The 123,192-nt window shown below is 51.0% G+C and overlaps 2 protein-coding genes across 3 annotated transcripts; both read left to right on the top strand.

The window, feature by feature from the left end:
- The first annotated feature begins 1,646 nt into the window (after positions 1–1,646).
- Positions 1,647–78,121, top strand: CUEDC1 (CUE domain containing 1). Its single transcript, XM_072940169.1, is given in 12 exon segments — positions 1,647–1,800; positions 57,966–58,283; positions 58,285–58,548; positions 62,714–62,841; positions 67,896–68,022; positions 68,718–68,910; positions 69,819–69,902; positions 71,607–71,678; positions 72,507–72,600; positions 73,346–73,404; positions 74,193–74,263; positions 76,528–78,121. Coding segments are annotated over 10 exon segments (1,176 nt in total). The 5' UTR covers positions 1,647–1,800; positions 57,966–58,196; the 3' UTR covers positions 74,261–74,263; positions 76,528–78,121.
- Positions 78,122–86,697: 8,576 nt separating this feature from the next.
- MRPS23 (mitochondrial ribosomal protein S23) lies at positions 86,698–90,730 on the top strand. 2 transcript variants are annotated; one of them, XM_006216412.4, is made up of 5 exons: positions 86,698–86,862; positions 87,334–87,504; positions 89,594–89,671; positions 89,881–90,007; positions 90,361–90,730. In XM_006216412.4, the coding sequence occupies exons 1-5, from the start codon at positions 86,819–86,821 to the stop codon at positions 90,499–90,501; spliced, it is 561 nt and encodes a 186-aa protein (XP_006216474.1). In that variant the 5' UTR covers positions 86,698–86,818; the 3' UTR covers positions 90,502–90,730. The 2 variants fall into 2 exon arrangements, with proteins under 2 accessions (XP_006216474.1, XP_006216473.1); XM_006216411.4 differs by having other exon boundaries at positions 86,703–86,862; positions 90,358–90,730.
- Positions 90,731–123,192: the final 32,462 nt, after the last annotated feature.

Below are 123,192 nucleotides of genomic sequence, written 5' to 3'. Positions count from 1 at the left end.
GTGTAAACAGGGAAACATCCAAGTTTGTAGATGCATTTCAACAGCTCCAAAATGCCAAGGCAACAGTTAGAGGAACCGCAGAGGGATCTTGCAAGTAAGCAGAAAAGTGGTTGATGAACTGCACTGTGGGCGAGTGTAACATAATCTAGAGAGGAAGCTAAATCCTAGCCCTCAGTCACAACTTTGGGAAAGAAGACAGAAGTCAGCTCGGAGGGTCAGTCCCTCTAATTACAGATCTTTAACCTGAGGTCTAGGACCACCTCCTGGGGTTTCATGGGTCCTCCAAAACTGAATGTACCATCAAGGGAAGGGGCCTGGGGAGAGGTGGGTGGGAGAGAGGAGATCCTTGTGTGTGTGTGTGTGTGGTGGGGTGGGTGGGTGTCTGGGAACTTGGTTTTGGAGCTCAACTCCACACGCTGATGCAATGCGGGGCCTCCAGGAGAGGGTGTGGTTCTGAGGTTTCTCCCTCTCCCAGGTTCCCGACTTGCTGAAGAAACTTACCCTCGACATGCAAATGGTGGAAACACAGGAGTGTCCAGGGCACTCCAGTTTGTGGTTTTTACCTTCGATGTCTCTGGCTGAGCACGTTGATCTGTCTCAGTAGGCTAGGGGACTGCAAGCCCTCAGGGGAGAAGGGGAGAGGGGGCTGCTCCCTGGGGTCTGTGCCCAGATGGGAAAGTGTGTCTCTAGGGCAGGCTTGTCCGGAGGAGGGTGCAGGCCCCTCACAAGCTGCCTGGGGGCGGAGCTGGACCTGCGTTCTGGTCTTCACCAGCCTCAGATCCCTTGGGTAGCTAGCTCCTCTTCAGAGTAGGATGCTCAGCAAGTTGCCACTGCCCCACCCTACCCACCCCCCAATTGGAGTCTGAAACTAAACCACGTGGGAGAAGAAGAGCCAAAGTTGATTTCCCATTTATTGAACAAGTTCTTCTGTGGGAGATCTTCTCAGGCTCAGACGCCCCTGAAGTGACCTGGAATGTCGAGGAGGAGATGGGGAGATTGTAGGTGGTATCTGATGGTGCGAGTGGGTAATGATTTTGATTTCCTGACCTCCTCCCCACCAACTCCTCTGACCTCGGTGTTTTGTTTCCCTTCCTGAGCCCTAACTCCCCGGGGGCCGCCCTCTCCCCGCAACTTCAGCTGTCCCAGGCCCCAGATGCGCGTTCAGATTCTGCACCCTCTCGAGCAGCCCGGCTCTTAGGTCTCCCCTCGCCCCCGCCGAGGTCTAGGGTCTCCCGCCCCACCCTCTCCGGGGGGCGCCCTCACGGCGCCGCTCCACGAGCGGGGAGGGGCGGGACGCCCCAAGCCCGCTCTGCCGGGGACCGCGGCTCCCGAATCACGCCCTCCGGCCCAGCAGTCGGGAGTTCCCGCAGCGGCTGCGGGGGTCCGGCGGGGGTCCGGCGGGGGTCCGCCTCGTCTTCACCCGGGGGCGCCCGTCCCCCGGCCTCCGCGACTCCGTTGCCGGCGGACCCAGTTCCAGCTTCCCTCCGCTCCCCAGGGGGTCGGCATCACAGAGGGTCCGGGGGCCGCCGCCCGGCCCGCGCCCCGCCCGCAGCCCCGCTCCTCCCCGTGCGGCCCCACTTGTGGCCCCGCGGCGGCCGCGCAAGGACAGCTGCATTTCGCGCCGCCCGCCGCTAGGAAGCCGGCCGCGCCTCGCTTTCCCCGCCTCCCGCGCCCCAGCCGTGCCGCCGCGCCGGGCCCGCCGCCGCCGCCGCCGCCGCCGCCGCCGCCGCGGGATCGCGCCCCTCCCCCAGCCCCCGGCCCCTCCGGCCCGCGGGGAGCGGACGCGCGCGCGGCTGCTCGGTAAGACCTCCCTTCGCTCCCCGCCGGCGCCGCCCGGTCCCGCGCGCGGCCCCGGCCCGGCCCGGCCCCACCTTCCCGGGCCCGGTCGCTGCCGCGCCGCCGGGAGGGCCGCGCGGGCGCGGGTGTGATTCCGCCCGCGCCGCCCCAGCCTCGTGTGGCGGGTCTGGCCCCGCGTCCTGCCCGAGCCGCCGCCGCCGCCTCCTCCCGGGCCGCGGGCGCGCGGGGCGAGCGGGCACCGGGGGGCTGGGAGCGGGGCGCGCGTCGAGACGGGTGGTCGCGGGCGGGCGGCGCCGGGAAGGCCAGCGAGGCCTCGGCGAGCCGGCGCCGCGCGGAGCCCCTTCCCCGGCCGCTCCCCTTTTGTGGGGGCGCCCCTCCCCGCTCGGCCGGGGCCGGGGGGCGCTGGCTGCTGGGCGACGGCTGGCGGGGGGCGGGGGAGCGGGGGACGCCTGCCGGGGCCAGAGCTCCTTTTAGGAAAAGGGGAGGTTCGCTTCCTGCCCCCGCAGATGTCACAGGTCGGCCCAGCCCCTTCTGGTCCCACCCGGTCCCCTGGGAGCTGCATCTCCCGAGGCTCCGTCAGGGAAAGTTCACCACGCACTGTCCCCGCCCCTGCTCCCCCCGCCCCTCCGGCTCGAAGTGCCCGGGGCTCTAAGCTCCAGGGGGTTGGCGTTGGCGCTAATGCCTTCTTTCCTCTTTTCTGGTTGCATTGTTGCCTTACACCTAGCACGGGCTTGCCCGGTTTTTTCCCCCTAAAAGAAGTTTTAGTTGCAAGAAATTTGTAGTGAATTGAAATTCCTGGAGAGGAATTTGTTTTCAGGGGAGGGAGGTTTTAGATTTTCCTTTTTTGGTGAGAGTGGAGGGTGAGGGGAATGACTGGGAGTTGAGAAATAAGGTGTCCTAGAGATGATACAGGACACAAGACCATCTCACTCCGCACGCCACCTGACCCTCAGGCAGCAGCGTCGAGGAGCACTGGGAATGAGTCTTCCTGTTGGTTGTCCTGCAGCTCCCTGAGCTACCTGGCCCTGGAGAAGGGACTCAGGGAGACGTTCTGGGCCACTCACTCCTTTTCTTTGCCAGGCATACCTATCTTTACAGCCTGGGTGGAGCTGGCCAGGTGTGCTTCAGGAGAGTGAGGGATACCAGGAATTCTCTCATGGAGGAAGCGTCTCACCATGAGATTTGGGCCCTGTGGGATCAGGTGTAAAATGGGGCCCCTCTGTTGTTGGAGGACAAGGCCTTTGGGACCTCAGTTTTAATGGAGGGTGGCACTCTGGGATGGAGAGAGAAACTTGGCTCAGGTCACCAGGAAGTTGGAGGGTGTGTGCAGGAGGGTTGGGTTTGAACCCCACTGCCCACCCCACCCCAGTTTACTTTCTGTAGCTGGAAGGAGCAGGGACAAGGGAAGAGGAGTGGTACCTCAGGCCTGGGCACATCCTTAAATAGGAGAGAGACCTTGGCCAACTAGGATGGCCTGGGGATGATAATATGACTGGGGTTGGGGGGGCTCTACTTGGGGCCAGAGGTTGGGGTCACAGGCCTGTTTGAGGATCTGGCAAAAGTTCTAAGTCCTCCTTCCTTCCCTCAGAAATATGCATGTGTGCAGGGACACAGTTTATGTGCAGTATCAGGTTACTGTGCCCCTTGGAACTGGGACCCCTATTAAGAACCCCTATCTAGAGTCTGTGATCCGGTCTGGGCAGTTCAGAAGAGTTCCCTCCTGTGTGTCGGGTCAGTGAATAATCCCAGGGTGCGAAGAGCAGACCTTCTCAAGGGGCTTTACTCACGACATTCCCATGCAACTTTGGGCTTGTGGCCATGGAGACCTGGGAAGTCTGGCCCAGATCCCAGCTCCCTACAGATAGCCAGAGGATGGGGACAGGTGGGGTGGCCCTTCTCCAGGGGCTGATTCTGCTATCTACATGGTGAGAGGGCTCTGGGCACTAACTGGGTCAGGGCACAGAGCTGTTGAATTCGAGGTAAATGCAGAGTGGGGTGAGGGGTGGATGTCCTGGTGTTTCAGCAGAGTAGGATCCAGGTGCTTTAAGAGCCCCAGCACATTCTTGGGGTGATGGGGTTGCAGTGGGAGAAGGTGCTTCATTGGGGAGTATATGTGTGAAAGACACTCCTTTTGAGGAGCTCTTGGGGCAGAGTTGTTCAAGGTCAGCATCCAGGTTTGGTAGGTTCCTGGGATCCGTCTGGATTAGGCAAGTGGGGGCCAGAGGAGATGGCTGTCACTGTCCCCAGTGCATCCCCGAGGAGACCTGGCCTGCCTTTTGTTTCTTAGCCAAAGCTCACTGGGCCCTGGGCTGCTGCTAGGGTGTTCGTGGCATCTACACTTGTTGGGGATCTGGAAGAGCCTTTGATACAGTCTGCCACCTGTGACTTCCCTGCCTTGATTTTGAGAGGCCCTTCTTAGGCTCACGTGCCCCCCAGACAATGGTAGTTCGTGGAGATTTTTTTTGACTAGCAAACACAGTGTCAGGCATACAGTAGCGCTCACACTTGTTTCTCCCTTTGGAGCTTCCTACATTAACTCTGCCTCGATGGATTTCCCCCATCCTGGCAAAAAGCAGCAAAGGCAGGAGCATTCTAGAACCCTGGGGGCAAGAAGCTGGGAGTCAGACAGGGATCGCCCCTGACTGTACAAGGTGGCCTGGAGGAGGTGATGTCTCCGTTTTGTTGGCTCTTTACACGTACAGGAAGTGGACCAGAAAGGGCCTGGAGATGCTGTGGTCCAGTGGTCCCTGACTTGGGACTTGGAAGCTGTTCTGGTGGCATGTAAGGGTCCTGTGGCAGTGACTAGAGAGGCCCATTCCTCAGTGGCCAGGACTTGTCTGTCTGCAGCCTCCCTGGTTGCCACAGGTTGGTGAGCTTAGCATGCTGGTCATGTCTGCTCACTCAGTTCTTCTCTGATCCCCTTCGCTTCCAGCCTCCCAGTAAGTGTCTCTGATGTATCTGAGCAATGTAACAGCCCCTAAAAATGCACTATGGTGCTTATCTTTAAAACAGGCCATACATGATAAATGGGATAACAATGCCTATAAATATAAAGTCCCTGTTCATAAAATGTGAGATGCACCAAAGTGTCTTTGAGGAATCATTGATGGGATGAAGAAAGTCCCAAATCCCTCTAACGTCCACCCCCAGGAGGCAACCCAGCCTCCCTGGGCCTATCTCCATAACAGCTTAGAGGTGCCGAGGTACCCTCTAAAGCTCTGTGTCTGTCCCCAGTTGGAATCCCAGCCCTCCATCTTACTCTATGACTCTGTAGGAGTTCAGTTTCTAGCTTTAGGAATCATTAAAGGAGAATCATGCCAGACAAAGAGCAAGCCTTCTTCAGAGTAGAGGCTATTATTATTGTTATTGTTGTTGCTATTTCTGTACGCAGGTGCTAACATTCTGAAGCTTCTTATTATTAAGGAAAATCTTGGTAAAATCTGTAGTGGCTGAGGCTGGCTTTCGGAGGAGGGGGATGGAGTGGGGTGAGACTTAAATTTTGAGCAGAGGGGACCACACAGTGGGGAGATGCGGAGCCTGGGTGACAACAGAGAAGCAGAGTTGGGGGCAGAAGGACTTAGCACTGGTAGCCCTGCTGTGGAACCAGCTCTTCTCCCTTCTCTTTGGAGAATATGCCCTATAAGCTGGTTGTGGGGGAGGGGAGGGTCATAATCAGTGAAGAGGGTTGAATGGCTTTTCACATTAATGCTAACATTGGTCCTGGGGGAACAGGGCAGAGGGGGCCTGGAGGAGGGGAGTCTAGTGATGGAAGGGCAGGCCCAGTGCCAGTCAAGAGCGGAAGCAGAAGGGGCCAGGTCCGGGGCGGTGGGGGGTTCTAGGAAGGACCAGGCTTGGAAAATAACACTTCCCACATCACTGAGTGCTTGCTCTGGGTCAGACCCTGTTCTAAGTGCTTCTCATGATCAGCGCATTTAACCCTCGCGAGATCCTATGGGGTATTATATCTCCTTTTCAGTGAAGAAACAGACAAAGAGGTTAAATAACTTGCCCGAGATCCCATGGCTAGAAAGTGGCAGGGCCAGGATTTGAACCCAGGAGGCCTGACTACAGAGCTTATCTCCTCAGAGAAAGTCTCACAGAGCCCCATACTGAACTGAGGGGTGAGCGGTGTCGGGGTTTAGAGGGGTTGGGGCTGATAAGGCAACGTTCAAGCATCATTGGGACGTACCTGGAGGGTTTAGCCTTGCACACTCTGCTGAGGACCACTGGCTAAATACTTGACACCCTACTGGGGCCTAACCCTGAGTACAGAGGTCACTAAGATATGATCCCTGCCTGGGAGATGCCTGTAGTCTAGTTGGGGAGACAGACAGCCTAGAACTCCAGTTGCCATGACAAATGCCGGTCTGAGATGCGATGCTGAGGAAGGGGACTCCTTGCCAGCCAGAAGAGGAGCTGGGGCAGGGAGGGCTTCCTGCAGGAAGTGGCACTTGATCTGAGTGAGGGTGAAGGTGGCTGCTGTCTCCTGGCCTTGTGATTTGGCCATGGAGTACATCGCTCTCCCACTCTGTGAGCTCTGAGTAGAGCCAGGGGTCGGGTTTTCAGGATCCCGCCTTGGTTGGCTTCCTTGATGCCTTTGTGGTTTTTAATAGTCACCTCCCGTAATGCCTGCAGTGAATGTGCTGAAGAAGAAATACTAATCTTGTAAGAGTTATTGCTCAAAACACAGTGATTCACTCGTCCCTCCGTTCTGAGAAGCAGAACCGGAGGCGAACTAGGGTAAACTGCAGAGGAAGGACTCAAGTCAGGTCTGAGGAGAACAGTCCAGGTAGGATGTGAGATGTGAGAACAAGTGACTCCCAGGCGCGGAGGGGAATGGCCAATCCTGAAGGTCTTTAGAAATGGGAACCAGCTCCATTTGTCTCCGTGGTTTAAGAGGGCAAATCTGGAGACAGGAAGGTGAAATAGAGGCCCTTGGAGATCTGTGTCAGCTCAGTGAGGGGAGGGGGAAGGGAGTTGGAATTTTTAAGCTGGGATATTGCTCAAATCTGGCCTCTCCCTTCATGTTCCCGAGGAAGTGACTGAACAATGTCCATCACGTTAAGTGACTCATCTGTTAATTAATGAGGCAAGACGCAATCCACATCTGCCGACAGCTGGGTGCTGCCCTGCGTTGATCTCTGTCAGAGGGCTGCTTCCAGGGGGCGGCCAGCAGCCCTCAGGATGGAGCCCACGCGTTGCGACGAGGCCTGAGGGAAGCCGGCAAGTAGTTGACTGTTTGTCTGTCTGTGGGAACTAAAGAAAGCCCCAGCTCCTCCTCCCAAGATGTTCCTTCAGGAAGCTCTGTTGAGTGGAGAGTGAATAGCAGACAATCCAAAAGTTATTCCTCTTTTACCAAACACTTGTTGGGCCAACACGTTTACCATCTCAGTTCTGTTTTGCTTAAGCCAACAATGGAATAATTACATAATGCCCCAGCAACAGAGAAAGGCACCCAAAAGTGTGCTGAGGGCAAGGGTCATTCACAAAGTGGCTTAGGATTTTTCTCAAAATGTATTAAGTCTTTGAAAGATTGTCAAGGGCGGGCATTATATTCGATGGTAGCTTGCCTTTTTTTTTTCCCGCTTGTTTTAATCTTGTTCTTGTTCCCAGCATGAAAGTGAAGGCTGCATTTTTCAAATTTAGGGAAAGCATGTGGTATGGCCATCTAAAATGCATTCAGCGAGATGGCTACAGAGATGGCCAGAGGGAGCAAGGCTGCTCTCAGAAGAGAATCTGATTAAGAATGAGGCAAATGTGAACTGATCTGGACAGTGAATTTAAAGTACCGGGTGGCGAACTTTACTTTGGAGTGAACTTAAATTGACTTGTGCAAATTAAAGAAAAACAGCAGCGGAAAACAGTATGGAGGAACTCCTGCTTCCTCCTCTGACCCGACATCCCCTATTCATTAAGGAAGCCTTGGGTTCTAGCAAGGCACCTGCAGAACTCTTGTTTTTTCCCAGCTACCAGAAAGCTGGATTTGGAGCTCTAATGAGAAGATTCTCTGTGGTCATACAGGGTGATCAGGCGGAGGAGATGATTTCACTTTGTTCAGGTCTGAGGTTAGTTTCGGTTTCAGGCTGTACCAGGAGCTGAGAGGGAGAGGGAGAGGGAGAGAGAGGAGCCAGGGTGAGCAGGAGGAGGAGTGAGCAGGGAGAGCGCTTCTCCATTGGCTGTGTCAGCTTGTGGCAAGGTGGGTGGGCAGGGAACTCCGGTGCTGAGCAGGGAGAGGAGGAGGAGGAATCAGAGATGGAGTCGGGGAAGGGAGCCATGGAGTGTCTGTGTGTCTGGAGACCAAGAGGCAGCGTGTGACCATTTCAGCAGGTGTGTGTAGGACAAAACCCTGCACGGATTACAGGACTTCTGAGCCACGGGCTAGGAAGTCATAGGGACACTGTAAAACACAGATTACTGGGATGAAATGGGTTTTCCATGAGCAGGTGTAAAGCCCAGAGGAAAGCAAAGTGTAAGTGTGCCACCAGGCCTGCACACATCGCGTACTGGTGTCCTTAAAACTCACATCTTCTTGCATTTGAGTTTCCTTAAAAAAAAAAAAAAAGGATAAAGTAAGATTTGAGAACTGATAGTTGAGAACTTGCAGATCTTTGCAAGTTGGCGCATCTTTAAAGAACTTCAAGCTGGCATTTTTCCTGAGACGGTTTGGGGCCAGTCTCGGGGTTTCACAGGGAATCATTATCCTAGAAAAGCAGCAGCTTTCCTCCCCTGACTGGATCCGGGTGCGGCAGACACAGATGTTTCACCCCACCTCTAGAACACCACTGCATTTCATTTCTTGAAGTCATAAATTCATTTTCTTTCTAAAAGAGAGCATCACTGAATTTTAAAGCCGGAAAGGATTTTGAAGATCATCCAGACCGCTCCTAGAGGGATTTGTGGTCCTGGGTCATTAAGCATCTTGAAAAGACCTATGGTATGTAGTTAAGAACTCCGAGTCAGACTGCCGGTGCATGAATCCTGCCTCTGCTGGTTGCTGCTGTGTTCTTGGGGACAAGTTACTCAATCTGTCTGAGTCTTAGTTTTCTGATCCATACAGTGAGAAGCAATATTCCCTAGTGGTTGTGAATGAGGATCAAATAAATACTTATTAACCTTTTAGGATAGTGCCTGGCACATTGTAAGTTTCCAGTTAATGTTAGCTGCTGCTGTGTTGTTATTAATAATCATTTCATGAAATCACATGGCTAGTTAGTGGTAGAGCCCAGGCTACTGTGCTGAACTCTATTCCTAGTTCTCTCCGGCATGGCCATAACAAGATTTCATCACAGTCTTGAGATACACAGAGAGCACTGAGGAAAGTGCTTGTGTAGAAATCTTCTAATGAAAGTTCACAATAGAGCTGGAAGAAATGGGCTCAATCCATGTATTAGATACAGTTAGACTTCGGGCATCAGGACATATGTTTGCCAAATAATTTGTGTCCACAAATATCCTTGACTGGTGTTTCGAGGTTTCTTGAGTGCCAGAATGGTTACCTCTGCAGGGAAGGTTGGGATTTTTTTGATGTTTTTGTTGAGTTCTTCTCAAATTGGAAACATCCGTTTCAACGAGTTGTGGCGGCAATGCAGGCTTTTGGGTGTAATGGAAATATTTCCGTAGCCTGGCTGCTATTTATCAAGGGTGAAGACAGTGCGTGTTTTGAAAAACTATGGGTTTGGCAGAAGTCCACATGTCTTAGGCCAGGCCTGCACAAATGCCTTCCCAAATGATTTGCAGTGATCTTTTTTTGCAAATTGCTGACAGCCTAGGAGCGTCCCGAGGGAGCCTGAAACATTGAGGAGGGTGTGATCCTTGGCCTCGAGGGCCACCTTTGATGGGCCACCTTTGGACACCTTTGATGAGGTGGTACCCTCTCCTGTAAGGCTGCTTTGGTCTGTTTTCCTGGAATATGAAAACAAATGGAAATTAATTTCGTTTGGCAAGTCCTGCAGCATTCCCTTGAGATACTGCCATTCTGTGGGGCTTACAGAATTGAGATCTGTTTTTGATGCTGATCCACAGGACTTCTCAAATTTCCATGCCTGTGGGAGGGAGCGTGTTAAAGTGTGAAATTTGTGAGCGTGCAACTTGGAGTCCAAGACTGGAGATGCAGTCTGAGCTCTGCCACGCATGGACAGTGTCATTCTGAATAGACCACTTAATTCCTTAATTTGTCCTTTCCTTGAGGTTAATCTGTTATTACACTCACAACGACAAATAGTTTCGGAACGTGTCTGTTAAACAGAGCTGCTAATAGTAATCCCTATTGCGCTAGATTGTTGCGATCGTCGAATAATGATAGCTGACATGTGTTAGGTGCTTCTCGCCTGCCAAGCACCTTTCTAAGCATTTTATGAGTATGCATTTATTTACTCAGCCCTGTACAAGTGTAGTGTTATTTACCACTTTCCATGCGAGGAGATGGAGACACAGAGGGTTAAGTCAACATCACACAGTGAGGTAACTGAGGAGCCGGGATCCGAACTCAGAAGGCCAGGCTGCTGAGTCTGTGGATGGTGTTTACAGGAGGGCTCCACAACACGTTGTCTTGTTGTCCTTCTTCGTCTTTGACTGTTCCTCTTCGTATCCGACGAGCTGAGGGAGGGATAAGCTGAGCTTGGAGGTAGATTAAGTGTACAGATCACAGTGTTGGAAAGAATGAGGAGACGGAGCATATGAGAGCTTTTTTTGGAGTTAAGGCGAACAGCTGTTTCTAAGTTTGGGACAGAGCTGCGGAGCGTCGGCAGGGACAGAGAAGGACATTTTCCAGGCGGATTTTCACTACCTGCCGTGAGGGACTGCGCTGTCTGTGGACTGGGGAGCCACGTGTCTCTGCTCTCCGATTGCATTTTATTTGGAAGCCTGTCTTTACAGCCCAACTCAGCCCTCAGCTGTGACAGGCTTCAGAAACTTAGAAAACTTTCTTGGAAACAGATAGCAAATTCCTGAGAGTTGAAAGGTGAAGAAGGGGATTTTTAGAGGAATTTCGTCTTCATTATTGCATTTCTGTGGCATGCATACGGGATGAGCCATGGAGTGGCTTGTGTTCAGCGGAGAGAGGATGGGGAACCTGGGTGACTTCCTTTTATTATCATGCGTTGACTTGACAGGAGAATGAACCATCCTATTAGCTTTCATCTTGGAAAAGAAGAAAGAAAGGAGAGAGTAAGTGAGTGAGATGACATTTGACTGAAACCAGGGGCCTTCTGTGGGTCTCCCAGGGCACAGGCTGGGCTGAAATGCAGGGCCATGGTGGCTTGAGCCAAGGGTGAGGTCCCTCCAGGGGCTTCAGGAAGGGCTTCTGGCTTCATGCCACTGCCACCTTCACCCTCACCACCCCTGTGAGGCTCTGGGGAAGGAATAGGCCTTAAGGGCAAATGAATTGGGGGTGTGTCATCTTTAAATGACAAACCACTGGTGAAATTCATACAGCAATTATAATTTTGAAGATATTAATATAAAAATTTATCACATAAAATTAGACAATGCAGGCATCATTTTTACCTTCAGGGATGTGAATGGCCACTCACACTCCCTCCCCATGAAGGGGGTGGGGCCCTCCCTGTGCTAATGCCGGATCCCCTGGGACATCTTTCGGGCCTCCTCCTCTGGGACTCAGGTAGAAGCCTTCCAGATGTGAGTGCTTCCTGCCATCCCAGCTCCACCCACCAGTTGCTCTTTCTTCTCTGAGTTTGCTGGGGAGCACATTCTTTTTTGAGCCACTCTCTGGGACCTTTCTGTGGACTTCATATTTGGATTGTGAGCTGAGGCTGAAGTCCCCCGAGGAATGCCACGGAGGGAGGGGTTGCAAGAAAGCTCCTTCAGACCAGCCCCCTGGAAGCCCAGTTTAGGAACGTTAATAGGCTGGTTGTGTTTTGAGACGCCCTCTGGCTTTATGGCACGCATGCCCCCATCGGTTGCCTTTCTCCAGGGTGCCCTGCTGCCCAACCCCCACCATTTTGCCTCATTTTCCTTCCTGCCCTAGCCATCAGCAGCAACTACTCTTAATAGCGCCCGTTTGTAAGAGGACTTACTCTTGTCAAGTGTTTCACTTAAGTAACTTATTATTGTTTATTTATTTATTTTTAATGGAGGTACTGGGAATTGAACCCAGGATCTCATGCATGCTAAGCATACACTCTACCACTGAGCTATATCCACCCCCTCACTGAAGTAATTTAATTTAGTCCTGTACCAACCCTATGAGCCAGGGATTATTGTCTTTTTAGATGTGGGAACCAAGGCTGAGGGTTTAGGGGTAAAGTAACTTGCCCAAGTAATACAGCCACTTATTGAGTAGGATGGGTTTTGGGGTTTTTTTGTTTGTTTGTTTTAAACTTTATTCTAAAGAAGTTCAAATATACCCCAGACTTAGACTAGTACAGTACATTCCCACGGACCCATCACCAAACTTCTTCACTCCTTATGGAGAAGCCCCGGCTCCTGTGCGTCTATGGCTATGGCATACAGCACACACTTTTGTGTGAATTAGAAGGGACCCCTTCTTCAGGGTATACAGCTTGGTAATAAGAGCAATGACTGGATTCCAGCCCCATTTGCCTTTTTGGATGGGCACCTTGTGCAGTGAACAGCCTGTGCAACTGTATATGGTGGCCCTGCCTCACTTCTCTCCTCATCTAACTTTTGGCATAAGGAGACAGAGAGATGATGTCTCTGATTGACCTCCCACTACATGGGTTCAGGGGGGAAAAGCTCAGTTGTTGGGAACTTTTGGGGCTAAATGAAGCAGGGGGTAATTCCCAGAGGCGATACCCCTGCACAGAGGAGGGTGAGGGCGGATGAGCTATGTCTTTTGCTGCTCCTGTTTTCTACCAGCCACCTACTCTCTTGATGACTTCTCCTTGATGCCTTCTCCCCTCTGTTCTGTGCTCAGAGCGAGTGAAGCCCTTGTACGTGGCCACAAGGCTGGCAGGAGGGGAGCTGGTAGATTCCAGGATGTAAAACCTGGTGTGAACTTAATCTCGATTCCCACCCTCATGGAGTCACTGGGACAAGCTTCCTGGTAGCTTACATTTTATCGGGGCTCAGTTTAGCCAGTGTTCGGGTGGAAGGTCCTACTTTCACACCTGCAGAACTGCTCCTTTTAGTCCCAGAGTGGGCCTGTGGGTCACCAGGTTGGGAGCATCTGGAGGAGAGGGATTGGGTCTTCTTTACTACCGTACTCTTGGCTGTACCCATTACAGCATCTAATGTTGGTGCTCTAGAAATATTTGTGAAACAGATGAATGTTAGACAAACAAATGCAGTATCCTACAGGCCAGACAAATGTGCTGAAGGGCCCAGGTTGAATGATTTGTGTGTTTCAGTCAGGAGAGGCTAGACTATGCTGCAGTAATAAGCAAACCCTGACATCCCAGTGGCTTCACCCAATCTAGGTTTAATTTGTACTCATGAAGGTCTGATGTGGGTTGGGCAGTGCTCCCCAATCTGTAGCCACACCATCTGGAATATGGGGCCCTTGCGGTTCACCAGCCCCTGGCTTTTAACTGCCTTGTAACTGACACCTGTTACTTACATCACGTTTCATTGGCCAGAACCATTCACATGGCTCCAACCTAACTGCAAAGGAAGCTGGGAAATGTAGAGAGGCAAGTGTTTTCATGGTTTAAAAGGAGAGGATTTTGTATTTCTTGTCTCTGGCTTTAATCCATTAGAGTGCCTCCAGCCGAGTCACGTATCCTCAGTGACCATTTTTTTATACCAACAGGAAGCGAACACCTGTTACTTCCTTTAATCCAGGGAAGGAGGCATGAGACATCACATGGCAGGGATTTTAACTGTCCTTTATTACATGTTGGTCATGTGACATTCATTTAGTCACTTACCTTTGTGAGCCTCTTTTCTCATCTACAAAAAGAGGATAATTATCCAACCATCTCTTAGTTCAGACTCTACTGGCTGCAAGTTACAGAAGCCAGCTTGAGCTATTTGAAGCCGCAGGGGAATGGAAGAATCAAGGTCGGGGAATACGGCTGGCCTCCCAAGTGCCTGGAACTGCAGGATGCTACTGCTTCTATGGATGTGTGCCAGGTGTCATGGGCCCTCAGCCCCCAACCATACCCATCCTTCCTGTAACCATCAGACTGAACCGTATCTCAGAACCTTGAGTCAAATTCCTAAGGAAAGAATCTGATTGGTCTGTTTGTGTCAGCTGTCTCCCACTGGTCCAATCAGCTATAGCCAGGAGGGCATGGTCATATAGTACCACCTGGCTTTGGGGCCTTGGCCTGTGAATGAGGGTTGGGGCAGTCCTCAAAAGGTGCCCATGCTTACCTGGTTCAAGGGTTGTCGAGCTGATTGGATCATGTCTGCAAGAGAGTTTTGAGGACTGTAAAGTGCTGTGTAAATATGAGCTGGCAGGATGGTGTGGGACCTCTCATTAGGAATCTTGGAGGTTGCGCTGCCCTGAAGGGGGATGGGAGAGATTATAATGCTGTGAGAGAGAATTTAAGTCTTGGTGGAGGCAGGGGAGCTGTTGGTTGGAAGGTCATGGAGCAGAGACTGGAGGGAGTGGACAGGACTAGCATGGGGCATTGCCAGAGGTCAAGCTAGGTTTACAGGCCATTAGACCTTAACACTGTAAGAGAGAGAGTGCTATGAGGGTGCTTTCACCTGTGTAAATATGGATGCCTCGAAACTGGGTGATCTTGGAAAGGACGTTAGCCCAGATTATGGCACGTCAGTCCTTGTCCGACACTGCCTTAGTGGGCTGTGTGACTGTGAGCAACTCGCTTCACCTCTCTGAGCTAAGTTCTGCTCTTTGAAGATTCTGTGTGTGCAGTATATGCGTGGCCCGGGTGACATGGGGATTAAGGCATGGAGTCTGGAATTAGACAGCTGGGTCTGAATCCTCATTCTTTCCTTGCCAGCTCTACGATCTGAGGACATTTCTTAACCTTCTTGAGTCTCTGTTTCCTCACTTGCGAAATGGGATATTGTAGTGCCTACCTCATAAGATTATTGCAAAGATTATATGAAATGAATGCTCAGCAAAATATCAGCTAACATTACTAACAGAAGCCAAAGCTGGCCGATTCCAGGGACCTGTGGCCGTGGAGAAATACTGTGTGCCCAGGCCCCTTGACTCAGAGTGCACATGAGGACTGGCGGGGGTGGGGGGTGCGTGCAGGGAGGGAGGGTGGGAAGCTGGAGGAGGCGTAGGGAGATTGATCACTGAGAGGCTGGTCTAGGTGGCTGATGCTCAGGTCTTTCTAGTAATTCAGTTACTCCCGCGCCGAGAGGGGAGGCAGACACAGCCCTGGAGAGCCTGCGCCCTCCCCGCCCCGCCCTGCTTCCAGCCTCCGCAGCTGGGTGGCAGTTCGCTGGATTCTGAAGTTCAGTGACTCGTTCCCTGCAGCTCTGGGCTCGGGGCGTGGGAGGCCCTGGGTCTCCAACCAGATCCAGGTTTGGGATTAAAGTGCTGCCTGCAGTGAAAGTGCAGATCCTGGGGAGTTAAAAAATAAATGAAGAAACCCTTCTGACCACAGAGCAATTTGAAGGCTGAATTATTCAGAGACTCCGCTCCTTCTGGCTTCTGGGGGCAGGGAAGAGGGTGGGGGAGTTGGGGGAAGGGACCAGGGAGAACTGTGGGCCCAGCCAGGGCTGAAGCTGCTGGCTCTCACTGTGTCCCTGTGCCCCCTCCCCATCTGTGGGCTAGTCCCGGCCCTGCGCTACGGAGGGAGGCTCTGCCTGCCTGCCTGCTGGCAGGGAACGACAATCCTCTTCTGGCCCCTTCAGGAGGATGTTTTCAGAATTGGGGGAAACAGGCATTCCCAGCAGCTGTGGGGCTCAGGAGAGAGGTGGGGGGGCCAGTGGGTCCCCTGGAAGGGGGTCAAGATGGTGTCCGGCACTGAGGCCAGCCCTGGGCCACCAGGAGGCCCGTGGCCATGGCAACCCAGGCCGGACTGAGGGAAACACGGACTTTCAAAGAGGGCCTTGTTCCCTGTGGGAGCCCTTCAGTTCCAGCCGGCGGGCTCTTCAAACCTGGGGGGGGGCCGTTGGGGGGCGGCGGGGAGGAGGCAGCCTGTTAGTGAGGAAGTGTCACTCCGGGTCCCCCCTCTCCCGCCGCAGGCGTGTTTCCTGGAGGCCCCAGTTTCCACAGCTCCTGCTTCTGGAGAATGAAAAGAAACGTAAGCATGAGGAATGTGTTCAGTCTCCAGGCAACAGAGTGTGTGTGTGTGTGGTGTATGTGTGTGTGTGTGTGTGTGTGTGTAACTGAGGGGAGGGAAGGAAGTTTGAAAAAACAATCACTGTCTTGCTGGTCTCCTAGAGTGGAAGGCCTCCATGCCCCAGACCGATTTGGCAATGAACATCAAATGAGAAAAACATCAGAGAAAATACTAAATCGCTCCTTAACTGTAATGTAACCACACAGCAGTTTGCATTCTTATGTATTAGCCAGTGAATTTTAGTGAGAAAGCTGATCTTGGGAGCTTGAATAGCCTTTGCTGTCTTTGGGGCAGCTTGGTCCCTGGATGTCCGTTCCTTCATTTCATCTTTAAGCTAACCTAAGTATAAAAATTGGGAAGGGTGGCATGTCTGCTCTCTGAGCACCTATATCACTTGTAAGATACCCTCTGTATGTTTGTTACTGAATGTGTGAGTGAGGAATGCATTTCCACTCAGGGCAGATGGTGGTTAACGGCTAGATCTTCTCCCTTGACGCTTTATCCCTCTTGGACTTTGTCCGACCAGGTGGCCAGCAGGGGAAGCCTCAGGTGTGGGGAGCTGGGGAGACAGGACAGGGACCTGACTACATCTGTTAGCTGTTAGCACTGGCCAGGCCTGTCTCCATCAGCTCTCCGGATCCTCCTGGGGATCTTTGAGGGAGGTGTGGGGAGAGAGCCTCGCCTTTCCGTCTCAGAAAGGCGCTGGCTCTGGGCCTACATTTATTTTCAAGTCACAGTCAGTCTGAGGCAAACAGCGTTCAGTCTCGTAGGCTGGAGTTTCTACTGCTGCAGCTGGGCCCCCAGCCTCATGCTTTCCATTCTTGCCAAGGGAGGTAGGGGTCAGTAAACTTGAGTATACTTGGTGTCCTGGCCATTCGGCAGAGTTTCCTCACACCCAGGGAGAGCGTGCAGGGGGGACTCCTTCAGAGGTCAGACACCAGGACCAAATCAGGTGGCTGGATTCTCACGGGCCCTCATCTCTTCTGACCCCTCCTCCTTTTGAGATTGGGAGGGTGTAAATTCTTCTTGTCATATACTAATGAATCTGGGGAGATGGTGCTATTTGAAGCGGCTTCTTCATCCTAAGTGGGGCTGGAGGGGGCTCAAGAACTTTCTAAACTCCTCTGATTAGCATAAGATAGGAGGCACTGCATGGAGCATTGCCTGGAGCTTTGTGGAGAGGAGGGAAAAAGAAGATACGATTCCTGCTTCTGGAGAAGTTCAGTCTCATGCTCGAACTGGCCAGCATATTAAAGGAACATTAAGGGCTTGTAAAGTGACAGGCATTCTTGTTTACTTGCAGGATCTTTGAGCAGACTTGTAGACTCAGAATGTGTGTGGGGTGGGCCCCAGGCAGGGGTGGGTTTTATAAGCTCCCCAGGTAGTTCTCATGCACAGCCAGGGCTTCAGGCCATCCCTCTAGTGCAGTGTTCACAAATGGGGCTGCTTTTGGCCCCCAGAAGGACATTGGCAGAGTCTGGGGATGTTTTGGGTTGTCACCGTTAGGTACTACTGCCATTTGTGAGAACATTTTGTAGGGAAATAGCACATGGCAGGGTTTGGAGGAGGGAGAATGTGGTTTGATTTTGCAAAAAAGAGAGAGGCTCGCGGGTTCACGAGAGTCAGCTGAGACCCGGGGTTGGTTTTCAGGCGGATTCTCCCCAGAGTTGGGTGTGTGTCTTGTCCAGACACGCTTGGTTCAGATATCAAGGCCCTCTGACTGTTTGCTGTGCGTGTCAGTAACCAGCAGGCCTTTCTGGGCCCGTGTGAGTCCAGTGAAGGAACCTGGCCAGGTACCATCAGCCTTAAGGGCTCGCCTGACGTCCCTGACTACGTACAGATGTGAAGGCTACTGCCCAGAAGCTCGCTTTCCCTCTGGCTCCAGGAGCAGGCAGCGCCCTTTGCCTCCGTTAATGGCTTCATGCCCCTTGGGTCATTTATTCCCGACTTCTTAGGGAAGGGTGAGAAAAGAGCCCTGGCCTGTCAAGTCCGTCATGGTACCTGGCCCATGGCAGTGCTCCATAAATGGTTTTGAATGAATGAGTGACTCCCTGAATGACGGGGTGGATCCCAGCCTTTTACGGTGAATTGCCCCTTTGCTAAGTACGAAGTCCTTTGGTCCTGGTGCCATAAGTTGAGTCAGGAGAGGTGATGGTGATAAGGAGGAAGGCCTCCACTGTTAGGAATTTCCAGGGAGTAGGACAGGTAACCAGGGGTCACCTGCAGGATGTGGGAACCATTTCCCTGTGGAGGTGGGCTGCTCATGGCCCTTTCTGGCTGCAGGAGTGGCCACCATGGGGCCATCTCTGCCCTCCTGGGATGATCTATATTATGCCCCTTTTTCTGAGACTTCCAGCTCTTAATTAGATTTCTCAGCGCTCACAACAGACACGATTATCCCCTTTTAAGGAGTAAAAAGTGCTGTCTGAACGCACGTGTGTGGTAACCCTCCCTGGGCGTCGCTGTCCGAGGTCCAGCTGCAGGGTGGTGTGAGCAGAGCCAAGGCCTGAAGCACAGTGCAGTCAGAACACCTCCTCTCCTTGGGCTAGTTGTCGGTGGGATTCCTCCAAATGTTCGCAAATGCTTCGGAGCTGCTCTTCTCTGCCTTTAAGGCCTTGTTTCTGCAACTCAGGAAGAAAGGGCCACCTGGTCACCCAGGCTCAGGCTGGGGTGGGGAAGGTGTGCTGCCAGGGCTGCCTGTGAGCAGAGCCTGGTCCGGTGCAGGGCCTTCTGGCCCCTCCAGCAAGTCCTGGGTGGTGAGCCTGTTCTTGGGCCCTTTGCTGGGCTCTGGCTGGCTTGTCAGGACAAGTTTCTGGCATCAACCTCTTCTTCCCTTGTGCAATGGGCGCTTAGAAACTTGCTCCTCGAAGTCCAGTCCCAGACCAGCAGCACCCACCTCACCTGGTTAGAAATGGAGAGTCTCGGGCCCCACCCTGGCCTGCCCGAGGCAGTCTGCATTTTAACAAGATCCCTGGGTGGCTTGTGGGCACATAAAAGTCTGAGGAGCGCTTTGCTAGAAGAGTGCTCGCTGAGGGCGCAACTAGGAGGATGCCGTCTTTGCAGAGTGCTTGAGGGCAATGCTTCTCAAACTCTGAGGAGAAGGACGGGGGGAGTTTTCATTCATTTGGGGATGGATATGTGGTCGCAGTGAGCATGACCATCTGCACAAGCTTGACAGTGTCTGAACCGGTTTCTATGCTTTCTCTGTTCAAAGAGGCAAGTCCACCGTCACGTGCTTGGATGTGGCAATGTCAAATCCTTTCTTACTTTCTCTTCCTGTACTTATGGTGTCAAGGACCCATGACAGTTTTTGAATGATCTGCAGACCTGCTTTTAGTGGCCCCGGTCCAGGGCCCCACTTTAGGGTCAGATAGACTCGGGTTTGAATCTTGGTTCTGTCACTTACTTGCTGTGTGTTCTTGGGCAACTGTTTAACCTCTCTGAGCCCTAATTTTGTATATGGAGATAACAACGCCCCTGCCTCATAGCGTTGGGGTGAAGATGAAATGAGAAAAACAAGGGTGCAGCACAGAACTTGATGACATTGGCTGTCAACTGTGGGCAGCAGCCCTATTGTTTGCTATTTTGGAGCATCTGAAAATGAGGACAATGGCCCCAGTTAAGGGATGCTGTTGTTTTTAGATGGACTGTGGTCTTCAAAAGTGTAGCAAATTAGTTTGAAACAGACATACTTTTCCCCCTGCAAATTTCTGATAGTTTGGGGCTGCGGGTAGTGAATTTTCCTCTATGTGAATCCAAGCAAAACTGAGGATCAGAATTGGGACAATGTTGGAACTTGTTTTTCAGCGATAGAATGAAGTAATAAACACTGTGTAGGAGATCCCTTTCATCCGCAGGGCTGGGCTGTTAACCTTTTCCTCTCCTCCCGCACAGTGTATCTCCTGGAATCCTTCTCCCAAGCAGGCCAGGTGGATTTTCAGGGTCAAGTTGCCTAATTCTAAACGGCCAGTGCACCCTCTCTTTCTGGAGAAACTCAGGCTTCCCTCTTGGCTGTTTCATCAGTGCAAGGAGGTGAAGTGAGAAAGTAGAGGACTCATGTCAGAAGATCTGTGTTCTAGAGTCAACTTAGCAAGGCATTGATTGGGGTGTCACCTCATTGGCCCACGTTTGTTAACTTCTTTTTGAATCCAGACCCCTTTGATAATCTAGACAGAACTTTGACACCCACCTTCTCCACCCTGAAAAAAATGCATGCACACACAAACATGTTAAATTGTGTATTTTATTTGGGGTGTGTGCGGTCATCACAGCCTCAAAGATCACTGGCTAAGAAGCTCCCCAAGGCTCGTTTCAAGTGTACTGTAACATCCCAGTGACCCTCAGTATGGACTAGGGGTTAAACACACAGGCTTTGGGGTCAGAGTGCTGGGGTCTCAGTCGTTCCTCTGCTACTTGCTGGCTTGAGATCTTGGGTAAGTTAATTATCTCCTCGAAGCCTCAGTTTCCCTGTCTATAACACTGGGACAAGAATAGTATCTATCTCCTAGGGTAGTTGTGAGATTAGATGAGGTAGCATTTGTCCAGCGCTTCCATGGCACTATCATCGCTTAGCCTGCGGGATGCCCATTGCCCTCTAGAGGAATCCCACCTCGGCTGCAGGAACCTGCACTGCCCTCATTTGAGAGCAAACAGTATTTGGACTGAGAACCTGAGGCTTTCCTTTGGATGGGTGGGGAGTGGCCCCCTCCACCTACCTATGGGAAATTTGGAGAGCTGGGCAGCTTTGGAGCGAGGCGCCTAGAAGCCCTCTAGACCCAGCCGCCCCCGTTCAGTAATTTCCATGTGCTGCTGTTGGTTTTGGCTCCCGGCAGAAGATCCCTGCCTCGGGAGCTTCCCTGGAACTAGACTCCCGCCAGACGCAGAGTTGCGGGGAGGAGGGAACGAAGATCGGAGAAGCAGACTTCGTTTTCTCTCCTTCATTAACTCTGGCTCTTTTGCTCCCTGGGCTTTCGGGCCCTCTGCTGCCCAGCAATTAGTGGGAGTGTTAACTGGGGTCAGGGCAGAGGCGGGGCTTGGGGAGCTCCCGGGGCCAGGGCAGAGAGGGAGGAAGTGCCGGGAGTGAGGGCCCCGCTGTCTCCTTTTAGCCGAGCCCCCGGTGCCCAGCTGCTCGGGCCGAGTGGCGGGAGGTGGAGGGTCCCGCACGTCGGCCCCCACCCTCCTTAATGACATTAGCGCACAAAGCGGCGGGGCCGCCGTTGGCTCTCCTGGGGGAGCGCGGCCGTCCCGGCGGCGAACAATCGCGTCCTGTTCTCACGGCCTGTTTTCCCCCAGCTGCGCCTCCCTTTCATCTCGGCCTCTTTCCCAGGGACGCGAGGCGCATTCCCAGGAGGCTGGAATCCGGGCTCTAACCTTCTTGCTTGGTCCCTGGTTTCGTTGGTTTGGTTTCCTCCCCTCTCTCTTTCCTCTGCCTTGTTGTTCAGGAGGCTCCAGCCCCAGCCTCTGAGCCCCATCGTGTGTTCCCGAGGCGGCCGCATCCCGTCCTGCTTTAGGGTGTGTGGGCAAAGGGTTTGGAAAAAAAAAAAGTGCTCATCTGTTTCTGCTTCTAGTCTGCATGTTGTCATGAGAGGAAAGCAAAATGCCCCCACTTTATAAAGACACCCCGCTAGTCATCATAACACCTTCCGTTTGTTTAGAATTTGCTGGTTTTAGAAGGACCTTCCCATACATTTCTCAGGGACAGGCAAACTGTTTTCTGTGCAGTAGTGAGAATGGATACAGCTTACACCTCGTTTAGAGGAGTGAAGGGGCTTGGCAACCGCCCCAGGGCTGGGGAGCTGGGGTAAAACCTGGGTCTGACCCCCCGGCCCTTCCTACCTCCTTGGCTTCGTACGTGTGGGCCTTTTTCTGTCCACCCCAGTGCCTCAGCAGAAACGCAGCAGCAGGAGGACATCCAGGAGGTGATGGTGATGGTGAACTTGAGCTCCTTGCTATGAGCTGCGAGTGAGGGACTTAGATTTCTAATCTCTCTGCTTGACTCTGCCCTTTCCCCAGCTTCAAGGGACAAGGACATCACCTTTTTTTGCTGTTTCAGTGTTGCGCTGTTCCAGATGCTTAGGTCGTTAAAATCTCCGGAGAGGGAGATTCTCTGGTCCTCTTCCATGCCAGTGTCTCCCAGCCGTGGCCCGAAGCACAGCCACCTGACCCTCTGATGCAGACTTCTCAGTAAGCAGGACCTGTGGGAGCTGCTTTCTGGACCTGGGCTTCCCTGCCCAGGTGGGGAAGGCCTGCAGCCTCAGCCGCATGCCCTCGCCCCGCCCCAGGCCAGCCGCGAGGCAGCAGAGCACGGGGGCTGGGTGACTGCTGGGCCCCCGGGAGGGTCTCTGCTTGCGGAACCAGGCCTGGTCCCGGCGTGCAGCCCCTGTAATTAGAGCTGTTTTGGGGACAGCTGGTGCAGTGCATTCAGTTTAAACCCCTTTCCTCCTTCACATTTGCACATGGCTTAGAGACCTGCCATTCTCCCTCCCACCGGCATTCCCGGGAGGTCCCAAGCCCCATATGGTGAAGCTCCTCTCTTTTACGTCCTTGTGCTGATGGGGATTTGCGGCGCAGTCAGGAATCCTGGTCTCCGGGGCTTTTCTCCGAGGGACCCTGGGTCCCGCAGCCTGCCTCCTTGCCTGGGGCAGAGCACCTGACTGCGCTGTGTTTCACTTAGGTATCTTTCTCCAGGATCCTTTAGAGACCCTTAAGGGCTAATGGGTTTTTTTGTCACGTTCCCTGGAGAACTTCAGCCGCTTGGGAGGGGTGCCCCACTGGCTCCCTTACCCAGCTGTAGCCACCGCAGCCCCGTGGCCTCTGGATGGCGGCCGTGCCTGTTCCAGCTTGTTGCCGGGGGCTGCCTGGGGTGTGGTGGGGTTTATGCCCTCCTAGTAGGTCTTCACCCTGACTTCTCAGACATGCTGACTTTAGTCAGAATATGCTCCTTTTGTGAATCAACTATACTTCAATTAAAAACAGAAAAGGAATGTGTTCCTCCTGTCCCTGTTTACATCCTCATTAAAGAAAACCTAGAAAATGCTTAATCTCCAACAAGACTATCACTCTGATAATTTAAATATTGCCACTAATAACATTTGATTGTTACTTCCCTCTGTTTTTTCTTTTAATGTAGATAGTTGTAATCCTACTGATACATACTTTTGTATGTAACCTCTTCACGAAACACTGTAGAATGAGCATTTTTAATGAAATGGTGTGGTTTAAAAACATTTTCAGTGGCCGCACCGTTGCTTCCTTGTGCACTCCCTGTTGTTGGCCACTCCCTCTCCCTCCCCCCCTACCCTGCCCCGCCCCAGCTCGTCTTTATTTTAAGCCTCAGAACTTTATGGAGCGTGACTGCCAGGAGCCATTGTTGGGGCTGTATTGGTGTAATATTAATCCACAGTTGCCAGGGTGCTGGGAGGAGGGGCCTGGCTGTGGTTCAGGTCTGGGGCCGAAGGGACAGAGGCTCTCAGCATGGCCTCTTCGGCCCTCAGCGCCATAGTCCTTGAAGTGGGACACTCAGTGGAGCGGCCGCCCTTGGCAGTTTGAGGAAGCTTCTGTGACACAGGTTCAGACTGGCTCTCAGGCCCAATGGTGCAGCAGTTCGAGTTTTATTTCCAACCTTGGGCCTGGCATGGTGGCCCAGGGGCCAGGAACATGCAGCTGTGACCCAGTATGTTCTCCTGCCCTGAGCTGTTGGGGTTTCGGACTCTATCCCACAGCAAGGGCCTCCCCCAGAGGCTCCTGGTACTCACCCTGGAGTCATCAGGTGCCGCTCACCCTGCCCCAGAGAGCCTGGGGACAGCAGGGGCCTGGGTTTAGCCACCCCAAACATCAGGACTGACACCAGCCTTTTCTCCCAATGTCTCTCTCCCTCCCTCCCTCCCTCCCTCCCTCTCTCTCTCTCTCTCTCTCTCTCTCTCTCTCTCTCTCTCTCTCTCTCTCTCGCATGTGCTCTACCACTTGAGCTACACCCTCCCTCTCCAGTGTCTCTTTAATTACACATCTGATGATGATGGTGATTAATAATAATTATAATGCTAATGAGCATTATCCTTTGTTCTTGGAGACCCAAAGGCACTTTCAGTTCTGTTGATTTATACCCCTTTCCTTTTCTTGTGAAAGGGTAAGTAGAGCCATCAAGAGATTTAAGAGTTTTGAGCAGCAATGTAAGGAAGTAGGAAGGATTGGCCGGGTTTGGGTTCCAGTGCTGGCTCTGTCCTCCGTAAGTTCCATTGTTACTTATCCACTGAGCCTCAGAGTCCTCATCTATACAGTGAAAGCAGTGATGCTTGACTTGGAAAGTTGATGTGAGGATCAAATCAGAGTATTTCTGTAAAATTCTCTGGCACACAGTAGGTCCCCGGTCAGTGTTGTTTTGTTGATGTTGTTCAGGGTCACAGAATACATCAACCTCAAAGCCAGAGAGACTTGCCCTCCCAGCCCCTTCCCTGCTCACGTTTCCCCAGAGTCCCTTCAACTGTGCACTTACCTGGCCCGCTCCAGGCAGGAAGCTTTCCTGCTTGGCTGATCAGAGGAGTCTGGCTGAGCAGAGCTGCAGTTGTTTTCAGCTCCTTCTGGATGGGACATCCTGCCAAGTCAGGCCATGTTCTCCTACACCCACCAATCCGAGCGAAGCTAACTAGGGCCCCTTCCTTCTGGCTTTTCCCTTGGTGTTGAGAAGGCAGCTCCATGTGAGTGCAGGGCGTGGTGTCATGATTAATTTTCTAGTGTGTCTTTGTGGCCATACTTGTCAGCAGGCTCTTGCTAGACTCCCCTGCCCCACCACCAGCTCACCCCCTCCACCACCAAAAAAAACACAACATGAAGCCAAAGAGTCATCTGGATGACAGGCTCTGGTTCTGGGTCCTTGTGCCCCAGTCTGAGGTCAGATAATTGGCTCTCTGCTTCCAGGACACAGTGAGCTCTAGCCTGGCCAGACAGAACTGGCTTTTGAGACTTCCAGAGAAGAATCTTATAAACTTTACAGCCATCTGGCCAAGACCTTGAGTCTTGGGTGCCATTGCTCCTGAGGCCATGAACCAGTAGCATTGGCATCACCTGGGAGCCAGTTGGAAATGCAGAATCTCAGGCCTCACACCAAACCTACTGTCAGAACTCTCATTTTAGCCGGACCCCTAGGAGATTAGTGTGCGTGGTGAAGGTTGAGAAGCATGGATTTAGATCACAGGTCTCAACCATAGGTGCATATTAGAATCACCTGGAAAGCTGTAAGAAATGTACCAATTCCCTAGGTCCTAATCCAGGCCACTGAGTCAGAATCACTGGGGAGAAGATCTGGGCTTTCGTATTTGAAAAAAGGAAAACACCTTCTTAGGTGAATCTAATGTGCAGCTGGAGTGGAGAACTGACTTAGACAGACCCCTGTCTTTGGGATGGATGGTCCTGAATGATAATGATCATGATGGTAATAATTGCTGTGTATTAAGCTCCTCCTCTGCATGAAAGCCTGTGTTCTTTTTTTTTTAAACAAATCACAATATATGTACTTTATTTGGGTCCTGATACAAACTGTTAAAAATTATTATTATGTTTATGAAATAATTGGAAATTTGAATAACGCCTAGGTGTTTGACATTAAGGAATTATTTATTTGTTAGGTGTCATAATATTATTGTGGTTGTCTTACAAAAGGAGGAGAGTGAGTCAGTCTCTTTTAGAGCGACATTGAAATATTTACTCCCTATGAAAGGCTGTATTCTTATCTAGAGTCTTCTTTCCACACCTGAAAGCTGCTCATCCTCTCCCTGTCTTCTATATGAGAAGGCTGAGGCTCGGAGAGGTGAAGTCAGGTGCCTAAAGCCACATGAGTGTTGGGACTGGAGCTGTCCGGAGGCTTCTTTTGCAGTGACTTCACTGTAACTGAAGCTCGTAATGGTTTAGGAGGGCCTGGCTCTCGTTGGAAAATCTGGCCGGGGATTCTTTCCTGGCTCAGTTTCAATGATACCTTCAGCCTGTGTGGTTTCGTTCAGGATCGTTCAGGGAAAATACAGCAGCTTTTAGTCTTCAGTTTTGTGTGTCCCTTAGAATGGGGAGACTGGAGGTGAGGTCAGTGATGAGTTGCCAAAGAATGATAGAAAAATCTTAAGGAAAAGGAGGTATTGCCAAAGGTCATGGAGAACCCGAGCCAGCTCTGTTTATTTTAAGCTGGCTGTGTGGGTTTGAGCAAGTCACTTTATCCCTGTGTACGCAGATGAGCTAGGGGAGGACTCTCATTGCTCTTTCCAGGTCTGCAAATCTGAGTTTTAAGGTAAAATGGGGAAAGTAAGGCATCGTCCAGAGCGAGCCAAGCTGCAGACCCTCTGAGCAGCTGGGAGGCAGTACAGGGCCGGGGCCGGGGCCGGGGCTGGAGGTGGCGAGGCATGGAGCGCTCAGCTCAGTGTGCAGCGTCTTTGCCCGAACAGGGAGCACACAGAACCCCGGGACAGAGCCTCCCTCGGGGCTGTGAGCCCAGAGAGGAACCGGCGACGAGCGCGGAGAGAAACAACCCTTTCTTTTTGTGTTTTGAACCACGTCCAAACCTAACTTTTAAGTTCGAATAAGGATTTGAAAATCAGCCTGAGGCTCCCACGGAATCTAAATCCAGGTTCCTCTGTGTGTCTTCCTTATAAAGTCATGGACTATCTGCACTTGCGGAATGGAATGAGTGAGGGGGGACTTTCTTGTCCTTTCAAGAAACAGCACCCTGCCCTTCAGAGGGGCCTTTGGTGCATTCTGCTGCACGGCTGGTTCCTGCACCCGCCCTGTGGGGCTGGAAGGGTGTTGGGGGGCGACCCCCGTTTTATAGTGGGGGAAGCACAGGCCCACAGATGCTAAGTGAGAGCCCGAGGTCCCAAGGCAAATTAGGGGCAGGCCCTGGCCTTGCATCCAGGTCTCCTGACTCCAAGCACTGCAATCCTCCTCCACCGAAGCTTTTCTAGGGACTCCCTCCCAGTGCCTGGAGCTGGGAACTGTCAGTAGACTCTTAAAGACGTAGCTCATTACATACCATCAGATTCCAGTGATCTGGACTTGTGTTTTAAAATGTGCTTGTCTTTTAAATTATATAACCAATACACAACTACTATTATTTTTATTAAAAATTTCCGAGAATACAAAAGAGCCCCCCTTCAACCACCCCCTCCCCCCCATCCCATGCCACTCCTCAGAGGTATAACCGCTGTTGGCAGTTTGATGTGAGTCTGCCTAGCCCTTTGCAAAGCATGCATATGCATGTGTTACTGATGGATTATTATAATCTCTAACCATCTTGCTTGCTTTAATTGCCAGCTGTGTGTGCGTGCGTGTAGAGAAAGCAAACATTCTAATGTTACCTTCAGCAAGATAAAAGCAGGATGGCAAGTCAGCTGGACGGGTGGTTTAGAGCAGTGATTCTCCAACGTGGGTGTGCATATGAGTCACCCGTAGATTTTGCTAACATGCAGCTTCTGATTCAGTAGGTACGGAGTAGGTCCTGGGTCCCTGCATTTCTAATACGGTCCCAGTCGGTGCAGATGCTGCCAGTGGGAAGCCACGCTTTGAGCAGGGAGGGTTTAGAGCACAGACTCTGAAATCAAACAGACCGCTGGGCCTCTAATTGCTAGCTGACTGAGCCGCGCAAGTGTGTAAGCTTTCCGTGTTTATAAATTGGGGGTGAGAATGACACCTGACCCATAGGATTGATACGAAAACAAAATGAACTGGGGCCTGTGAAGCACGTAGTCCAGTGCCTGGCACATAAATAAATCTCAATAAATATCAGTTATCAGAGTCTTCTGGAGACAAAGGCCATGAAGTTGTCCAAGCCAAACAGTGCACACGTGCTGGTTGCGTACTGTTTGGGGCTGTCTGTGCTGTGCACTTCTCCACTATTCATTCAATCTTATCATCCCATCCTCAGGATTTTTAATATGTCTCATATGGTGTTCTTCCCATTTGCTTATGGGGAAACTGAGGCTCAGGGAGTCTGGGTGACTTAACCAGATCTATTCAGCTAAGTAGTAGCAGAAAGAAGCTTACACCTGGGTTCCACACTGCGGCTGCCTCCCCTTGAGAACCTGCTATTCACGTGGCTCAGTGGGTCTGCCGGTGGCGTGGAAGCTGTGGCCTCTGAGTGTGGCTCCAAGGAAGTAAAGACACAGGCTGCAAACTTTTTTTGCTCCCACACCTGTCAAAAGAATTTCGAAAAACTGTATCCCCCTACACAGTTTAAAATTCACATATACAATTTTTTCAAATCATAACTTTAGGTAGAGTGTATTTGCAGGCTTATTGTATGTTATATATTTCAAACATATTTTTGTCAAAGCCTTAGAATGGCAAACGCAGCCCGCACAGTTACGGAGAATGTTTGCCACCTTGTTGTTGGACCAGTCAGCCAAATCATGCTTTGTGTTAGAAGAAGTCTGACTCCATTGATTCAAATAAATGTGTTCAACAGGTGTCCCTGTGTCAGCTTCCTTGCTTCCTAATCCTAATCCTAAAGTAAACAGATGGGGGGACAAGATAGATAAGGTCTTGGTAAAAGAAGACCAGCCCCCTTCTCAGTGTCCTTCCTCAGGGGACTCCTCCCAGGAGTGCTGCATTCTTGAGCTGCCCCTTCGTTTGGGGCAAAGCAAGGCGAAGTGGCTGAGGGGATGGGTTTTGCTCTGAGGAAGTGCTGAGGAGAGCCACCACAAATGAGAGCTGGTGGGCTCAGATGGTTCCCGGCACCTCAGTGTAAGGAAGGACTTGATGTGGGGGTGTTGGAAATTGATGCCCTGAGAGCCAACCACGTCAGGAGTACCCCAAATGTACCTTGATGGGCGGACCATTGAACCAGATGCATCCTGGAGCTGCTGCCCAGGGATTTGCTCTGGGAACATTGCACTGCTCACTCCAGAGTCTGTGGGTCTTTGAGGATCTTTAGTGGAGCAGGGACTGAGCCTGTTCCTCCCGTGGGCTCCCTGGTGACAACCCTGAACCTTGTCTTATGTTTCTTCCCAGTTCCTCTCTCTCAGTGAGATAGCTGGGGGCTCACACTACAATGACGCCTCCTTGTGGCAGAGAGGTAAACTGAGGCCCAGAACCTGAGAGTGACGTCATGGCCACAGAGCAGTGCAGGTACCACACCAAGAAAGCCGGCTGGCCTTCCTGGGGAAGGTGTCACCAGGCAAAAAAGCTTTGCGTGGGTCAGGAGAGCTGGTCTTCAGAGTCGGTCCCCTGCCTTGCTTGCGTTCTCTCGTCCTCGGCTTCTCTGTGAAATGGGCTGATGTGGTGGGCATTCAGCCTAGTGCTCCCAGGCTTTGAGACTGGTCGGACCTGCATTTGAATCCCAGCTTTGCCACTTTAGAGCTGCGTGACCTTAGGCGAGTTACTTAGCCCCCTGTGCCTGTCTCCACATGGGTAAGTGGGGTAAGAACAGTATCTCCTTCCTGGGGTGGTCGAGGGGATACGTGAGAACACGAGTATTTAGTGTCTGGCCCACACAGCACGCTCAGGAAATATCTTTGCTGTCGTGAAGCTTGTTTCTTGTTCCCAGTCGGAATTGTGGTTGGGAAAGGGCCAAGGGGACTGAAGGCCTGGTTGAGGCTTTCCAAGGGCAGGGCTTCACTGGCGCATGGCGTTATCCCTTCCCAAGATGGCCACACATGCAACGAGGAGCTTGGAACACGTCACCTGCTGGGGGGCGGAGCAGCCCAGGAGGCTGTCAGTACCGATCCTGAGCCCCCAGCACCGGCTGAGCCCGCTGTGGCCTCTTGCCTTCTTGCTGCCCCCCAGGACACGGGCTGCCCCATACTGCTCTCCAGGTTCATGGCAGCCTGGTGGCTTTGGGGTCCACCCCATGGGGACCTGTTGGAAACCTTGCTGCCCAGCCTCCTTCCTGGTGATGGGCGGCGGGCACACAGCTCTCTCTCTGCTGTCTGAAAGCTGCCCAGGCCCAGTTCTCCAGGGCTTCTCCCGGCACGTGTTTTAGAAACAGTCTTTTCTCCACCCCCCTCTGTCTTCCCTTTAGGAATTTTGTCATCTTTTCTTACAAACTTTCAACTGGAAGTTGCTTCCTTGTCCTCTTCCTCCTCCGCCTCAGAGGAGTCAGTAAGGAAACAAGGCAAAGCTCCAGTCCGTTCCTTGGCTGGTTCAAGGAGTCCCTTTGTCAAGCAAAGAATCCTTTTGTAAACTGAATAATGACTCACTTTGGATTTCTGTCTGGGATTTTTTTGCTCAGGGTCTTTCTCAGGAGTGGGGGCCAGGCTAATTTGTAGGCCTGGGGGCCAGCGGCGGTGGGGAGGCGGTGCTCCCTCTCTGCCAACCGAAAGGGCTCCCGGTTTGGCCTCAGGATCTTCTGATTACCTTTAATCCTTCCGATGTCTTCCTGTCTGGGCTCTGGCCGCCAGCATCGATCACGCTGGCCCGGAAGGTGGTGACCGTTTGTGTCCCTCACTCTGTTTTGTTCCTTTGCTTCGCCTGGTCGCGTCTCCATGGAAACAGGCACAGCCTTTGTGTTGCCTTCGCTTCGGGCAAATCAATGCCCGACTGGAGATTTTTCTTTGCTCCCCACCCTTCTCCCCTCTTTGGGATCAAAGGGGAAGGTGGGGGCAGCGCAGGAGGACTTGCAGTGGCTTGGAGCTCCTGGGGTAGGGGAGCCACAGTCAGTCCTCCAGCAGGAAGCCGCACCTGGCCTGGCCTGCGTGGTGGCACCTTGCACATCATGAAGCCACGGGTGGAACGGAGTGAGCCATGGTTTATAGACATTCGGCCCACGGTACTTTGCTGGCCACTTGGGGCAACAGGCTGGGTGGGAGAGCTGACACCCGCTCTGATGCTCTGGTGGGAACTTTGGGCGAGGTCTTTAATCTTTCCCGACCTTGATTTCTCCTTAGTGGGTAGAGAGGTTTTGAACCTCTTTGGTACCCTGACCCCTTTTACCTTAAGGAAGGCCCACATCTGGGTAAACTCTGCAAAACTGTCGTCATATGATTATGCTATGGTGAATAGTAAATCCTGTGTTTGATTCAAACCAGTGAGTTGCCTGGTTTGAAATGAAACTTCAGAATCGGGAGCCCCTCTTTAGACTAGACTGAGCACCTGTTTATGATCCAGGCCCCCAGGCGCCCCCTCCTCCTGCTTGGGGTGTTTTGCATTCCCGGACTGATCATGGGAGCCTTCTGTTCCAGGCCAAGGCACAAGCGTGGCCTGAGCAGCCCAGGGCAACAGCAGATCTGCTCTGTGTCCTCAAGGACCTCATAGCAGTTCAGGGGCCCGGTGGGCCAGGGTGGTCCGCGCAGGACGGGGCTTCCTGAGCAGTTTTCTGCCTGAGCCGGGTGCTTGGCACAGTCCCCACAGTCATCTCGGTGACTGCTGGTTTGACTATGATGTCCAATAGGCGAAACAGAAGGCTTTTATCAGTACCGTGCTCATGTGAACTTTACCCGTTGATTAAATCAGTAAACTCCATCCTTCATTTTAATATTGGAATTCCCCACCCATCTGCTTATCAAATTTAGCAAAGGATGTGTTTAACCTCAGATTTGCATTGTCCAAAAGCCTCCCTCGAGACTGGAGCTGGAACCGAGTTGTCTGAGGAGAGCTCTGAGTGCATTAGGCGATGTCCTCGTGGTGACAGAGGTCAAGGTGTCCGGGCTCCTGCCTGCACAACAGGCACTCAGAGCTACCACGTTCGTGGGTCTAGCCCGGGAAGCACCCTCTCTAACACCTCTATACAGTCAAGAAAGTTTCTTTTGAAGTCTAACCTAAATCCTATCTTATTTTGTCTGTCTTTAAGAAAGAGAACTAAAAGCAAGTATCTTTAATGCTTTTCTCAAAGACCCTTAAATCTCTACTCAGCCTTGGCCAAACACACCCAATATTGGAGAGTTACCTCCTGGCTTTCTCTTGTTCCAGCAGAATAGCATCCAACTTTCCTGTTGGTACTGAGGAGAATAGAAGCTGCCTTACTGGGTTGGTGTGAAAAGTAAATATGGTGGGGACGCACCTTACCAAGTGCCTGGCATATGGTTCATTTTCAATCACTCTGGTTGACTCTGAATACATTTTCTTTCCTGCCTACTTTTATGCCACCCAGGGCTCCTGTTTTTCTTCACAGCCTCTCCTGAATGAAGCCCCTAGGGAGGTAGACATCCTCCTCACTGGCCTGTTCCTGGGCCCAGAGAGGCTGGATGGGGCAGGTGTGGGCCACGCTGCTCTGCTGCTTCTGAACCAGCCGGCCAGGAGACTTGGGAATTCGGGAGAGGAAAGCCTTTTCACACGAAGGCACTGGATGGCATCATCCCTGCCCGTTTTGTTTTTTTTTTCCTTTCTTTTAATGGAGGTACTGGAAATTGAACCCAGGACCTCGTGCATGCTAAGCATGCGCTCTACCATTGAGCCATACAGCCCCCACCTGGTCCCTGTTTCTAAGCTGACCTCTGGGGGCCCCCTGTTGGGACCGGTGACTCCCGGGCTCTTCCAGGTGGATGCAGCAGGGTCCCTGGTACCTCACTGAGAGTGACCTTCAGCACAAAGTGCTCCTGGTTCCCCGGACAGCAGCCTGGATCTGTGCTTTGTCCAAAGAGTGAAGTACCGAGTTGCTGTGATACACCCCCCCTACCCCCAAGCCACAGGAGCAGGGACTTCAGAGGTAACTATTTTTTTCCCCAGATTTTACTCTTTTTTCCTTTGAACCACAGATACCACAGCAGACTGGCTGAGATGGAACCAAATTGCCTGGGTTCTCAGCCAGCTCTGCCACCGTGGGCGCCCTCACCTCCCTGTGTCTCCTCTTCTCTGGGGCACATAGGAAGTTCGAAGGAAAATGTTTACTTTAATTTCCTTGGAGTTGTATAAAATTTGCCTGCTGGGGTTGTTTGATTTAAAATTTCCTCCCCCTCCTTTCGCCTGATTAGCATAAATATACAGGCAGACCTTAGAGCTGTTGCAGGTTTGCTTCCAGACCACCGCAATAAAGCAAGTCTCACAAATTTTTTGGTTTCCTAGTGCACATAAAAATTTTATTTACACTATACTGTGGTCTAGCAAGTGTGTAATACTATTATGTCTTTTTTGAGGGGGGAGGGGAGGTAGTCAGGTTTTATTGATCTTATTATTATTATTATTATTTTAATGGAGGTACTGGGGATTGAACCCAGGGCCTCATGAACACTAAGCATGCACTCTACCACTGAGCTACACCCCTCCCCTCAGTATTATGTCTTAAAGAAACACTGTACATGCCTTAATTAAAAAATACTTTATTGCCAAAAAATGCTAACCATCATCTGAGCCTTCAGCCAGTTGTAGTGGTAACATCAAAGATCATTGATCACAGATCACCATAACAAATATAATAATAATGAAAAAGTCTGAAATATTTTAAGAGTTACCAAAATGTGACACAGAGACATGAACTGAGCAAATGCTACTGGAAAAAATGGTATCAATAGACTTGCTCGATGTCAGGTTGCCACAAACCTTCAATCTGAAAAAACTCAGTACCTATGAAGGTCAATAAAATGAGATCTGTCTGTACATATTGCTTGCGTGCTTTATGCAGGCCACTGAACTATGTGCTGGGGACAGAGAGCTGAATGAAACCAAAAATAAACAAAAAATGCCTGTGCTCTGTTGGGACCACCAACTGGCACACTGGAGATGGTGATACCGTGTGACTAGTACTGCCATTTTGATGGTGCAGTGAGAATCCAATACACCAAGGCCACGTGGGGGTGAGCCAAGGAGTGCATCTGGAAAGACTGCCTAGAAGAGGAGGTCTGCAGTCTGAATCCTAAAATAAAGAATTGCAGGTGGTCAGGGTGAGGCAGTCAGGGCCGAGGCATTAACAGCGCAGGACCAGGAAAATGTACTGGCTCAATGTGGTGGCCGGAGGAAGGAGTGGCCCAGGACTCAGCCATGTGTGGCTGAAACAGCAGGTCCCTGGGGGACTGGTCAACCAGTGCTCAGAGGAGGACGTCTCCTGTCCAGAACCAGATCTCTGGACTGGGGAGGGTAGGGCAGAAAGGAAGGGCACCTCAATGTTGACATTCCTTCTCGGCTCCAGCAGGTCTCTGGGCTCCCTGTGATGTTTTCCATGTGGCCACTGCCCCTCCTCATTTAGATAACAATTTGCTCCCCACCTCTGGAGTGGTGTCTCTTAACTGGGAGCGGCCCAGAATATCCCGAGCCCTTTTGACTTGCTTGGGGTTTGGGGGACAGGGGTTGTGCGCCCCTTGGGAGATTTTGGTTTAGTAGAGGGCCTTGGACCTATGTCTTTCGAAAGCTCCCCGAGATTCCACTGCGCCCTCTGCCTGACCATCATGGCTCCAGGGATTCCCGAGTGCATTTAGCGTCTCTCCACTGCGGCGATGTTGGAACTTCTCTGCCCAATCTCCTCGCACTTTCTTTTACTTTTACTTTTTCAGAGGGGCATTACTGTTGTTTGGTTTTAATCGCTCCTTTTATTCTTCCAGTGGAGATCTCTATCATCTTGCTTTTTGGCTTTACTACTTTTTAAACGATATTATTAGATATTGAAACTGGGGCACAAAGAAGTAAATGTTGTCCAAGGTCACAGAGAAGCCAGCACCTGCCTTACGGAGTCCGGGGTGTCTTGCCGGACAGAGGGCCTTAGGGTCCAGAGCTCCAGGTGTTTGAAGAAACAGGGTGGGGGTCTGCTCCTTGGCCATTTACTGCCTTTTAGTCAGGAGCTAGTGTCTTCTTGCCTCCCTCCAGTGGGTTCCAGGCCGGCACAATCACAGCCATTGTTCCCAGCTGCTCTGCCCGCCTGCCTGGACATCTGTTCTCCTAACAGTATCTGTCCATAAACCCTGTCCTCGACTCCAGGGTGGCTTAGCCGGGGGACAGCGAAGCCTGTGACTGGCGGCCAGACCTTCCCCAGGGCTGCACGAGGGTGCGCCCACAACCGTGTGCGCTTGCCGGCAACACCGACACCTGCTCCTCAAGCCTCGGTTGTGTGTTCCTGGGGGTCTCAGGGCTGCGGGGGGCGTGGCGTCAGCTGCAGTTGGAGGGGTTCCTCATAGAGCCCTCGCCATTGTAATTCATGCTGTTGTAATTCCTGGCCTTTGTGAAGAAAAGAGACTTTTATCTTGTGTATTCTGGCATGCAGTAGGTCCTCACTAAGTATTATTTTTTTATTGAAGTATAGTTAATACTCCAAGTGTGTAATGCTGTGTATAGGTGTATAATGAGGTGATTCAGTTATATATATATATATATTTATATATGTTCTTTTTCAGATTATTTTCTATTACAGTTTTTTTATTGAAGTATAGTCGTTTACAATGTTGTGTTAATTTCTGGTGTACAGCATAGTGATTCAGCTATACATATATATTCCTTTTCATATTATTTTTCATTATAGGCTATTACAAGGTATTGAATATAGTTCCCTGTGGTATGTAGTAGAACTTTGTTGTTTATTTATTTATTTTTTTTTGTAGGGGGGAAATAATTAGGTTTATTTGTTTATTTGATTTTTCAACAGAGGTACTGGGAATTGACCCCAAGACCTTGTGCATGTGAAGCCTGCACTCTACCACTGAGCTATACCCTCCCCCTCAGTCTATTTTCTATATATTAGTTAGTATCTGCAAATCCTGAACTCCCAGTTTATCCCTCCAACCCCCCCGGTAAGCACAAGTTTGTTTTCTATGTTTGTGAGTCTGTTTCTGTTTTGTAAATACATTCATTTGTCTCATTTTTTTTGTTAAGATACCACATCATATGGTATTTTTCTTTCTCTTTTTGGCTTACTTTACTTATTATGATAATCTTCAGGTCCATTTATGTTGCTGCAAGTGGCATAATTTTCTTCTTCTTTTTTTTCAGTAGGGGAGGTAATTAGGTTTATTTATTCTTAGAGGAAGTACTGGGGATTGAACCCAGGGCCTCAAACATGCTAAGCATGCACTCTACCACTTGAGCTATACCCTTCCCCCTATTTTATTCTTTTTTATGGCTGAGTAGTATTCTCTTTTCCATTATAGTTTATTACAAGGTATTGAGTATAATTCCCTGTGCTATACAGAAGGTCCCTGTTGTTTATCTGTTTTATTTATAGTAATGTGTATCTGTTAATCCCAAACTCCTAATTTATCCCTTCTCCCACCTTTCCCTTTTGGTAACTGTAAGTTTGTTTTCTATGTTTGTGAGTCTATTTCTGTTCATTTGTATCATTTTTTTAGATTCCACATATAAGTGACATCATATGATATGTGCCTTTCTCTGTCTGACTTACTTCACATAGTGTGTTAATCTCTAGGTCCATCCATGTTGTTGCAAATACTAAGTATTTTCTGACAGTGAATGAATGAGTGAATAATCAGAAGCCTGTGTGACTATCACTGTGTGCCTATGAATGACACAGACTCCATTCACCTGGCACATGCAGAACACCCCCTGGGGAGCATGGGGGCCCTGAAGAAGTGTCCCTCCTGGTGTCTGCCCCGGGAGCTGCGCTGATGGAGGGAGACGGCAGGTGGTGAAGTGCCACCTTGCTGGTCCTCACGGCCACTCAGTGCTCTCTCCCCTCTTCCAGACCACCAGACCACTCTGGGCGCTAGCGGTGATCTGGAAGAGCAGAGAGGGATCTGTGTGGGCTGAAGTTTCCAGAGACTGCCTCATGGAAAAGGGGAACCTGGATCCGGTCTTAAAAAACTGGACAGGACTTGTTGATGAGGACCGAGGAAAGGTGCAGAGGATTGTTCTTTTGCGTCCCTGAACCCATGGCACTGGGGGTAGAGCCCAGCAATGTGTGTTTAAGAAGCCCTGCAGGTGACCCTGGTGCTCCCTGAGTGTGGTGACAGCTGATGCAGAAAAAGGAAGAGGCTTGATCTTTACACGGGAGACTGAGGAGCCGGGAAGTGACCTGGCGTGTTTTAGATGAGTTCTTCTGTTGGCGGCACAGAGAGAAGACAGGAAGGAGACGGGAAGACCGGCAAGGAGGCCTCAAGGGCAGCAGGCTTGGGACAGTGAGGATGCTGGCTGGACTAGTGGTGGCTGTGGGAGCAGAGAGCAAATCCAAGTGGTCCAGTGAAGGCAGCGTGGACCAGCCTGGTGACACATTTGATCTCGTGCCACACTTTAAGAGCACTCTTCTCTTTAAAATATTTAAAACCAATTTGTCCCCTATTTCACACGGTATTATATGCTAATTGTGGAAAATATAAGGAAAACAAGGGGGGCACAGAATTCCCCGGTCCACGGCAACTGTTGATGTATTAGCATATTTCCTTCTGCTCCCTTTTCCTGTGCATCTTTATGTCGTTGAAAGCACACCACATCTTATCAGTTTGCCTCCTGCATCCTTTGCTTAACAAAATATCAGAAGCGTTTCCCGGCGTGCTTTGAGGCTCTTTTTTATTGTCGCGGGAGTGCCGCAAGTTGGGCAGGGTGGCGCTGGTGAGGAAGAAGTCATTGAGGCTCAGGGAGAAAAGGCAACTTGCTCCGTGAGCTTCAGATTGTAGGGAAATCGGTTGCCCAACAGCCTGGGTTCTTCAGCTCATAAATGACAAGGGAAAAAAAGGGATGGCAAGGGGAACCTGTAGATCAAAACAGACTTTAGAGACAATGTGCAAGACTAAAGTTGAGTGTCCAGGCATGCACATTTGAGTTAAGAAAGACAGGAAAATATTACCACAGAAACAGCTTGCAGCAGGCACATGGAGAAGGTTTTGGAGCGGCTGGCAGAGTCTTGCTTTTTTTTGGTTTAATTGTATCTATATTCATTTATTTTATTTTTTGGGTGCGGGGGGAATTAGCTTCTTTGTCTTTTTTCATTTTAAATGGAGGTACTGGGGATTGAACCCAGGACCTTGTGCATGCTAAGCACACACTCTACTACTGAGCTATACCCTTCCCACCAGAGTTTTGTTTCTTGACACGAGTGGTTACAAGGTGTTTGCCTTATGATAATTTCTTAAGCTCACATTTATTTTGTGCAGTTTTTTTTCAACTGTAGTTGATTTACAGTGTTGTAAATTTGGGGCAGTTTCCTGTATCTGTTTTATTTTATTTTATTTTCTTTAAAAAAGGTGAGAAGGAAAAAGGAACTTGCTCGAGGACCCGCGTGGCAGAGCCAGGGCCTGAACCCCCTGCTCATGGGTTCTCCCTCCGGCTTCATGTGCCGTTTTTCTCACCCTTTGTGGGTTGTCTGCTCACCCACCTCCCAGCCCCTAGCCCACAATCTGCAGCTTGCAAGAAAAGCCGCAGATTTACAGCTCATTTTGGTTGACTTTCAGGGCCCAGTGGAGACGGCTTGGGTGGAGACGGTGATGCCCCTTTGACTCAAACAGGGAAATGCTTAAGGAGGTTGGTTAAGTCAGGAGTGATGGTGTCTCAGCCATTTTCCATCATCGTGTGCGGGGAGTGTGTTGCAGGGGTTGGGGGGCGACTTGACCACTTTCTCTCTCCCTGGTTAGTTCAGCAATACAGACACCCAGGCTTCTTTGCGTTTTCAGAACCCTTCTCATTTTCTTAGCCTGACTCATTGGGTTCCTTGAAATTATGTTTTTTTTTCTTTAATGAGCTCTGTACCCCCTCCCCCATCACCACACACGGACCCCCACCTCAGCCGTCCTTTTCCCCTGACTCCTTCTGATTGCTCTGGAGAAGCCCAAGGAGGCAGTGCCAGGGCCACCGTGGGCTACGCTCAGGGGAGGGGACAGTGGATGAGCCCTGCCAATGCTGAGCATCCCCTTTGACCCGACAAGGCAAATTAGAGGGCCTTTCCGGAGTCTGAGCCTTGAGCCCAGGGCCCTGCAGGTGCTGAGAGCAGACTCGGGCCCCTGGAGGGACTCCTGCTTCTCCCCGCCTGGGGTGTCAAGTTTCATCACAGGAACTGGCCCAGGCTTTGATCTTGGATGAGGCCAAGGACATGAGTGGGAAGCAGGCCTGGCTCTCACCCTAGCCGTCTTCCCAGGCGAAGGGGGTCTTTGCGCTTACCTGCTCTTCCCAGAAGGAAGTGGGATCAATTGTTGGGGATCAATTGCTCACAGTCCTTGGTCTCCCCCAGGCAATTCGAGCAAAGCCCTCTAATTGCAGTACACCAGGGTGTTATCCTGCCAAGGAGGAGGGCTCCCCTTTACCTGCTAGAACAGCACCGCCTGGGAGAACTTCCTGCGACATCAGAAATGTTCTAACGTATGTGCTGCTCAGTGTGATGGCCATCAGCCTACATGGTGGCTGAACACTTGAACTGTGGTAATGTGAGTAAGGCACTGGATTTTAAATTTTATTTAATTTTGAATAAGTAAAATTTGTATCTATATTGCCACATGTGACTAGTGGCTACCCTCTTGGACAGTATGGTTCTGGAAGGAGTGGGTCTCTGGGAAGGCCGTACGTGGTCAAGCCGACACGTTTCCAAACTGCCTGATCCCCTCTGTCCTTTGCGCACCCAAGCACACATTACACCTGTCAGGAAAGCCCCGGATACAATGTCCTTTTATCACAAAGTCCACTGTTTAAATATTCTTATCTCAAGGGAGGCAGAGCTGCTACTGGCTGCAAACATGCCCCCACACATGCTTCTCTGTGTCCTTGCACACCTAGAGATAAGCAGGTAAGGAGACCGTTCACCTGAGAAGTCTGAAGTCAGCGGTCACAGGCCTCCCGACCTGGCACCCCACCCGGGCGGGCCTGCGCTCCTCTGTCTGCTCCCCGCCTGTAGGAGGAAAGAATCTGGTGTCAGTGGATGCCTGTAATTGGCAGACAGGCACGCATGTGTGAATAAGGCCCAGCCACCAGGGTGGCCAGCCCATCCTGGCAGTTTTGACCTTATTTCTTGTTCTGGACTGAACAGCTCAAGGAAGAGGGATTTTCGCCTTCTGCAAGAAGGTGGGGATGAAGGACAGACAGCTTTTGGTTTTTTGTTTTATATACGGGTATATTTTTGAGCAAAGTGGGTGTCAGGGCTGAAGGTGCGCTAAGGTATTTACCAGCTGAGTTGGTCCCCTCAACCCCACTTTCCCACTGCCGGGCACCTGGGGGTGCTCTGTGATGTTTGTTGAATGAATGTATGAAGGATGGAAGGAGTGGTTTCTGCCTGCCCCAGCACAGACCTCTGCTCATCCTCTCTCGCCTCCTCTTCCTCCCCTGCTGCAAGGGGGAATGTAGGCAGGGCGTCTCCCCTCTCCCCACCCCTTCTTCCCAAGGTTCTCAGATGTACCCTGCATTTTCTGATGTACGAACCTTTTCTGATAGCTGTTTCCTAGTGTGTCACAACCCAACTATTCCAAATGTCCCGGAAAGTATCCCCGCACAGCCTGCTCCCCCCCAGCCCCATGGCATGTGTGGCTCTGCAGACCATGTGAACAGTCGTCATCAACAGGGGTGTCATTGTCCTCTGGTCCACTCTGTGCAGATGGGGACAGAGCCCCTCTGTGCAGGCAGGATTTCCTGTGTGCGGGTTGCCCTCTCTCTGAATAACCCAAGTAGTGCCCCCTTCTGCCCAGTGATTCACAGTCTCTTCCACGACCCACTGCCTGATTTATGTCTTTACTTATTTATTTTCATTGGGATAAAATACACATAACATAAACTTTACCTTTTAGTAATTTTTAAGTGGCAATTCAGTGGCATTAAGTGTACTTAGAATGTTGTACAGTCATCAGCACTGTCCATTTCCAGAGCTTGTCCGTCATCCCGAACAGGAAACTCTGTGCCTGTTAAACAATAACTCTCCATTCCTCTGTCCCCCCAGCCCCTGGTAACCTCCGTTCTAATCTCTGTCTCTAGGAACCTGCCTGTTCTGGGTACCTCATAAAAGTGGTATCATATGGTATTTGTCCTTTTCTGTCTGGCTTATATGACCTAGCTTGTTTTTGGGGTTCATCCATGTTATAGCATGGATCGGAATTTTATTCCTTTTTATGGTTGAATGATATTCCATGGGTCCATCTGTAGAGACTACACTTTGTTTATCTATTCATCTGGTGAGGGACACCTGGGCTGTTTCTTTGGGTTATTATGAATAATGTGGCCATGAACATCGGTGTTTGAATATCTGAATCTCTGCTTTCAGTTCTTTTGGGAATAAACCTGGGGGTGGAATTACTGGATCATATGGTAATTCCGTGTTTAACTTTTTGGGGAACCACCAGACTTTTCCACAGCAGCTGCGCATTTTATGTTGCAATGTACCTTTAAAAAATTCTAAGTTTTTTTCCTTTGTCATGAAAACTTAGAATCTACTTTCTTCTTTTTTTTCAATTGACGTATAGTCAGTTTACAATGTCGTGTCAAATTTTGGTGCACAGCACAATGCTTCGGTCATACACATGCATACGTATATTCCTTTAAATTCTTAATTTTTAACTACAGAAATAATGCATGTTTGTTGTAAACACTTCAAAGGATGCAGAGGTACAGGAAGTAAACAGCAAACCCCTTATGCAACCCTACCTCTTGGATAACTGCTACTTCGTGTCTGGTGTGTATCCACTTGGACGCCTCCCTGTGCATTTCCAAACGTACAAGTATACATGCTGATACTTCAGCAGAAACAGTGCAGTGGGCATCTGGCCCTGCCACTTCGTTGTTTCATGTCACTCCACGTTGCACCTGAGGGTCTCAGCTGAGGGATGTACCTTGTGTTACATATCAGCTCCTGGGTGTTGTGAGACAATTCTCACAAAACTTCCACACTCACAGCTTTGCACACGTGGGCTGCGATCTCACCAGATCAGAGCCCGTGTGGGGAATGCAAGATGACCTTGGCACTGGGAGTGCCACGCAGCCCAGACCCACTTTCCCCATCAATCTTGGCTTTTCCCAAGTTGCTCTCCACTCCTGGGGCAGCTAAACTAGCTGGGCTGTGAGCTACTTCATGAAGGAGGGCCACCCACCTGGCCTGATCAGGCAGCAGCCTGGCAGCACGCCTGCCCCTCTGGGAGTCCCGTAGTCAGCTTCCTTGGAAGTGAGGAAGGAACTTGGGGCTGGGCAGAGAGGTGAGCAGCAGCTGGAGTGTGTGTGCATGTGCGCATGCGTGCGTGTGTGTCCAGGCTCTCGTAGCAAGGGATGTGCGAAGTTTCTCTCTGGGGCACTGAGAAGAAGCCCGGGGGCCATCAAGGCATGCAGTCCCTTCACACACTTGGAAAGACCCAGCTTAGGCCTGGCAAAAGGCCACCTTTCAAGCCAAGGACCAGCCTGCCGTTTGCCAGCACCTTTCTCTGCAGAGCCCCAGGCAGCTGGTGGGAGAGTACAAAGAGGCCTGGAAAATCCATACACTGCATAATCAGCCCCTGCATCTTGGCTGCTTGACTCTGTTTATTGCTTCCTGTCCCCGAAAGCCCTTTACAAACAGAGAGGCTTTGAGGGGGGTGAGCTGGACCTCGTGGGTGGCCTCTCCCTGCCAGGCGGCCCACAACCCCAGGATCAGGCGGCTTCCCTAAACACGTCCATTCCTTTCCCCTTCCTGCTGCCACGCCGAAGGGCAGAGGGGGTTGTCTGAGAGTGTGAGAGGGCCCCCCCAGAGGAGGGTGATCCACCAGAAGGCTGTTTACTTTGTAATTAACAAAGGACAAGGGTCTCATTTCTACCAGTTTCCTTGAAGGCCTGGAGGTTAAGCTCTAATGAGGTGCAGGAGGGGAGCAGGGTGAAACCTTAACCTCTGACTGACCCCTGCGAGGTGGGGACGGGAGCAGGGCATCCTTTCCCTGGGATCTAGGGAGGCTCCTGTTCCAAGGGCTATGAGACTCCCTCAGAGCTGTTTCATTTTTGTTTGTGTTACATTTTTAAAAAAAACAGATTTCTCCTTGTCCACTGACTTTCCTCCCTTCCCTTCCTTCCACCCTCCCCAGCCTTCATCACTTGACAGCCTCTCCCACCATTGCTGGTGGCTGAGATGTGACTCCTTCAGGGAAGACCTGCAGCCCCCCGAGTTTACCTGGACCCTCACTGCTGGGGGTGCCTGTGAGGGCTGTTGGAGGTACTTCCCACGTATCTGGGAGACACGGGCGGGGGCGGTAGGGGACACATGACATCCGCATGGTTGGAGGCAGGGTGCTATTTTTTGGAGAGGGGCCTGCAGGAAGGCAGTCTCCCTGAGCTGAGACTGCCCCTACCAGCCAAAAGGGGTGGGGGGGGGCTGTCCCTTTTGGACCTGGGGCTCCCACTGTGGTTGAGGTCGGAAGCCCGAGTTCCCACCCTCCCTCTGCTGCCTGTCTGCCCCCTCCCTTTGCTTGGCTTCCCTGACTTAGAGGGCGATTGACCACAAAGGCCCAATTTACCCGTGCTGGAAGGCCTCTCTGAGCTGGAAAGCAGGGACGACCTGGCCTGTGCTCTCTGTGTGGACCTGCCGCGTGTGGGGGCCCGGGGTCCGCTGCTGCTTTTCCACAGGGGCCCTCTAAGCTGACTTCCAGGTGGGACTCGGGTGTGTCTGAGCCTGTGCTTTTGGTTGCGCAATTCCGAGCCTGCCCCACCCTCCCAGCTCCTTCCTGAAAGTGAAATGCTACAGTCCTTGCTCAAGAACAAAGGCCCCCAGCTCAGCCCTGCATGTTAATGATTTTCAAGTGTGGCCACTTCCTCCTGCCAGGCCTGACTCACTCAGCTGCTGCCGGTGTGGTTGGGATGGAAACCCAACCTGAAGAGCTCAGCCCTGGACAGGGAGGCCCTGCTGGGTGGGAGCCTGGCCGGGCCTGGGACCCCCGCGGCAGAGGGAGGCGTATGGCGGCACCAGCCAGCCCAGTTCTGAGCTGGTGTGCACCCTCGTCTCTTCCATCTCCTTGCACCCCGCCTACTCCATGTGGCTGCTTCTCTCCTGCTCCAGCTGACCCCACGTTCCTAACCCTTCTGGAGCCTCAGTTACCTTCTCTGCCCCATGCAGAGGTAAGAGGCTCCCATTATTAGTTGGGGTGACCATGTGGGCTTTGGCACAGAATCCTGACTTGGCCACTGAGCTAAGAGACTGTAGGCAAGATATGCAAGTCCTGTCTCAGTTTCCCCACCTGCAAGATAACACCTCCTACCTTGTAGGGTTGTAGCAAGGAGGCCATGGAGGCGAAGGGCCTAGCATGGTGCCAAGTGATCCCTGCTCTGGGGCCTGTGCCCAGCCTAGAGCCCGGCTGAACAGAACGGGCTTGTGGAACTCGCCCTCAGCACTGGAAACTGTCAAGTGCTGTGCACATGTAGAGCACCATCATTTGGGGCAGTCAGCATGTTCAGAGTGAGAGAATGATCTATTTTGGGATTTTTAAATGACTGGGATCAGCAGACCTTGGCTAGGATTCGCAGATGTTTCCCACTGTGGAAGTGGGGTTTTCATCCTCTCCTTTCCTGCCCATCCTTCCTCTTTGGTTCCTTTGCACAGGTACACAGGTCTGCCCGCACAAAGGTGGCACGAATCCAAATTCATGCTGGGTCTGTGGGCTGTGGGTCTGCTGACCCCCACGGCGCCTCTGTCAAGGATTCATAGACCTTGAAGGACGAGGCTATCATATGTTTGCCACCAGCAAGTGACGCTTCAGCACCAGCCGAATACCTCTTGTTTAAATGGCAGTCATCAGGGAGCTGTGGAACTAAGGAATGTCTAGCTGCTTTTGAAAGTTCCCAGGGTGGAGGGTATAGCTCAAGTGGTAGAGCACATACTTAGCATACACAAGGTCCTGGGTTCAATCCCCAGGACCTCCTCTAAAAATAAATAAATAAGTAAACCTAATTACCCCCCCAAATAAACAATTATAATAAAACATTAAAAAAAAAAAAGGTCCCAGCAATTCCTGGGTCATCCCCATCTCTTCTCACACACCTGAAGTCTGGGTGACTTGCAACCCACTTGTAGGCTGGGGCCGGTCCAGTTACACCCTCTCTCCGACCCGGCCCACATGCCCATTCCGTGACGGAAGAAGGGAGCGCAGGGTCCGCACATCCCTGGCTTCCCAGGAGGGACAGAGCAGCTGCGAGTCTGGGCTTGTGCGGTGACTTGGCAGTGCCTTTGTTTGATGACTGTTGATTAAACCCAGGTGTGCAGGCCCACTGTTTACAGAATCCTGGTTGGCTCAGGCTGGAATGAAGAAAATGGATATTCAGGGGAGCAGGGAGGTGGCATGGATGATCCAAAAGCCATTTGTTTAGGGCTTGGAGCCAGAGATAAGGTACTTCTGCAGATCTCTGCAAATCAGCCAGGCAGAAATTCTTTTCAGTGTGTGTCCCCAGTGTACACTGGCTGCTACAGGGACTGAACAGTCCATGAAACTCATTTCATACACCTGGCGACTATCTGGAGACTCAGGGCAGACACAGGATGTTAAGAGTGAAAGGGATCTTGGAGATCATTTATTCCTCCCTGCCCATTTTCCAGATGGGAACCCAAAGGCCCAGGAGCCGCAATGACTTGCCCAGGATCACTTGGCTGGTTGTCGATGGAGCTAAAACCAGAATCTAGGGCTCCAAACTGCATCACCCTGTAAGGTAGTGGTCCTCACAGATTACTGGGCATTAGAATGATCTGGGGAGCTTGTTAACATGGCAGATTCCCAGGCTGCGGCCCCAAGGATTCTGATTCCTTAGTGGGGTGAATATGTGTTCTTAGCAAACCCCTCAGAGGAGTCTCTCTGAGACCGCTGCTAGAATGCAGAGAGAATTTTTTTCCTTAGACTGTCGGAAAAGCACACTCGCACTTCCCAAAGCCGGGCGAGCAGGTCGGTAGCTGGGGAGGAACAGGCAGAGATACAGACAGCTCTGGAGATGAGAGCATGAGGGGTTAAACCTAGGCTTTAAAACAGGTGGCAAGTAACTGGTGTGTCAGAAGACTTGACAGGCACCCTGGTCTCTTTCCTGTAAGGCACGCAATTTGGATGTGGCGCAGCCCTGGACAACCTCTAGGTCACGCACAACTCCATGTCACTAGCCATAACATGGCTCTGATAGTGGTAGCAGGTAATAATCCGCAGTACTAGATTATCGTGAGGATTAACACGATGCACGGGAAACACTTAGCCTAGCACTCAGTAAATGGCAGGTTCTCTGATTACACATAATTGCTGTGGGAGGGCGGGGAGGGCAGGCCTCTGCTTAATGTCTTTATAGAATGGACGTCTGCTGAGGATTTCATTCGAGGAATGGGATTCTGGTTCTGTAGCTAAAGAAAGGGTACAGGTCCTTCCAGCCCTGGGGGACTGGGATGCAGCCACCTCCTTCTTCAGAGGCGTCATCATGGTTTGCATCTAGCACGGTGGTGCCTTTCTCTGGCCCTGCTCTGCCCCCCACCCTCACTCATGTCCTTGCGCCCCTGGGAGGTTTCAGTGATGGGAAAAGTAACACCGAAGAGGCTGTGTTTCTCTCCATTTTCTAGGGTTGGAGACTGAAGCCCCCTGGAGGCAAGGGAGGCTGATTATAGGACCCCTAGGACCTCCTGTCCCCTTCCCCTGACAGATTTGAGGGCACAAGGCCCTTCCCCGAACTCCCTTCTAGGAGCTGGTCCTGCAGGGAACCAGGAAGCCCGTGCCTTGGCCAGGCTGTACCACTTCCCAGTTTTGGTTCTGGCCAGTTTTGCCTGCAAATCAGGTCAGCCCAAACTCACCCCTCACCATCACTGCACCTGACGCTGTAAAGACCATTTTGGGGCACTTCTGGGGAAGAGAGAGAGGGATGAGGGCCTCATCTAGCCCTGCTGTCAGCCTAGTGAAGGGAGGGGCCTGGAGGGTGGGCCATGGGAAGGGTGAGGGTGCTGTCAGTGCACGTCGGTGTGTGCACGTAGGACAGTGTGGCTGTAATTTTAAAAACACAGCTTCCGAGTTGGGTGAAGAGAGGAGTAGATTCAGTGCCTGGGCTGGATGGGAGGGCTCAGGAAAATCCAAGGGAGGTTAGTGTGTCCCGTGTCTGTGAGGGCCTGGGACAGCTATGGCACTGTGGGAGTGCACAGTCCCAGGGCACACGGGTGTGCACCCGCACAGGGTGAGAGCGCTGGCCCAGGGGTCCACGATCTGGGTTCACATCGCAGCTCTGTGGCCACTGAGTTCTGTGACCTCTGGTAACACACCCCATCTGGCAGTGAGAACAGGAGCTTTCTTCCTAACTGTGGCGTCTCCAAGGGCATGCGTGGGCTCCAGGGTATGTGGAGTTGAGCAGTGGGAGTGAGGGAGGACCTCGGGCTGGGAGGGGATGCCTGTCAGCTGGCCTCTGGGCACCCCAGCAGTGGAAGGCAAGCTTGGTGGGCAGCTGCACAGATCCAGCAGGGGCGGAGGCGAGGGGCGGGGGACCAGCCTGTGGTTGGGAAGAGTAGCAGCCCTTGTAAGTGGCTCTAAACAATCCCATCTGCTGTCTGGACCGGGTGGAATTTCTGATGGTGTCCTGGCGGCACGAGGGGGGCTGGTGGCCCTCCCAGCCACAGCTGCCGCCTGCTCTTTTGAAGCTGGGGCCCCTCCCCAAGTCTCTGCTCCCAGCCCTGGGTCTGCATTCCTCGGCTGCCAGGGGCGGCACTTCTGAGAAGGCCACCGGCCTGGGTGCCTGCGGGGCCCCTCCCTAGAGGGCAGGCCCCCAGCCCGAGTGGGAGGCCCCATGAAATACTCCAATCACTTGAAGCTTAGCTGGGGGCAGGGAAGGGGCTCCCTGCTCCACTCAGGGGCCCCAGAGCACCCCTGCCTGAGGTCCTAGAGGCCCCTGAGAAGAGCCTTTGGGCTGCACACTCTCCCCACTCAGGGCCAGATTCACGATCATAACCAGGCTCTAGACACTGTCTTACTGATGGCTGAGAGTACCCCCCCCCAGGAAACCAGCTGAGAAGGTGTGGCTGTCCCCAGTCTACATAGGAGGAAACACACTCAGAGGAATTCCACTCACCCAAGCAGTGGTGATCCGGATGGAAGCTGAGGTTGGCCGGGAGCTCAAGCCCACCCTTAACCTCGGTGCTCTTACCCAGACTCAGCACCAGTGAAAACCAACTTGTGGTTTCCCCTCCAGGAAGAGCTTCCTGCCTAGACCCGACCCTGCCCTGCCCTGGGGGGCCCTCCACGCTGTGTTCTGACCTCTGAAAGCGCTGGGGCATCGGCCAGCACCTTGCCCACTGGGCCATGGCCCCCCTGAACCCCGCCAGGAGGTGGGCGGGTGTCTGACCCTGAGGCTGGAGGAAGCCCGGCCGGAGGAGGGTGCCTGGTTCCCACCGAGGCAGGACTGGGAAGGGCTTGCCGAAATAGTCGGGGTAAAAAGGATTGAGTCGGGACTGCAGGGATTACAAAAGTTTTAAAGCCCAGGAGGCTTGGTGGTTTGCTTTTTTCTTAAGATTTTTTCCTATCGTCATTCAGTTTTTGTTTGTTTGGTTTGGTTTGTTATTGTTTTTTTTTTAATCAGAGAACAGTATAAGGAGGAGGTTAAGAACATGAAGTAGGGAGGGTATAGCTCAGCGGTAAAGTGCATGCTTAACATGCTCGGAAGTCCTAGATTCAATCCCTGGTACCGCCATCAAAATACATAAATAAACCTAATTACCTCCCTGCCCCCCTCCCAAATAAAGAGCAGGGCACTGAGGACATTGTTTGGATTCAAATTTTGGCTCTGTCACCAACTGTGTGACCCTACATAAGTTATTTAAACTCTCTGAGTCTTAGTTTCCTTATCTGTAAATTGGGTATAATAATTGCTTTACTGTGGGGCTTTGATGACATAATGCATGCCAAGTGCTTCGAAAGTGCATGGCACATAGTAAGAGGCTACAACTATTATTAAAAAGTAATTCCTGACCCTTGTAGATAATATACATGCACAAAAAGAACATTTAAAAAACCATTGGCAGCGCTGTCACTTGGATGTCCTTTATAGGTTATTTGCTTATTTTATTTTTAAATTAATGAACATGAATCAAAATTCAAAAGATACACGAGGATTTACAGAGAAAAGTTCTCCCGATCTGTCTCTTGTGACCTAATTCTCCGCAGCGGAAACCTATTGTCAGTTTCTTATGAATCTTTTCAGCGCCCTCTCGCTCGCCCTCTCTATACACAGAATAAACCCACCATAATGCACTGTCGTATGGAGATTGTACTTACTGTCCTGTGTCTTGTACTGTTCTCCTTAGCAATAGGTCTTAGGCACAGAGACATACAGAGATGCCTCATTTTCTCTGTTTACCGTTGTATAGTGTTCCATTATGTATGTTATATGAATTCCATAGAAATGGAATTCATGGATCAGTGGGTGGGTACAAACTGTGTGTTAGTGTAGGGGAAGGGGGCAGGAGTTGGGACTTCTGTTCCCTGGACCCTCCTCTGCTCACCCTGAGCACCCCTCCCTAACCTTGCTTCCTTGGCCTGGACTCCCTGGGTATGCTCAGATGCTAAACTGTGTGGTGTCATTGACTGACCCCCTGTCCCAGGCACCCAGAGACATCTCCCGTTTCTGTCCAGATTTCAGGGCTCAGCCCCAGACCATGTGGGCTTCAGCCTAACTGCCTGGAGGGGAGGTCCTGGGAAGGGCAGCTGGCCCTTCTTTCCCGAGGAGTTGGACCTGGGCCAGCATGAGCTCATCCTTGGAGCCAGTGCAGCTTCCCTGCCTTGCACCTGAGCTGCCAGTATCCCCTTCTCCCAATTTGGGCCATTGCACTTGGTCCCAGGTACAAACACTTTCCTGTGAGCACAGAGGGGCTTCCCAAGGCTGTGGTCCCCAGGTGGGGTGTTGGGGAGCAGTCTCCTCTCTGTCCACTGAGGTTTGATCTGCCAGGCGTCTGGGTTGAGTGTCCTGGCTGAGCTGGTGGCGTCTGTTGATGGAGAGAGGGATTGTTGTGGAAATAGTCCCGAGCAATTCAGGTAGAGATGGAAAACAGTTGGTTGCCCAGGCAACTGACAGCCTTGGTAGGTGGAGAAAGTGTTCTTGTAATGCCACGGTTCTGTCTTTCCTTCCGATAAGCTTTGCCTGCAGACTCCTTCCTCCTCCCTTGTTTCCCTGACATGAGCACCAGGCACCCTCAGCCTCTCCAGGGGCAACCCTGGCCCATTAGGACTCAATTCAATCCACAGTTACTGAGTTTTTGCTGTGTGCCCGGCTCTGTGCTCAGCTTTGGAACTCAGAGGGGTGGTCATACCTGATGGATGTAGAGTGTCAAATCTGGAATCTCATCTCCTGGGCTCAAATGCCAGTTTGGCCACTTAGCTGTGTGACCTTGGACAAGATACTCGACTTTTCTGTGCCTCCTTTTTCCTTCTCAAAAGTGGAAATAGCATTGGTAATATGTACCTCACAGGGCTGTAGAGAGGATGACAAGAGTTATTAACACGCCTAAGGCACTTGGAATCATGGTTGACACGCAGAAGCAGGCCCTAAGTGTTATGTTATCATTATTACTATTATGACTGTCATTCTACCATGATGAGCCAAACAGATGACATCTTGGGTCTTTTCAACTGAAAGGCAGAGTTGACTTCTTGATGGCCCTCTTATTTTACAGCAGCAAGCCCGATGTTTGGGCCTCAGGAAAAAAGATAAAACGCTGGTGTCCTTAGAACTGAGGCTCCGGGGCCAATCCTTTCATAGGGAAGGGACCTTATTAACTTCCTTTGAAACCTCTTGCACTAGTCCCTACCCAACAGCCCCGACCGGTTATAGACACGGCAATGGAGGTTGAGGCAAGAGAGAAAAACTAGGAAAGAAAATGTCTTCTTTCACTTTTTTCCTTCTATAGATTTTTAAAAGATATTTTTGGAGGAGGCAGATTTCATTTTCTGCCCCAGCCTTCAATTGGACTAAATGATGGGGGATGGCCCAGAGAGGTGAGTAGCCAACCCCAGGTCACACAGCCCGGTGTGGCAGAACGGAGTCTGTCCCTCCTTCCCTTCCCTCTCCTCTTCCTCTCAGGTCCCACCAGGCCTCCTCTTCCCGATAGCTGTGCCCTCTCGGCCCTTCCTGACACCCCTGCTCCCAGGAGTGGGCACAGGTGTGGCTGCCCAGCAGTTCTGGGTGCCTGGGGAACGAGGCTGGCTTTGTTGCAGCCTCAGCAGCTGTGACCGTTTGAGTTTCCATTAACCCGTTTCCGCGCCTTGGGCTGGAGCAGGAGGCTCGGCATTTAAAGGTCACCGGCTTTTGAAGCTGCAGTGACATTAATAGCTTGGGAAGAAAACAAGCCTGTGCGGGGCAGGAGGACAAGGCGCCTCTGTCAGGGCTGTCCCCTCCCTCCCCGCTGGTTGCTCACACACGGTCCACACACACACTTACACACTCAGACACACACACACACACACACACACACAGACCCTGACAGCCTCTCTCTGTCTCTGGTCCCCACCTCCTCTTCCCTCCCCTTTTGGGGCCTCTTCTCCAGCTCAGAAGCCAAGAGGATTGGGCAGGCTTCCCTGCACCCTGCCCCATTGCGTCCAAGGTGACAATTGGACAAGGATGCAGCTGCCCCAGGCCCAGCAGCCTCTCCATTAACGCTGACATTACCCACTTGAGGTTTCCCCAGGACTTAACCATGGTTACACAAGCGTCCCAGGGGTCAGATGACCTCATTCTGGCCCTGCTGGCTTTTGCAGCCTGGATTCCTAATGAGACAAAGTAAGCCAGGGCCTGGGCTTCTCAGATGGGAAATGAAAGGGCTGGCAAGCCGGCTGGCTCTTGCTTGCCAGTTCTAATCACTTGGTTGTGGCTTGCTCAGAGCGCTGGGTTGAAAAGGGTTCTGAGGTTGTGTAGATTCCATAGGACAGTGCCTGGATGGATTAGTGATGTCTGCAAAGGACCCAGGATAGAAATTAGTGGCACTTGTGCCTTGTATGTCCTACCTGGGGAATCAATTATTTTTAAACTATTTCAGTCTTGGATTCTACGACCCCTGGGGCGGCTGGGTGGCTCCTCCCCCTTTCATTTCGGGGGGGTGGGGGTGGGGGTGGCTGATTCTTGAGTTCTTGGAGGGAGGCTGCTCTGTTTTCCCTTTCCTGGGAGGGCCTTGGCCTGAGCCCGGGGACACCACCTAGTGGCCTGGCATGGCGGCGTCCCTGGGCTGGGCCCAGATCGGAGGCCAAAAGGGACAGTAAGTCCCTCTGCAGACTGTGATCACAGCAGTTATAGATAGATCACAAGATCGGGTCTGTCCCCAGTCCCTGGGGGGTTTTCAGAGGAGGGAGCCAGAGGTGTGCAGGGACAGAGCTGGCCGAGGGCAGCCCCACCCTATTCCAGAAGAGTGAAGGGGGGATGGAGGAAAATGCTGGCAGTATGGGGCCACTGGCCTTCCAACCCCACACCTCCTCCTGAGGCCTCCTGCTCTAACCCCTACCTTTCGGGGTTGGGTCCTGGTCCTCCAGGGAGGCAGTGGAATATCAGTTCAGATGTTGGCGGGAGCTGACCTCCTGCCCCCTGGAGCTGTCGCTGGCTTGGAAAGAAGACCAGCCTGCCAGCAGCCTTGTGTGCCAGGGAGGAGGCCCTCAAGCCAGGTGGCAGAGGGCTCGGGCGCCTTAACCATGCCACTGGGCTGCCTTGGCCTTGGTCGTTGTCTGTGAAGTGGGGTAGTAATGCACGCGCTCTACAGATGATAGGTTTGTTGTGACGACTGAATGAGAAGGTAGAGGAGAAAGGGCTTCGGAAATGAAGACAGTGCCTCCCCCTCCCTCACCATTGCTATGAGCCCGAGGAGGAAGGGAGGGAAGAGAACCCACAGTTACTGTGCTCTGACCTCTTTCCTCCCCTCCTCTACTTACCCACCTAACAAGTATCTATTGACAGTGCCGGGCACTGTGTTAGGCACTGGGGACACTACAGTGAATAAAGCAAAGGCCTTGCCCTCGCGGAGCCACGTTCTAGTGGGAAGATGGTCAGCAACAAACAAACACATAATCTCTCAGGTGGTCTGTTTCATGAGCAAAACAAAGCAGGGTACAGGTGAGGGAGCACTGGCTGATGGGCTGGGTGGCGTTGCCTCTCCAATAAAGTGATGCTTGTGTAGGGATCAGAAGGGAGGGAGGGAGCCGTGTAGGTATTTGGGAGGAGAACATGGCAGCCTGTGCAAAGAATAAGTTCTGAGGCTCCTGGATGGGAGTGTGTGTGACCTGGGGGCGGACTAGCAGGACTCCGGTGGCAGAGAGGGAGGGAGGGGAGAGAGCGAGGGTGTGTGTGCGTGTGCACGCGCTTGGTGTGACGGCAAAGTCAGAGACGGGGCACAGGCAGGACCACGTGGGGCCTGGTAGGCTGCAGTGAGGCTCTGGATTGTGTTCTGAGGACATGGGGAGCCGCGCTGGGGCAGTTGGAGCAGAGGAATGGCGAGGCCTCTGGATGAGTAGTCTGCGGGGATGCGATCAGGAAGGCCAGGAGACAGGCATGGGACGGGAGCAGCCGAGCTGTTGAGGGGGTGCCTGGATTCTAAAAACATTTCGAAGACAGGGAAGACTGGATTTACTGCAGTTGGGTGTGGGCTGGAAGAGGACTCAAGCACTGCAGGATGACTCCCAAGGTTTCGGCCTGAGCCACGTGGAGAAGGCGAGGAGGAGCAGGTTGGGTTAGAAGGAATCGCGAAGTCAAACGACCTGTTACATTGGAGCTGCTGTTGGGCATCCAACTGGAGGCAGCAGATCAGGTGTGCAAGTGTGGAGGTGAAGGGCATGTTGTCGGAAGACCTCAGGGCGAGAGAAACTTGGGAGCCAGTGTTCAGTGTGTAGATGGTATTTAAAGTCACGGGACTGGAGGAAAGTATAGCTCAGTGGTAGAGTGTTTGCTTAGCATGCACGAGGTCCTGGGTTCAATCCCCAGTACCTCTATAAAAAAATAAAATAAAGTCGTGGGACTGGATAAGATCGCTCAAGGTGTGAGGGTAGCCCAGGCAAAGGGCCAGGACCTGTGCCAGAGGCCATACCAACCTGTCCCATTGGGTGTTTCCTGTACTCAGGCACCCATATAAGTTCTATCATAACACCCCATCCGGGTAGGTATTATCCAAGTTTTGACAAATGAGGAAGCTGAGGTTCAGAGAAGTGAAATAATTTCCCCAAGTCACCCAGCCTAACTAGACCCAGCAGACTGGGAACACTGGATTCTGGCTCCCAGTCTCATGTCCCCCATGTGGGCCCTCCCTGACCCTGCAGCAGACTGGCTGCGATGACCTTGGGCGAGGTCGGGAGAAGAGCACTCCGGGCAGCTGGCTCACCTCCCTGGGCCAGGCTGGGAGTGACTCAGGCCTTGGCTGGCTTGCAAGCTTGGAGTGGAGCTGGGCTGTTTACCGCCCCTGCCAGGCCTGGATTCCTTTCCGGGGAGGCCTGGCTCCCTGGGTGCTGGGGGAGGACAGGTGTGGGTTCTGCTTCCCAAGCCCCAGGTTACTCACAACCTGAAAGTTTAGGAGAGCCTTTGAGTTGGCCTCCCAAAACGTCTAACGGGCTCAGCAGGTTTGATTCGCTTCCTTTTTCAGAAGTCAGGGGTTATCTCCCTCTGTTTCCCCGCCAGTGCCCATCAGCTGGGGTTCAGAGAGTGGTTTCCCCAAGGTCACAAGCCAGTTCTGGGACAGAGCCAACAGAACCCCTCCCTCCCTCTCTCCCCCAGTGCTGTCTGGGTCACATTTCCTCTGCTGGAGTGCCAGCCAGGCTGTGCCCAGTCTCCTAAGCCTTTCTGAGGCTTCTTGGCTCCTAGCCCTGCAAGGCTGACTTGGCATTTTGGGCTCTTAGGAAGTGGGTTCCTAATTTTGGCCTCCTCTACATGCTGTCTGTGTGACTTTGTGCAAGTTACCTAACTTCTCTGAACTGTTTTCCACAGCTATAACATGGAGACGGTAACATCTATCTCTGGACTTGTACTAAAGATTAAACATGAAAGTGCCTGGAATAAGCTCGTAAACCTAAGTTGCCTGCCTTAATTTTTTCTTGTGTTTTATTTATTTATTTATTTTTATTGAGTCATAGTCAATTTACAATGTTGTGTCAATTTCTGGCGTACAGCACAATGCTTCAATCATACAGGAATATACATATGTTCGTTTTCATATTCTTTTTCACCATGAACTACTACAAGATATTGATTATATTTCCCTGTGCTATATAGTATAAACATGTTCATCTATTTTTTCATGTGTTTTAAATTGCTGTTCATTTGAGCTGTGCTGGTTGCAGAAGGCAGCGTGTCGTGCATAACTCTGACCCTGAGGACAGTCCTTTTCCCTGCTCCCAGCCATTCTGGCCAAACCTCAGCCCTGGCCTCAGCCTCTGCACTGGAGTTTAGCAAGGGGTGGGGTGGGGGTCCTCTGAGAAGTGGGGACCGTCACAGTTCCTCCTGCTGTGAATTACATACAGGCAGACTGGCTTTGGGAGTCTGTGGGTCCATGCAGAGTCCTGTGAAAACGGTGTTTCTGTACATTGAATCCTATTCCCCTGCCTTTCCCATGAGGAGCCATGGTCTCCTCATCCACAGAAGTGCACTCTGATGGAATATTCTAGGCTCTGACACTGCTGGCTCTGTGTCCTGGGCATCCCCTTGGTTTTGGGTCTCATCTCATCTGTAATGAGGAACAGGCTATGGGGGCGGCTTAGAGCTGCCAGCTGTTTCCATGTCGCGGCAGACACAAAATGTGATTTTTCAAAGCTTTGCCCCCCGAGTAAAGGGAAGAGGCTGCTGGGGCCGTGGTGTCCTGGCTGGCCTCCCCTGGGGCCGTGAGGATCAATGTCTCCTTCCAGAAGGCTGATGGGAGTATCCAGATGCTGGGGAAGGATCCCCTGGAATCCCCTGCCCCATCCACTCTGGGAGCAGCTTGGCCCACACACCAGCTGGCCCTGGCTCTTCTGGGGCAGTGGCAGCAACAGTCACGCGGCCAACCACATTCCAGGCAGCACACTGAGGATTATCTTAGTTAACTCTCCTTGAAGCCCCATTCATGTAGGTGAGGGATTGGGCACAGAGAGGAGAGGGGACTTGTACCAGGTCCCACAGCTAGGAGGTCCTACAGCTGGGAGCTGCAGAGCTGGAGTTGCATCCTGGGGCCAAGCCAGTGCCCTGACTTAAATGGCTGGAGTGCAGAATGCCTCTCAGGGGCTTCCCGACCCTCAGAGAGGCCCAGAGCCCAAAGGGCCTGTAAAGGGGGCTGGTAATGGGGAAAATGTGGACCCATCATCTTCCTTCTTTGTCTCTCAGGGTGGGTCAGGTCCTGGCTTCTTTCTCCTAGGGGCTGCCTTTCCCAAAGTGAGAGCCAGGTCCCTCCATCTCTTTTACTAAGTTACTCAAGGGGCAGGGAGAAGGTGGCTTTACTCCAGAGGTGTAGCACAAGGCACTGACCCCTATGTGCCATGACAGTGGGACAGCAGATTGCAGCCCAGGGCACTGGCTTTTGGGGCCTCCTGACGGCCTTGTTAGAAGCCTCAGGGCAAGTGTCCAGAATCCAGGATAAAGGCCACAGCAGGGTGCAGCCCCACTTTGGAGGGTGTTCTGGAAGCATCCTCTGACCTTGAGTGTGTTGGGCGTGGCGAGAGGTGTGGGGGTGGGGAGTTGCGGTGTCTAAAACCGGCTGCGAGAGGCCATGTCATCCTTGGCTACCTTCCTATGTTCATTCTCGTAACACATTTCTTGGACTGATCATTTGAGGTCACTCCCCTGTGCTTCTTTGTGAAATGGCTTTGGCCTCCCTGGGCTGGGACTTGCTCATCTGGGAAGAGATGGGGTGAAGGAGGTTGTATAATAAATCCTGCTTCACCCAGTCAACAGACTACTACTCAGGCATTAAAAATGACGGAGTAGGTCTATATGTTCTGACATGAGAAGATGGCTACAATAAATTATGAAATGGAAAAAACAATTCGCATAGTAGAATTCATGGTTTGATCACATTTCGGTAAAATAAATCCATACGTATGGTAGTATGTGCATAGAAAAAGGGACCTAGATAGATAGACCAGAGTGTTAACAGGTTTCCTCTGAGGGCGGGAGGGGATCATTGTTCTGTAACATCAGTGTCCGGAGGTTGCATGGGGCCCGTGTGTTTCCAGTTTCCTATTCTTGAATACAGCCCGCCTCCCTGGGACTAGGCCGACCCACCCAGCAAGTCCCAGAGCAGAAACCCTGGACTATTTCCACGTCCCTCTAAGGGGGTGGAGGTTTGCAGGAAGTTAAGAATCTCAGCACAGCAGCAGTGGAAGGCACTGGAGGAACAATATGAAGTCCCATTTGACCTGTGAGGGGACTGACCTAAAGGGACAGACGGAATCAGTGGTAGTGACAGGTCTTCTGGCCTTCCGCACCCTCTGGTCTAGCCTTCCTTCCATCACCAGTTAACTGCTGAGGTCATGGCCAGGCAGATCATCCTGCTGATTTGTTCACAACAGTGTTTCTCTATCAGTTGCCAAAGATTATGACCCCAAGTAGAAAAGAATTTAACATCCTTTGATGGAACAGTCCCTTAAAATAGAGCTGCCACTGCCACTTTTCTACAATTAGCAAATTACTGTACATCTTGGGATGAGCATGAGAAAGTCAGAACGTGACGTTTTGAGATACGTTCAACTCTCAGTTGACTGCACTAACAGACACGCGACCTTGGTAGTGATTTACATGCCTGGTTCTGAGTGGGCTGCTCATGTTCTGTGGCAGATTTAGAGGAGCTTTGCACAAAGTGGATGCCATGACGGTGGGGCCCTGATGGGGGGAGGTGAGGAAAGCAGAGACTGGATGGGGCTGGAGACCAGAAGGGGAGGACATTGCTTATACAGAGCCCCTCCTGCCCCAGTCCAGTCCTTAGGGATCGTTGGCAGCGGGTGTAGCGGTTAAGGCCAGGGGCTCAGGGGCCATAGTCCTGGGTTCAAATCTCATTTCCTCCACTTCCTCAGGTCTGTGCCTCAGTTCTCCCATCTGCATAAGGGGGATACTAGCACCTACTTCATGGTGATGTCATGAGTTAACTCGCCTGCGGTACTTAGGATGCAAGCCCTTGCTAACTGGTACCAAGAGCAGGGCTGTTGAATTACCACAGCTGGACAGAAAGCAAAAAGAAGCTGTTCTCCGGTGGATGTGGTGGTTGAGTGGTGGTGGTGGTGTCGCCCGAATTCCCTGGGGCACCATCCTGAGCTCAAGTTTGTTGCGTTCGTGCCCTGACTCTGTCGCCCTCGGTTTCAGGTGGGACGGTCCGGGGAGCCGGCCGCAGGATGCTCCGGGGGCGTGGATGACCAGCCGCGCAGCCCCACACGGCCCAGGCCCGGATGCCGCGCCCTAGTCTCCTGACCCGGGGACCCCGCCCGTCGCGGGACTGAGCTGCCCGAGCCCGCCGAGCCGGCAGCGACGGCGCAGGGACCCGGGGGAAGGGGCTCGACGCGGGCGGGAAGCATTTTCCCCCAGCGGCTCGGCAAGATGACCAGCCTGTTCCGCCGGAGCAGCAGTGGCGGCGGCGGCGGCGGCGCGGGCGGCGCGGGCGGCTCGGCGGGGGGCGCGCGGGGCCGGGGGCAGCGCGGCGGCCGCCTCGCAGGAGCTCAACAACAGCCGGCCCGCCCGCCAGGTGCGCCGCCTCGAGTTCAACCAGGCCATGGACGACTTCAAGACCATGTTCCCCAACATGGATTACGACATCATTGAGTGCGTGCTGCGCGCCAACAGCGGCGCCGTGGACGCCACCATCGACCAGCTGCTGCAGATGAACCTGGAGGCGGGCGGCGGCAGCGTCTACGAGGACAGCTCGGACTCGGAGGACAGCGTCCCCTCGGAGGTAGGGGCGCGGCCCCGATAATTCACCAGGAGCTCCAACAACTGAACCTCTTAGAGGACTTGGGTTTTATTCCTGTCTGGGTTCTGCCTAGCAAGCAGAACTTATGTCTTATTTGTCCTAGGGAAGCTGTACCCAAGTCAGCCTGTGGCCTTATTATATGGGCAAAAATCATGCAGTCACTCAACAAACACCGTGCACTTACTCAGGGCTGTGCCAGACACCATACTAGACCCTAGGTCAGAGGTCATCAGACAAGGAGCTCGTTAAAAATGGAGACACCTGGGCACCACCCCAACATTCTGAACCCCATTTGGTCTGTGTTTGTCAAAAAAGGCTCCTCTTGAACCTCTGGGTATCCCCTTTGGCCAAGTCAGAGTTCCTGCCCTCACACTCACGGTCCAGTGGGGACTAGAGGTACGTGTCAGGCAATGACAGCCTGGAGAGGTGAATGCTAGGATGGGGGAAATGAAAGCAGCAGAGAGGAAATGATAGCTGAGAACCAAAGAAAGAGTGAAGAGTGAGAGAAAGGAGTGCAGGCAGAGGGAACAGCTTGTGCAGAGGCTCAGAGGTGAAACAGAGCAGGGTCCTAGAGTGAGCAGAGACCAGGAGGCCTTGTGGCTGAGAAACAGTGGCGCTGTACCCTAGAGCCTAGGGAGCCATGGAAGGGGGGTGGCACACCAGACTTGCGAGTCAATTCCTGTGACCGAGGAGTGAGTGATACCCAGGCTGGTCGGTCTCTCCTCTCTCCAGGGAGGTGGGTGGAGGAGAAGGGACCAGCCCGCGGAATCAAGGCCCGCCTGCTGGGTGTGGCCAGGCCTCCTCTGCCCATCCAAGAGTTCAGGACACATCTTGCCCCCCCAGTCTCGGCAGGACCTGCCGTGCTGGGCGCAGAAGGGGCACACAGAGTCTCTCAGCAAGGGAGTCGCTGCCTGCAGGGGCATCAGGGACATGCAGCCGTGGACAAGGCAGAAGGACCCAGCAGATAGGGTTCAGCTCTGCTCCTTAGCCCCAGCCCGGGCCAAGCACCATCCCACATGCTTAGCTGCATCATCGCCTCGAATCTCATAAACTTTGTGAAGTGGCATTGTTATTGCCCTCATTTACAAGGAGAAGCCGAGACCCACCTGTGGCCTCAGAGGCCTCAACGTAGCCCTGCAGGTGGCCGTTCTCCGTTAATCTTGCAGAGTAGAGTCCACTTGCCTGTCCTCCTGTAGGGGGTGCTGCCTGAGATTTCGCTCTCTAAGCAGAGGAGAAGCTCTGTGGGCAATGACATTCGGCTCATCCCTATGTCACTAGCAGCACCGGGACAGTCACAGCATGTGACAGGCACTCAGGGAATGTTTGCTGAATGAATAAATGCTGCTGTCTTTGCACGGCTTTTTTTTTTTTTCGTGAATTCTGACTGCTTTATTTTGGGGGAGGGGAAGTAATTAGGTGCATATATTTATTTTTCATGGAGGTCCTGGGGATTGAACCTAGGACCTTGTGCATGCTAAGCATGTACTCTACCACTGAGCTATACCCTCCCCCCTGCACAGCTTTCTTTAGTCTCTTTTCCTGGGAGACCACTCTTTTACTCCGCTTGGATTAGCTAGTGGAGGGAGTTTCGGAAAAACCAGATCTCCTTTGTGAAAAGGAGGGGTAGGTGCATGTGTGTGTGCGTTTGGGTGTGTGTGTGTGTTTGCAGATACAGCCTTTAAGTGTGAACTGGAAGGAAAGTTCTCTGTCAACACTGACCCCTTCCATGGTCTCATTTGCTCTGACAGTCTGGCAGGTAGGATGATATTTCCTCCTTTGTTTTCAGCACCCACAGCCCTGTGAACCACCACAAAGCATCACCGATGCCCTAGACAATCCTGCACTGTGTGTGCTTCTGTTTTGCTAAGAATCTTCCTTTCCAGATTGAGCCCCTTCTCAGCACCCCTCCTGGGCTCCCCCTTGCCCCCGTCTTTGGAGCTCAGCTTGGGCCCATTCATTCCTGAACCAGCCAAAAGTGCTTTGGAAAATTTATGAGCGGCAGCTGGAATGACAATAACTGCTGACTGGAAAAAGCCCCCTCTCTGAGGGCTGATGGATGGTGGGCTGGCCCGAGGGGGACCCTTGCCACAGAGAAATATCTCCTGTCAGATCAATGGCCCGGACCTTGGCCCCTGGAGCACCTGGCAGGCATCCATCACCCACACTGAGTGAAGCCAGGAGGCCACAGGACCGAAAACTTCAGCACCTTTAGAGCCAGAAGAACAACCTCACTGTGGCTGGTGAAACTGGGGGGAGGGCCAGGGAGCCAGACACATGGCTGGGGTTACTCTCCCTGGAGACTCGGATCAGCCTTTCCGGAGTGTGCCTGGCCCGCTGTCTGCCTGGTTGGCGTTTCCTCATTCAGCTCCAGGAGCCTCTGATGCACGTCTGGTTCTTGCAGCCCCAGGAGGCCGCACTGAGGAGCTGGAGGGGCTGAGAGTGGAGGCCTGCTCCCCCTGAATCTGCGGGCCGGCTGCTACAGGCCCCAGTCACATGAACCCCCCGCGGCTTCCTTCTGGGACCCATTCCTACTGAGCTCTCCCCTCCCTTTCCGTCTCACTCAGATCAGCGCCAGTGGAGACAGGCCAGGCCAGCCACTGAGGGAGGAGAGGCTTGGCCTCCAGGCCCCAGCTTAGAACCCTGTCCCTCAGAGCAGTTGTGTGCCAGGCACCAGCAGTTCACCGGTGAACAGACCTGGACTTTACAGTGTTTTATTCTCTCTCTCTCTCTCTCTCTCTCTCTGTCTTTTTTTCTTGTGGAAATTTGGGGTAAGGAGAGCAGTGGCCCACAAAGCAGCTACATTCTTCTTTTTCTGCAAAAGCAGCTGTTTAAATACTTTCCGCCTCAAAGGAAAGAACGTTGGTGCATTCCAGGGCAGGAGGCCTCCTTGGGTCAGGCTGGCAGTGTGTGTGTGTGTGTGTGTGTGTGCGCGCGCGTGCACATGTGCTCACTGACCCACCTGCCCACCCGCAGTGGTGTCACTCTGACACTCTGGGTGCTGGGCTGTGGCTGGGCTCGGGGCAGAGATGTGCAGGGGCAGAAGCAGAGGCAGCTCAGCGGTGACTTCTGCAGACTCACTTAGGGCTCAGATTTCAGGCCAGTTGACAGCCTCTAAGTCCTTCCAGTGTTCTTTGGAGGAGATGAGTGCAGAGCTGAGCAGGAGAGGAGAAGGGAGCAGGAGGGTAAGGTGTAGGCCGGGTGGGGTTGTGTGATCTGGGCTCTCCGGGTCGACAGCTTCCTCCTGCCGTGGACCCCTCTGTGGACCTCTGTGGAAGGGTCCAGGTCAGTCCACATGGCAGGAACCCTGGCCTTCACCCAGCCCTTGGCTGCCCTTGCCCCTTTTCTAGTTCCTGGATGAAGAGAGGAGTCTGGGAGGAGGAAGGGCAGGCATCCTGGGCCCTCCCTTTGCCTCTATCCACCCTGAGAAACCAACCTGGTGTGCAAGCATCATGTCTGAAGGAGGGACGCTAGCCGCAGAGACCATGTCCATGTCAAGACTTAGGTCTAGAAACAGTGTGTGGCTTTTGCCTTGTTAATCAGTCAGCCTGGGCCTCAGTTTCCTCATCTATAAAATGGGAGTAACGATCCACAGCCTACTTTGCCCAGTTGTTCCAGCTTAAGGAGAGAGCATCGATGTGGAAGTACTTAGAGAGAGGGTAGGAATGATGTTAGTTATTTACCGAGAGGAATGCACGTACAGAAGAGTCCACGAGTCACAAGTGTGCAGTTCAGCGAAGTTTCATCAGCACCCCGATCAGGAAACATCAAGAGAGGCTGGGATCCCCCTCATGCTCCTTCCGAGCTCCCCAGAGGTCACACTGCTCCAAGTGCAATCACTGTTTTGATTTTGCCTGGTTTTGATCCTTCCTTGGATGGATAATGCTGCCTGGAGCATTCCTCTGGGGACGTGTGCTTTCACGTCTGCTGTGTGTGTGGGAATCGCGGGCTCAGCGGTAGCCCGGGTGCTGGGTGTTAGTGAAGGAAGCCAGACAGTTTTGCAGAGTGGTGCTTGTATCAGTTTACACTCCCAGCAGCAGTGGCAGAGTTCCCTTACTACACATCCTCACCCACACTTGATTTTGTCTAAATTTAATTTACATTCAAGGAAGGACTATTAATATTTCTTCCTTTATTGCCTCTGATGCAGATTTTGGAAAGAACCTTGGAACCTGATAGCTCAGATGAGGAGCCCCCGCCTGTGTACTCCCCGCCAGCCTACCACATGCACATGTTCGACCGGCCTTACCCTCTGGCTCCCCCAACGCCACCTCCCCGGTAAGAGTCTGTCTCCTCTCAGAGCACAGGGCAGTTGGAGGGGAGGGGGATGAGAGGTTGGGATTGAGTACAAACACAATAGGAAGCTTGGCTGGACCCCTCAGTATCCTGTCCCACCAAGAACAGTCTTCTACTGCAGCAAGAGGCACTTTAGCTAGATACCAAGGAGAACTTTCAAACTGTGAGGATTGCAAGAGCAGACATTCACTAAATTCCTACTCTCGGCTGGGCGCTATGCTGAACACACACTTAAACAGACTTAATCAAGGCTCAGCCTCTGCCTTCTGGGAGTTTATAGTCAAACGAGATGCATCATGAGGGTGACAAATGCATGGAAGGGGTCCAGACACTGCCTCTCCTGGGCAGATGTTACTGAGCGCTGTGCTCTTTCCTGCTTAGTTGAGACGGGACCTCAGAATCCTCCTCAACACGGCACTCCCAGACAGTCATCAGTAATTGATGGAATGGATAGCTATTTGCCATCCCCGGTCTAGGGATGTTGTTGGGATTTTTAAGCAACGAGGGCAAGTAAGTCGCTTTTTCTGGGCTAATCCGATGATTGGAGGGAGAAGAGGAGATTGCTCGGTCCCTGGAGAAATCTTCCCGGTCAAGGACTCTGTAATTTGGAAGTTTAAATGAAGCTGTTTGCCAGCTGGGTCCCATGGGTCTCTGAGGCGCTTGTTTTTTCTGGGCTCCCTGTTCGCGGTGGGCTGTTGAAGCCCAGGTGTCTCTTTGTCCTAGATCTGCTGGCCCTTAGAATGACTCCGGCCTGGAGTGGGGAGGGGCTGGGGGAAAGGATGGGACAAAGGACTTGTTTCAGTCGATCTTCCTTTCAGGGGATCTTGGGGGCCCCAGACAGTGTAGTGGAGAACTCTTTGATCATACAGGTACGGATAATAAATCATAACAGCCACCATTTACTAAGTGCCCTTCAAATGCTGGAAACTGACAAGGGTCTTTACCTACACCATTACATTCAAATCATCCGACAGCTTGTGAGGTAGGCCCTGTTGTCATCTCCATTTTACAGATGAGGAAACTGAGCCTTGGAGAAATTTCTTAACTTCCCTAAGACTACCGAGCTAGGATTTGAACCCAGGTCATTCTGACTCCAAAGCCAACAGATGTGCTTCACTGCTGTGTCCTGTCATCTCCCTGATGAGGAAAACCTCTGTGATTGCAGCTCAGAGAGCTGGTGGAAGCCTAGAAGGTTATGAGGGGAGGGAGGAAGCAACATTTGGAGTCATGGCCTGGAGTGGAGCTGAGGTCCTTCCTCTATCACAAGTGACACAGGAGGCTGCAGTGGGGGGAGGCAGGGAATAAGTGGATAGGTCTGGGTGAGATCTTGGCAGGCCTTGCAGCCTGGGATGAGTCACGATGCCCAGGGCTAAAGGATCTTCCTTTGACATTTTTCTTTAATGTCCCAAGATGCCTTTTCAATGTTCGGTTCTATTAGAATAATTCTACTTATTTTTCCTAAGGGAAAGCTGAGCCCGTAAGAGACAGAATCCCACTGTAAACCTGGCGTGGACATCCTGGCCACATCCTCCCTCCCCTCCTCTGGGTATGGTGGGTCGGGTTGGGTAGGGGTAGTGCTGCCCAGGGCTGGGAGCCCCAGCTGGGGGCAAAGTGACCTCAGCACTAGGCCAAGGCTCAGGTGGTCTCACTCACACCCTGTGACTTGGGACAGGTTACTGCCTTCTCTGAGATTCAGGGGCCTGACCCAGAAGTGAAGGCTTTGCGGGGCTGGGGGTGGATACAGGGAAGAGAATTTGCATTATGGAGTCAGACAGAATCTGAGTGTTCTCCCCACTCACTCCCTGCCCCTTGAGCGACCTGATTTCTGATTCTTTAGGTGCCTTTGGCTCACTGCTCAAACTCCCTGAACTTCTTTTGCCTCATCTGTGAAATGGGAATACTGATCCCCACCTTGGCACTCTTGTGAGGGTTGAACGAGATGTCGTGTGGGTAGCACTTAGCACAGTGTCGGGTGTGAACCAGACCCATCACCAGTGGTTTACTGCTCCGTCCTGTCCCCGGCTGCACAGCTGGCCTCCGAGATCAGCTCCGACAGTGAACACTGACACCAGTGATGGGGCTGCCCTCAGAGGCCAGTGTTCAGAAGAGGGAGAGCCAGTCTCTGAGCACGTGCCCCTTTGCCTCAGGATGGCCCTGCTAGGCCCAGATCCACCCCCAGCCCAGTTCCAAGGCCTCATTCCGTCTCTCCATCCAGGACACGCATTTTCAGCATTTACTGAGTCACCTGAAGCATGCGGGCACTGAACCATGTCTAATATAGAGGTGGACACAGCGCAGCTGGGACCTTCCAAGGAGATCAGAGTCTGTGGGAGGCACAGACACCAGGCGGGGTGTGGGGAAGGTGGCCTAGAGGAACTGATGTCCAAGCTGTGACCTGGTGAAGTGGACAGGAGAGCATTCCAGGCAAAGGAAACAGCATGTGCAAAGGCCTGGAGGCAGGAAAGAGGGGAACCTTCTGAGGGAACTCTAGGAATTTTGGAACAGCTGGGGGAAGCTGGAGAAGCGAGCAGATTATGGAGGGCCTTGTGGGTCCTCCAAGGAGCTTTGACCCTATCCCACAGCCGGGGCATTTAAGCTGGAGAGTGAGATCAGATTAGCGTTTTAGGAATCTCCCTGTGGCTGCTGGGGGCAATCAGATGTGAGTGGGGACCTGGGGGAGGAATGGCCTGGCTCCCTTCTGTCACCTCCAGTGACTGGGGTGCTTTTGAGACCGCAGACAGGGCAGGGTTTGGGAGCTGGCCCTGCTGGGGCACAGAGAGGCAAGGTGATCCCAGGGGAGCATGCCTGGAACGCCAGGATCCCTGGGCCCAGGTTTTACCGGGATGATCTATGTGCCCTGGGACAAGGCCTGACCCCATCTGGGCCCCAATGTCTAGTCTTTACCAAAAATCCTGCCTGGAAGCCTTGCTGCTGAAATCCTTCTGGGCTCTGGTATTCTTTGGGTAAACCTGGGGTTCTGCTGGGTCTGAGGTTCCAGTTCTGAGGTCCAGAGGCAGAGGCTCTGGGTCAGGAGAGCCTCCCCAGCCTTCTCTCTCTTCCCTCCCCCGGCCTGTCCTTGCTTCTCTCTCCTCAGACTGAAAGACAGTCTCTGAAACCCAGAGGCACCCCTCCTCGCAGGCCACCTGCTGTTCTTCCGTTGAAATTACAGCCTTGGAAGTTTTTTTATTTGCCTCCCAGCTCATTTCTGACATTCCTTTCCGACCACAATGGAGTTGCCTGGGCCGCCTGCGCTCAGGGCCCCCTGGCTCTCGCAGCTGTGGGCTGACCTCATCTCAGCCGGTGCCAGGGCAGGGGGCCGGCAGGGGGCTGGCCTGCCTCTCCTCTGGGACCATGGGCCCAGCAGCCGAGGGAACTCAGCTGAGGGCGAGCCTTCTGCTCCTCATCCCCCATCCTCCTCCCCACTTGGGTTCTCAGTGACAGATGGCGAGAGGGGTCCAACTGGCTTGAGGGGTCCAACGGCAGCTCCAGGGCTCTCGCCGCAGCTTTCCTGGGTGGCTCTGGGCGTGGTTGCTTTCAGGTCGGCACCTTTGTCCCAGATGAAGACCCTGAAGCTGGAGGAAGGGTGGCGACCCTGAGAGGATTTCTCCAGGGTGCGGGGCCGACCATAGGTGGTCCTTGAGTCCCTGAGAGATGGGCTGTCCCCTCTCCTGCCTCTCTGGCCCTTAGAGAAAAATGAAGCTGCCAAGAGTAACAGGAGGCGGAGGAGTGATGGAGAAGGACACGTGCCCAAGCATTGGAGTCCCGGGTGGTGATACAGGCTCCATTCTGGCATCTGTGTGGCGAGAGGGGCCGGGGTTCCCTGGCTCCTGGCTGAGTGCTGAGCTCCCACCACGCACTTAGCAGCTTGTTATCCTGTCTGCTGCCGCCCCCGCCCTTCCCCCTCTGCCGCCAGGCCACCCGCCCAAAATAGAAAAGGAAAGGAAGTTATTTCCATAGTCGGTGGCAGCCCGGAAAAGCTCCCCTCCAGTGAGGGGGCGGGCGGGATTCCTGGAGCTGGAGACTAAATCAAAGCCAGGCCCGGGAGAGAGTGGCCCCCACCGCCCCCGGCCCTAGGCTGCCTTCTCTGTGTGTCATTTCCCTGATTCAGCAGAACACGTGTCCTGCGGTTGCCACGCTGCAGGCTGCCTGCGAGGAGCTGTGGGGAGCTCATGGCCGGGCCCCAGGCTGCCCGCAGGCCGGGATGGCAGGGCGGGAGCCTGGAGGTCGGAGAGGGCGCGTGCCCTGGCCTCCTTCCTCTCCGCCCCCACTTTGCTGTGGGCCTCAGCCTGGCTCAGGCGTCCTGCCAGGCACCTTGCCTACCGAGAGCTGCTCCTGAGCACCACCTGGGCCCAGAGCCCTTCCCGCCCCACACGTGCCTTTTCAGCATGTCATTCCAGACAGACTCTTGAGGGGCTTCTGTGTGCCTGGGCAGGGAGGCAGCAGTTTGTAAATAAGGAAACTGAGCCCCGGGGAGCAGGCTCTCACCCAGGACCACCGTGCTGTCTGTGGCTGCACTAGATCTGGAGCCCGGGCCCGCTCTGCCCTCTGGGGATCCTGGCGCCCCCATTCCCCCCGACCCCAGCAAACCAGTGTGGGGTGGGCTGCGCTGCTGGCGGCTCGTGTCTGTTCACTCGGGGCACACCTGTTTCTCAGCAGCCACGAGCTGGCATCGGCCTCGGGGCTGGGGATACAGCTTGAAAGGATATGATCCCTGCATCCGTGTCTAAATCTACAACGCCCGGCGTGAACAGAGAGCTCTCTAGGCCCAGAGACCTTGAGGGCACTGAGTGGTCAGAAGCAGTGAACGTCTGGTGCTGCAAGCACCCGGGCCCAGAGGCTGGGGGTCAGCAGGGCCTGGGTGAGAAGATGCATGAGAATGCTGGGCCTCTGGGCCTTGGTGCCGGAGGTGGAGGCAGTGGAGGCCACGAGAGGCTCTGGAGCAGGAGTGCCATTCTGAGCAGGACCCCGGTGTGATGGGTGGGACGCCGGCTTTGGGCCTGACTTTTCCTTCCCCATCGTCATCTCTTGCCCTCCAGCATCGACGTGCTGGGCAGCGCGCCCCCTTCCGGCCAGAGGCGCTATCGGAACTGGAACCCCCCACTGCTTGGCAACCTCCCCGAAGACTTTCTCCGCATCCTGCCCCAGCAGCTGGACAGCATACAGGTAACGGGGATACCCCCCGCCCCCTCCTGTGCAGCGTCTCTGCTCGCCCACACCGTGTGTGCCAGCCAGTGTCACTGCCTGATGTTTAAGCACAGGCCGAGCTATTTCTGTTGCACTGAGTTTGCAGGAAAAGAGTGCTGGACCCAAAGCCTCATTTCCTGGAGGTTTCCTCTTCCACCCAGGAAGGTGACAGTCCTGAGGCCACTCTCTGGCTGCAGCCCTCACCCTTGGCGGGGGAGAGGTGGGCGGCCGGCCGTCCGTGGCAGAGAACCAGGGCGCCTTTCTTCCCTCCCCTGGGAAAGGGCTGGAGTGGCCTCTCCCTGGAGGTTGGCCCTTGCAGGGGGTCTCCCCCAAGGCAGCTGGTACAGGGGGAGCTTTGAGTTTGGGGATCCACGTGTAGGCTACTGAGCAGTCTGCAGATGACCCTTCAGGACTATTCAGGTTTTGATGAAGGAATGAGTGTTTCAAGGTGGGACGGAGTCATTTTTAAAGCCTTTGCTGCTTCCTCAGCAGAGAGGGCTCTGGCCTGTTAAGTTGGACTCCGGCTGACGACTAGATGTGGATAGGAGGTGCCGGCTGCAGGGTGTGGCTGGAGGATCCTGGGGAGGACACGTGTACCCCCTAGATGTCCGTGGATGTTAGTGCAGCACGTGCCCTCGTGAGCAGGCGGTCCACGTGCTCGCTCCTCTCCGCAGGCTAACTCCGGGGGCTCCAAGCCCACAAGTGCAGAGGCAGGCCAGCCCCCCGGGATCGGGGCTGGGCCCCGGGATCAGGAGAGCCGCTGGAAGCAGTACCTGGAGGATGAGAGGATCGCGCTCTTCCTGCAGAACGAGGAGTTCATGAAGGAGCTGCAGCGCAACCGGGACTTCCTGCTCGCCCTGGAGAGAGGTGGGGCACTGGGTCAGGGCCCTACAGCTGGCCTGGCCGGCCGCTGCTACGCGGCTGAAGGACGGGTTGATATTGGCTTTAACCATGGGGCTCAGGAGAGGCACTGAGCTGGAGGTCAGGCGTGGCCTTGAGTTATCCTTGTGGGAGCCCCAGAATTCTGCCAATGGGGACCTGAGTCGCCAGCCACCCTTCTCCCTCCCCTGGGACTTGGAGGGAGGGAGGGGGTGCCCTCTTAGGGGGGCTCTCTCCTCGCCCTCCTCACACATCTGGTCTGTGCCAGGCACTGGCTGGGGCATGAATGTGTCTGGAGCTCCAGGAATAGAGTGATTGGATCTATGGGTGCCATAGTGGGTGCCTCCCTGTGCAGAAGACGTTAGAGCCGAAGCTCTTGCGTTTTTGTATGTTTGAGTTTTCCTTTGGCCAAGACCCTACTCCCTAGGCTGGCTGCCTTTCCCTTGCAGGGTGGGAGAATTTGGGGTAGGGTACAGTGAGGGGGCTGTGGGAGAGGGGTGTGTGTGTGTGTGTGTGTGTGTGTTGTGGGGGAGGGAGCACGGCATGCAGGGAAAAGGCTGGTCTGAGACAGAGGAAGTCCAAGGCTGGTGCCAGCTCTACACCAAAGGGGCTGGGGGTCTGGGAGCCCCTCCTTTTAAGTGAAAGGCTGGGCTGTCTGATTTCTCAGGGTCCTTCTAAATTTGACATTCTAACAACCCACGTGATTGTCAGGGCAGTAGTTTCTGTATCGCTGGTTCTTTGAGAGCCCGTGGACGTCGTGTGTACACATCTTCTGTGTATGCATGTGTGCACGTGTGTGACTCTGGGGGCTTGGCCTCCGACAGCCTCCTGCATGTCCGTGCAGGTGCCCCTGGGTGGGAGCTAACCTCCCTGACCAGAATGTGGTCCTTTTCCAGATCGATTGAAGTATGAGTCCCAGAAATCTACATCTAGCAGCGTGGCCGTGGGGAATGACTTTGACTTTCCCTCTCCTGTCCCAGGTAATCTGCCTTCCCGAGAGAGAGTGGCCTGGAGGGTGTAGAAGGCTCACACCCCAGCTGGGCTTTGCATCTTTGGAGTTTGAGGGGTAGGGTGAAGAAGGAGGCTGGAGGGGAGAGTTCTGCCCCCACCACCACACTCACCGAGGAGTGAGATGGCTCCTCCACTTGGCGGCCTGGGTTCTTACCAACCCAGCAGCTGCCAGAGCCCACAGCTGGGATCAGCCAACAGGCTGGCTGAACTCCTGAGAGGTGCCTGGAGCACCGGCAAGAAGGGGACACACCACACCACATGGTGTCCTCTGGGGTGACGGGGGTGGGGGTGGAGGGACTCAGAGACTTTCAAGACTTGGTCGCTGCCCCTGGGGAGCTTGCGGTCTTGTGGGGAAATGCAGGAGATGCGTCCAGGAAGTGGGAGGAGGCGCCAGCAAAGCTGAGGACACCCTTGTTAATTACAGCAAACGCATGTTGAGGGAAGGGCAGAATCAGTCTGGGAAGGGTTTGTTCCTTCCTTCCTTCATTCATTCAGTAGCTGGGGAACACCCGGCCCTGCCCTAGCATTGGAGGAAGAGAATTGTGAGCTTCATGTACAGGGGGCTGAGAAGCCAGACTTGCGTCAGGAGAGGGCCAGGACCCTCCAGGAACCCTAAGTGGCAGAAGAGGGGCCAGGGGTGGACCGCAGGCTGCTGGGTTGCACAGACGAGGGTGGATCTGGAGCCGGGAACTCAGGGCAGGGAGGCCCAGAAGGCCCGGCTTCCGTACTCGACGTGTGGACTTGCCTGTGTGTGCAGAGGCGGTCCCTCGTCACCCAATGCCCTCCACACACAGGCTGCCCACCTCAGAGAAAGAACCAGAAGCTTTTGCCCGAAACAAATCTTACATCGCGTGGTAGAGTGGGGGCAGGGGAGCAGGAGGATGGGGAGCTCAGCTGATCCCAGCTTGAAGAGAGAAAATCCTGGGGAACTGATTCATAAGCAACAGGCCGGGAGCTTAGGCCCCACCAGATGTGCATCTGGGGGTTTTAACGTCAGCTTCTTGTCCTCGATCCTGAATTAACTGTAGACACCAGGACCGCTGAGATGGATCAGAATGACTCAGGGGACTTAGCAGGCAAGGTGACTCCGGATTAGCGCAGGGGCTTTAGGAGGGCAGCGGCAGAGCCAAGTGGGTGCTGAGTGAGCGCGGAGACTCTGGCTCACCCCTGTTACTGCATTAACCCTCACACTGTGCAGGATGCAGGCAGGCTGGCCACGTGCTGGTGAGTGTTTAACAGCCTGTCAGAGTGCAGGGGATGCCCCAGTGCATAGCATCCGGTAGCTTCCGTGGTGTCAGTGCTCCCATCACAGCTGATTGCAAGCTTCTAACAGGACTTTGCAGAACATGGCGTCGGTCAGAGGAGCAGACAGCTGGGAGCCTGTGTGAGCCGGCCCTCCACACATACAGCAGACCACACTGCTCTCCCACTTTTTATAGGAAAGGGAGCAGTGAGGCTTGGGTGGGGAAAGAAATGCTCCTTGAACCCCGAGTGTCCCCCTTGCTTTGGCCTCCCTCCTGGTGAGGAAGGAGGCCTGCTCTTTGCTCCCCTCCTCAAGTGGAAGATGGAGTTGAGCCCCTGTCCCGTGGGGACAGCCCTGACCCCCCCTCCCCGGAGACTTGGGCAGCTGCCCTCTCTAGAGGTGGCCCTTAGAGGTGTCTTCCCCCTTTCAGGAACCAGTGACACCAGCGCCACTGTATCTGAAGATGCCTTATTCCGGGACAAGTTGAAACACATGGGAAAATGTGAGTCCGGCTCGCGCTCCCCTCCCCAGTTCTTCCAAGACAGGCCTGTGGCCTCCTGGGAGGGAGGGAGCCATCCGGACTTGTCAATGCAGTGGACTCTTGGTGAACCGAAGTGACATTTTAATCACACGCTGGCTCCCTCAGCCTTCCTGCCTCACTTCCCTGTGCAGCTGAGTCTGGATACAAATTAAGTTTTAAATCCTCTTGAGCCAGCTGTCTGCAGAAAAATAATAATGTGCTGTACAACTCCCCTCCCCCTGCCAATTTTGGAGCTTCAAGTTCTCTGTGGCCTGAGGGGGCTTGGCCAGGGGGCCTGACTGCACGGGGAGGCCCAAGCTAAGCCCACTTCCTGTGGGTGGGAGGCCTGCGGAGTGACCTGCCAGCCAGGTCGTGCCTTCCCATCCCCCTTGCCTCCCCGCCAGCCACGCAGACACACGACCATGTGTGAATGAGCTTGCCATCCTTTCGGGCTCCGTTTCAGAGAAAATCTCGGATTAGTCATGGAAATCCCAGGACCAGCTCCAGAGGTGGAGAGGGGGGAGGGGGAGGTGGCAGGAGAGAAAGCCAAGCTGCGTAGCTGTCCGTCACAGCTGGGGAAGGAGGGGTCAGGGATCTCCCGGGCCAGGGTCTCGGTGGCCTGTGCTGCCCCTGCAGGCCGACGTGGGGTGGCCACCTCTCGGCCAGGATGCCAGCCTGGCCCCATCTGCCACTTGTCGCCTCTCCCCTCCCCCACCAGCCTGTCCACCTGCCCCAGTCCTGGGGGGGTTGCGTGGGGGGGGCAGCTACCTGCTGCTCAGGCTGCCGGCTCACAGGCCTCTCTGCCCCCAGCCACCCGGAGGAAGCTGTTTGAACTGGCCAGGGCCTTCTCAGAGAAGACCAAGATGAGGAAGTCGAAGAGGAAACACTTGTTGAAGCATCACTCGTATCCTTTCCAGCCTGGCACAGGATGGGGGTGGTGGATGCTACTAAGGGCATCGAAACTTTGGGCTGGACTCCCTGGGGCTGCAGCCTCCCTACCAGCAGACTGGGCCCTGGGGTCCTCCCCCTCCACCCCGAGCCTTGCTGCCACCCCGCTGCCCCGTCTCCTGGCGCCACTCTTGACCGCCACCACCAGGCGCGGGGAGCAGGCCAGTGTAGGTCCACTGTAGGCTCAGAAGTTGTCCTGCAACTTCTTAATTTTTGTTTGCGGTAATCTACATTTTGGGAGAAAACTTGGTTCTTCCATTGAAATCACCAAACCTCCCCCTAATTTCTTAAGTTGACTCGATCCACAGACCTTTCCACCTCATTTCAAGCATATTGCCCTCTCACTTTTAGTTCTTCCAGTAAAATCAGGTTCCCCGCAGTTCTACCCAGACTCCCACCCTTGCTTGTCAAACAGGGCCCAGGATATTAGAAGCTGAACAGCCAAAAGGGTACAGGGAGAAAGTTGCTTCTCTGTCCCCAGAGATGGGAGCCGAGGGAGAGAGTCAGGGCCTGGCTGCTCAGTTGACCCCAAGAAGAAGAGCCTGCGAGAAGTATTGGGGAATGTGGGGGGGTACGGTTGGCCTGGTGGAAACCTCCTGGGCTTGGAGCGGGTGGTTAAAGGCTGGGGACAGGGAGTGGGTAGACGTGGGAGCACTGTGGCCCACCCATCCCTGGGACAGTTTTCCTGAACGGCCCGGCAGGCTGGGGGCTGCGGCATCAACAGCTAATCTCCTGGAGGACGTGGAGGGCCACGCTTGTGGTGAGGCAGGGAGGGCAGGGGACTGGAGCTCTGAGTTGCCTGTGACTGGCCCTCCAAGAAGAGGGCCCGGGCATTTCATAGGTGGACCCAAACCTGTCGGGGGTCGGGGGAACCCAAAGAAATAGGCCTGCCCACTTGGCCTATATTGCCTCTCCCTGCCCTCTACCCTTGAAAGGGGCTCTGGCCATATCTCCACCTAGATGTCTACCTGGAGCACAGAGAGCCAGGTGCTGTTTCTGGGAAATATTCTCTGGGTTTGAGGGTGCAGACAGGCCTACCCACCTGGAAGGGCCTCCCCTTGAGAACCAAGCGCTGGGCAGTTTCAGTCTCTGGGGCCCACAGGCCTTTCCGCGTTCATTCAGTCCCGCCCATGGCATGTGGGTCAGGAGACACTGCCTCAGACCTTCCCGGGCCCACAGCCACACCCTGATCCTCCTGCCTCTGGCAGAGGGGCCCTTTGGTGGTCAAGAGACATCCAGAAACAAGGACTAGAAGGGCCTGATGGTCATCTGGACAGTTCATCTTCCCCATCCATTTTATAGATGAGGAAACTGAGGGAAGAAATTGCCCAAGGTCTCAGAGCCCAGTGATGGAGCCAGACCAGCAGCGGGTGTCCTAACCCTGCACCATGCCCCACTGCCTCTCACCAGACCCACGCATCACCCCTAGGGATCAGCGTGTGCCCCAGCAAACGAGGGGGGTGGAGAGACGGGGTCAGCCTGAGGGAGGGGACATGCCTGGGTGAGGCCCTGCAGGGTGGAGGATGAGGTACTGCCTCTGCTTTGCAGATGAGGACTTCCGGGGAAGGCGACAGGAGGTGCCCAAGGTGGAGGAAGCCCTAAGGGAAGGACAGTAAGAGGTAAGGTCTGGAGCCGCATGTGGTGGGGTGGTGGGGACTGCCCTGCCCCACCCCCCAGGTGTCTTCCCAGGGGTCCTGAGGCATCAGACGCAGCCACCTGGATAGTGCAGGTCCGGGGTTTCTTCCCTTGTCGCTGTGGCAGGGAACATGGGCTTCTGCATGGGAACTAGTTTTTTTGCAGTTCTTTTTCCTGTTATTTATTCATTTGACAAAAGATAATCACACCTGCCTACGCCAGATGCTAGGAACAGGGGGGAAAAAATCAGCTTTGACCTTGAATGGTTCACAGCACAGCTAGAAGAGTCCTGGACACACACAGCACATGGAGAGGACAATTTAAGAAAAACTGAGATGGCTGCACCCCGGCCATGTCCACAGAGAAGTCTCCTGTGGCCTGCTTGGCTTGGGTGGCGGAGGAGCAGCCACAGCCAGATGAGAACTGGGCCCTCTCTGGCGGGAGCCCGCGGCCCTCGGGCTGCCTCTCCTCCTTTCCTCCTGTGCATCCCTGGGGAGAAACAGGGAATGTCCACACCTCCTCCAGGGCTCAGTCCAACCTGTCCCTTTTCCAGCCCCTCACTTATCAGGAAGCCGCCTGCCCCCTCTTCCCCCAGCCGCTGTCCCGGTCCCAGTGGGCAGCACCTCCCAGGCTTTCTTGAGTTCACAGTGTGGCAGGTATGGGCTTGTTCCAGGCCATGCAGAAATACCGGCTACCCTCGGGGTGGTTGTAGCGGAGGGGAGAAACAAGTGTGCAGAGGACACAGCCCGGAACAGTACACACACTCTTTCTGCTCAGCCTGGGCTCTGGTTGACTCGCTGCCACATCCTCCACCAGGCGCTTCCAGACCCCTTCTGTTCTCTCAGGCTCTCCTCACCCACGTTGTTGCCCCCACCCTTCCCCCTTGTCCAGAATGCTGATATAACGCCAGCCAGGGAAGGGCCCCCCCCCACACAGCGTTGCTGCCACCTCCTTCCCACCGGTCGCCAGGGGAAACGTGCCGGCCCAAAGCCACCCCCCATCAGGACCATGCTCATGACTTCGTTCTTTCCTGAGTATCCCAGGTTTCCCCCTTCCAGCTCCTTCCTTGAGTCTACATCCTCCTCCTCCTCTTAAAAACCAAGAGGCTTCAATATTTTCCTTCATCACCCAACTTGCAGAAAAGTGGAATCTTCCTACACCCACTGCAGGCAGCCAGCCCCTCCCATGACCCCTAGAGGGACTTCAGGTCACCTGCCAGGTCTGGGGCCTTTTCCTGTCCTGCGTCCTCTGGTGCACTCTTCTGCAAACCGTGCCCATCATCTTCCCTGAAAGCGCCCTCCCTTGGCTCCTGTGGCCCCAGGAATCCCGGGCCCCCTTCCTCTCTGCTGTAGATTCTCTGTGTGCCTTTGGGGCTCCCATTGCTCCTCCCATTCCCTCAATCCCAGCTCTCCTAGTAGCTCTGCCCTTGACCATCTTTGAAGTCTCCTTACCCTCCACTCTCCCTAGCAGTGCCGCCACCCTTCTTTACAGCATCAGCAACACTTCTGTGAAGTTGGCTCCAAAATCTGAATCTCCATCTTAGTCAGGTCTCCAAATCCACTCCATATCCCCAGCTGTGCCCACGATGGCCTTTCTAGGCCTGGCTGTCAACTCACTGCAAGCCAGACAGCCCCCGTCCTGACTTCGCTGTTTCATTTTGCTTCCTTATTCCTTCCATCACTGCCCTGGGAGACTCTCATCACCTGGTTAACAGCTGCTAGTCCCGTCCCTGCCCCAGGTCTGTTCACTCATCACCAGGACACCACTTCAGTGCCATTTCTCCCCTGCTCCCTGAATGGGTCTTCTGAGGAAATGCTCATGAGCTTCTCAGTCTGGTGTGGGAGTCCCACCAAATTCTGACCTCATTTTCTGCTGCTACAGGTGCCCTTGGTCTAGCTCAACTGAGCTGCTGCTGTATCACAGAACAGGCCAGGCACACACACACCCCCCCCGCCACCTCTCAGCCCTTCACAGGCAGCTGTTTCCCCCAAACCCGGCATTCCAGGCCCCCCAGTCCATCTCTAGCTGCCAGAATCCCTACTGTTCTGCAAGTTGGAATGTTTCTAGGAGCTCAGATTGGCGGCTGTGACCCCAGGCAGAATTCCAAGTCTGACATAGAGTCCCTGGGGGAAGGAGGGGGTCCTGTCTTAGGAAGCTTCTGCCCAAAACCATCTCTTCTGGAACCAGTGATGAGGAAAGACCACTGGCCTCCATTGAAAAAGACTTCTCCCATCCCGTTTCCTACCAGATGCCAGCAGTTCCTCCTTGCCGGAGACGATCTGACCCGGTGGAGGCAGCCCGAGAGCAGACCGGCCCCCAGCTGAGGAGCCCAGCTGCAGCCGGACAGATGGTGCTTGAGTTCTGAGGCCCAGTGATTCTCCGGCCACAGTCCAGCCTAGCCACTGCCACTGCCACTGCCACTTTCCATGGGACTTAGAACTTCAGAGTTGCATGCTGTGATTGGAGGAAGGACCTGAGGGTGGGGGGAGGGGCGACAGCCAACCACAGCCCCTTTTGTAGCCGGGCTGTTCTATGGGGAATGAGTGGAAATGCAGGATCTAACCTCTCTTCTTTAAAAAAAAAAAATCCCAGGAAATAGGCAAAGGTTGGAGTTCCCGTAAGGGGATGATGACCCTTCCAGAAGCTCTCATTGGCCTGGAGGTGTAGCCCCTGCCTCCCTCCTGTCCTGGTCTCTCCTGCAGGGCTACAGACACTGCCTGATCCCCTACCCCCATCCCCCACTCCCTTCTGGGCACCTTGGGCCATTTATTCCTATGGCCTCCTGCATCTCAGCCTTCCCCCGGGGTGCTGGCCCTCAGCACACCCCTGCACAGAGCTCTGGGTGAGAGAGCCCTGGGCAGTCACTCAGGCCCCCTCTGAGGAGTGATGGGCCACCACGGAGAGGTATCTGCTGGCCACCCTACCTGGGCCCCTCCGGCTGCTTCTGTTTGGGGCTGGCACAGGCCCCAGCAGGGATGGGGAGGCTGGCCACCCCGGAGCTGGAGGATTCCTCTGAGGCAGGGGTCGTCTTTACTTTGGCAGAAGACAAAAGCCAATTCTGGATGGGACCCTGCAGTCCCACGAGAGTAGGGGCGCAAGGGACTCCGGCTCCCCAGCTGGACTGGAGGTTCTGCTGTCACTCAGGGGGGGCAGCAGCCAGTTCTTTACCTGAGAAGGTGCAGGACTGAGGGGCAAGATGAAGAGGCTGCCAGCCTGGGCAGGAGCCCCTGGGGCGGAAGGGCTTGCTGGGTGCCCTGTGCCAAGACAGAGAAAGTAAATGGAAAAAGAAAACAACGGATCTACGAACCTGACCTGGCACCATCCACTGCTGACGGGAGGGAGGCTGCCTGGCCCTTCTGGCCTGCCATTGAGATGGGAAGGCGCTGACCTCAGGAGAACCAGGAAGCCTGGGCATGCAAGGCTCTGGCCTGGGCGAGGGGCCAGCCCAGCCAAGGGGCCTTGGGGCATTGGGAGTGGGCGCCAAGCCTTGGCTGGGAAGGGGGGGTGCTGATGACCCCAAGTCACCCCGGGATAATGAGGGCGTGGCGGAGGCCAGGCGGATCTGAGTCGCCCCTCGCCCTGCGGTGCCGTAAGGGGCTCCTGGCCCGGGCTCCGCACCCCGACCGACCAAGTGGAGCAGCGCAGCGAGGCTGCCTTCCTGCTCCCTGGGCCCTCGATGCCCCGATGACCCGCATTCAGAGGAGGCGAAGCCCCTGTCCCCGTCTGTGTATGTGTGGCTTCCTTAGTTTTTCTGTTTTCGTTTTTTTCTCCTACGTGTGGGTTTTTTCTTGGAGCTGTTTCATAGGAATTCGTGTAATAAAGACTTGGTGTTCTCTTGGTGCTCTGACGCGGCGGCGCGTGGGCTGACCCTCGTCTTCTCCCCTCCCCTCCCCCGACCCCCAGGGCAGGCTGGGGCCCCGAGCCACCCGACGCACCCGCACCCGTGGCCGCCTGCCTGGCCGGGCTGCGCCGCGCCAGCCCGCAGCGCACGCGTGGCCCCGAGGGCTCCGCCCGCCCGCAGCGCCTCTCAGGCGACACCTGCTGCCCGCGCGGCGGCCTTCCTGTTTGCCCTGCGAAAGTCAACCGCTTGCTGACGGGCAAAGGAAACACCGGGTCTGTTGAAAGCTCCAGCCCGTCGCCTCCCTAAATAAACAGAAAGCTGCCGGAGTTAACGGCCGCTTGGAGGCCGCGGGGACCTGCAATCTCAGACTTCAAAGGGCCCGCAGAGGTCTTCCAGGTCAAATCTCTCTAGCTCGCCCCACTCCCCAGCTCGGCTGGGCTACCTCCCGCGCCAGGGAACTCACTGCCAAAAGAGGAGGCTGGTGCCCTTTCCAGACCCGGCGCTTCTCAAGGTTAAACAGTTCTTCCTGGTGTCTGCTTTAGGCCTCCTGTGGCTTCAACCCACACATCTTGTTTCTGGGCTCTTGGTCACCCAGGCCAAGTCATCGCTAGTCCCCTGATGCCGTGTTTGAGCTCGGGGGCCTCTCTCCTTCTGGATAAACAATGCAGGTTCCTCCTGCCTTCCTTACAAAGAGGTTTCACCCCAGCCCAACCCAGCCCAGCTCAGTTACACCACGGTGGGCTTGTAAATCGACACACCTGGACAGCTGGTGTCAAACTCCAGACCTGCTGTTTGAACCTGGGCAAACCAAGATTGTCCTCTAACCCCCCCCCCCACTCTATACATTCTTTACTGATAGCTGTGACCCAGTGTAACCCCCTGGGCATAGCGCCGGCACCTGGAACCTTGTTAGAAATGCCAGTCCTCAACCCAGCCCTGGACCTACTGAGTCAGAAATTCTGGGGGTGCAGCTCAGTAGTCTGTGCTTCTGATACACACTAAAATTTGGGAAACGATACCAGACCAATTAAATCAACAACCACAGGTTAGTTTCTGTGAAAGCACCATTCAAGTTCACAATCAAGTTTGTAGTCAAGTTTGAGGACCAGCACACTAAGCCGTCAGTTAAATATTTCAGATTAGCCCAGTTAATCTTGCCCAATAATAGCCATTTTACAGATGATGAAACAATTCAGAAAGGTTAAGTAACTTATCCAGGAGCTAGCAAGGTGTGAGTCGGAAAACAGGGCCCAGGGCTGCCTGACTTCAACATCTGTGTTCCATCCTTTACACACCTGCTGCTCAAGCTGTGCTCTGTGGACCAAAGGCATCGGCATCACTTGTGAGCTTATCAGACATGCTTATTATCAGGCCCTACTTCCCTTCCCGATCTCCTGAATTCCTTCCCCAGGTGTATTTTAACAAGCCCTCCAGGTGATTCTGACACATGCTCACGTCTGAGAACCACAGTTCTACAACCTTGCTACTCAAAGTTTGGTCTGTGGACCAGCAGCATCTGTATCATCCAGGAGCTTGTTAGAATTTCAGACTCTACTGAACCAGAATGTGCATTTTAACATAACAAACTCCTTAGTTGACTTGTATACACAGTAAGGCTTGAGAAACACTACTCTAGAACACTGGATCTTAAACTTGCCATACTCTAGAATTGTCTCTGATGCTTGGGTGCCCTTCCCAGAGATTCTGATTTAACTGATTTGGGGTTTAGCTTGGGGATCAGATTGCAGAAGCTCCTCGGGTGATTCTATATGCAGCCAAGTTTAAGAACCTCTCACTATTATGCCTGTGAATGTAGATGAGACTGAAAGTGATTGTAACCAGAGAGGGGGGTGTGGGAAAAGAAGGCAAAAAAAGCCTACCAGGTCCAACAGGAATTCAGAAGATTAAGACTCTGCCCCATGATGAGTCCCTCCCAGTTGAACAGCGTATATAAGACCCAGGAAGGAATCCGGCTGCGCCAGATGACTGCCCAGCCATCTGGTGCGCATCTGCAAGTCCTGGACCCTTAATATCCACAAGGTGATACCCACAGATTTATCTTCTGCAAAAATACTGAGCCAGGCTAGCATCTGGGGTCTGGTCCAGCCAGTGTCCCTCCCGTTTGTAAGCTTTGGTGTCCCTAGGGCTCAGTTCCAGTTTGAGAGGAGCTCCTGGGTCTGGGAGTGCTGTGCCTAGAGAAATTGGCCTGGTTATTACCATCCTGGGGTCTCAACCCTCCCTCCGTTCTCTTGAAGCACTGGCAGGGGGTTGAGGTTGGAGGAAACATAAGAGGAGAACTTGGTTAGAAGAAGGCAGGCAAGGTGGGGGATGACAGTGATGATAGCTCCTCAGTGGTACTTACTGTAGGCCAGCCACTTTTCTGGGGTGCTTTACTTACATTATTTTACCTGAGCCCCGCAAGTATTATATGAAAGCAGTATTAATACTCCCACTTCACAGATCAGGAAACTGAGGCATAGAGATGTTAAGATCCTTACTCAGCATCATGGTCAGTAAGTGGTAGTACATGAATTTGAACTCCAGAGCTGGTGCCTTAACACTAAGCTATACACTGGGGTGGCGGGAACAGGTGCTAAGACTTAGAACCCCTGTGTAAATGCAATACGTAGAGCACAGAGGGGTCCACCTGCTTAAAAACATCTCCACAGTGATACATGACCCAGCAGTGTGCCCGGAGTCACCTATTAGCCTTCTTTCTCTCGTTTTTAAAAAGTCTCTTAGCGTTTACATTAAATGGCAAATATGCTATTGAGGGAGAAGCATACGAGTCCTTTTTGCCCATTATCATAGCATAAATTCATTCGTTGGATTAGCTGGCTGGGCCAGCTGGAGGAAGATTTGGAAATGTCTGGAGTTGATGGTGTGGTGGTTGGGCTGAGTGTGTGTGTGTGTGGTGGTGGGGGGGGAAATGGGTGTTGAAGAGGGCTGTGTAGATCTACTGCCACCTGGTGGTTACTGCTCAGAAGTGGCAGTCGCTGCCACCAAGAGGCCAAGCGCCATGTTCCCAGAAGACCTGAGCACCTGTTTGGCCTCAAGCCAAACAGACAGAGGAAATTTACTCTGTTCACGTGGTTTTGTTTGGTAACATTTGCAAAGCAAAGATATTTTTGGACTTTTCTTCTTCAAAGGGCCACTACGATTATATAAGCTTTCAGGCCTCACAAAACCAGCATCTACCCCGCCTGTCATTTCTATAAAAAGTCACAATTCTTTCTCAGGCCAGGAGGAATATTCCAGGGACTCTGCAGTGAGGAGTTACGGAGCTCGGTACAAACTCAGCATGAGCCTGCCTTGCTCTGACCTTGCTATTCAAAGTGTGGTCTTTTGATGTGATGACCAGCTGTCCAGGTTTTCCAGGGCTGAGTGGTTCCCTCAGATGTGGAACTTTCAGTGCTAAAACCAGGAAAGTCCTGGCAAACTTGGGCGAGTTGATTACTCTTGTCTACAGACCAGCAGCACTGGTGTCAGCCGGGAACTTGTTAGAAATGCAGAGTTTCAGGCCTCACCCCATACCTACTGAGTCAGAATCTGCATTTTCCAAGAACCCCAGGAGCTTCACATTAAAGATGGAGGTGGGGAGGGTAGAGCTCAGTGGTAGAGTGTGTGCTTAGCATGTACAAGGTCCTGGGTTCAATCTCCAGTACTCCATTAAAAAACAAATTTAAAAATAAGTAAATAAACCTAATACCTCCCCACCCCACCTCCCAAAAAGCACAAACAAACAAACAAATAAAGATGGAGTGCTCTACCCTCCTCAAGAAAAGAAGGGCTCATACCTTGCCTTCAAGGATCTCATCTTCTGCTGGGAAAACTCCACAGAGTAATTCTGATTGGCCTTTGATTTTGATAACAAAAGGCCAGGCCTCGCTGGCTTCTGTTGCCTTGGCTACAGCAGGAGCTGAAGTGATGCAGACCTCCCCGGGGGGCAGGTGGGCATAAAGTGCTTCTCTCTCCTCTGCCTGAGCTGGAGTCTCCTTGGGGGCCAGACTGCTGTTTGCTGAAGAAATGAGCGGGCAGCAATGTGAAATGCCTTGAAAATTGCTAGGTGTGATTTAATTGTAGGTGTGATTGACAATTGTGATTTATTGCTCTTAAGCTTGGAAAGGTCAGAAATCATTATCATCATCACTCCCATTTATTGAGCAATTACTATACACCAGGCACAGTTTTAAGCACTCTGCCGGTATTACTCCCACTGACTCCTCACAACAAAGCGATATGGTGGATGCTATGATTATGCCCATTTGACAGATGACAAAGCTGAGGCCCAGAGGTTTGTAACAAGGGTCGATCAGTTGGTGGGGCATGAAGGACAGCCAGAACTGGAAGTAGCCAGAGGCATGATGGGGTGGAGGATTACTTTCATTCAACCACAGTCTTCTCCCTTTGGGTGTTTCTGGGGAAAGCCTCTGGGAAGGAGGGCTGGATTGAGCAGGCAGCAAAGGAGTGCTGAGATCACGGTATCCTCATTTGCCCTAACTTGGTTTTATTTATCTATGCTGATCACTAGAAAACTCTACAAGCCAGCTCTGGGTGTGGGGAGGCAGAGATAAGAGGCCAGTTCCAGCCTGAAGAGGCCCAGCTGGCCAGACTCAGCCAAGTCAACAGAGTTACAACATCAACACACTCACCATGTGAGAGACAAGCTTAGGGAGGGAGCAGGTCCCGGGGGCACATCCTTCGGGTCTCAATGAGTGTGTGCTGGGCTGAACCAGCCTGGAGGTGAGAGGTGGTGCTCCTGCCCTATCCTTGAACACCCCACTCCGTGCCCTTCATCCTCCCGGGCCTTGTACTGTGGATTGAATAAATATTATTGTTTTCTTCTTCTGTTAGAGCAACCGCTAATGGTTCCCTGATCCTGGCTCCCTGCCAAAGATGAGGAGCTGTATTCGTGATTTCATCAATCTGCTGGGGTTTTTCACCTACCAAAGCTGTTCTGCTACTGGAGATGCTCTTGCTCTTTTTGTCTGATAAACTCCGAGGCACTATTTACAAAGATGTGGGTGGAGTGTAGGAAACCACAAGGGGTGGCATAAACCCCGTGCCTATTGCCCTGTTTGGGCCTGCAGGGAAGGGAGTAGCAGTGACTGGAACCTGGTGAGAGAGCTCCGGATGAGACCTGTGACTTTTTCTTCCTGGATTGTATGGGGAGGGAGCCGGAGAAGCGAGACGGACTCACTCTCCCTCTTCCTTCTAGACCCTGGCGAATGCCTCCCATTGGCAGTACCAAGTGGAATCCAACTGGAAACAGAGGGCAAGAGGCTGTAGGATGCAGTCCTAGAAGTTAGCCTCTGGGAGGCACAGGGCAGGGTGAGGGAGGGCGCAGGGTGGGCGTGGCTCTGGGAGGGGAAGTAGAAAGTATTCAGCACAAGAACGTATTGAACAATGTTGTGGGCTGAATGGTGTCCCTCCAAAATCCATACCCTGAGGTCTTTGCCCTCGGTACTGTGTTTAGAGATGGAGTCTTTAAAGAGGGATTTAAAAGGAAGTCATTACTTTGGGCCCAAATCCAACATTGACTGGTGCCACAAGAAAAGGACACGGGCACCTACAGAGGGAAGACCATGTGAAGACAGGGCAGAAGACATCCAAGGAGAGGGGCCTCCCAAGAATCTAGCCCTGTCAACACCTTGATCTCTGACTCCCAGCCTCCAGAACGGTGAGATAAAAGATTTCTATTGTCTAAGCCATCCAGCCCGTGGCACTTTGTGACGGCAGCCCTACGAACGAGTACAACCAGTGAGCTCTTCAGCTCATAACGTACCCGTTATGAATTTGCCTCTCGATCTCCTCCACTGGACAGCCAGCTTCTCTAGGGCAGGTAGGTGCTTAAATGTTTGTGGGATGAATGGATCATTTAACAAGGAAATAAAACATTCAGGCAATTTATGAAATACCATCAAAATGCCACAGTCCCAGGTGGCAATCAGTGGGTTACAGGACACAACAGCAACAGTGATGCTGTAAAAGCCACTAGACTTGTCTGTCACTCAGAAGCACTCACCAGGTGCCAGGCACTGCGATCAGGGCTTTACAAGAATGAGCGCTTTTACTCTTGCAACAGGCCACTCAGATAGTCGACATTGCCAGATGTCAGGTGGGGAACTCGAGACTTGAAAGCCTACATAATGTGCCCAAGATGAGATGACTGGTGGCCACATCTACAATGCGATGCTTGGGACAAAGTGGGGCTGAATGATCCTAGTGGAAGGAATGTGGCCTTTTGGAGAGTTTACAAGCTCTATTTCCTTATCTGTAAGATTGTCAGGACATGACCTATAACCTCAGGTAGTTGAAAAATTGAAGGAGATAATCTAGTTCCCTGGTGGAGTGCATGGCCTGAATGTATCAGCTCCCTGCTGCCTTGAGAGGCCCGGATAAGACAGAGAACCTCTACCATCCATCCTGCCTGCCCCCAGCTTCCCCCTATATGGTGAATGAATGCTCCCCAGGATGCACACTTCCTGTTGCAGCCTCAGAGGGTTCCCCCTCCATCTTGCTCCTACATCTTTATGGTCCCTGACTCTACCCTCCAACATTCTGTTCTCAGTCACAGAAGCCTGAAGTATGATACTGGAGAGGAAACTTTAAAGGCTCAGAAGAAGGGACTTCCCCAGGAAGATCGAGTGAGAAAATCGCCACCATGCAGTTTATCCTCCATCGAGGGTTTGGGTCTTTGGCTCCCCTCCCTGAACTCGGAATAAGCCCTTCTAATTCTTTCGCAGCAGTAACTGGGTAACTGCTGTGACCTGGGGGGCAGGCCCGAGTGGGAGAAGGGAAGTGTGTCTGTGGTCTGGGCTGGCAGCTAGCTCTGACTGGGACAGAATTAGAAACTTGTTATGAAGCCTCGGAAGACTATATTTAGCTGGGAGCGTGTTTGCTCTCCCTGGAGCAGTCTTGTAGACCTTCCTAGGACTGAAAAGTCGGAGCCTGCACACTTGGGTCAGTGGCCAGAGCTGCGCTCTCTCTTCCCTGTTCCATAGGTCCTGAGGCAGCAGTGAAACCCACCTCTCAGCCCTGGGTCTCAGGCCACCCTGTCCTCTGCCCCTGGGGCCCGTTTTGTCTGACCTCCTCAGTCCGCCAGTCTCCAGCTGAAGACAGAGCAAAGGAGGCATTGGGGGGTCCTGTAAAGGACCTAGGTGGGGCAAAGCCCAGCTTTGTCAGTTACCTGTCAGATGAGTTACTTGACCCCTGTGGCCTCACATTCTCATCCATAACCAGGATAATAGTAGCCACTTGTGGGTAGGTGTGTAGATTCAGTGAGCTAAACAAGAACTGCTCTATTCCTCTCCTCCACCTCTCCTGCCTCCCATATCGCAGGGAGGACTCTGGGATGACTTAATGCTCTTTCTTGCTGACAAAGATAGTGGGCTCCCGGGAGGTATTTTGTGTGTATGTAATTTAAAGCATTTCATTAAATTAAAAAATTCAAATATGCATATAAACTCTTCACAGGTTAAACTCCGAGGGATACATAAAGAAAAAGGTTTCCCTTCCGCTCCGGTAATCTCAATGGAGATAACCAGTGTTCACAGCCCTGGGTGTCCTCCCACGGAGTTTCCATTCTCATACAAACACAAACACATGCAAAAGGGGTTTTCTTATTTCTTTTAACAGGTTAGGATCCCATTCAAGGTGCCTCTCGGCAACTCCCTTTTTCATTTAACAGTAAGCCACGGGCATTCATCTAGGTAAATACATATGATCCAGCTCGTTCATTTTAATAGCTGCATAGGATTCCATGGAACATATGAAACATAAATTTCCAGTTGATGCATTGAGTGGGTGGGGAGCGCTACGAACAATGCTGCCATGACGACCCCTGCACAAATATCCTCGTGAAATTGTGCTTTAATTTCTATGGGGTACTTTACCCGAAGTATGATTATTGGGCAAAAGGTAACCCAGAAAGTTTACTTTCCCCGGATTTTTGAATTTGTTTGTTCCGGACACTTTCACTTTTCAAGGTCCAGGGAGCAGCTAGCTAGCGACGCCTCCCGGGGAAGAAACACTGGTTGCCGGTAGCGTCCCTATTAGAGCGGATGCAGGTGACGCTCCAGGGCCAAAGGATTTAGTGGGGAGCGCTAAACTGCAGGAGACGGAGGACGGAGGCTTGGGCTGTAGGGTGACCCTGGGCAGGTGACGTCCCTCCCGGAGGCTTGGTTTCCTTCTGCGTAGCCTGTGACTCCAACCAAAACGAGGCGCAGTTCGTGCCTGGAGCTGGTGACCCCTAATCTCTGCCTTATGGATGCCTGAGCCAGTTGGCTCCCCCCAGGACTGCGGCTGCCCCTCCCTCCTTCCTACCTATCATCTTCCCTCCGCGCGGCCCCATCTTCTCGGAAGGAGTTGGCTTAGTAAGGTCAGATGAAAAGCAACCATCACAATTAACCCCTCCCCTGGACTGGTCATTTAATTGCTTCACCCGAGTTTTGGCTCCCTCCCTCCCTGGAGGCTCGGCTATCGAGTGCTCCCGTCTGAACCTAGCGCGGAGCCGAGGGCGCGCCGGCTCGGCCATCCTTTGCTTCTTCCTGGCCCCGCCCTCCCGTGGGGGCCGCGGTGGCTGCACAGCGCTCCTTGGCTCGGTCCGCAACCTACGCCCACTTCGCCTGCCGCGGGCGCTTCCGGTTCCGGTTCCGGTTCCTGTACCTGGAGCCGCGCGAGATCTGAAGCGTCCGGCATGGCGGGGAGCCGGCTGGAGACCGTGGGGAGCATTTTCTCGCGGTGCGTGCTCGGAGCCGCTGGGGGCCGAGGGCACTCCGCCTTTCGCGCTCTGGGTGGGCCTGAGCCGCCGAAGCCTCCCTCGTGCTCTCTCCTGCCTCTGAAGGGTTGTGCCTGACGACGTCACTCCTTGAACTTCTTAGCTTTCACGTTCAAGATCGCACCTGTCCCCTCCGCCAAGGGAGGTCTCTAGGAAGGGGCTGATGGGCCTGGCCGAACCGGCTTTGCGTGTTTCTTAACGAGACAGGGATAGGGCGAGGGGGTAGGACGAACATAAGAATGGAAGGATTAACCCCTGAGCACTGTTAGGTTGGCTTGGAATATGGAAACATCTTACCTGTCGGTGGGAATACCTGCTCTGCCCTCCTTCTGTTGTTTTCCGGACGCTGCGGTCCCCCAGATGCCCCAGGCTGCGGCTACACTGATTCAGGGGCTCAGGCTGTCGCTGACCTTCGTTCTTTACCCTCCCTTAAGGACGCGGGACCTGATTCGGGCTGGGGTGTTGAAGGAGAAGCCCCTGTGGTTTGACGTATATAACGCCTTTCCCCCGCTGAGGGAGCCGGTCTTCCGAAGGCCCCGCTTGCGATACGGCAAAGCCAAAGCTTCCATCCAGGACATCTTGTACCACGAGGATCGGATTAGAGCGTGAGTGCGGAGCCCATATGATGGACAGGAGGCAGCAGAACGTCAGAAGGAAATGTTTAGCCAGCAGTCTGGCAACTTAAATAGGAATGGAGTCGGGGCTTGCCCTGTGAAAAGGTCTTGTCTATCTAGCCAGATTAGGGAATCAGTGCCCCTCTCCCATGTGAGAGAAACGAAAGTTCCGAGAAGTAGAACCTGCAGCCCAGCAACCGATCATTTCTATTTAGCTACCTGTGTCTGCGCATCTGTTTGGTGGCAGGCACTATGCTAAGCCCTTAGCAAACATCTGCCTTAGGCCTCTAATCCTGTGAGATAGGGATGTTCGTCTTCATTTTAGTCATGAGGACTGGGGGCCTCAAGGAGGTCAGCTTAGTGGGAATTCACTGACAAAGCCCTTTCCCTCAAATACTGATGTCAAGTTAGTTTTTAGTATCTAGAATTTTTACAGATTGTTTTTAAGTGTTAAGATCAGAGATTGTGCCTAATTGAAATTAATACCTATTCCTCATTTTCACCCCTATTTCTCGTTGTAAGGAAATAGTTTATAAAGTCATTGTATTTATTGGGGTCTAGGCACCTTTCATTTGAGAAATATTCTCCCCACCCCCACCCCAAACAACACTCCTTTGAGGTGGAACTGGTGTGCTCCAGCTCTACTTGGAAATTTTCAGGGTAGGGAATTTTCAGAGATCTTTGGGACACTGTATACTTTCCCAGCTTTTTTCTGCCTACATTTATTGCATGCACTTGGTCAGGATGCTTTCAGGTCATTTATACATTAAAATCACTTGTGCTCTTACCCTGTGTGTAGCAGTGGAGCTAGGTGATGGTCATTGGAGAATGTGGAATATTTTATTGTTCCCTCTTTCTATTACTGTTAGTGCCAAAATAATAATATCTTAAATAATTTTTTTGAACCTTTATCTTTTTGGCTTTTTTGTTTGTTTCTGGTGTTTTTTGGTATTTTTAAGAACTTATAATAACAAAATACATTTCAGGTGTATCAAAACCTAAGTACAGAAAGTGAAGTCATAAAAGTACCAGAAGGAAATATGGGAGAATTTAAAGAAGAATCTGGGTGATAAAAGCCTTTCTTAGCATGACATAAAACCTAGAAGCCATAAATGAAAATATTAAGATTTTTTGCACACAAAAAACATAAGCAAAATCAAAAGTCAGCTGACATACTGGGAAAAAAGTTTGGAACACATATCACAGAGGGCTGATTTCCTCTTCATACTGCTGTCGAGTTTGCTTATAGGTCAATAAGAAAAAGACCAAAAGGAAAAATGGGCAAAGAATGTGGACAGGCCACAGAGAGGGAAATTCATTTGCTTTTAAACATGGAAGGATGTTCAGTCTGTTTCAAAAGGAAAGCAAACAATATTGAGCTACACTACTTCACCTGTCAAATTGTCAGAGATCAAAAAATTGGAAAATAGAATTTGATCCAGGGTGTGGGGAAGTAGGTAGTCCTCTACTTACTGGTGTGGGTGTAAATGGGCACAGCTCCTTTGGAAAGCACTGTGGCAATTTGGAAGGCCAAATTACAAATGCCTATACCTTGACCTAGTGATAACCATTTTTATGAATTTATTCCACAGACTTATTTGCCCAGTGCACTGAGAAAGATAAAGGTAGTCACTGCAGCAGTATCTAAAGTAGCAGAGGACTAGAAATAATCTGCATGCACCAGTTTGGAATGATCTCTAAGAAATGCTAAGTAAAAAGGCAGGATGTGCTCACCATCCCTGGGGTTAGACAGCGTGGCTGGGGATGTGGCTGGGGACAGGGATTGATGGATGTGTGTGTGGTTGTACATTGCTAGAGCATCCCTGCGTAGTGTTGCTTCCTGGGAAGGGAACCTGGAGTTCAGAGGTGAGGAGGAACGTTACTTTTCACCTTTCTGGAACAGAAGATGTATTTACCGTGTGCATGCAGTGCTTATTTAAAACAGACAAACAAAAGCTGTTAGGCTCAGGTTCTGTAGGTCACCTTGTCCTCAACTCCTCAGGGCCCAGCAGTTATTCGTTACTCCATTCTTGGCCATGATCTATAATTGGAGATTTATATTGTGTTTTGTGTTTTCTAGGAAATTTTATTCCACGTATGGATCTGGTCAAAAAGCTTTTGATCTGTTCAATCCAAACTTCAAGTCTACCTGTCAAAGGTAAGCCATTTTACAAGTCCTGGGTTACTTTTTTTTTTTTTTTTTTTGAGGATTTTGTTGTTAGTTTGAGGAGTTTTGTTGAATTCCACTTGAGGGAAAAGATGTTTCTATTGGAAGATGTGTTACAGGAGTGCTTAGTGCTGTGTGTAACAGCACATCTTGACAACTCCCAGTACACAGCCCTAAGATGTGACTGCTCGGACTTCTAGGTTTGTGGAGAAATACATTGAGCTACAGAAACTTGGAGAAACAGATGAAGAGAAGTTGTTTGTGGAAACAGGGAAGGCTTTATTGGCAGAAGGTGTCATTTTACGACGAGTAGGAGAAGCAAGGAATGTGAGTATTTTATTATCAAAATTGTCTAATTTGCCAGAGGTTAAAGGAAGGAAGGCTTGATTTTCTTTCCCCAACCTTGGCTCCAGGTCAGATACTACTGGATCAAATATACTAGAACTTTGTGGTAAGGACTGCTGCTTGGAATAAGTAACTTGTCGTGAGGGTTTTTGAAATTGTGATTCTGTAGAGGTTTTTAAAATCATGTTTATTGTTTGTCGTAATAGAATTTGACCTGAGATAACAGTGTTATATTTTTGACTCTGTGATAGAATGTGTCTGTCACATAGCTTCAGCCAGTTAACTGAGTGAAAATGACATCCCTGTGACGTTCTTATGTCTGGTCTTTTAAGCAGCAGGAAGGTAGCAGGAAGGCTGAACCCATGGGTGTCAAACCCCAGTCTGTGTTGGAAGAGAACCAGCCTCTGACAGAAGTTCCACGGGACCAGCATTTGGAGGCACCTGGAGAACAGGAAAAAGGCCTCTCACCTCCCTGAAGAGCTCCGTGTGCTGTGTACACTGACAGCCAAGCCGGATGCACAAGATGAACGTGGAACTATTTTTAACAGTTGGACTGTGCAAATGTTGCTTGATCTCTAAGGCATTCTGTTTGCCTTCTTTTGGTTTCCCTTTCTAGGCTGTCATAAAGCTCTGTATCACGGTTGGAAAGAAGCAGTTATGTGAACTTTTATGTTTGGACGGTATTAAATGAAGAACTCCCTAGTGCTTATAAAGTAAATTTATTCTAAAACTGTAAATTGCATTAGGAAGCCTTTGTAAGAATTGTTTGAGTGGGACTCATTCTGCGTAGGTTTGCTTCGAGTTCTATGTTCGCATTTGATTCGCTGCTAGGTTTCTTGTCTCTGGATCCATCAGACTTCCACTTGGATACACCGCGTGGTTCCCTGGCCAGCTGTGTCTGTCTGCAGATAACCTTTGTACTTTTTGTTTGAGAGGCCAGGCTGACCTGTGCTTTGCAGTAAGAGTAAGAACCTATCCCTGATGGTAGGCAAAGGCAAAACTGTTAAGTTTAATCTCACGGATTGAGTGCTGGAGACAGCATACAGATGCACAGAGCAAGCCACTCAGTAACGATTTATTGAATGAAGGAGTGATTACATCCAGCTAAAGACTGAATTCCGATGACATCTCTGTGGGTAACTGCGTTGCCAGGAGGAGCGGGCTGATGTAGGTGGTGTGTCCCACCAGCATCCACCTGCCTCTCTGGCGTCAAGCTGTGCTGATGGGTTTTTACCACTGTCTTGCTTTCTGTAGCTCCGTATCTTTTACTAAATAAGTGAAATGCCCCTCAGCTGTCAGTGGTCAGCTGTTTGTCGTAAGCTGCTTCAGAAGTGCCTCATTTTAAAACACGGGTAGCTTCTCTCCCCCGTTGCTCTTCGGGTCATCTCTCCTGTCTCCTGGCAGGTTGGGGGCGGGGCCACAGAAGGAGGGCAGAGCAGGTGTTCCCACCTACAGGTAAGATGTTTCCATATTCCACATTCCAGCCTGTACACCTCCCTGCACGTGGTGCTCAGGTAATGGAAGGCAAGTAAGTCCATGAGGCAAAAGCCATTCTCAGCCATGCTGCCTCCCCACCTCCCTATCACTGCTTTACTGTTCGTGTTAAGGGGACACTTTGCTTTTAGTTGGGGAAGCAAGTTACATCCATTCCACATTAGGCAACCAGTGGGTGCCAGATCCCCGGCCGGACCTTAGGAGGGGGGCTTAAGCAGGTGGAGGAGACTGTTCTGTTCTCAGAGCAACAAGCAGCGGTCACTCATTACCTCGCTACTCCTTATCCTTTTGGGATTTAAAAGATGGATTTTTTTGTGATAGTGATGAAGATATTTTTAAAGTCATTTGTTGCCTAATTAGAGAAAAAATTATACATGGTTTAATATTTAAATTGAAATGGTTCAATTTGGCCCATGGTTCAAAATTTAAATTGAAAAGCCAGCCTCTCTGTACCCCGTCCCCCGGCCACCCCTTTTCCCTTCCCTGGGGCCACCACTATCACCTTTTTCTTTCCAGAAATAATTTTGAGCACATACAAGGGGACCCAAGCACACTGTTCTGGACCTTGTTTTCCACTTAATGTCTCAGAGATCCTTTGTATGGACGCACAGCAAACCTTCAACCTAAAATCCCAGTCGCCAAAACCTCGTCAAAGGTGTGAAGCTTACTTGGGGGTTCAGAACTCCTCCCACGATCCGTGGGGGCAAAAGCCATCACCAGGTCCCTACAGTGTTTGAAGAGAGTGGGAGCGTGAGTGCATTCTTGGCTTTGAGGACCTTAAAATCTAGGTGGGAAGATAAGAGTGACTTTCAAAAATGTAAAATGAACAGGAATACTTTTAATTATGAAAATGTGCAGAGTCAGGGAGAAGGACCAGCTCTGAACTAGTCCAGGACCACTGCCTTGAAGGGGGGTGGGATTTGAAGTGTGCCTGCTGTTCCTTCTGCCGGCAGCACACTCCCTGCCACCAGGGTCTTTAGAAACCATACCTCCACTGCCCCTTTCAAATGGTATCTCTGCTCAGAAGCTTCACCAACGTTCACATCAAGTCTCAGGTCCCAGCTGAGCCCCTTCCAGGCTACGCTCACCTGCTTCGCTGCAGTCGGCACCCCGGGTCCACTGTTTACTTCCCTGCCTGCCTGACCCTGGTCTTCTTTCCAGAGGGAACCGTCCTCTCCCTATTCAGCATGTGAACAAGGGCAGAAATTCTTATTTTGATCTGCTGGAGCGCTAACTCAGGAGTAGACCCTCCACGTGGGTTTGCTGAGCTGAAGCCAAGGAAGGCATGTGTCCAGGCGATGGTGGAGTTTGCACGAGTCTGAAGGTCTGGGTTCTAGTTCTGGTTACTCAAGTTTTTACTGATGTGACCTTGTGCCTGTCACGGTCTCTCAAACTATGACAGGGGTGGTGATGTTTGCCTCTTTGGCTTCCAGTTAGCACTGGGAGGATTACTTGAGATAATAAATACAAAACTCACTTGTAATATGTGTAACAGGTGCTTTTCTTAACTCTTGAGGAGGAGTGGAAAACAGGCTTGAGCAGATAGGGTGGGATCAGATCCTGGTGGTCTCGATAACTACTCAGAGGGGCTCAGTGGGTATAAGAAAGTTGGAGCATGGAAATAACGTAGTGAGAACAGCGTCAGGTGGAAGGAGATGTGCCCAGATGTGACAAAGAATGGGGTTGGGGGAGTGGGCAGGCAGGGAGGGAGGGAGGGAGGGGAGAGGAGACCACGACTTTGATCTCTGCAGCCATTCCCCGTGGAGGCAGGGACTCCAAAGTTTCAGATCTGAGTGACCAGAAGAATAGTAACATCGGAGGCAGGGGAGGGCTCAGTGGTGGAGCGCGTGCTTAGTATGCACTGAGTCCTGGGTTGAACCCCCAGTACCTCCATTGAAAAAAATAATAAATAAAATGAAAGAAGCCAGTCTGAAAAGGCTACAAACTGTACGATTCCAACCAAATGACATTCTGGAAAAGGCACAGCTACAGGAACCATAAAAAGATCGTGGTTGGTTTCCAGGGGTTTGGGGAGAGGGAGGGAGGGAGGAATGAATAGATGGAGCACAAGGGATTTTTAGGGCAATAGATGGAGCACAAGGGATTTTTAGGGCAATGAAATTATTCTGTATGATACTATAGTGGTGGCTACATGTCATTATGCATTTATCAAAACCCATAGAATGTACAACATCAAGAGTGAACCCTAATGTAAACTATGGACTTTGGTTGATAATAATGTGCCCATGTTGATTCATCAGTGGTACCAAATACGCCACACTGATGAGGGCTGTTGAGGGTAGGGGAGTATATATATATATATATGAGGATGGGGAGGGCTATGTGCGAACTCTGTATTTTCTGCTCAATTCTGTTGTGAACCTGAAACTGCTCTAAAAGAATAAAGTCTATAAAAATAAACAAATAAGTAAGTAAACCTAATTAAGTCCCCTCGCCAGAAAAAAAGAAAAAGAAAAAGAAAGAAAGAAAGGAAAAGCAGGAAAGGTGGGGAAGTGAGCTGCAATTCTCAACATGCTGAATTAGACATGATGGTGCAACCTCTAAGTGGCAGAGATGTGGGTTGAGTGGGAGAAGGGGAGGAAACAGATACAGGGGTGAGAGTTGGAGCCAGGAGAATGAATGAGCTCTCCCAGGGGAGTGTAGAGAGACAGGATGTGGGAGGCTGAGCCAGGTGGATGTTCAGGACCAGGGGAATGAGAAAGTCAGCAAAGAAAACAGGTCCTGCATCTTCCATCATCTAAATAGCAAGGCTTGTTGAAGTGGTCCTGAATTCACCAGGTTTTATAGATTTCTTCCTTTGCTTTTGTTGGCTACACCTGATCTTTGTGTGTTTTTTAGAAAGGCAAACCTGATTCTTTTTGTGATTTTGTATAGTCTTACTCGATTTATGATGGGATTAAGTCCTGAAAAGCCCATCATAAATTGAAAATATCGTCGGTCAAAAATGCATTTAATCGCCTAACCTACAGAACGTCATAGCTTAGCCTAGCCTACCTTAATGTGCTCAGAGCACTTCCGTTAGCCTACAGTTGGGCAAAGTCATCTAATATATGGCTTATTTTATAAAGTATTGAATAGCTCATGTACTTCATTGAATACAGTACTGAAAGTGAAAAACAGAAAGGTGGTCTGGGTACAGGATGGTTATCAGAGTATCAGTTGTTCACCCTTGTGGTTGCAAGGCTGCCTGGGAGCTGTGGCTACCTCCCTTCCCAGTGTCACAAGAGATTATCAGAGTGCATACCGCTAGCTTGGGAAAAGATCAAAATTCAGAAACCAAAAATCAAAGTATGGTGTCTACTGAACGTGTACTCTCACACCATCGTGAAGTCGAAAAATCATAAGTCAAACCATCGTAAGTTGGGGACAGTCTGTGTAATATGTGACGCCCTGTTCTCTGATAATGAAAGTGGTATTACAGAAAAATCTAGGCCTCCAAAGAATTCCTAATTTTGTTAGAATGATAACCCTTCTCTCTAAATAAACGACGGCTTGCCACTTGAAAATAGTCAACAGATTCCTTTTTAAACAAAGTCATTCAAGTGGGAGGATAAGATCTCTGAGGCTAGAGCGCTGGTGCCTGCCTCTGTTCTTGGGAATCCAGACAAGGCAGCTGGAGTTGTGCGGCCTCATGTATCCTTCCGGGCTCTCAGCTGTGACCCAGCCCGGCTCAGATCCGGGCTGGCAGTTTCCCTGACGGCATGGGAGCTGGGGCATGTGACACAGTGCCACTCTGACAGTGAAAGGGAGTTGGCACTCTGGAGCTAGGGACACAGGTGAATCGTGTGTGTCTAGCGGGGCGAGGTTATGGCTTTGTTCCTATCTCTGTGTTCCTGAGCTCTGTTCCAGAACAGCCAAGAGGTGGAGGACTGACTGGCTGGCTGGGTTAGTCATGCGTTTTGAGCCCTTGATGGTGCTCGGTGAGACGGATGCCTGAGCAGGTTCAGTGAGCAACTTGGTTGAGGTCACCTTGGCTGATGGAGGAAGGGCACCTGCCCTCCTTGTGGAGAAGACAGGAAATGGCTGTCCTGACACTCCTAGGGCAGCCCTCAGTGTGGCAAGCTGGTCTCTGATTGGATAAGCCCAGCACTGGAGCAGTTTCTGTGGAGATGCTGAACCAGACAAGTGTTTATTGCTGCAGCACGAAAAATGAAAAGGTTGCTAGGGGAAGGCAAAGGAGGCAGGGAGTTAAGTGCTACGTCCTCTACAAATGCCGCCGCCATGCCCCCCTGGCGGAGCAGATTACAGAGAAGGGATTTTTGTTAAATGCTAGCTGACAATGAAATTACATTTTGGGTATAGTTTTACCCTCGATTGATGCTTTTCCTGGACTGGAACTTAAATGTCAGTCACCTGACCTTCTGGTTGCTCAGTTCTTTTAATTAAAAGATGGTTCTAAGCAACATCCAGTAGTGGCCTATTTATTATTTATCAAGCATTTTCCTTCCAGCAGTTAGTGAAAGGTCAGTGGCTTCAATGGGTGCTTTGTTTTTGGTGAGCAGCTTAGATGAAAAAGATACACAATCAGTCTCCGCTCCCTCCTGTTTGCTCATGGGCAGGCTACTGCTTAATAGTCATTGTGGCATTTAGGATCTCAGACCTCTGAAAACATGCAGCAAAGTGCATGTGCATCCCTGGCTGCTGAACATTTCTCCAAAAGTAAACATCAGGTTGTGATTATGGTTAATAATGAGATATTGATTGTTTGAAAATGTCACCGCCTGGGACCTTGGCCGCAGCACCACTAGATGGCGCTGTACTCTCATGCTGTTGCGCCACGATTTCTTTCTTTCTTTCTTTCTTTCTTTTTTTTTTTTTTAAATTTCTTTGCCTCGAGGTACCTTGCCTTTCAAGGTTGGCGAGTGTCCTTGTAAAATAATATTCTGGCTGAGATTTAGGAAGCTGAGGTCCTGGCGTGCCTGGGATAGGGTAGAGATGGGAGTGGAGGGGCCCCTGGACAAATGACAGACTTGCCCGGGGACTGTCTGCACCAAGATAGGAACAGGAGGGGAAGGACCTAACGGGTGCTGAGCCCCTGGAGATTCTGCCCCGAGCAGTGTTCCCTTACCTCCTCCAGTCAGTGACACATCTGCCAACTTGCTGTGGAGGACTGAGGGAGAGAAAGGTGCAGGTGGGGGGGGGCGGTTGCGGAGCAGTGGAAAAAACCTAGGCCTTAGTGGAGAGACAGACCTGGGTTTGAAACCCTGGTAGATTGCTTTGTCTTGTGCCATTAGGGGAGTGAGCAAATGATAGCTTGAGCCTCAGTTTCCTTATCTGTAAAACTCCTGGAGCTGTGACCCAGAATAAAAGCGTGTGAACAAATCGGATCTGTCTTTGCTCTCCTTGCTTGGCAACTGTGGATTCCCACTGGGTGGATACTTTAGATCCAAATGGAGAAGAAACAAGAAGATGGTCCTGGGTACCGTTTCACCAGCCACCTGTTTAACCGTTTATCTTTCCTCAACCCTCCCCCGCTAGTAGTTACCATCTCCTGTATCTTCCAACTTTCTAGCACTCACTCACTCACTCACTCACTCAATCAATTAAAAAAAGACAAGACAAAAGAGGAAACCAAAGGCCACCTTGGGAATTCGTCCACTATTGGAACTCATCCAGTGCTGGTAGCTTTCACCGAAAAACTTGCTTTTCTTTAATTGTTTCTTAGGCAGATTGTGTGTGTGTACTTGTATGTGTGTATGTAGAAACCAGTGTCTTAATGGCACTCCTTCTGTCCCATCTTTCCTTCCTCATTGTTGCTCCCCTGCCCTCCTTGTGGGAAGCTTTTCTCCTTTCTTTCTCCCCCTGCACCCCAGATTGTGGAGGGAAGTCAGAGACCCAGAGACCCAGAGACCCAAAAGAAGAACATCTCAGCGACATTGTTCCTGGGCCCCAAGGCTTTTCAGCAACTGGGGCAGGAGTTTCTGGAACTCCCTCTGGTCCCCTCCCAGCGAAGGGGGTGATGGGATGGGAGTGGATGATGGATGGGATAGGAGTGAAGTCTGGAGAGCCAGAAAGATCTCTTCATGTCCTTCCCCCCCTTCCTCTGCCCTCATCCCCCATTTGATGCTGGTGGTCGGCAGGTGGGCTGTGAGAGCCTCTGCCTCTGGTCCCCAGGGATGCTAGGCCAGAGGCACACAGGGCTTAGGGTGCCACCCAGGTGCGTTAGGAAAAGAGTTCTGGCCTCTTTCCTCTTGAGGTCTCAGTCAAAAAGAACTGTGTTCAAATCCTGGCACTGCCACTTCCTGCGCAATCATGGCTTTGGGCGGGTCCCTTAACCCTTTGAAGCCACAGTCAGCCCCAGCACAGGGTGTGGAGCTCATTGGGTCCCTGAAAGTATATTTGTTGAGTGAATGAATGGACTAGTGGGTGCTCCCCATCTCTGCCCCGGGGGGTTATCGAATCTGCACCCACCAGGCATGCTCTGGGGGGGGCAGAACCCACACGAAAGGCTGACGTGGCAGAACTTTGCCATCGTTCTAGCTTTGTATGGTTACACCAGATAAAGGCGCAGGAGGATGACGGGGCGCAGGAGGATGACGGGGCTCTGGAGCCGCAGCGCTGGGCTCCCCCTCCCCCCCGGGGAGCAGGGCCGCGGGGACCGTGGCCTCAGGAGAGGCTCCAAGCGGCGGGTGAGGATGACTGGTCCCGTCTCTGCCTGCTGAAGAATTCTGCAGGACATGCCAGATTGTGCCACAAACCCCCTCCTGGGGTGCTCGCTTTAAACTCTAGATACGCTCAGAATTATCTCTAGAATATTAAACACGGAGCCAGGAGGGGCCTGAGCTTTAAGGCCAGCTTGCCCTGGCTCTGGAAAAGTGAGGTGAGGTGGCCCTGCTCCACCCTAGTGGCTGGGTCGTGGCCGCCGTGCCCTCCTGGGGCTCCTGCTCTTCCCCACCTGGCTTCCCGCCGGGATCCATCCTCTGCCCCGGCATATGTGTCACTTTGGTTCCTTAAGGCCTCCAGCCCCCTGAAGGTAAATTCCAGGGTCTGCGGGCTTGTGTTGTCACTTCTGTCGCAGCTTTGGGCTGATCTCAGGGCAGGGCTGGGCCTCCCAGTTCAGACTGGGGAGAAGGAGGGTCCGGTGAGCTTGGCTTGGCCCCGGCTCCCCATTTCCCTGTCCTGCCACACTCACGGGGCCCTGAGGTTAGAACAACAGGCAGTCATCTTAATGCCAGAGACATTCCAAATTAAACCCTAAGAAGGCAAATTCGTCTTGGGCATCTGTGCCCTGTCCCACCCTCTCCTACTCTTGGATGTGAGAGGAGAGGAGGGGGCCGTGGGAGACAGGCCAGATGAGGAGGGGCGGCCTGGTCACCTGAGCTCCAGGCAGATGGAGGGCACCAGAATGTTCCACAGTCCTGCAGCGTGATAGCCGTGCCCCTCCTGGCCCGGGCAACCTCACCGCCAATCCAGCACGTTCTCCAGCTTGGGCCTGTTTATTCCTTCCCTTTGGATTACTGAAGTGCCGGGACTGGCTTCTTAAAAGAACCACTTTGCATACCTGTAAAGTCAAGAAGGTTGAGTTAAGGAAAATCTCATCTGCAGGACTTGGCTCCCCTGAGCTGTTGGCCACTTATAATTGATATTAACGAAAGATGGAGGATGGATGCTGATTGCTCCGCTGACATATGCGTGGCCAGACCCCAAAGGGGTGACTTGAAAATCTGAAGGACTCGAGTGTACTCTACTGTCACATTGACGAAAATAAGATTTTCAGGGTATGATCAAAATTTCGTACGTATGAGAACTCGATGACCCATAGGCAACGCCTACATTAAAAAACAGAACAACACAAAACAAAGAGCTGAGTGGGGAGGGCGCAGCTCAAGGGGTAGAGCGTGTGTTTAGCGTGCACCAGGTCCTGGGTTCAACCCCTGGTTCCTCCATTAAAAAAGTAATCAAATAAACCTAATTACCTCCCCCTAAATAAAATAAAATAAAAATACATAAGAACAGTGCCTTTAAAAAATGTTATATTAAAAAAAAAAAAAGACCGAAGACTGAGTTTGCTGTTATTGCTCACTGGCATTTAAAAATAGCTCCTTTAGCCCAAAACTGAGGCAGGAGACCACACGAGACAGTAGAGGGAGCCTTGGATGAGGTCCCCGGAGACCCTGGCCGGGCTCCAGCACATCCGCTAATTGGCTGTGACTTTGGAAAGTCATTCAACCTTTTCAGCCATTTGTAAAATAAGGGGTTGAACTACAAGACCCTGGAAGTCCCGTTCTTCGGGTCTGTGGGTCCAAGAAGAGCTTGCCAAGATGGGGCGAGCAAGCACATTCCAAGACTTACCAAATACTTGTTTAAAACCTTTCCATTCTTGAATTTTGATTACGGAAACACTCATGAAGGTAGAGAAAATGGTATGATGATCCTCCACGTGTTCCTCATGTAGACTTAACCATTGTTAATAATCTGCCATGTTTGCTCTCCTGTCTTTTTTCTGAAGTTTTTTTTTTTTTTTTTTAAAGTGGAGATACTGGGGAGTGAACCCAGGACCTGGCGCATGCTAAGCACACACTCTACTGCTGAGCTATACCTACGCCCCATCTCCACTTCTTAAATATTTTAAAGCAAGTTCAGACGCGACCTCCCTTACCCAAGCCTTCAGTCTGCTTCTCTGGAAAACAAGACCTTTTCTGACATCAACCCAACACCATCATTAAGCCTAACAAAACGGTAAATAAAAGTAATTTAATCTCACCTGATACCTAGTTCACATTTAGATTCCCCCACGTTTCCCTGAACAGGCTCTTCGCCTCCTCCTACCCCAAGCCCGTCCCTGGGGCTGACCACTGTTATCCGCATCTGCTCCTAGTGCTTCTGGTGATCTTCTTTGCAGAACGAATCCGTCTCTATCACCTCTTCTTGTCTCCCAGCTGCGGTCATTGTGTCTGGGCTCTTGGCTGTGATGGTTGAGGGTTCAGCTAACTTAAAATCGCTCTTCCTTCCATCGTGGGTGTATTTCCACCTAGTTCCTCTGTGTAGCAACACTTAATGTTCTGCTTTGGGCTGAATTGTGGTTCCCCACCCCCCACAAAGATACGTCAAAGTCCTAATTTGTCTTTGCAGATGGAATCAAGGCAAGATGAGGTCATACTGCCTTAGAGTGGGCCCTAGATCCAATGGCTGGCGTCCTTACAAGGACAGGGGGATTTGGAAACAGACACACATCAAGAGGGAAGATGGAGGCAGAGGTTGGAATGATGTGACCACAACCCAAAGCGCACTGAGGGGTGCTGGCAGCCACCAGAAGCTGGAAGAGGCGAGGAAGGAGTCTCCCCAAGAGCCTTCAGAGGGGGCGTGGCCCTGCTGACCCCATGATTTTAGACTTCCGGCCTCCAGAGCCGTGAGAGAACACACTCGGGGTGTTCTAAGCTGCTCAAGTTGCGGCGATGTGTTACCGGAACCCAGGACGGTTCCTCTCCCTTTGGGGCGCTACTGTGGCGGGGGGGAACTGTTTTCCACCTTCCCTCGTAGGGAAGTACTCAGTTCTTCCCAGCTGTGTGTCTCTTCCTGGGAGTCTCCCTCACTACCCACATAGAACATTTCACTTCCGATCACCAGATGTGTGGAGGTTTCCCCCACAATGAGCAATTCTCTGAGACACCAGCTGAGGGTCCTACAATATAATTCCAGGCTGGCACTAGCTACCCAGAGATAGTGTCAGGCCCCACAGGTTAAAGGCCAAGTCTCGTAAGACTGCCTCCCCCTCCACATTCGCCCCCCGGCCCCATATACACACACAGACTTCAGATGCCAGTCACGAGCCCTGGTTATCACCTGTGCTTCAGACCAACCAGCTAGAGATCAGAGCTTCCAGCAATGCCCTTCCTTGGGTTTGACTGATCGGCGAGCACGATCCGCAGAACTTGGGGAAACATCCACCACATTTACCAGTTTATTAAAGGATGCGATAAAAGATACAGATGAACAACCAGATGGAAGAGATGCTGAGGACCGGGGAGGCGGAGCTTCCAGACCCTCTCCAGGGCGCCACTCTCCCAGCACCTCCCCGTGTTCATCAACCCGGAAATATTCCATACCCTATACTTTTGGGGTTTTATGGACGTTCCATCACACAGGCACGATCGGTCATTAACTCCACTTTCAGCTCTTCTCCCTTCTCAAGGGTAAGGGGCTGAAAAATTCCAAGCTTCTAGCCCTGGCTTGGTCTTTCTGGTGACCAGCCGTCAGCCACGAGCCATTCAGGAGCCCACCTAGAATCACCTCATCAGAACAAGAGACACTCCTATCGCCCAGGAATTTACAAGGTTTTCAGGGGCCCCGTGTCGGGAGCCGGGGGCAGAGACCAATATATACTTCTTATTACAAACCATAACACCACAACATCATAATTATATAAAATATGTACGCCTCTGTTTCTTGTTCTGTTGATTACCTCTTGACTCCCTACTTTGTAAGATGAGGATAAGAACCAAAGATTTAAACAGATACCTGGATGGACCCAGGGTCTGAGAAGTCAGCGTGATCATGAGCTGCGCTTGACAAAGGGCGGATGCTTCTGGTCCAGGGCCACCTCTGCTCCAGGCTGTCGAGTGTCCCAGTACCGGAGCAGCAGTGGAGGGGGGAGTCCCACCCAGAGTGAAGGTCATCTCACGTGCCTCCAGGCACCAGCTCCCAGGGTCTGCCCGCTTCCCTCTTGTTTCTCACAGGTCTGCTCCTCTGGAAATGTCCCAGATGCCAGCAAGAGAGATGGGTCCCTCCCAGGGCAGCTGCTTCTGCATCCTGCTTTGATGGGAAGCACTGGCACACCTTGGGGGATGCTGCAAGATGGTTGCATGATGCCCCCTTTTGGTTTTTTTCTATAGGAATGTTCTTAACCATCTTTTCCACTCTGAAGATCCACGGGAGATGTTTCTTTCCCATCTTGATGAAAAGAAAACCTGTGCTGCTTCTGAACAACTGGAATGGTTTACTTTTGTGGTCTTGGCGAACTGGGCATCTTGGTCTCCCTCTTAGCTTTGGTGGTGAGGAAACTCAGTCACGTGCAGCTCTGATGTAGGAGCTTATGATGACTTCATGCTGATTATTATGAAATATTTCAGGCATGCAGAAATTACAGAGCCTAAATAACAAACATTCACATACCCACCATCCATTTTCGGATGTGAAACTTAACTGATACACATGAAGCCCTCTGGGCACCCACTCCTGACTCCCTCCCCCTGTGGTCAGTATCTTCCTGGACTAGGTGTTTATCCTTCCCACGTTAAAAACAGTGAAGTTTCCCCAAAAGAATGAATCTGTAACATCCATTTACTTTATTTTTTAATTTTTTCTTGATGGATGTACTGGGGATTGAACCCAATACCTCGTACATGCTAAGCACATGCTCTACCACTGTGCTATACCCCTCACTGTAGCAAATATTTATTTTGCCTGTTTTAAAACTAAGTGGTTTCATACTACCCATATGTAGCCCTCTGTAATTTGTTCTTTTGACTCAATAATTTTATTTTGAAACTTATGTTGATACATGTAGCTCTAATTAATTCATTTTTTAAAAAATGGAGGTGCTGGGGATTGAACCCAAGACCCCGTGCATGCTAAGCACGTGCTCTACCACTGAGCTACAACCACTCCAACTTTCCCCCTGCTAGTTAATTCATTTTCACTACTGTATAGTATTCTGTTCTAAGATTAGACAAATGATGGTGTTTAAGAGCATGACCCTGGAGCCAGAGTGCCAGAGTTGAAACCCCAGCTCTGCCTCTTTCTAATTCTGTGATCTTGGGCAAATTAACCTCTCTGTGCCTCAGTTTCCTCAGTAATAAAATGAGGTTAATAATAGCACCCACCTCCTAGACTGGATGTGAAGATTAAATAATGTAGCCGATGAGAGTCTTTAAAAATATGCCTGGTTCTGTTTAAGAGCTGGCTCTCCTTGTTACACATTCATTTACCTGTTGGTGGACATTGATGTTATTTCCTTTTTTTTCTTTTGCCATCTCCAGGATGTGGCAGGGGACATTATTATAAAGTGTTTCTTTGTGCAAGAAAAGAGTTCCTCTGAGCCAAGGCATCCGTCTAGGAGCGGGGTTGCTGGGCTGCAGGGTGTGCCCATCGTTAGGTCTCTGGGCAACGCTGAGGTGCTCCCTCGAATGGCTGTCCTGAGTGGGTGAGCGTGCCCTCTGCTCCCACTCTGGCCCATTCTTGGCAGTGTCGTGTGCAGTTCTTTCGCTTAAACTTTGTTTAATCTTTCTTTCCTTTTGTCCAAATGGCCCTATCTACTCACTTTTATTCTCATATATATTTCTGTAAGCATTCTTTTTTCCATTCACCCCCCTTTTATCTTTTGAATGAACCGGGATCTAAACACAGAAGGGTCAGACGGGGCCCCACAGCACGAAGATCACGAGACACAGGGGCTGCCTGCTACCCCAGCCCTGGACCTGCAGGCACCCTGGCTCTCAGGGCTCGTTAAGGTTGCTGTTGGTCGGGACGACCATTTCTGAGTGCTCACCATGTAATAGATGCTCTGGTTACGTGATCTTGTTCAATCTCAGAGCAACCAGGTGAAATAGGACCATTATTCCCAGAACCTTGATTCAAGCGAGGCAGCCATGCTGGACTCTCCGCTCTTCACCCACGGCTGCCGTGAGGTGACTCACCGGCACGTAGCACAACTCCAGGGGGGTATTGTTCGCACAGACTCCAGTGTGATCAGCGCCCCTTGGAGTTGTGCAGTGCAGTGGCCCTGGCCTTCTACTAAAGAAGAGCTTAAAGAAAACGCTTTCTACTTGTCTGACGGGCTTCGGAGGGCAGACCCCACTACCCACTGAGGGGCTTCTCTGCTCTGGATTTACTGGACTTCCTTAAGGTCATAGTTCTTCATGTTTTAAAAGCCTATTGGCCAGGGAGCCCCCCTGCCTACATCAACATTTGTTTAGGAAGGGACAGCCCAGCATGGGCCCTGTGCGCTGACACCAACCATGTCAGGGCACAGACTCGGCCACTGTCTGAGGCTTTCCCCCGTGGCCACCGCGGATTTATTGAGCTATATATTATGAGTGGGCCTCACTTTGATGATGTGTTATGGATAAATCATTAAGGAGGCAGCTCACCGCGGTGATGGATCGGTGTAATAGATCATCAGAGCGAAGTCTTCTGCCGACATACGGGCTGCCTCAAAGGGTGGTGTCATTCAGGGAGGAATTAGCCCAGCAGCAGATCTGGCTTAATTACAGGATAAAAGGTTGGTGAGTGATGGGCTGAAGTCTGCAGCACCAGCATTTTGATTCTTGATGTAAAAATATAATTGGGCTTCCTGCGAGAATTTTTGATTATTTCCAAACAGCCTTCTGCTTTATCATAACAGCACGATTTGCCATGTGGCCGCAGGGGTACCTTTCATTGGGGGTGGGGGGGCGGGGATCTCCAGGCCCTTTCCACATCAGAATGACTGTCATCCTTTCAGTCTGCAGGCCACAGAATGAGTTAAAGGGAGATAAAATACAGAAGGCCTGCCTCTAAGGCTTTCAAGATGATGTGCTTAGCAACCAGACCATTGGAATTGAGTGATTTATTCAAATCATCATTAACTAAGGCAGTGGTTCTCTAGACCAGATCTGTGTGCACGAGTGGGGAGGGGAGGGCAGTCGGATGAGCACGTGTGCGCATGTGTCTGAGGACATCAGCATCTCAGGGATAATCATAATAATCATGTTTATCGGACACTTAACATGCGCTAAAGGCTTTGCATGCATTATTTAATCTCATTTAATCCGTACGACAACATTGTGAGATAGGCATTCTTCTTCTTCTTCTCATTTTCCAGATGAGAAAAGCAGCCAAGAGCCAGCATTACGGCAAACCAAGGTTGCACAGCTGCTCAGGGGCCGAGCCGGTGGGCCCGATGCTCAGGTGACTCTTACAATCTCCCCTCCCACCTCCAAATCCTCCCTTGTTTTGAGGACCTTACACCGGGGTCTGGACCACAGACCTCAGTGAGCACGACTCAGGACGTGTTTGTTGACAAAGTAACTATTTTATTGTAAGATGCGTAAGTCAAACGTCAGGTGTTAGTAGGGGCTCCAGTTTGGTCTGAATTGGTTATTTCTTGAAAAGCCTGTAGAATGAGACTTCCTAGCAATGGTGGGCAAAACTATTTGGCCCAAATCTTCTCACTGGAGACAACTCTAAAGGGTGCATAAAATAGTTCTAAAAATCTTTTAAAATAGTATTAAATTGCTGACAAGGTCAACAGAGATGGGAGAATGGGAACCAGAGGTGAATGAACGCAGGGGCGGCTTATGTCCTGATCTTTATGACCCTGCAGCTCTTGGGACGAGAGGGCAGGACAGAGCCGGAGCCAGTGTCTCCACAGTACCTGGGGACCCCCCAGGGCTACAGCCTCAGAGGAGGGTGACCTAGAAATGGAGCCACTTTCACGCAGAATTACAACCCAGGCTCCAGTTACCCAGATCGTCCGGGTCCGGGAAATCTCAGCCTCGGCTGTGATTTAAAGTGCGCCCAGACTGGTACAGCTCCGACACGGTACAGAAGCAGATCTCGGAAACTTAGACCTCATATTATTCCTGTAAATAATTTTTTAAATGCTGGACTATGGTCAACAATACCCAGGCACACGAGGACACGCAACTCCGTAAGTGAGAACCAGCCAAAACAGGTGATAGAAACAGACCTGTAAAGACTTTAGATATTGAGACCGTCAGACTACAGACAATAAATGACTTTTCTTCCTTATGTTTAAATGAATAAAAGAGAAGCTTGACAGTATCTTCAGAGAACAGAAAGCAATAAAAAAGAAGTTGTTATAGGACACAAATATGCCACTGTCTATCCTCTGTTCTCCTCACTCACTCTACCCCCGACCCTCATCCTGCAAAGAAGAAAGAAATTCTTTCCCGTGGTGGGGTAGGGTATAGCTCAAGGTCCTGGGTTCAATCCCTAGTACCACCAAAAAATAAATACATAAATATATAAATAAACCTAATTACTCTTCCCCCAACCACAAACAAATTTAAAAACAGAAAGAAATTCCGTGCAGCAGGATTCAATCTGGAAACCTCACGTAGCTTGGTATCAGGGACACCGTAAAAGAGGCACAGTCCTGTTCTCAATACATTTATCTTCAACGAAGAATGGCAAACACAAAACTCCCCTTCGGCTTTTATTTGCGACTTTAAAAATTATAATTTGAATTTTTATGATTAATATGAAAGTAAGAAAGACTTCCAGACAAACTGAAAAATCTTGAAATAGACAACAGACAATATACCACATTCCTATAAAGCAGGGTATATAACCTCACATTTAAAAATCGCCATATAAAATATACTATTAAATTTGATGCGCAAGTGTTACGATCTGAAATGTAAGTGGCTATGATGCTGTGATGTATAGATGACACTGCTCAAAATCCACAGGCTATCAGAGAATAAAGTCATAGTTAAAAACACGGGCTCCACCTCAAGCAGACTGGGCTGGGGGTTCCGGCTCTGACACTTAGCAACGTTTGGCAATCTTGGGCAAAGTACTTAATTTCCTAGAGCCTCAGTTTGCTCATCTGAAATTTGGGGATAATAATAGCACTGCACCTGACCCAAGGGGTTTTAAGAGTCAAAAGAGACGCTGGATGGAAAGAGCTCTGCATTCTGCTGACACAGGAAACTTGCCTCTGTGACTTTCACTTCCTGGAACAGCCAAGCATCCCCGCATCCGGGTGAAGTTGCCATTTGCATTTTGCTTGCATTCAAATCCAGGAAGGCTTTATGTAAAGAGATTGATCTCCTATGTGTAACTGATCAGACAAACTCTTTTACCATGAAAAGTTGATGAGAACTTGGCTCCTGGGGACCGGCTCAGGGCTGTTCAGGCTTGGCCATTTCCAGGGAAACTTTTGATAAAGAAGCCACTTATTATGGTCCCTAAAATCAAGGCCATCTCCTTGTGAAGGGTAGGAATCCAGGCGAGATAAGATTGATAATCCTGCAATGCAGAAATTTATTAAAGATGTCCAGATTAAAAATTGAGTTGTCTGTCAATCAATCAGCCTGTTTTCTGCCTTTTCCTCTGTCATTTACTAAAAATATACCTGTATGACACTGAACCCCTGGTAGACATTTAATGCTAATCTCCTTTCCCTTCCCTTTGGAAGGACAAGCCTGGTTGTGTTCCTTAAGGTCCCTGAATCTGTCCTTGTCTTGTTGAAAGCTTTCCTATTATTAGTTAAATTTTTCCTGAGGCATTTGATTTCAAGTGAGGAAGAAGGGCACATGAGTGGATGTCACCAATAAAGTGTGGTTCGGGCTGCATTCTCCTTTTTTTGGATAATTTCCTTAAACCTCAGCGAGAGGGGACAGGTTGGAAACAACCAACCTGAAGACTGATCCAAGGCTTAACTATTGATCAATAGGTGGCTGTGAAACTGTTGGGGTTCCTTGTGTCAGAGTCAAATCAGCATCATTGGAGTTTCCCAATATCTCAGCCTGAAATTTGGGGCTATCTTAGGTTGGGTCCCCTGGAAGCAGGTTCTGAGAAGGAGAGCTGCCTGCAAAATTTCAGTTTGGAGCATTTTCAGGAGATATACCTGGAAGAAGGCAAGGAAGGCAGGACCAGGCCCCCAGTGTCAGTGCCTTGGAGACCTGAGCTAACTTTATGGGGAGCTCTGCAAATGGGATGGCCCTTCAGAGATGTCCCAAGGGAGGGGGGCTGGACCCTTGTCTCCCCTCATCAGCCAGTTATTGACCAGAGCCATCCTGGGGAGAGGATGTACCTTGGGTAAAGCAATTCCCAATGAGGGATGAAGCTCTGAGCCATAAGCAGCCCATTTTCTCAGCAGCTGGGGGATGGATGGGTGGGTGGCCCTGAAGAGGGGCATCTTGGCGGGCAGTATCTATGACAGATCATCTTTGGAGCTGCTCAGACTCGCTTGCTTCTCATAGTAAGTTTGCCCATTTCTCACGGCTTCCCTAGGACTGTGGATTGTTCCCTAGGGAAACTGACAAGAGAAGGGTTAGTGGGACAAACTCCAGCCCCCTTTACTGCATTTGCTCTCAAGACTCTAACTAATACTTGGTATGCCCCTTCTCCACCACCTGCGCTGGATTCTTCTTAACCTTGGCCGACATCTCTGTGGGTCTAAGTGGCTTGTTTGGTGGGCTGTCCCTAGAAATGGCCCAGTGGAACATCTGGGTGCCAAACATATTCTTCTCTGCCTCCATTGAGAACCAGCGGCCGTGGTTCACACAGACATATTCTGAGCTGATCTGTGTATGAACTTGGCTCGGCGTTTTTCCTGCTCTGTCAGCTGGCCGTGCAGGACCTCTGGTGCAGCCATAGGTGTGAGCTGAGGACGGGGGCTGGGGGAACACTGGTGAGTGACATGGGGGTCGGAGCTCCCTGTTCCTGCAGCACATGCGTGCTGGATCCTGGGTGTACCACTTCCGGCTTACGATGGCTCTCTGCTGGGCCTGCCTGCCCCTGTGACTGGGTGGATCTGATGAAACCAGGCTCCTGATGGGCAGCTGTGGTTGCCTGTCTGATCACTTGGTGTCACCTGGTCAGAACATCATCTCTCTGAGGTTCTGTAGCATCCGGGAGCTGCTTTTCAGTTGGTGTGTAGTTTTTCCTGCAGGTGTCATGCCTTGCTTCAGAATTGTAGTGGGTCTCTATAATATTACTCTCTTCCTGGGGCTTGCCAGAAACTCCACGTGGCATCTTTTCCTACCGCAGATCCTTTTAGTTCCACCGAGCCCGCTGGGTCATACAGCGCAGGAGGCAGCGTTGCCTGAACCTGATCGATCGGAGCCCTTTCCTGCCCTGGCTCCCACTCAAAGCTGGCAGACTTCCGTGTTACCCGGTGGGTGGGTTCGAGCAGTATTCCAATGAGCAATGTTTCCCTATGAGGGCTACCAAGCACTGTGCTTCTCAGCTGGTGATGGGAACTGAGGCTCTGGAGCTGGGGTAGCATTTCAGAGACAAGGAGCTGGGCATTCACATCCCTGCCTCAGCCAGTTCTGGGCCCCTGGAAGGGATGTAATTTTGAGCAAGGCAGTTCCCTGTGGCCAGGACAATTCTCAGTGGAGGATATAGCCATGAGCCGTCATCAGATGACGGTCCCAGCCCTTGGGATGTGTGCAGAGGGGGTCTGGGCAGAGGACCACAGTATCCACCACAGGGATCAAATTCCAGGGTTGGGACTAGGGCGATTCAAGTGAGGCAGCAAGAGCCCAGGTTTAAGGAGTCATTCACTCTGAAGGTCATACAAGTGCAGATTGGTGCCTGCCTCACCCTCATCCTGGTCTGTCAAATACCCATGGAAATCTAATATCAGGAAGTGGTAAAAATTTTCAGGTTGATCGGAATAAACTTCCCAGTCACCGTGAAGTCAACCTCTTTCTGGAACTGGTGGAATCTTGGACAACATAATTCTAGAATATTTCCTTTTTATTTCTCGGCAGGGGGCAAGGAAGGGTGGACACTGGGGGAAGGTGTTACCTGTAACTACTGCTAAAAAAAGTTCAAAGCACCTTTCCAACCTGCCAGGTAGTCTACGACTTCATTTGTCTAAGCCCAGGTCACTACCCCATGGTCTCTGGGATATGAAAACGAAGTCAAAAGAGGGAAGAACAGAACATTCCTGTTTCCTTCTGTTATTATGGCATTGAAGGCACTGTCCAATCCTGACCCTATAGGTCAGCTTCAGCGGGTGGGACTGTGCGCCTGCGAGAAGGAGCAGGTTACAGAATGGCCATAACGCACTAGGAGAACAAGAGGTGGTTGGAAGGCCAGGGAAACACATAACTTACATGCAAGTAGAAATCAGAGTTGGAGCCCAATAGGAAGAAAACGCAAGCATTGAATACAGAGCCGAGTGGAGGAGGATGCAGATGCGGGGCAGGGTCATTCTGGGACTGATCCTGAGCCTGCTGGGTTCCAGCCACGGCAGCCTGGGTATGCGTGGGCATCCACGGAGAGTTTTTGTTTTTCTCCTTTACCCAAAGCATCTTGGACCATCCTTCCCAACTACATATGACATATTCCCACTGGATTTTTGCTGATATAGTATTTTTAAAGAAGAATTTGGCAATGTCAGTCAAATTTGAAATACATTTGCCCTTTGACCTAGAAATTACACTTTTAGAAATTTATTATACAGAAACTCTCCTTTAAGAGAGAAGAGTTATATGCCTTAACTGCATAGAAAAACACTGAATATTCCTTCCGGGTAAGAGAGGTGAGGTAAACTGTGGACTAGCCATACAATAGAAAACTATTCGAACGAATAGGGCTGATCTGTGTTGTACAGATTTGGAGTAATGTCCACAACAAGCTGTTAGTTAAAGCAAAAAGCAAATTGAAAATTCTCACGTAGAGCGTGAGTCCATTTTTTGAACGGTTAAAAACAAAGTAAGAGAATGATTTAAAATTTAAGCTTTTGTTGTAGAAATTTTCAAGCACATAAAAAGGAAAGAGTGTAATGAACTCCCATACTCCTAAAGCCTCATTACAACAATTTTCAACTCTTGGGTATTCTTTTTCCATCCCTGTCACTTGCCTCTCCCTCCCATGGGTTGTTTGAAGCAAATCCCAAGTAGCTTATCACCGTGTCCGAAAGTCCATCAGGCTCATGTTCACATTCAAAGGATGATGCAGGCAGGAAAGAAAGACTCAAAAGATGCACACTAACTTGAAAACGGTGGTCATCGCTGGGGAGTAGGATTCATGGTGGTGGATTTTTATTTTAAACATTTCAGTATTATATAGTTTGTTTTTACATTATTACATTAAAAGAAAGATCAGTAAAGATTTTTGGGGGGAGCAGGGAGGTAATTAGGTTTACTTATTTATTTATTTTTGGAGGAGGTACATGGGATTGAACCCAGGACCTTGTGTGTGCTAAGCATGCGCTCTACCACTTGAGCTACAACCTCCCCCAGTAAAGATTTTTAAGAGTAAGAAAACTCAACCATCCTTTTTTATCTCTGCCCCCTTCTAAACTTTAAAAAAGCAGACAAAAATCACTGTTATTTAATTTTTTAAAAAGCCACTTTCAATAATTATGGAATGGTTTGGATTAATACAGCAATAAAGATTAAAATTTGAATACATAATTAATACTCATGACTATCAGAATATCCAGTTTAGGTCAAATTTTTGGTAGTTGGGTTGCAAGGTAGCCTTTAAGTGCTGTGTGTATTGCTTGTATATTTATAATATAGAGAAGCTCTTATACAGTCGATGTTGCTACAGGCTGAAGATTTGTGTCCTCCCAGACTCATCTAAAGTGATGCTGTTTGGCGGTGGGGCCTTTGGGAGGTGACTAGGTCATGAGGGTGGAGCGCTCATGAAGGGATTAGTGCCCTCATAAAAGAGACCCCAAAGAGCCCCCTTGCTCCTCCTGCCACATGAGGCAGAAGAACCAGAGGATGGTAATGAATCAAGAAGCGGGTCTCATCAGAAACCAAAATCTACCAGAACCTTAATCTTGGACTTCCCAGCCTCCAGAACTGTAAGAAATAAGTTTCTGTTTTTATAAGCCTCCCAGCCTACGGTATCCTGTTATAGTGCTCAAAGGGACTGAGATGCCTACATGTATGACCACTGGTGGAAATGAAGGAGCTCAGGTGCAAAGTCCCCAGAGGGAGAATGTGATTGGCCCACGTTGGGTCAGCAGTCCCCTCTTGGCCCAATCAGCTGTGACCAGGAGGGTGGGGCTGAACATGGCAGGCGGGGGAGCACTGGGCAGACATGTCACAACTCCAGGTCTGCATTTGTGTTTCCCCCTCACCCCAAGTTTCCTTCCCTCGTGTTTACTGACCTAACAGCCTCGTGCAGCCAGCAGGTGTGTGGAGAGAAGGAAGATCATGGTGGAAACACAGAGGAGGGGCTTGAAAGGCAGACAATGTGGGTTGAAATGGACAAAGTAATTGTGATTTTTGAGTAAGCCCCTCTTCTCTGAGGCTGGCTTCTCACTTTTAGTTAAGGGTTGTGAGGAGAAAAGGCCTTAGGGATGAAGAGCATTGGGTCCAGGCCTGGCACGAAGCAAACCTTCAACGGCCCTTTAACGTCAAGTGTGAGCTTGGGCTTCTCATTCAAGGACCTGCCTCTGGAACACTCCGGAGGGCTGCAGCAGTCCCCGTCACTGCAGAGTCACTGCAGAGGCCTCCGCAGCTGGGCCGACGAAGCTCTGTCTCCACAACTAGGGGCCCCTCCACTCTCGCCCCTGACCTTGGAGTTCAGCCCCCAGGGCATCTCCTCACAGCCCCACCTCCCCTCACCACAGGCCTCTCCACAAACCTTCTCGGATACGCCACTAATGCCATTATCTTCCTGAAATTAAAATCAAGCCTCAACCTATAATGTTTCACGGAGAGGGAATTGGGGTTATATATTCCTGCGTCGAGCGGTATTCTATTTCAGTCATAGCATTTAATTATGATTGGTATGTTAGTGCCCACCGGAGCATAACAAATTGTCATTATGTTATTCTGCTGAGTCTAATTTAATTGGCAAGTTGTCACAAAAGCAATTATCCATCATTTATTTTGTTGCCATAACCACATCGAGAAGAGCACCTGCTGTCTGTGAGGAGAGACGCGCCACAGTCTCTCAGCCCTGGATCCAGGCCACCCATCTGACACAAAGACATTACTCCCCCCTCTGATTTAAAAATATGTTCTTCGTTTCCTGCTGCGGTCTCGTGAATCCTCCTGGGGGAGCCTCAAAGTGCCAGAGGAAATTCGTGGCCTGGGAAGTCGCCTGGGGCCCGGCCCGAGGGCGCTCTGTCTGAGTGTGAATGGGGTGGGGGCAGCGGGAGGAAGAGGCCCCGCAGGGCGTCCCCGACCCACCTGGGATGGGGTTGGGCTCTGCTCTGTCAGTCGTTTCAGCTGCAGCCTCAGTGATGGATTTATAAACATGCGCTACTCTTTTCTCCAGAGGTGGCACGTCAGTGGTGTGTTTGCTCCCCGGGAAGCAGGATGGTTTGGCCATTTCACAGAGAGGGAACCTGAGGCCCGAAGTCTTGAAGAAAGTCTGGGAGGAGTCAAGCTGCCGTGGAGCTCTCCAGACGCCAAAGGTTTTTCCCGTTCTTCGAATCAAGCAGGTACAGGCAAAACCAAGGTACCTCTGGGCTTGGCGGAGTCCGGGGCTGTGGCTCTGGAACCGCTGGACCCTCCTCTGTCCTCCTAAGGGCGAGGCTTCATTGATCCTGTTTCACATGGACACACCAGAGATGGGGGTCAGGTGGGAGCCAAGAGCAGAGGGGGAAGAGAAAAGGGAGCGAATTGCCGCAGCACATCAGCCTGAGGACACCCGTCTTCCCGGGAGCCTCTGATTCAAGCTCTCTGGGAGGCCCTGGTGGCCCCACCCCTACCTGGCCGCCTCCCCAGGCTTGAAGGCTCTCTCCACACCCAAACCCAGGAAGGCTTTTGTGAGCGAGGAAACAAAGGGAGGTGAAGTTTGGTTCACGTGATTTTTCTCTTCCCTAAAGCGGGAGGATAGTCGTTCCTAAGGGAAGATGCAGCCTGCAGGTCTGTCTCTGTTCCTGTTGGCTGGAAGCAGGTGGAAAAGTGACTAATCATCTTTCTGCTTCTGCGATGCTCTTAGCAGCGTCAACAAAAGACTTGTTAAAACCAAAACCAAAACCAAAACAACAATGCCAGATATATTGCAAAGGGGATAAAAAGAACCAGACCTTGAAATCAACCAGCTTTTCCCTCTGGGTCAGTCAGCTACAATTCCCCGGCTACCTATTTGGGGATGTCGGAAAATCACCAGCTTCCTGAACACAGGCAGATCATTTCTCGCAACTCTTAAAAAAAAATCTCTTGTTGTAATTGCTGACTAAAAATAAGCTAGGGATGTGTCAGGCTCCTCCCTCCGGGACTAGCATTATCTCTAAGGAATCTTCCTCATGGCTGTGAAGTCACTCCTGCCACCATAGCAATATGGCCAGGACCTCTGCTTGTTGCGGGAGGCCTCATGGAGTCTCTGGGGCCAGAAATTACACAATTGATGTCAGAGCAGGAAAAAGTCTAACGTGCAGGGAGGAGGCTGTGCATGAGGGCCCTGCTGGGCCCAGTCGTGGTAGAGGGTAGGGCTTAATTCCAAGAGGACATATAAATTAGCTCCAACTCTCTAGTAAGTAAGTTGGCTAAATGGGTCCAGAGCTGTAAAAAAAAAAAGATCCATCATCTGACCCAGGATTTCTGCTTAGGGTAAGCAAATTGTCTCGAAACAGAAGAAAGATGTTTGCTCTGGCATTATTTATAATAGCAAAAACAAAATCTGTACTGACTTAGAGTTAGCAAGCTGACTTAGAGCACGTGGCTCTGAGCCGATGGACATTGATGGAGTTGCTTTGTGTTTTCAAACAGGAATGTTGAGTCACGAGGAATTTTCTATGCAATTGCATTAAGTAAGCATGTATTGGGCACCACAGTAAACAGAGCCGGTTACATGTGAATGTAAATACAGATAAGACGTGGTCCCCCTCATGTTAGTTTCCTGTTGCTGCTGCAAGTTATCTCCAACTTTAATGGCTTAAACAACACATATTTATTATCTTACAGTTCTGGAGTTGGAAGGCTAGAATGGGTCTCAGTGGGTAAAATCAAGATGTCAGCGGAGTTGTGTTCCTTTTTGGAAGCCCTGGGGAAAATTGGTTTCCTGGCCTGTTCCAGCTTCGAGAGCCTCCCCATACTCCTCCAAAGGAGCTCGTTGCCTCTTTCCTCCATCATCAAAGCCAGTAAGAGTGAATCCTTGTCATACTGTGTCACTTTGAACTTTCTTCCGTAGTCCCAGCTCCTTCTGACTCTCCTCTCCTGCCTCCCTGTTCCACCTGTAAGAACCCCTGTGATTACACTGGGCCCACCTGGATAATCCAGGCTAGTCTCCCTGTTTTACAGTCAGCTGATTAGCAACCTTAATTCCATCTGCCACCTTAATTCCCCTTTGCCAGGTAATGCAACATATTCATAGGTTCTGGGGTTTAGGACATGGACATCTTTTGATGGGGGCCATTATTCTGCAAACCACAGTCCAAACCAGGAGGTTACAATTTAGTGAGAGAGACACATTGAACACATCTTTAGAGTATATGCCAGAGTGCCATAACCAGCCAGCAAGATTGGAGGAGGAGGCATCAGGCATATTCATCATAATCCAGAAATTCCTTCCTGGGAAACTAGATACTATCCCACTTGGCTTCCTCTTCCCCCAGCACAAACTCTCCACTCTGGTCACATCAGCCTCCTTGCCGTTTCATAATCACCATGTGCTCTTTCCCCGTCCACACCTTTGCCCATTGCGGCTCCTACCTGGCCTCTCTTGTTTCTTCTTACTCCCTACTGCAGTCCCACCCACCCATCAAAATCCAGATCAAGTCCCAGGTCCTCCCTGACTCTTTCCAGCACCCCCACACCTGCAGCGCAAGGCTTCTATAACACTTATGGTCTCAATTACATAATGGTGTACTTAAGCGTGATCACTTTCATGTGCTATTGTCTCAGTTTTAGTGTGTTCTTCTGTCTCAGCTAGATTCTAATCACCCTGAGATCAAGGATCGTGTGTTACAGTTCCTCTGTCACTCCCATAGCACTTGGCACAGAGGGGCTGAAGAAAAGATTGCTAAATTTGTTCAAGCCATTCTTTGAACAAATGGGGCACTCCCAAAGGTACCAGACCTTGGGGATGGATGTGAGCTCCAAAGGGAGTCCCACTCTAAAGGGGCACTCAGTCTAGAGGGGGAGACTGACAAGCAAGCCAGTGGTTTAGGATGTGGTCCAACAAGAGCTAGAATAGAATTATATGCACGAGGGGCTTCTAGGTCAGCTTGTGGGTGGATCAAGGAAGGCTGTTCAGAGGAGGTGATGTTTGAGCTGAGTTTTGAAGGATGAGTAGGAGTGAGGTAGATAAAGGGATATGGGGAGAGGGTCCTATACTAAGAGAAAGAGGAACATTGAAGCAGAACAGAAATTGATTGAATTTTAGAAAAACTACTCACCTCTCTCTCCACTGGATGTAAGGGTTGTAGATCCAAAATGCTGTCCAGCTCGGTTTCCCCGGCCTCCCAGCTCAAGCTCGCCGCCCTGGTCACTTGAGGCTCCTCTCTGTTCTATAGTCATGACATGCTTTTCCCCAGTCTTACACCTCTGCCCATTAACTTGGAAAAAATGGTGGAAGCTGACATTCACAAGTGAACCTGACAAGGAAGAGACAAAAATGACCAAGTCCTACTGAATCAAAAGACTTAAAAAAAAAAGACAAAACTTGAAAAAAAATAGACAAAGGGCATAAGCAAGCATTTTACAGGTGAGAGAACACAAATGACTGATAAATGTTTGAAAAGACACTCCACTTGTAGCTGGGGAAATGCAAAGTAAAGCAACAATTAATACCACTTTCACTCATCAATTTGGCAAAGTTAAAGACTGATAACATCCAGTGTTGCCAAGTGCGTGGGTAAACAGGGACTCTCATACATTGCTGATGGGTGTGTGAATTGCTAAACCTCTTTGAGAGAGCAATGGCAAGGTGACTGCTAGAAGTAAAAATGAACACATCTTCAATTCCAATTTGGGGAATGTAACCTATTGAAATAAAAAAGAGTCAGTATGTGTTTATGTATTATATACACACACACATCAAGATATACAATATTGTATACATACAGTAAGATATATATACAAACCCATCTATTTATATAGCTGTATCTATGTGTAGATATATAGATGGAGCTATATAGATATATAGATTTACATATATGATTGACTCTATTTATAGTAACAGAAGCTGGATAAAATTAGAATTGTCCATCAATTGGAGACTATTGAATAACTTACAGTATTAAAGAACATTATATGACAGAATATTATAGAATATGATGGAGGTGTTGAAGAATGAGTTAGAATTAGATCTTGGGAATTCCTCCCAGTCAACACATACGTTGTTGGACATATATGAGCTTGATATATATGTTGACCAGGAGGAATCCCTACAATACCATGTTATAAGGTTAAGTAGCAAGGACAGTGGTACAGCATGCAAGGGAGAGGGGGAGACAAGGGGGAATGGCTGTGTATGTTTAAATGACTGCACAGAAAGATATGGAAAGCTCCTTACAATGAGCACATACTCTTTTTGTAATTGCAAATATTAATAACTTAAAAAAAAAAGTACTGAGGGAAGAGTTCAGCAGGGTCTCCATTAAGGGGGTGAGAAATGGTTTGTGTGGGCAGGTTTCCAAGTTCAGGCCTATTTGTCCCTCACCGGCTTCTCTTTTATTCAAATGAGCTGATTAAACAAACGTGAGCTAGATTTCATTTCCTTGGTTAGGTGCATTTAGATCCTGGGATTAAAAAAAAGCATCATTTACATATGTAGTAGCCTTCTCTTCGTATCAGTGGACTCCAATAATAGATTAATTAGAGCCATTGAGTTCCAACCTGCCTCTCTGAGGATGGCCTGCCTTTGAGTTCACACATCTGTCTGAACTAAGCTCAGGGCGAGGTGTATTGTTAATGCTGCGCTCCTGGGTAGCAGGCGGAGCCCGGCATCAGCTCCGGTGCATCTGAAGTTGTCTGAGCACTTTTCTCATGTCTCCAAGGCTAAACGAGTTAAATATCTGCCTGACTGACCAACAAAAATGCCAGTTGCATCTCAGCTCAAGGCTTCTTAGCCACCCTGGCAGAAGCCCTTTCTTCTGAGCCTGAGCTACTCTGGAGGTCACTGGCCCACGGTCACCATGGCAACTCCCTTCAGGGTATGATGGAGAGGGTTGAGGAAAAAAGTCAGAAACTTACCAGGGGGCCCCAGGAGAAAGCCACTTTCACAGAGAGGGATTTCAAAGTCTTCTCACTTATTGGGTTGCTACATGGGCCACTATTTTATATAGGTTATTTTATTTCTGGAAAAGTTGCTCTAGGTCAGTTTTTGGGGGTAAAACTTTGTGATTTTATTTTAAACGCAAAAGTGGAGTTCCCTATATTTAGAACTCTGTTGTGAATTCTTCTGCAAAGGGAATAAAAATTCCAAGATTCTTTCAATACATACGTAGATGTTCAGATGTCAAGTTGTTTTAAAATTTCGGCACACCAGTTTTTGGGGTTTGTAAGGTGGGGGATAGTAGTGTAGGTGAGTTGGGGAGAAACCTACCTTGAGTAATGCTTTGGGTGGTGTTTGGATGCTGTCTTAGGTTGGGTTTTACTAAAAGAAGACCCTGGGTCACAGATTTGGGTGCAAGTGAATTATAAAGGGACTATTCTCAGAAGAAATCCGTAGCGGAGTGGAGAAGCAGGATAGGGAAGGGGAGGAAGCCCCAAGTGAAGGTCAGATTTTAGGTCCCCGTTTCAGCCTGCTCCCATGGAAAACTCTGGAGCACAGATTGTACCTCGGAGTTTAACCACCCTGAATCAAAAGAGCTGGGCTTTTATGTTCTCAGATCAGTTAGTTATTGGCTATCGGCTGCCCAGGGGAAAGTGGTAAAATTCCCAGAGTGAAGTAGCTTCAGAGCCCAAGGTCAGTCCTCTGAGAACCATCAGTGCAAGCCTTTAGCAGCAAAGTACACAGAGCAGGCAGTGGGCATGCGGAGCTGGTGAAAAGCATCCGAGAGAACAGAGGAAGTGTTTTACTGGAGTCCATTACACATGCTGAGTAGGAGACACAAATGCTCTCCAAGGGCTTACCCTTAGCAAAAAGATCAGTGAAATGAATTAACTTCTCACAACAAGGTATTTGGCATGGTGTTGGAGGAGAAAGACGGTAGTTCGCTTAGGTGGATGCCGAGTTGGTTGAGCAAACATTTCAGAAGAGTATGGACTGAATGACTATTAGTTGGAGGACTAGCTCTAGGGGCAGACCACAGGACTCCACCTGGGGACTGTATTGTGGAACATTTATATCTACATTTTCAAGGTAGATGGGGAACTCATCCAAGTAAATCTGTATCCTAAACTGAGAGGAAAGGCAATAAAATAAAACGGGGAAGTTGGAAAGGAGATTTCAATAGGAGTAAAACTAAAGAGATTAATGTAAGTGTAGTGTGAAGTTAATTTCATTATGGTCATCCATATGGAATATTATATGGCCACTAAAAATAATGTTGAAGAATGATAATGACATAGAAATAGAAAAATGTTCATGATATTTGCTTATAAAAAGAGGTTACAACACTCATGGAAAACATTTGAAAAATGTTCTAAAACGGAGATATTGCTTATCTCTATAAAGATGGGATTTTGCTTGATTTTCAGTCTTTGTTTTTACTCATCTCTATGAGTATTTATTTAAGAACTGGAATTTATTGTAGGGGAGGAGGATATAGAGCACGTGCTTGGCATGCACGAGGTCCTGGGTTTGATCCCCAGTACCTCCATTAAAAATAATAAATAAACAAACAAATAAATAAAGTGAATTACCTCCTTCCTCCCAAGAAAGTTAGCAAAAATAAATAAAGCTAAAAAACCTGGAATTATAAAAAAAGTTGATATTTTTGGTTATTGTCTTTTGTTTTTTTGCTTTAGCTGTATGGTGAAAACAGCTTCAAAACAGAAGACATTGACAATTCTAAATCTGAAGGCATCTAATAACAGAGTTTCAAAATGCATGAACCAGAAACTTACAGAACTGAGCATTGGCAACAATCAGTAGTTGACAGAAAAAATAGACAGAAAATTCATAAGGCTTTAAAAACTTGAGTAACATGGTTGACACGTCAACCATTGTCAACTGATATTTGTAGAAGACTGTCCTGAACAATGGCAGAAACGATCATCTTTTCAAGTTCACAGGGATCTTCGCCAAGATAGACCATATGCTGGGCAATAAAACAAAAATCAGTAATCTTAAAGGGATTGCCATGATATAAACTATGTTCTCTGACCACAATGGAATTAAAATAGACTTCGATAATTAGGAGGTATCTAAAGTATCTCCATGATATTTGATAATTAAACAACAGGTAGATAATTTGGGGGTCAAAGAAGAAATCACAAAGATTTTGAAGTGGGTGATAATAAAAGTAACATAGAATATCTGGAATGCAACTATAACAAAGCTTAGAGAAAAATTTAAAGTTTTAAATGCTTATATTAGAAAAAAAGAAGGATTTGAAATGAATGACTTAAGCCTCTACTTTAAGAAGAAGAAAAGCAAAATAAACTCAAAATAGGTGGAAATGAAGAAATTATAAAGATGAATGTAGAAATAAATGCAATAGAAAACAAATGGTAGACAAAATAAATGGAAACAAAAACAATTTAAAAAAATAATGAATAAAAGTGATAAACCTCTAGCTAGATGATCAAGAAAAATACTGAGAAGACACAAATCACTAATACCAGGAATAAAAGAGGGGACATCACTACACAGCTTACAGATGTTAAGTGATAATAAGGAAATAATATAAATTTTTGCCAATAAATTTAAGAACTAAACAGATTTATAAATTTCTTCAAAGACACAAATTACTAAAACTGACTCAAAAAGAACTAGAAAATCCAAATAACCTTATTTCTATTAGAGAAGTTAAAGTTCATTGGTGAATTATATCAAACAGTACAGAAGAAATGATATCAATCTTACATCATTCTTCCCCCCAAATAAGAAGACTTCATAACTCATTTTATAAAGATAGCATCTGATACCCAAACCAGAGACATCACAAGGAAAGAAAATTATAGAACTATATCCCTCATGAATATAGATGAAAAATTAACAAAACGTTAAGAAATCAAATCCAGAAATATAAAAAAATGATAATATATCATGACCTAGGGGGTTTTATACCAAGGATGTGTGATTGGTTTAATATTTTAAAATCAACTAATATAATTACCTTTATTAACAGAGTAAAGGACAGAAACTATATGATCAACTCAATAGAAAAATGTATTGACAGAATTTCCCATTTATGATAGGTACTCTTAAACTATGAATAGAAAGAAACTTCCTCAACCCGATAAAAGACACCTAAGAAAATCCTGTAGCTAACATCATACTTAGTGGTAAAATATTTCTCCCTGGTATAGGGAAAATGGCAAGGATGAATTCTGTCACCACACCTGTTCAGCATTGTTCTGGAGGTTCTAGCATGTGCAGTCAGGAAAACGAAACAGACAAAAAGGAAAACACGAATACAGGTGGAGAGGTAGAAACAGAGCCATCTTTGTTCACAGATGACCTGATTTTTTTTAATGTAGAAGATCCTAAGAACTGAGAAAATCCTGAGAACTGATAAGCAAGTTTAGGAAGGTTTCAGGATACAAGGTCTATTATATACCAAAATAAATTGTATGTCTGTATACTAGCAATAAACAACTGGAAACTGAAATCTTCTGAAAGATAATCTATAATAGCATCAAAAACATGAAATACATAGGGATATATTTAACAAAAGATGTGCAAGATACTGAAAAATTTTGAAAGTTGTTGAGAGAAATCAAAGAAGACTTTAAAAAAATGGACGTTTGCTATGAACTAAATTGTGTTCTCCCCGCCTGGCCCTCCACCCCCTTCATCTGTTGACATTCTAACCCTCAGTGTGACTGTATTTGTAGTTGGGACCTCCTAGGAAGTAGTCAAGATTAAATGAGGTCTTAAGAATAGAGCCCTGACCCTATAGGATCAGTGTCCATATGAGAAGAGACACCAGAGCTCGCTCTCTCTCTCTTTCTGGTGTACACGCAAGAGTCATGAAGCACATAGCCAGATGGCAGCCATCTACAAGCTAAAAGGAAAGGTCTCAGAAGAAACCTACCTTTCTGGCACCTTGACCATGGACCGTGAGAACTGTGAGGAATAAATGTCTGTTGTTTAAGCCACCCAGGGTATGGTATTTTGTTATGGCAGCCTGAGTTCATGGATCAGAAGACTCAATGTTGTTAAGATGTTAATTCAACCCAGAATGATGGATAGATTCAACCCAACTCCCATTCACATCCCAGAAGACATTTTTATAGAAACTGGCAATTGTTTCTAAAATGTATATGAAAATCCAAGGGCCTTTGAATAGGCAAAACAACTTTGAAAAAGAACAAAGTTGGACAAACTAATACTATCTGATTTCAAGGCTTTTTATAACCACCACAATCAGGACAGTGTGGTACAGTGTAAAGGCAGCTAGGGATCAACGGAACCTGACGGGAAGCCCAGAACCACACCAACACATACTGGACCAACTGATTGTCGACACAGCTGTCAAAGCACATTAAGATGAAGACCTTTTATTCACCAGATGCTACTATCAAGAGCGTGTGAGTCAAAATGCAGGCAGGAGGAAAATTACATCGACGATGTGAACAGGGAAATTTAATTTTAAAAATACATTATAAGGAAAAGGGAAAGGGTGATTCTCTATTTTAAAAGGTAAAGAGAATGCTAAGAGATAATAAAGCTAGTAACTGCAGGATGCACCTACCATCCTAGGCCTAAGGGGAAAGTAAATAAGGAAGGAGCTTAAAAACTTAGAAGGGGAGCCCCGCAAGGCTGGGATCCAGGCCTCCGAGAAGGATGGCTGCCCCATGAACCCCGTCTGCTACTGCAGCAGCAAAGGACATGCTGGAGAGGACTTGACCCCTGCACTGCAAGGGCAGCCCAGCGCTGCGGTAAATAGCTGGGGCCCCTGTGTGCTGCCCCAATTCCTGCTCCATGTGAAAATAGAACGA

The sequence above is a fragment of the Vicugna pacos genome, chromosome 16 (genome assembly GCF_048564905.1).
Source record: "Vicugna pacos chromosome 16, VicPac4, whole genome shotgun sequence".
Lineage (NCBI taxonomy): Eukaryota > Metazoa > Chordata > Mammalia > Artiodactyla > Camelidae > Vicugna > Vicugna pacos.
The sequence above is the reverse complement of the archived record's forward strand: the minus strand, read 5'-3'. Positions and strand labels throughout refer to the sequence as shown.

Excerpts from the sequence above, each read along its gene's own strand:
- MRPS23 (XM_006216411.4), top strand. The coding sequence starts at position 86,819 with ATGGCGGGGAGCCGGCTGGAGACCGTGGGGAGCATTTTCTCGCG. Across the intron at positions 87,505-89,593 it reads CACGAGGATCGGATTAGAGC|GAAATTTTATTCCACGTATG; the intron begins GTGAGTGCGGAG and ends TGTGTTTTCTAG. Across the intron at positions 90,008-90,357 it reads GAGTAGGAGAAGCAAGGAAT|CAGCAGGAAGGTAGCAGGAA; the intron begins GTGAGTATTTTA and ends TGGTCTTTTAAG.